Here is a 125,321-nt window from a genome sequence, read left to right as displayed (position 1 = left end):
TTGCTGGTTTTCTGCCAAAAGTTCCACTCTAAAATCAAAAGGGGCAGTCCATTAATATGAGGCAGCTGTAACAAGTACACTATTGTGTTGTCTCTTCCAAGGTACCCGGGATTTTTAATAAACTGAGGGGCGTGGGGAGCCGGTTGCCTCCAAGAAAGGGGAGGCAAAGCTGGGGAAGAGGGAGCTGGCAGAAACCACAGTGCCATAAAACACAGCCCGGCAGCGCGGGGCCCTCGGCACGCTCAGCACTGCGTGGCGGTGGGAGCGGTGCAGGAGGCACTCGGCAGCCTCCCGGCTCCCTTCCAGCTCCAGGATCAGGTATCGGTCGGGAAACGCCGCTTGCTTTGATCCCTGTGGGCTGACAAGGCTCTTTGCCAGGACCCACGCGGTGAAAACAGGCTCACCACCCTGGCTGCCCTGCACCAGGCTGCCCATGGCTGCTGGGGCGGCTCGGTCCAGGAGCAGGAGCTGCAAGTCCTGGGGGAAAGTGGGGAGCCAAGCAGGGTGGGGTGCATGGAAACTGCCTGGGCTGGAAAGGGGTCCCTGTGCTCCCCGAACACGTGGGACATGCAGGGTGGGTGGCCACAGTGACTTTACTACTCCCAGCCACCCTGGTGCAGGGAGGGGAGCTCAGCCCCTGCAGGGTCCCCTTGGCGGGGGGACTGGGGAGGGCTTGTCCCTGTGCCCCAGTGCTGGATCTCCCGCCCCATGGTGCCGGCAGCCTCGCCGCCCGGCTTGGCACAGCTCTGCCCTCGCCTTGGCTGCCAGGCTGCAACCTGTCAGCACCGCTTGCCTGGGAAATGCCAGGCGCACGGCTGGGCTTGGCGGCGGCTGCCGACCCAGCAGTGCTGTAGCCACACCATTCCCCTGCCCCGGCAGACTGTGTCCCTGCCATGGCAGCCCACTGCCAGCCATGTGCTCCTGTGTCCGGCCTGGAGGTGGCCTGCCAGCGTGGCTCACTGCAAGGAGCTGGTGTGACACTCTGCTGGTGTCAAGGGCACCCACGCACCAGCGGGGAAGCTGGCAGGGAGCTCTGATAAGTGCAGTGGGGTGTAAACCCACAACAGCCACAGCCATGAAGAGCCCAGAGCCTGCTTCCTAATCGGGTTTGGGTCTCTCTGGGAAATGTTAGTGTTATTCCCAATTGAGACTTAGCTCAGCTGTGGAAGGTCTCCAAGCCCTTCTCTGTTGCATTCCCCATGAAGGACATCAGCCACGTGCAAACTGCCTCAACCATTCCGGAGCTGTGCATGATGCCCCTCCAGACCCCCAGCAACCACAGCTGAGCCACCGCAGCCGGGTGGGCAGAGCAAATCCCAGCCAGGGCTTCCATGCAGGCCAGTTTTGTTGAGCACCCCTTGCTGCAAATCCCCAGGGCTCCTGTCCTCCGCTCCCGTGGGGTGCAGGGAGCATCCTGTGGTGGGGCGAGCCAAGAGCAGGCAGGCAGGTTCCCGCGCTGGGCTTTGGGAGCAGCGGGGCGGAGGGACTGACCCCATGGGCTTGCCATTGCAAGTCAAGGTGAGGATGGGCTGGGAGCAGATGGGACCTGCTCTGCTCGTGAAAAAGCGTTTCTGCTATTTATGCTAAGCGGTGGGAATGCTTCTCAAGCATTTCGGATGGCTCTGTAATGAGGCCGGCCTAAATATGCCAGCATTGTTTGTGCCGGACAATTAAAAACTCCCCCTTGCCACATTAACGGTGTCTCTGGTGGCGGAAGGGCCCGGGAAGGCGCGGGCGAGGGCAGCCCACAAAGCTCGCCTTTTGTTTCGTGCTCCTTTGAACCCTCTCAAAGCCCCCGTTTCAAGGGGTGGCTTTTGTTTTCTTTGCAGCAGCCCTGAACCCAGAGCCGCCTGTTGTTTAGCAACACAGAAATGTGACCTTAATTGACTCTGCTCTCGGGTGCACTGTGTAAATCACTTCTGGCACCCAGGGGGAGTGCGTGACGTGCCCCCGCTCCCCAGCCCCGGTACACCGGGGGAGCATCCTACATCCGGCTGCTCCCGGTCCCCAGCAGAGTGGGACCCCAGCTCTGTGCACCCATTCGTCCCGAGCTGGCAGGAGAGCAGGATGGGAAGCAGGGCTGGGAATACTCCTGTTCCCATGGCAGAGGGTTTCCCGTTTCCACAGCGTAGCAGGGAAGACTGTTTTCCTCTGCTCTTCAACCCCTTTTTGCAGCCGGTGCCTACTGCTCGAGTTTACAGCCCAGCTGGGCTTGTAAGCCCCTTTACCTGCCTTCCCCGGGACTCATCGGGTTAAAGTTTATTGTAAGATAAATTAAAAGATGATAGTGATGATGATGATGAAAATGATTAAGTGGTGAAAAGGTAACAATTCCTCCTGTGAACGTCTGACACGCACTTAGCCAGATGACTTATTTGTAGGATACCAGGGGGCTGATACATTAACAGATATAATTTGCGGTCTCCCGAGGAGAGGTTAAGGGCTGGGAGCACGGCTCCCTGGGAGCTGCTCTGTCTCTCCACCTCGCCTGCCCCAGCCTTAATCAAGTGATCATCTCAGCCTGCGCCTCGCCAGCCCCCTCGCTCCTTTCAATGGGGGAAAATTTGCGGACAAATTCCTGCCAGCGGGACGTTGGAGCTCTCCTGCGTGGCGGGATAAAGATACCTGTCACCTCCGCCCGGCCCTGCCGCTGGCTCACGCTGGGACCGCCGTTCACGGAGCACCATGCTGATACCCTTATTTGATTATGCCTCTTCATGCCTTCCTCTGTGCAGGAAGAGCTATTCAGCGGTGGCATTGCTGTGCTCCCAGCATGGGCTGGCCCTGCTGCTGGCCTTTTGTTAGCCCCACTGGCGGCACGCCGGGCATCAGGGCTGCATGCAGAGCCCCACGCCACCCACCCCGGACCAGGGCTCTTCCCGATGCTTTGCAAAAGGGCCCTGGCCAGGCTGTTGGTTTTTAACCAGAAAACTATAAAAACAAGGAGGGGGGGAAATAGGATTTAAACAGAAGCACGAGTGGCTCCATGAGGTAAGTGGTAAGAGGTTCCTTCTCCTGCTTCACCATGCTTTTGTCACGAGGGAGACACAGCTGCCCGATACCTGTTGACTGTGTCCTGCAGGAGATGCCAGGGGCACGTTACTGGGATCAGCCCTGGGTGCTGCTAGGTGATCCATCTCCCCTGTGGCCTCAGGAGCTTTTGGTCAGGTTTGGAGCTTGCAGAGAGGGTATCAGTTGTCCCTGTGCTCAGGAGCTCAAACCCCAGCAGCTGGACATCCCTCCAGCACAAAGAGCTGTCAACTGTGATCTCAACATAAATGCCACTTTGCAGATTCTCTGGCCAGAGCCACCCGCTCCATGCCACACCACCCACTGCTCCTGGACAATGCCACCTGTACCCTGCCTTGTCCCAAGGACCAGTGGTGCCCACCTCGCCTGCCAAGAAGAGGTGTGCCCTGTGCAGCCAAAGTGTTTAATGGGTCACTCCGTGCTGCCCCAGCCCCTCTGCCGCCCCCAGAAGTTTCTTGTACCTTATGTTAAGGTAAAATATGCTGCTTCAGGTGATGCTGGATTGTGAGCCCCCAGCCAGCCCTGCAGCAGCCTAGGGAAGGCAGCCCGGGTTCCTGCCTCTCCTTCTGGAGTTAATCACCCGGACTGCTAGAAATGTGGAGCAATTGGTCCTTGTTTTGCTTTTTCCCTAGATTAAAGAGCTCTTAAGTACCTGGCTTGTTATTTCTGCCAAGGTACTTACCACCAAGGTCCTTGTGACTGTAATCAAGCTGCCTCTTGATCTTCTTCCTGATAAACTAAGTAGGCTGAGTGTCCTGTTTGCCTCCATCGGAAACGTCCTCAGCCCTTCTCATTCTCTCCTGGGGTTTCTCTGCAGGCTCTCCAGCTTGAGGCACAGCCTGCTTTGGCAAGGCGCATGGCCTCGAGCGTGACAGGGTTGGACCTGCTGGTGCAAAATCACTCCCCTGTGCCGGCTCCTCCAAAGCAGCTCGTACATCTTGCAAAGCCAGTGGTGGAAGGGATGGGGTAGCTGCACAAACCTCCAGGCTCTCCCTGCCTGCATGGCTACAAACCGGCCCTACCGCCCCATGAAGCCTGCAGGTTTGGGGCGCTGCCCCTTCCACCCTTCACCACATCAGAGTTTGCTCCCAGCACCAACCACTCTCAATTCTCCCTCGGGCTGGGTCAGGCGCATTCTGTGCCACAGGGCAGCTGCAACACTCTGGGGAGCTGTGCAGCAGTGAGTGTGGCTGGGGCAGAGCATCTCTGGAGGAGAGAGGACTCTCCAAGCAGCCAGAGAGGGACTGGTGAAGACCAGCCCTTACCTGGGTGTCATTTCCATCTTCTGACCCCAAGCCTGGCTCCAGGGTCTCAGAGAACCCAAGGGGCTCTGGCACCAGTTGCTGGCATTTTCTCCACCTTAGAAGCTGATGGCCTACACATGACTGGCTGGAGAGTGGTGATCTGGGTCCTGGATGCCAAGTGTCATCTGCAGGAGCCCAGTCCCTTGAGTCAGAACCACGATGCAAGTAGCGCCTGTGGTCTTTGCTGGCTCCAAAGCTACTGTGCAGAGAGAAGTGCCAGATGGTCCAAATCACCACTGTGTTTGTAAAGATAAAATGACACTCTGGTACTTAATTAAAGTAATCATCGATATCTTACTTTTGACCAAAATACCCCATATTGCAGGTGATTTGCAGGTTGGGGCTAGCTCTCATTAACAAGTGCCTCCTGCCCTGCAGGGAGCATCCCGTGGTCCATGGTGCTGGGCTGGCCCTGCCACCCTGTGCACGCTCACCACCCTGGACGAGAAGTGGCATTTGCTGGACTCAGGTCACTGCTCTCCGGCAAAGGGGCTCTCGGCCGAGCCCCAGCAGCATGTCCTGCCACCGGCACCTCCTGAAAGGGACCTTCCGCCCAGCCCCAGCCCATTGTCCAGGGGGATAATTGGAGGGAGAAGTGAAACAGGGCTATAATGAATTCTGCTGCTATTCAGTGGGGCCGGGAGGCAGAAAGCTTGCTGCTCCTGCCAAAGTGCTGAGGCTGCTACTTCCATTCTGCGGCTGGAGGGGAGGTCTCTGGAGGGCAGCTCACTATTAAGGAGGCTCCAGGGTTGAAACAACGCCCGGCATCTGAAGTTTTACTGTTTCTGTGCGGATGTGCTCCAGTGTGGCTGCGCGCAGCATCGTTCCCTGTGGGCTTGGCAGGGCTATAGCCGAGCTGCTGGTACTCCCCAGCTTGCCCGGTGCAAGGCTGCGGCCGCACAACACAACGGGGTGTCCTTGTGCCCGTCACTGTGCTGTGCTCGCACCAGCCTCAGCTGCCCTTCTCCCCAAGCTGCCCTCAGGGGCTCTGCTCAGCCAAATCCTCATTCCCTCCTCCCCAGGGTCCTGTGCAAAGCTCCCTCTGCCAAAGTGACCCTCCTCAGGCCCGAGACCGATGCTTGACCCACCCTGAGCACCCAGCAGCACAAGCACAGCTCCCCAGCCACCTCCCAGGGGCTGCACTGCTCTCCCCTGCCATCTTTTTGGGGGTGATGGAGCAGCCCTGGAGGGGGAACCCAGCTTGGGTGTGGATGGAAAATCTGTGCTGCTCTTTCCAGGCGTCCTGAGGCTGTGAAGGGCGAAGCATCTGTGTGTTCCCTCCCGCACACAGGCAGAGCCCTGTGGTGGGCAGCTCCTCTCCCACATGCTCCTGCCTGTAGCTGGCCGTCTCCAGACATCTTGCATCGTTCTGCTCAGTCCCGCTGCAGCTGAGCTCCTGCCGGGGTCTCACACACGTGGGTGGTGTTTCCCCCCTCAAAAGCCTTCGGACCCTCCCAGCAGCATCCAGCTGGAAGCAGGGAGCCTGCCAGGAGTGGTCCCTCAGGATGCAGGGCTGGCTTAGGCACACATAGCCTGGGTCCATGGTGCCTCGCCCCCCAGGGAAAGCTTTCTGCCAATTTGCCCGAGCTGCAGAGGGCTCGGTGCCAGGAGGCAGCCTGCGCAGGGGCTGGCCTCCCACACACGAAGCCCAGAGGGGGTGTGGGGGTGCCCAGCTGCCTCCCCAGCACAGGGAGGCATGCGGGGTCAGCAAGCCAGGGTTAGGGGGCAGTGCCCAGGGATGCTGGCGCTGCTCCTGCCCTGGGGTGCACCAGTCTTCTTTTACGTCCAGGCACTCTTTAAGCAAATGCATAATTAAATCCCTTCCCCTTCTTTCCCATTGGGATGACATGGTTTCAAACCTTGGAAGGGGATTTAGGGCTTTTGTCTCTGGCCTGGCAAACCAAGCAGGCACTCAATCAGCAAACCACTGGCAATTACACCCATCACAATTTTCTGCATCAGTGCCATAAACAAGTGGGCAAGGGAGCCCAGAGCACAGCACCCTGAAGAGCAAGGGAAGACAAACAGGACTTTGTCCCAAGGTTTAGAGCAGGCTGCAGGCATCTCCAGTGCTAAATGCTGTTCTTCCCAGCACACAGTGATCTCGTAACACCTTGGCTCAGCGGAGCTTAGCAGGTTGTCACAAGCCCCAGGGAGAGGCCTCCTGACCTCCCCAGGAAACGACTCCAGTGAGCAATAAACTGGCTCCTGTTTACTTTGGGAGGGGGGGTCTCAGTGGACCTTAACGTCAGGGACAGCTCTGGACCGTGAAATGTGGCTGACACCGGAGCCATTGCTGCAGCAGCCTGCAGCCACCAGCAAGTGCATGGGGCCAGCTGGGGTCTGAGCCTCCCCCGTGAAGGATGGGGGCCATGGACAGCCCATCAAGTCAGACCTTTTCCTGTGCTGTTTCCCATGGGTGATGGTTAACCAGCCCCGTCTGCAGCATGCTCCTCCAGACAGGCAAACACCGGGTGATAAGGGAGCACTCGTCTGGTGCAAGGTCTGCCACAGAGGGCAAGGGCAGGAGGGGGGCGTGGTGGCTGCCGTGGGCTGCCTTGGCTCAAGAGGAGCTCTCCAAGGGATGCCTTGCAACTCTCACACTCACCGTGATGCTGGCTGAGCAAGCACAATGCAGCTCACAGCCATGCCCCTCTCCTCTTTGCCTGTTTGCCTGCTCCCATCCACTGCTCTTGTCTGATTGTCCAGCAGCGGGTGGCCACAGTGGTCCAGTCCCTTGTCCCTTTGGGGAGACACGACCCCGCTCACCCGGTGACCAGAACCAGGTCTGCTCTCAGACCTTGGTGTGAAGAGCTGACCCAAACAGACAGCACCACAGGCAGTGGGCTGCCCACAGCCTCTGCCTGCAGCCTGCCCACATGCAGCTGAGACCAGCAGGGAAGGCAGCGAGCGCCAGCATCGGCTGTGAGCACAAACAGCTGCTTGGAGCCCGCTCAGAAACACCAGCCCGGGCTGTCCAGCTGCCAGCCCCTCTGTTTCAGAGCACAATGCAAGCCAAAGGATGGGTGAAAGCAAGCCACCCCGTGGGAAGGGAAGTGCAGAGCTCTATGCTGCAGGACAAACCAGCACTGACCCCATGGTGAGAAGCGAGGCTTGGCTGCAAGGAGAAAGGAAGCATCCATCAGGCCCACCAGCATCCTCACTGTGAGACCTGGTGTGGCTGCTGACCAGCCAGAGCCCCCCTAGATGCATAGCTGGCCATGAGGGCTCCAGTTTACCTGTCCATTCCCCATATGTGGGACTGGTTTGGTTGGGAACACTGCCTAATGGAAGGGTTTGTCCCAATGCATCCACATCCCAAAGCTCCCCCGTCCCCTTCCAGTACCATTACAACACAGCCCTGACGGATGTCCTGGTCTCTCCTCTGTAGCCAGGAAGGGCTCCGCTATTGCTCTGCATTTACACGTTGTAGTCGAACCTGTGAATGCAACAGGCCATTTGCTCTCCCCTGCCATAAACCGGATCACTACACCGCTGGGACAAAGGCAGGTTGTCTTCCAGGTCCAGAGCCTGAGCCTGCTGCTGATAGAGGCAGGGATGGGGCTCAGCCTGATGCTGGAGTTGAGAACAAAGACAAATGTTTCCCGAGCCCGACAGGATTAGCTTGTGTTAGTCCTGCTTTATACTAGTTGTTAGCCTCAGTGGAGATGCTGCTGGCCATGGTGGGCTCAGGCCCAGAACTGTCTCCCCTGTCTGGCAGAGGCCTTACGTGTGTCAGTGCTGCCAAAAGAGAAGGGGGTTTATCTGTGCCTGGGCAGCAGCAGGGCTGTGGAAGCAAGAGCCAGGCAAGATACGTAACTGCGAGGTTCAGCATGTGTCTCTACATCCTGCTCCCTCTCTTGGTACAAACACTGTCCAGATTTCCAACGTCAGAGGGAGAGACACCAGCCAGATTGTTTTATGGTTTCAAGAACTCATAATGCTTTCCAGAGAACAGAGCTGCAGCCCATCTTCTGCAGTGGGAAGAGCCGTGGCAGCCTCCAGTCATTGCTGACAGCCCCCCTGACCCCCTCGGCAGCCGACAAAAGGCAAGGCGCCCTTGGAAAGACTCTTGTGAGGCACCTCCGTGCACCCACATCCAGAGGATCCATTTTAGGGATGACTTTTGGCAAGGTGCTGAGCAGCAGCAGGCTGGACTGGAGGCAGGCTGTTTCCCCAGGGGGCTGGGAGGACACGAAGGGAGTCGTGGCTTTGTGGGGAGTCAGAGGGTGACCCAGCCCTGGCTCCCAGCCCTGGGCAGCCACACGTCCCCATCCTGTGGTGAGGCTGAGCCCCAGCCTCTGCTCTAGCAGAGCTGCCTGAGCCACGCTGGTGTGCTGGCAGGCTCATTACAGCAGGTCTGCTTTTAATTAAGCCGGACGCTGCTTTTGTACAGCTGAACCCCTCAGGAGTTCGGGTACAGAGCCTTCACCCCTGCGGCCGGGCTCCTGCTGCTTCCCCCTGTGTGGCAGGCAGTGGGCGAGGGGAGCTGGGGCCAGGGGCTTTGGCAGCACGTGTCAGGGCGCATGTCCCCCCCGTGCAGGATGCCGGCTGTGTCCCCAGGGCCACAGGGCACAGCGCAGGCTGTGCCATGCCCTGCTGCGGGTGTTTGCTCTCCTCAGGCCGGAAGGCAAAGCCCAGGGCTCTTATCGTGCCGGGTAGATAAGAGTTAATGCCCCAGCAGTTGTGCTGAGCTGGCTTTATTGGCAATAAACCCGGGCTGGAAACAGCTTCCTAATCATTACGGATTGCAGGTAGCCCTACCTCCACAGCTGTCCTTCAGCAACAGCACCTCTGCCCCTGCACCCCCTCGGCAAACACCCTGGGGGCAGCCCCCCTCCAGCCCTGCACCCCTCCAGTGCCGTGCAGCCCCCATGCCGCCCTCACCGCGGTGCTGGCACAAAGGATGTGCGCCCCAGCCTGCTCCCAGCACTCACCATGGGTGCTGGCCCGGTGCTGAGCCACAGCTGTGCACAAGAAGAGCAGACTACAGCCTGTGAGGGTCAAATCCGTGCCCTCGGACACTTGCAAGGCACCGTCACAGGGAGCTGGTAGCCCTGAGGCATGGCTCTAGCATGGCTGTGCCGGGGAGGGGATATTGGAAATCGCTCCTGCTGCAGAGGCTGGGAAGGGGAGAAATTTGTCCCCAGCACCAGCTGATGGCCTGGCCACGAATGTTTAATGAACGGGAGTGGAGTTATTTGTCCGGGCTGACTCCCCCCAGGAAGCCTGTGCTCCACAAAACAAACCGGGCTTTTGTTTAAGCAAAACACATGTCACCCCTGTAAATCACAGGTCCCCTGCCCTGCCCGGCCGCGGGGGCAGCGGCAGAGGAAAGGTGGGCGCTGCCCTCCGGGCGCCGGTGCAAGCCTGGGCAGGATCTAGTCCCACCGTTGGGCTGCGCGCCCTGGCCAGCAGCCACGGGGCTGGAGCATCCCGGTCCCCGCACCAGGCAGCCCATCCCTAACCTGCTCACACACCGGTGGCACGCAGCCCCCAGGGAGGTTTGCAGTGCTGGTCCCGGGGGGCTCTTGCCCCGGCACCCCCAGCCCACCTGCCTCGCTCCCCCCAAATCCCAGCCTGCCTGCCAGGCAGCTTTTTACCCGTCCCCACGCTCCCTGCAGGCCGGATGCCTGGATCCCAGCCCAAGGTCGGCCGTCGGCCGCGGGCCCTTGGCACGAGTGAGGACGAGGTTTGGGACAGCCGGCCGGGGGGCCGCAGGGCCGGGCCTGGTCCGAGGCGTGCGGGCGGCGTGCGGCAGCGGGCGGCCGGCGTTCGGCCCCACCGCCTGCCAGCGGGAGCCGGAGCAGGCTCGTGTGCCGGCGGCAGCGCGCTCCCTCCCGCACTCCCCGCGCCGCCTGGCAGCCTGCCACCGCGCCGGGGGTTCGCTCCTTTCTCACGACCTCTCAGGTTCCTGAGCTCATCTGGGAGCTATTCATTTCCTGCCAGAAAACAGCCTTGCCTGCTAAAAAAACCACCTTGGCCGCAGAGCGGCCCAGGGCTTGGTACGAGGGCTCTCCCGGCTTAAATCATAAAGCTCCGGCTGTCTGGCTGGAATCAAAGGCAGGGCGGGCGTGGGGCGGGGGGGCGCGGGGGCCCGTGCCATATGGTAGCACTTAAGAGCCAAGGAGGAAGCGAGGAGGGGTTTTTGCGCCGCTTGCGAGGAGTGTGGGAAAAGTTAATTGACTTTAATGACAGGTTTCCCGGGATGGCAGCAGCGGCCGATGGAAGGGAGCAGTAGGGATGCGAGGGGCAGCCGGGGATGTAAGTCCCATGGTGGGTGGGGGCACGGCAAAGCACTAGGGGAGGCAGGAACAGCCCCCTGCCCGCAGACCCCGTGCAGGTGCGCTGCAGGCAGGGATGGAGCGCTGCTCCCTCCAGCTCAGCGTCCTCCGGGCTGCAAATGCACACGCCGGATTGTGGCAAGCTGCTTAAAAGCCCAAGAGTGATCTGGCTCCAGCCCTGCACGAGGTCCTCTCTGCTGGCAGGCAGGGCTCACCAGGGTGTCCAGGGAAGCCAACAGGAGCTGCATCCCGTCCGGCAGCGCTGAGTCCAGTCCCTTTTCCTGCCTGTCCTGCACAGCCCCGTGCAGGTTCACGGCCAAGGAGGCCACCATCCAGTAGCTCAGTCCTGTCCCTTCCTTGGCACTCCTCATCCCTCCCTTACCCGCGCCTGCCCATCCCGCAGTACCACTTTGGAGGCACTTGCTGCACCTGAAGGGCAACCCCTGCACATAATGATCCACCGACCCACAGCCTGCATTTGTCATCCCAATTTGTCACAGGCTCAGTGAATTGGCATCAAGAGCACGGCTCCTGGGAATTGCTCTGATCCCCTCAAAGCTCACAAACTCGAGCAGATCTCTCATGTCAACAGGCTGTGGGATAGAGTAAACACAGAAAGCTTCAGAGAAGCCAGTCCAGGCATGGCAGATCTGCTTTATACTAGGCTATTTAAACTCCATTAGCAAATAGGTTCATCTTGTCTTTCACTTCTGGTTCTGCTATGTGTTCTCCATTAGGCTACAGCAAAATCTTCCCTGCGCACACCCCCCCTCCCCCCCTCCGCCTCTAATGCGCTTTCCAAACCAAATGCTTCAGCAGAAGACTCTGCTAAGCTGGAACAGCCTCAGCTCTTACAGGTGATGCATTACTTGTCTGCATCAGCTCCACACAGGCCATCCAGCAGCAGGAGCTGGCCTGACGGGGTTCCCAGACAGACAGGTCTTGCAAGTGCTTCTCTGAACACAGGGTGGGCTCTGTCCCACCCTCCATACCTCCAGTGCAGAGAGATGACTACAGCTGGTAGAAGGGAAGGCAGGCTCAGCCCATACAGCTACACACCTGCCTAGGGACAGCAGATCCAGTATTCCCAAGCCTGGCACACAAAACCTGGCTGTGAGATGCCGTGAGGGTGGCGACACAGGCAGGCCAGCAAAGTGCTGCGAGACAGAGACGGGGAAGCTCTTCTGCATCACTCAGGGAGATCAGCCTCTGCTGCAGTCCCTTTGAAAAGAGAGCTGCCCCTGGCCCCAACCTCATCAGTACACCCTGTAGAGATAAATCCCCCCCTACCCCTCCTCAAAAAAAAATTATCTCAACCATTTTCAGATCAAGAGGCTGTGTTTGCATACAAGGAGAAGGGGAGGGATTCAAACACCAGCAGGTTTGATCTGCCTAGTCTCGCACTCTCCCCAGCACCTGGATACAGCCAAGCACCTGGCTGAGCCAGACAAAATCCAACAAGCTTTTGCAGCAGGATTTGGAAGGAATCCCCAGTGGATCCTGGCATGTTTTAAAGCTGTCCGCTCTGAGTTAGGACTTGTTAAGAAGGGCAATGCACGTTGTAACCCGAGACTGCTGCTCACCTCTATCTAGGGCTTGTATCTTGCCTGGAAATGGGGCATCCCCCATCAAAGCGGTCAGTTGCCACTCATGGTTAGAGAGAGAGAGATAGTCCACACAGCCCCACATCACTCCCCCAAACACATGTTTTCCATAGAACAGCAGAGGAAATGCCCAGCTCTATCAAAAACACATGCAGAGCATTAATCATCAAGCACAGCCTGGCTGGTGCTCAGGGCCAGGAACAACTCTGTGCTTTTAAGTCCAGGTGGAGGTGGTGCTCAGTGCCTGCTGCAGCCTGTCAGCCAGGAGACAGGAGCACTCGTGTCAGGCTTGTCCTGCGGAGAGCCGCTGGTTTTTGTAACAGGAGAAGCTGGCAGGCACCGCTCTAAATCAACTGACTGAAGTCATTCGCGATTTACACCACAGCCTGGGAGCCGGCCCCTCCTGGTCCAGGGCAGGAGGCTCACCCAGGCAGCCTAGACTGGGAGCCAAATCTGTCTCACTTTACCGGGGCTACTCCACTTGGTCAGCCCGAGGAGCCAGAAACAGAGCAGAGGTGCCTCCCTCAGCACATTCACCAGCTCTGCAAACACAAGCTCTTTTTAACAAGTCTGATCAGTTGAGCTGCCCCCAAGGAAGCAGTAATTACACCTGCCCTGGGGGAAGGAACAGGGGCCAGGTGACTTCAGAAGACGACAGAGGGGACAGAGGGTCTGAGCGACAGCTCCAGCCCAGAGAGCAGGACAAGGCAGCCCTGGAGCAGCTCAAAAGCAAGCCAAGAGCTTGGCTGCCTCCTATGCACACATGCCAGCACTCCAACTTATCTCCAAAGGCCTTCCAAAATGGAAGAGACACTTTTATTTTAAGAGCATTCAAAAAAAAAAAAAAAAAGAAGCCCCGATCTTTGGTGTCACATAAGGAAGGGGAGGGAAGGGAGAAAAAAGATCTCGTGTAAAACACGAAACACTGTCAAGGGAGTGCTATGGTACAAAGGCACAATCCAATATGAACATATAACCTATGTACAGCCGTGCCAGCAGCACGGGGTGCAGCGCTCAGTCCAGTCCAGTGCCCACCACCCTCACCAGGGTCTCCAGACCGAGTCGGCTGTGCTGGGTGGCGGGCCAGGCGGCGAGGCGGCAGTGGCAGCCGTGGGTGGGCCACCATACAGGGGCAGCACAGCACCGCCCGGAGCAAAGGCGGTGCTGGGGATGAGGAAGGCGAATTGCCCATCAGAGGCTGGCAGCAGCTGGAAGCCACCATACACCTTGGCTGTGTCAGCGCCTGGCTTGCAGGGCATGCCTGGGAGCGGCCCCGCACCGCTGCCCGGTGGCACCAGGGGTGGCCCAAAGGCTGCGGCTGGTGGCAGCGGGGGTGGCGGGGGTGGTGCAGGGTAGTTCATGGCGTTGATCTGGGTCATGCAGCTGGCTAGGTGGCCCAGGAGCCGGGTGCGCACCTCAGTGTTGACACCCTCGCAGGTGGAGAGGAACCGAGTCACCTCGTTCATGCACTCACTGAAGCCGGCGCGGTACTTGCCCAGCACCGTGGGGTCTGTGCTCAGTGCAGCTGTGGGGGGAAAGAGGCGCACAGTGGTCAGCAGGCTGCACAGGGAGTAGGGATGTGCAGCCCACCAGCAACCATATCCTGCAGCCCCTCTGTGCCAGGAATCCAGGCAGGGAGTGCAGCCCCTCTGGCAGCATGTCTTGCACTCTCAGGTGCTGTGGATCCGGATGGAGAGCATGCCCCCCCTGTTACCAAATCCACCAGCATCAGGGACCCAGGCAGGAAACAGACAACCCCCAAGCGTCCTCCTGTATCCTCAAGTACCCAGGACCCAGGTTGGGAGCAGAGTCCCCCCTGTGGCTTTTGTGCCTCCCACTTCCCCAAAACAGACCCAGGTGGGGAACACAGTTCCGCTGATAGAAGCAACCCAAGCTGGGACTGCACCCCCCAGTGCCTTCCAGTCCCAGGGATGCATCAGGACAGACAGCACAGTGCCCCCCACAGCCCCTCTGTACTCGAGATGCAAGCCAAGAGCACATCGTCCCTCACCGCCCCCCAGTCCCTGGGATGCAGGTGGGGAGCACTGTGCCCCCAAGGACCCCCCAGTACCCGGGATGCAGTGGGGAGCACTGTGCCCCCCTGCACCCAGGGTACAGGTACGGCACACTGTGCCTGCCATCACCCCCACTACTGGGGAGGCAGGTGCCCCCCCTGCCCACCCTACCGAGGACAGGCATGGCACACGACGCCCCGGAGCACAGGCAGAGCCGCTCCAGTCCCCCCCCCCACCCGGCCAGCCCCCGGGACTCACCGGTCATCTGGGCTCGCTGGAGGCTCCGCAGGTGCTTGACGGTCATCTCCAGGATGTCGGCCTTCTCCAGCTTGGAATGCCGCGAGCTCTGCGGGCACAGGCGGGGCTCAGACCGGCCCGGCGGCGCCGGCCCCCCCCGCGCCCCCCGCCCCGGCCCCCCCCGCGCTTACATCCTTCTTCAGCGCGTCCAGGATGAGCGTCTTCAGCTGCCCCAGGCTCTCGTTGATGCGCGCCCGCCGCCGCTTCTCCATGATGGGCTTGGAGGACTGCAAGAGAGGCGGCGGTCAGCGCCCGGCGCCGCTCCGCACCGCACTGCCCGGCGCCACCCGTCCCGGCCGCCCTTACCTTCCGGTGCTCCGCCGCCGTCTTCGGCTTGTCGGGCGTCGCGTTGACGCTGGCGGGGGTGGCGGCCACCGGCGAGGCGCTGCTCTTCTCCATCAGGTCGGCCGGCATCCTGCGCCCGCGCCGGCAGCGCCCGCCGCCGCGGAGGAGGAGGAGGCGCGGCAGCAGCGGCGGGGGGGGAGGGGGGGCCGGGGACGGCGGGGCGGGCGCGCGCTCCGGGCCGGCGGGCGGCGGCGGGGCGCGGGTGCCGCGCGCCCTTGGCCGCCCCTACTTATAGCGCGCGCCGCACGCGCGCGGCTCGTGTGAAACGTCCCCCGCCGCCGTTCCCACACTCGCGCCCAGCCAATGGGCGCCGCCCGCACGCGGCCCCGCTCGTGGACGGCGCCCGCCCATTGGCTGGGAGCCGCGCGGCGGCCGGCGGCCAATGGCGCGGGGCGGGCGGGCGGGCGGCCGCGGTTAACCCCTTGGGCGCCGCCCGCGGCGGGGCGGGGAGCGCGGGGGGGGGAGGCCGGCCCTCGGGGAGCGCCGCGCTAATTACCGGGTTAATTGGCGCCCGTGGCAGGCGCGGCCCCGCCCGCTCCCCCCGGGGGGCGCCGGCTGCCGGCCCCGGGGCGGGCTGCGCCGTGGGGGGCCGCGGCCCTCCGGGGTGACGGCCGGACGCGCGGCTGTCTGGGCCCAGCTGCGGCGGCCGACGCCGAGCTACCGTGTTGCAGGGCCCGCCGCGGCCTCCCCCGGGGCTCTCCGCCCGGCCGCGGCAGCCCGGGCCCGGCGCCCTGCCCCTGCCCGCACGCAGGTGTCACCGAGGCCGGCACCGGCGGGGCGGCGGGGCCGCTGCTGCGGGCCCGGCTGGCGGGTGCGGTGGTGCTGCGCTCGCCCCGTCGGGCAAGTGCAAAACCGCCGGGCGGTGCCGGGCCCCCGCGCCTTTGCCACCGCCCGCTGGCCCGGGCGGTTTGGGGGTTCCTTTAAAAAAGAAAAAAAACCACCAAACCAACAGCATTTTGCCTGGGGACTTGAATCTTTTTTTCCCCTCCGCTTGACTGACTTTCTCACACTCCTATTCCCATAGTCTGCCAGCTAAGCCTGAGTCATCCTGCCAAGAACTAGACCTGGCCTATTCAAAAATGTGCTCGCTCGCTTTTCCTTTCTCTCGATCTCTCTTTTCTTTTCTTTCTTTCTTTTTTTTTTTTTTTTTTTTTTGAGTATACACAGTGATGTTTTTCCACCTCCTCCAGTACCTGATCTGCACCTGTACGGGGCCAATCCCACACGTATCACCCGATCTCGCCTTTTCAGAGACCGTGAGAAAAATAAAGTTCAAGAAAGAAGAGAGATGTTTGCCGATCTCACCGGTGCAAAGCCCTCGTCTCTGCAGAGGCTTGCCTGCTGAGCCTTCAGATATTTTTTTTTAAAAAAAAACAGGAAAATAAATAAAAGGGAGAGTGTCATGTTTAAAACTGCAGAAAAGTACAAATCCAGTCTTTCTTTCAGCTCCTTGATGGAGCCACAAGCCTTTTGATTGAAAAACAAAGAGCAGCCCTTCAGCGTGTAAGATTTAACTTCAGATGAGCAATATTTGACGTCAGCTTCAATTAGCTATACATTCGGACAAACTCGGGCGAGGAAAAGATCAGGACAGCGCTGGGAAGTTACTACCGAAAAGCCTTTTCACAGTCACCTTTACGGGGAAATCCAAGACAACTGACCAGCATGAAAACCACAGGACATTTCTGAAGAACATAAAAAGTTCTCCAGTGGATCAATATTTTTTCTAGTGCAGATGTTTGCGGGGGGGGGCGGGGGGATGGCGGTGGGAAGGAAAGTTCTCACAATAACTGAGCTGCTGTTCTCCCTCCTGCGGGGATTTGCAAAGGGCTCAGGAAATGCGGAGCTGGACAGCCGGGCCGGGAATGAGAACAGGCTGCAATTATGCCCGTGTTTATGGCAGCCGAGTTGCTGCTAACCGCCCCTAATTGCCGGCAACAGGTCGGTGTCTCTGAGGGCCTGGGCTCCCACCCCACCGCAGCCTGGCCCCTGCCCGCCTCGGAGCCCGCAGCAAGGGTTCTGTGGTGGGGGCGTGCAAGGAGCCAGGCTGTGGGGCTCTGGGCCTCTGCAACAGCATCTGCCTCTGTGGAAGCTTCTGGGATCTGTGGGCACGGGGCAGCGGGGAGGCAGTGACACAGGTGTCCCTGCTCCACATCGCTGCCGCCGCCTTCCTGCTGCTGTGAAATGCCTCACACATGCAAGGGTTGCGATCCCCAGGCAGAAGTGTGTGTACGTGTGAATTCCCCAGGGATCAGGAGAGGAAGGGAAGGATTTGCGTGGAAGGATGTCTCTGGAAATGAAGTGGCAGAGGCCAAGTTTAGGCTGGAAGGAGGTGGTGAAGGGGTTTGCAGCCACTGAGGGGGACCTGGAACAGATCCTGCAGGCTTCCCCAACCCTGCCTTTGCTTGTGAAAGAGGTGTCAAGGGGCAGATGAAGTACTGAGATAAGGGGCTGCCCCAGGGACTGGAGTGTCCCTTGTCCCACAGTCCTTTGACAGTGTTTTTTTGCTCGGCAGGGCAGTCATCTTGGGTTACAAATTGGGAATTGTCCAAAACAGATTTGGGAAGAACCTTCATACAGCGCATTAGGGCATTACTGACTGGCAGAACATCTTGGAGGAAAAATCTGTTGGCAAGAAAATTTAGACTAGTCCTGGGCACATACCCAGGGGTGAGAAGGCAGAATAAAATAGGATGCTGCTGCTAGCGTGGCACGCAGGAGGTGAAGAGGTGGCAGGGCTGGCTGTGCCTGCTCTCCTGTTCAGAAAGCAGCCAAGATGAGCAAAATATGCTTCTAGAAATCCCAGAGCCTTAATATCCAAAGCTTGCAAGATTCTAGGTAATACAGAAAATAGAAACCAAGTTGCTTGTAAGAGCTGGGGTACAAGCGGGAGCCCAGGAATGGCAGACCAAGCCTTTCTTCTGGGTCATGGACTGAAAACCTAGCTTGGCCACAGCTCAAAGCTGTCACCACCCTGAAGGCTGGAAAACAAGTGCTGCATCTCAGGGACATGTCCCTGGCACAGATGTCTCCTCTGGGCAGCCCCGCCACACATGCCTCCGCTTGTGGTTCCTATCCCAGAAGCTGTTGTGCAATCCATACCCAACCGGCTCCCCTGGGAGGTGTGATCTCAGAAGCGTTGGGCACAGGTTTCGGGCACAGGTTTCCCCTCTGTAACTGGTTGCCAGATCTCTGGGACAAGGTCACTTTCAAACCGACTTCCTGACAAATCTCCCTAGATGAAGCAAAGCTTTCATGGACGTTGCTCCCCTACACAGTAGGTCCTCGTGATAAAGAGGGCAGCTTTTGTGCAGCAGTGCCACTGCCTGGCCCTCCCAGTGGCAGGAGCAGCTCACTGGATAGATTGGCAGCCCTGTTTTATGGCAGATCCTGCCCTCCCCTCTCCACTGGAGACCCGTTTCCCAAGGGCCTGCTGATACCCAGGATCCCAGTGCTGGCTGACAAGCCTCGGCGGGCTTGTGTAGTGGCTTTTTCAGCTGTTCCCTGGCTGACACTGCAGAGGGGAGGCCGAAGTGTTTGTTCGTTTTACTCCTTGCTGTGTGAGTCAGGCTGGGTGTGGGGGGAGCTCTGGCCATTCTCTGGTGACGCCCTCTGTGTTGGGGGGACATCTGTGGGCTCCAGGAACCGATGCCCTTCTATTGCCCACACAACCAGGCCGGCATCCCCGGGAATGCTGCAGGAAGCTGTGGAATGGAGTGACTGAGGCTTTGCTGAGGTAGCAAAGTACCACTCCAAGAAGCTCAGGCGTCACTAAGGACAGGCACAGAAGAACCATTTTCATCTCCCCATCCCATCCCAGCACAGACTGGAGCACAGCTCTGTACTGAGGAGGGCTCTGGGACAAAAGCCAGGGTACCTGGATCTCTTGCTAAGCTGATTCCTCTTGGCAGGCTCCTATCCTGCTGAACCAAGGAAACGCCGCCGGGGAGCTGGCGAGGAGGGCATTTTGGCAGCTGTGAAATGCCACCCATGTGGATGGGAATTCCCTTCCTGCCCTGATACCCATGGCGTTATTTCAGAGATTGCCGACTGGGCTGGAGCGGCTGCATGTGCTAACGGGCACAAGGTGGTGCAGCCCCAGCTTTCCCGTTCGCACCCTTGCAGAGCTCTGGCTCCAGCCTGGTCCTCCCCTGCCAGTGAGGGGTAGGGGCTGGCAGGCGCTGCAGCTGGGAACAAGCACTAGGAATGTCCTCAAATTGTTTGCAGGGCTTGGATCTGTATCTGCTGTTGTCGTTGCCAGCCAGAGGCTGGGAGCTGCCTTATGCCCTTCTCTTAGAGATGCTCTTTCCACGCGACATGACCAGAGTTCAGTGGACCATGAATTTGCAGTCTGCTGGCCGTGGCAGGGCAGTCCCACTCCAGCACAACAGCCAGGATCTTTGGCAAGATACGGCAGCTCCAGGCAGAGGACATATAGCTGAGGCTGCACCCCTCTGAGAATCACAAATAAATGCGCAGTCACTGCTGCACTACAGTGAGAAGAAGGAGCGTCTCTCTGCTGTCATCCTCTCCCTGTGTGGTAGGAGGTGTTGGCAGTGAGAGCCGAGTTATTTATTTATTAGGATGCCACTTGTGTTGCTGCCTGAGGCTGGTGTCTGTGCTGGAGCCATGGTGCTTGCGTGCTTACAGGGCACAGGGAGATCATGCAAGCCATGGCGCCTGGGTACTTATATGAAAGTACCATGAGTTTGGCAGTGGTGGGGCCAGAGGAGGCATGCAGGGCTCATTGGCCTCGAAAATGTCCCTGTCCCAAACACCAAGCAGAAGGCACCCTCTCGAGAGCCTCCAGGTGAAGGTAGCTCCACATCCACAGAGTCCAGACCCCAGCTGCATTGCTGCAGCGCTCATGTGCTGAGCCGTATGTGAACCCTGGCATGCCGTGACTGTAGGAAGCCCTGCAGGCTTTTCCAGAACATGACTTTTAAGTCAGATCAGACCAGCAGTGTGGTTTGCAGCCCAGCTGTGCACAGCTGGATCGGCGCGGCTGGGGGTTGGGAAGACGCAGGCGGGAGCGTGGCGGGGTGGGAGCCTCGCCAGCTGTCCTCTGTGCAGGGAAACTGTGCCCGGGTGCGTCAGCATGCCCTCAAAGTCCTGGAACATGAGCCCTTGTCTGTGCTCTCTCTGCCCTCGTCCCCCGGCCTCGCTGGCACCCGCAGCCAAGGGCAGGTGGGAGCCATGGCATGCAGCTCCCCGGGGACTCAACCTTCGCTGACTGCAGGCTCATAAATCCCATGGGGCTGGCCCCTGACCGCAGCATCTGTGCTCCTCTGCAGAGTGATCAATCATGATTTCCAACACAATTCCTTCTCCTCGGCATTAATCAGTCCAAGAAAGCAGCCTGGACTGATAGCTGCTCTAGAGCTTTCTGTTAAATTCATCAGCTGATCATCATCTCTTACTCCTGATGCCATGAATTGGCAGCAGGGAGAGTGGGTGTAAACTGCACATTAGCCTCAAAACCCTGGCAACCACAGTAATGCAGCAAAAAAACATTTAGGACCTTCTGGAGTTGTTGTGACAGCCTGCCCTGTCTGGTGCTAGGAAGCTCAGCTGAGGGCAGGGTGGTGTCCCAGAGCCATTGGGGCACCAGGCATTTCCCCTTGGCAGATGGGATCAGTCACAGCTTGCCAGCCCTTCCATATTCTCACATCCATTTATTCAAGAAAACACAGGATACTTCAGGGTGCAGTGCTTTGCTACTGCAGAACAGAGCCTTTGCACACCCAGCGTCTTTCTTAAAGTGGTAAGCAGATGGACTTTGATAGATCCAGGGTACGATGAATCATTTACACTTGGCGCCTGATCTCCCCAGTGTCTTCAGTTTTGTTTTAGCTTGGCAGTGTTATGGAGAGAATTAGCCTATCTCACTAATATTTTAATGTATATGTAATTTGAATGTTGCATTCCTAAAAAAATCAATATTCATTATTCAAGGTGATAGCAAAGCTAAAATTAGTCCTTTAGCTATATCAAGAGTATCAGCATGTGCATATGTTATTACCATTAGTGGCCTCATGAAGACACATGCCTTCACACCCGTGGGTAGGACAGCAGGGCACGGCGCTGAGCGGTGTGGCAGCGCACCCTCGGCATCACCCCAGCCACCTCTCCAGGGAGCCGGATCCTGCCCTGCCTGCGGAGCCACCTGAATTACGCCAGAGCGAAGTCGCAGTGGCAGGTGAGGTGATCTGGGGCCAGATGCCAGGGGGACGCAGGGACAGTGGCTTTTTGTTTGTATTTCTGCCCAGGGCGGTCAGAGACATGGTGATTTGAAATCCTCAATTAACACATTTTGACAGCAGAGCAGGGTGTGTGCTGGGATGGAGTGGATTTCTGCCTTCTTTTCCTTCCTTTTCTTCCTGATTTGAAGCCAAGCCCCTCCATTAGCCCCTTGGCCACTGACATGTGTTAGAAAGGCATGGAATTTTGGGAAAACTCCTGTGCATTCTCCATTTGCTTTGGTTACGCATGGCCGTACGTGTGCTAGTCCAGAGCTGTGTGCATGCTCTGGTGCTGGAGATCGGGCTGGAGAATAATTTTTCCAGTATGAGCTAATACAAGAGGAGAAGAGGTGAGGATCTTTTACATGCTAGTCAAGAACTGATGTGTTACTAATTGCTGTAATAGAAAATATTATCCCTAAGAGGATGTTGTTATTTTATAAACAAGGGGATAATTTACAGCTCAGTTACTTAAATCATGAGTTAATTGCTAAGCATAATGAATAAATACATTTGCAAGTACAACATTTAATTTGCACAGATTCCAGTAGTCTAGGCATTAAGAGGCAGATCATTATTTGATAAGTAATCTGGAATGTCGTATGAAATGACATTTATTTTCACGTGTAATCCAAATGATGAAATGTCCTGAAATGAGATTTCAAGGGCCTTGTCCTTCCTTCCCTGCAATGAAGGGCAGTGTTTTCATCAGCTGCTTTAGAAATGCGTTCAGGCTGCCTGGGAGTACAGGGGAAGGCAGGAATCCTCCAGGAGCGGCGCAGAGAGCTGAGTAGCAAACCTGGGTTTGTGCGGGTGCAATTTTGTAATGCTACAAAATGCAAAGAAAGACTATAGACACAAAAATCCAGGTGTCTGTGGTGGGCTGGAAGGCTTCACGCCAGGATTAGCTGACAGCAGGATGACTGCGGGGCTGTGAAAAACAGGCAGGACCTGAGGAGGTGAGCGGGGAGTTCTTCTGGTGATGTAAAGGTGTTAGTGCTGCTGCCTGAGCGCCGGCGAGGCCTTCAGCCCTGTGCGAGGACACAAACAGAAACAGCAGGAATGAACCCAGCAAGGGGGGTTTCTGCAGCCCACTGCTGTCCGTCCATGTCCGGTGGCTGCTGCTCCTGCCGCAGGAGGCTGCAGGACTTTGTATCCATGGTGGGCAGATCTCACTTGCTGGTGCACGATGAGCCCTGCCTGCTGCCTGCTGCTGCAGCTGGGGCTGGCTGCTGCTGCCCCAAGCAAGAAGCCCTGCAAACAGCAGGCACCTGCACTTCGGTTGCTGCTATTGAATAATCTTGGGCTACTGGTGCCCTTTCGCAGGCTCATATCTTTATTGGAGGCTGTTAAAACCAAACCTCCCAACAGCAATAACATGACTACAAAGCATTTCTAAGAAAAAAGTACGTGGGAATAAGGGAGATACTGAGATCCCAGCCAATTTCAGTACAATACAAGTCTGAAGTATCCTTATAAAGTTAACAAGTTAAATTTAAATGTATACAAGGCTCAGGAGCATGCAGGAAACAGGATCAGCCAAACCTTCAAAGGCCCATCATTGTCTTTCAGAAAGTCCACTGAAAGGCTCATGCCATAAAAAAGGTGTATTCATAGGGCTGATAGAGTGATAAACCTGGTGGAGAAATGCCAGCAGCCAGAGTGGGCCCACACACTCACCGCAGGGATGTTACAGTGGCCCAGCCTGTTGTTACGGAGCGTTTTGTCCTGCTCTCTCTGCTGCTGCCTCGCAATAAATTGGGCTGCTTCTGATGTAAATCTGGGGAGAGTCTGGCAGGTGGTTTCCTCCAAGGCAAGCAGCAGCCCTTGCCACTGGCTTTACAACAGGGGAGCCAGCCTTTGCAATCCCGCTGCTGGAGAGAGGCAAGAAAGGAACACCTGGCACTGTCTTCATCGTGCTCTCGAGCAGCACAAGCTGCAACCAGGAGTGCAGCACGCGGTGGTGGCTTCCCTGTTCCCTGTGACATAAGCACCTTGGACGCCACAGGCAGGAGAGGACAAAGAAAGAGCTAGAAGAGGCTGCTTGTGCTGCACACCCAGGAGCTTGTCCCTGCTTTCTCCTTGGAGCCAAAGGCACCTGTGGATTTGGAGCATGTCTGTGGTAGGCACCTGGAGAACAGCTTGTTTCAGCAAGGGGAGCTGGAGGGGACCTCGCAGAGTGTTGCAATGTGGAAACCGTGCTGAAATGTCCCAGGCTTGCCCCTACTTAACTCCCATAAGTACCAGATTAATAGCCAAATCTACTCGTGAAATGGCCCAGCTCATTCAGCCTGCCTGGGTGGTGTTGGCATGGCCAGCTTACCATGCCTGATCTTTCCTTCTCCTGTGTGTTATTTGTGGACAGCAGGCTATATTCTGTCTTCATCATGTGCTGTTCTGTGTTTATACATTTTACCCATCTGTTTGAAAGCAAGAAGCAATGCCACATGACTTAAGCAACCAGCCACGCTCTCTAAATAGCAAAGCATCCAAGCAAGCTAGATTTCAAACCATCTGAATGGCAGAAAAGTGTCAGGAAAATGCCCTGACACAAAGACACTGAAAAAACCAAGGTCATTTCATGGCTTGTTTGTGAGTGGGAAGCAAACCCACCCCAATTTGGTGCCTCTGAAGAGGTCAGCAGATCTGGGATGAGTGGTGCAGGACCTGGCGTGCAAGAATTCATGAACCATAAGGCCTTGTCAAAAATAATTTTTAAATGAAATGCAGTGTCCCAAGAAAACACATGCCTGAGACATAAAACAAAACCAAAGTACAAAATGTGGCATTTAAAGGCTGAATTCTCAAGTGAATAGAAGCCACATGCACGCATCTGAGATCAGATTTTGGCCTGCTTTGAAACTGTGCTTGCGGAGTCTGCAGCGGGAGCAGGCAGAGGAAGGCTCCATCTCCTTTTATGATCCTCTAGACCAGACCAGGCCATTTCTGCACTTCTCCGAGGCTCCTGACGCCAGCCCCTGTGTGCATTAGCTCCCCAGCTGCAGGATGGAGGGTCCTGGGGCTGCACTGGGCAGCGTGGCAACCCAGCTGCCGGCTCCACACCACGCGCAGGCAGCAGCGAGGCTGCTCCCACCTGCCTGAAAGCTGGGTCTGGACCCACACCTCTGTCCCTGTTCTTCCCCGGGGGGGTTTGGGGCCAGCGAGCTCCCAGCAACACCACTGTGCACTGAGTGTCCTGCAAAAGTGCCAGCACCGAGGCTTAACCTTTATTAATTGGGGAGAGGAAGAAATAATGCTGGCAAAATATTGTAAAATACTTCAAATTAATGATTAATTCTAGATGGAGTGATACTGTTTGATGTGGTCGTTGCTGGTTTGAACAGGAGGAGGGTGATTCACTCTAAAGGAATTTATAAAAACACAAGTATTTGCTCATGGACAATAAATACTGGGGCAGATAAAAAAGGGGATGAAGTGTTCAGTGTCATGATAGCAACTCTGCTAGAGAAAACTTTTGACCTTCTCACGTCTTAAATCAATGTGGCCCTCCCTGCCCCACTCTCCTCTGGGCTTGCCCTTGGGGCCAAGGGGATGGGTACACGGGAGTGTGCTGGGCTTGCCGTGGGCTGTGCTGCCAGCAGGTCCCCCCTGTCTCCCCCTGGTCTCTGCAGAGAGGCTCGGGCACCCGCCAAGGGGCACGGGGCAGCACCCGACAGCAGTTTACACAATCTGTGTACACAGCATAATCTGTTAATTTGCCTGTTGTAAATGTAAGCGTATAAACCCGGCACTGAAGCTGCTGTGGTTTACAGAGCTGCCCTGTCTGGGAAGCTGAGATTTACGCTGCCTGCTGGCCAGCGAGGTGTCCATCCCAACCCCTCCCGGCACAGGCAGGCGGGATGCCTGGGAGGGATGGAGGGATGGCTGCAGGCAGCAGAGAGCCCATGAATAACCCTGACCGAGCTGCAGCAGAGGCACTGGCAGTGCTATGTGTGCCCCACGGCACCTGACAGCTGTCGCATGTGTACCTGAAGGAAGGAGCTTGCAACCTACCTTTCCCGTGGGAATACGATGCTGGCAGCCAGGATAACCCCCGGACCTCACTGGTGCTTTGCCAGTGCCATTGAAGTGTTGACGTCCACTGATTACCCTGACACGATGCTGGTTTTATTGAGACAAGATTAGCCACTTGCACTGTGAAGGAAGAAGGCTGGGCACACACTGTCACCGGCTGTCCCCTGCCAGGAAGGGCTCCACAGCCTTTTTTCACTCTGGGCTTTTTTTCTTTACAAAATTCTAACTATTTTTGCCCTACGAATAACACCATGGGGGTGAGCACGGGGAGCAGGCAGGGTAAAGTCCCTGGGCTCATGTCCAGCTTTGCCACAGCTGCTGTGGGGTGGCCCTGGCTACCCGTGGCATTGCGGGGCCAGTGGAGCAGAGCTGGCGGTACCCACAGAGGGGCTGAGCCCCGACCTGTGGCCGTTCCTGGCAGCATCGCCTCACAAGCTGTCAGCGAGCCTTTCATCCCAGATCCTACTGACATCATCCTTTCCAAAACACCTGAGCTCCTCGTGGTCCCTGTGCTCATAACACTTGGAAGTGACAGCGGCTTCTGGTTTCAATTAACCCAGGGGCAGTTTGGGGACTATCTGGTTGCACAGGAGTGGAGGGGAGAGGAGAAAAGGCCTTTCTGAGCAGCGGCGATGGAGTGTGTGGGTGAAGAACCTCTGAAAAAAGCAGATGGTTTCTCTCTTTCCTTCCTTCTCCTTTTCCTCATTTTTTTCCCCCTGAATTCTGTGGAACAGACAACCCAACAGCACATTTTTCACCATCAAAGCTTTGCTGAAGGGAATTCTCCACTGCTATTTCATTTCTTCCTGCTGTTCACAGATCGTAAAGCAAAGGGCCTCTGGAGGACAAGGGGAGCAGATCTGTCCTGGGGTCACAGCAGAGGACTGGCTCAGCACCCTTGGTGCACGACAGCCTTTCCCTGGCGGCTGGCAACCAGGGGAAGCGCACACACATCCACCTTCGATGCTAGATACCAAACACGGCACCACAGCTGGCTGCTGCCGACACGGGAACCTGGGACACACAGAGGTTTGCAGACGTCTGTGACCTCCACTTTGGACATCTGCACGAGGATAACAGCCATGAGCAGAGCCTGCTTGCAGGGGAAAGCAGGCACCAAATTCCCTGGGCTGGCCCTGCTGACTAGGTTTGCTGGTGCTGTCCTGGGAGGAGATGCACTCGCAGGTCAGCAAAGGCAGGTCCCACCTGGAGCCTTCCTTCCACAGCCTTCCCACAGTTACACAGCAGCCAGGGATCCCAAATCTTGTGTCTCTGGGAGATATAGGGTGGGAGGAAGCCATAAGCCCATGAAATCCCAGCCCACAATGTGCTGGTCCCTTAAATTACTTTCACTCATGTGCAACACATTCAAATGCCTTTTGGAAGAAAGCTAGGTGAAGGAGAAGGTGCAAATGGAAAATAAGATTGGAGGGCAGACAGGGCTAGAGTTCCGTCATGCTAATCTGAGATCTGCTTTTTTAAGACACCATTTTTAGACCTGGCAACGCTAGTTGGTTGCTGCCCCCTGCAATGCATGGCAGTGCTGGCCATGCCGAGGGAAGGTACTCTGAAAAGGAGGAGTGAGAATTCAGCCCAGGAGCTGCAGCATGATGAGGGACAGGAACGAGTGACGGTGGCCATTTGTGCTTGGAGAGGACACTGGTGGCTCTGGTCTTCTTCCACCAGTGACTTGGACACAAAAAGGGAGCATTTGCTTGCAAAATGTGTTTCCCTAGCTGGGAAAGTGAGATGTGGAGGCTGGCGTAGGGCTGGGAGCCACGGCCGGGTCCCCTGGGGCTGCCTGTGAGGGCGGGTGGCTGGACAATGTGCTGGATACATGCACGTGGCTGAGTCAGAGGAAGAAAACAGCAGAAGGGAACGACAGAACTGTGGGGAAGATGAAAGGGGCTGAAATGATCACTGGAACTGGATGGATTTGGAGCAGCTCCTGGCAGGAGTGGCAGCAGCCAGAAAATGACTTCATCACTCACTGGAGCCTGAGCCACATGTGAGAGGGATAAGCTGGCGTGGGCTGGCAAGGGGTAGTCGTCCCTTGTGCCACATTCCATGGCCTTGTCCACTACCGTGTGCAAAGGAGCACAAGCTCGGTCCTCGCTGTGAGCCTGTGGAGGAGGCGCTGGAGGCAGAGGCGAGGAGCAGCCAGCCCCATGGGGGTTTGTCACTGGGTATGTGTCACACTTGTCCCCTCTGACATCAGCTCTATGCCTTGAAGATGTGCCTTGCCTAAGGAAAAGCCACTTACAGGCTCCATACTCTGGATGGTGACTGGCAGAGACCCTGGATCGGGATGTGGGTTGCACTGAAGGGATGGAGCACAGTGATGCCACCCCATACCGCAGTGCTGCCAGTAGCACAGAGCCACACTTCTGAGCTGGGTCTGTCCCCACATCCTGGGGGGTCCAGGGAGCTGCTGACCCTTTTGGGTAAAAGCAAGCTATCTGTAAAAGTGCTCCAGCTCCGCTCCCCGTGTGCCATGGGGATGCCCAGCGAGGACGAGGGCACACCTCCCCTCCTCTCCAGCTGCCCCCCGGGGACACATCCAGCCCCCCCTGAACTGGGAGTGGGGGCTGCAGAGTGAGGGCAGCCTGAGGGGGCCTGGAGCCCGTCCAGCCAAGGAGTTGATGGTTTTCACACCCCGCCAGCCTGATGAACGCCCCGCTCCCTCTGCGCTCAGCACCTGCAAGGGTCAATTACAGCAATTACTTCAAGGAGTCAAATCGGCTGCCGGCAGCGCTGGGGAAAATCTTTGTTCCAGGTTCAGCTTTGTCACGGGAAGGAAAGAAGTGCCTGGGCAGGCGGTGGGGAGTGAAAGAGCCTCTGCTGTACACACGGCAGAAGTCAGGGGGTGGCCGGGTGTTTGGGCGCAAGGAGGGCTTCCCCGGGGCTGGCTGCCCTGCTCTGCTGGTGCAGCTCTGAGCAGCAGTCAGGGCTTGTGCAGCTCCCAGCCCACTTGGTAACTCAAGAAGAGCCTAAAAGCAGCCCAGTAGTTGTAGGGAGACGCTAACAGGGCAGTTAATGGCAGAGACAGCCTTCAAAAGTGGATGTGGTGCTGTAACATGAGAAACAGAACAGAGCAAAAACCTGGCAAGTTAAAAGTAACGTCACAATAAAGGTGATTTAAAAGTTTGGGGAAGAACTTGCTAAAAGTATTAAAAGCTGAAACTAAGCAATTTTGCATAAGTGCCAGGAGCAGGAAACCAGCCAGTGAGCCAGTGCCGGTCGTGGGTGATGGAGGCAGGAACAGAGCACTCAGGGAAGGAAAAGCCTCAGCAGAAAAGCTGAAGGGTGGTTTGAGGAGCGGGGAGGATGCTCAGGCAGTGCCCCTGTGGCAGCCTTCCTGTGAGGCGATGTTGGGGTGCTCATCCCATGGCAGGGTCCTGCTGGAGACATTTTCCAGCTCAGCAAGCAGCTGCAGAATGGCATGTGTCTGGGATGAGGCGATGCCAGCCCAGCTGGGGTTGGTACCCAGCTGCATCTGCCAGCCTGGAACAGAGCATGGGGAAGCAACATGAGCTGTAGCCAGAAGGGCTCAGTGGGTGTCACGGGCAATTTGGGAGAAGTTGTCTATAACAGTCTGGGTCAATAGTGCTTGGGGAGGACTCAGCACCACCTTGCAGGAAGAAGCCATGCCTCACAAATCAGCCAGGTCACTGAGCATAAGGAGCAGAGCGGTGTGCTGGTCATGGGGCAGCAGCCCTTCCAAAACGGTTTTGCCTTGGCACATCTCCAAAAGCCCCTGAATGCCCAGTGGACTGGAGGGACATTCACCTTGCAGGGAGAAAACAACTGGCTGAAAGAAAAATGTAATGCTGACTGCTGAGCAGGAGCTTACAGTGTTAAAGTTAAGGCTGGTGCACTGGCAGTTGAAATACAGTATTGATAAAAGCAAAGCAGCAACCCACATAAAAGCAGCCCTAACTAGCCGTGCAAAACACTCTCCTCCTCTTCAGTGATGCTGGGTGAGAGTCAGGATGGCAAGCGTAGTGCATGGTTAGGGAAGAAAGAGAAAAAAACTAAACAGGTCCTCCTCTTGGGTATTATGTGCAGCTCTTTTTTCTCAAAAAGGATGTATCAGGAATAAAGAAATACAAAGAAAGGCCTTAAGGGCTCCTGTGAGTAGAGTTTGAAGGCATGGTGAGGAAAAACTGGGGAAGATTGGGAAAAATCAGATGTCCAGGTCACATATACCTGGAAGAGCTAAAGGAAGATGGTAAAGGTCCCAAGAGCCAGAGGGGCAGGTGGATGGAGAGCTGGCATGAAACTGCAAACAGTGAAATCAGTGAGAAAAAATCCAAAACCAAGAGGAGGAAGCCCTTGCCTTCACCAGCCATGGCTCAGCTGCAAAACCCTCTGCCACAGGCTGCTGCGGCAACCAAAAGCGCACCGGGTAGGGAAAGCTGCGCCCACTGATGCTCTGAGTCAGCCTGACACACCGACTGCAAGCAGCTGGGACAGTGCTTGCTCACACCCGCCCTGCTGCCCGGCTCCCCGCCAGCCCCGTACCCGGCACCTGCCGTACCTGCTGGTGTCACAAGCCGGGGGCTGGGGAGCAGGAGTCTTTTGGCACTTGATGCACTGTGAGCTGGCAATCCCTGGCCTGCAAAAGGGGTGAGGAACCAGAACACCAACCCATAAGCACACTCAGGAACACACAGAGGCAACTTCTGAGGTGCCGAGTCGGGCAGGGAGCTGTACCCTGGTGCTTTGCTTCCCATGTGCTGCGCTCTGGCTCTGAGCTGCCAGGCAGAAATCCTCCCCTGCCTGCCCCTGCTGCCTCCGCTGCACAGCGCCTTCGCCCCTCCCTGGCTTTTATGAGCAAGAATTGACCAAGATTTGCTCTGTCAGATTGAAAAATATCTTGAGTCAGGAAGAAAAAGAAGCCAAACCTGCCCATGCATTGCACTGGGGCAGTCCTGGGCGTGTGGCTGCGGGTGCTGGATGCACAGCCTGGTGTACCCGCAAGCACAGCGAGGCAGTGGGGCAGCAGGGCTCAGCTCTTTGGGTGACACATGGCTTTTGGCAAGATGTTTTTTTCTGGTGCAAAGCCATTTGCTGCCTACAAGGCTGGCCAGCCCTGCTCTGCACCTGGAGCATCAGCAGGAGAGCTCAGCATCCTCCACAGCTCCACACCAGCATCTGACCCTGCAAACACGCAGCTGAGGGCAGCCCCCCCAGCTCCTCCTGCCTGTAGCCCGCAGCCTGGCCAGTGCCCATGCATGGAACCCTGCCACCCGCCCCGGCTGCCTCCACCATCCCATCCCTCATGCGAGGGCCAGGGGCAGAGGCCCGGCCGCCGGCATCGCTCGCCCTCCGGGGTGCGGGCCAGGGGTGGGATTTGCGGAGATTATGCCGGAGGAATTACAAAGGAGCAGACTTTCCCACAGATGCTTCAATTGCCGCTCTGAGAAAGTGTGTGAGCCGAGGCGGGCCGCCTGCCTCACGGTGCTTTGGGGAACGCACAGGAACAGCACACACGGTTTTTAATAATTAAGTAACTTTAATTGTCCTGGGAAAGCAGCGCTTGCCTTGGGGCACTCTGCGCAAACTCATAATTAATGTTACCGGGAGAGATTATGGGAAGGAGAACTGAGAAATGATTCACTTTTGCTTTTTAAGCCTCTCCGTGTTAAAGCTGTATTATCCCCCGGTTTAAGGCCTCATTTAGATGTGAAGAAAACCAGTGTACTTGTGGAGGGGGGGGATGGGGGGGGGAAGGAGGGCAAAGCACCCTGACAAATTACAAACAGCCGCACCAAGGCTCCACTGCCATCCGTGGTGGCAGGCGAGCCGGTGGCCGGCGCAGCCAGGAGCATCCCAGGTATGCCGAGCAGCACCACAGCAGAGAGCCCAGAGGAGCACAGGATGCTCATCAGCTGGAGCCCCAGGCCGGCGTGTGTGTGTAATTCCCACGTGCACCTTCTTGTTTGAAGGCTCCAAAGGCAGCTGCCAGTGCAGGAGCTGTCAGATGGCACCAGGTTAAAGGCTGGTCTCTCCTGGTCCCCCCTAGTAGGGCACCAGAGGGCCAAATCCTGGGGAGTCTGAATTTGGCACAGCGTGACCTCCTCCTTGGGGTCAGAGGGTGACTAGCCCTTTGTAAATCCAGTTTATTCCAAGTAAATAAAGTGTTTAGCACCTAAACCTGGCTGTGCTTCTCTGCTATGACCTGCTCCCAGTCCTCCAGGGGCTGGTGCTTTCCTGTGGCAGCGTATGCCCCAGCTTGGCCGTACAGCGAGCAAGTGCTCCTCTGGGACATGCCTAGCGTGGGCGGCCAAAGCCCCTGTGTCAGGGTATGTCTCAAGCAACCTGAACCCTGGAGCCCCCCGGAACCCCCTGGAGCCCCCCGGAGCCCCCTGGAGTCCCCTGGAGCCCCCTGGAGCCCCTAGCCCTCGTCCTTAGACAGCTGCCTGCCTCTCCCGGGCTGCTGAGCCGGGGAGGATTCATTCAGCTCACAAGCGATGCTGCGAGCCAGCACAGCCTGAGCCCCACGGGGAGCCCAGCCGACAGGCTTTGCCGGCGCAGCACAAAGAAGTGGGCAGTGACGGAGGGATGCAAATGCTTCCCGGTGTGTGTGTCGCCTGGGATCCGCGGCGCTTGCTGGCGCGTTTCACCCACTTTAAAACCAACAACCTATTGGACTGGAGCGTCTCTTTTCTTTCTTTTTTCCTTTCTGGTTTTTTTTTTGTTTTTTTTTTTTTCTTCTCCCCAAAGCAAATCACTGGACTCACACAGGACGCAAGGTATTTTACTCTATAGAAATCCTTTTTTCAGGCAACTATGTCAAGAATGTTTTCATACTTTGGGCTGGATGGGAAAAAAAAAGGGCTTAATCCCCTGAGATGGTTATTTCTCTGAAAACAGACATGCAAATGCTGGACTTGTCAAACCTTAAAATGTTTTCTTTATTCAGGGAATTACTGCCTGCCTGCTGAGCCCGGGTAATGCTGACAGGCTAAGCCCGGGGCCTTGGCAGCAGAGCATGCAGAGTGTGGGAAAGGGCGGCTGAGGCACGCGCCAGATAAGATCATACAATAAATGATACAGCCCTCCGGAGCACACGGCCACTTTCATATGCAAACAGGCCTCCCGGTACACACACACACACACACACACACACACACACGCACACGCACACACACACGCTTCCTGGGCAGGATGCAGCACGCCCAGGCAGATGCACCCACACATGCATGCACATGGCTGCACGGCTGGTGGGGCAGCGCCTGAGGATGTAGGGGTGGCAGCATGCAGGGGGATGCAGGAGGATACAGGGGGATGCAGGAGGATACAGGGGGATGCAGGATGGGTTTTGCTCAGCCCAGCGAGCATCCCGCGTGCTGGAGGAGGAGAGATTTTCCTCAGTGACCCATGGTCTAGCCAGGCATGTTTGTTAATCATCCTGTCATGCCTCAGTGGCTGCAGTTTGGCACTGCTGCTGCCCAGGTTCCTGCCTCAGATGGGGGCTGGTGACTTGCAGATGCTGCTGGAGCCCAGTGAGGAGGGGAAAGCCATCATCTAAAGTACTTTGCTAGTTCTTTCTTCCAACTGTGGGGTAAAACCTGGCAACAGGACCCAGATGGCTCAGAAGGGGACAAAGGCAATCTGAAATGCACAGGATTTTTAAATGTGGGGTTTTTTTTAAGCTGGTGTTGCTTTTGTCCTAAGTGAGGCTTTTTGGTGCATGTGCCTGGGGCTGGGCAATGCAGCCACAAGTTTTGCCCTCCGACAGGGATTCATTTCTAAACAGAAGCAAAAAGCATGACCTCACTGATGGGAGCGGTGGGACTGATGGTGCCATGTCCCTGCTGCCCACCAGAGCAGTGCCAGCCTCCCCCCAGGGAGCTGCAGAATCCTCATTTGGGCCATTTTTGCTTTCTTTGCAGTGTGAAAACCTGATTCAGCTGGAGCGCAGGACAGCAGGAGGCTGGCGTGGGCCTCCCTCAAGCCCTACGTGTGGCACCTGCACATTTGTTTTAATAACCCAGTGCCTGGCGATCCACAGCAGGCAGCCGAGAGCAGCCGTCATGGGTGATAGCTCTGGTGGGTCACACAGCCGGCCGCAGCTAATGACCCGTGCTCCCAGCGTCACCGGGATAGAAACGATGGCTGTTGAGCTACCTAAAGTGCAGTGAAAGCCCTCATGGGAGGGAGCCATGACAGCAGCAGCACTTGGAGCCAAAACGGGCTCCCTCGGGGAGCTGAACACCACCTGAGAGCAGCGCTGGCACCAGCCTGGGCCCCTGTGGGCTGCTGACCGCTGCGGTCACCCTCTCTCATCCCATCATGGCAGCATGTCCCACTCCAACGCCACCACCCACGTGTGCTGCTGGGACATGTTCTACAGGGAGCATCACTAAGTTAACCTCAGCACAGCCCCTCCTTAACCTGAGCTTAGCTTCTGCCATGGTTATGATTACATTTTTAGGGCGTGCAGGAGCCTGAGTGCGGGGGCAGAAGGCTGCTGAGCATGAGGGGTGGCAAAAAGAGGTGGCCGGTGATGGATGGCTGCCCTGCACACCCCCAGCGCCCCACACACTTGCAAATCACAGCTCCTCACTCCTCTCTGCTCTCAAGGTAGCTGGGGAAGGGGGAGAGGGAGAGCGGGGGGATCCTGGCGTCTTACTCCCGGCTTAATACGGTGCATTCACACAGATAATCTGTCAAGGAAAAAATGAGCCAACAAGCTATCTATTCTTGTCTGCACTATTTTCCCATGTCAGAAACAGGCTGGGCTGAAAAATGCAGGTTTCCCCTTTCATCTTGCCTTTCAGAGCCCCTGAACAAGATGCCATTCTTTGCCAGTGCTCGCTGAGGAGATCTTGCCTCGAAGAGCGGAAAAAGGGGCTTTCTTTTCCATCTTTTTCTTTTTTTTTTCCTACTTTATTTTTTTAATATCTATGCCCAGGCCATGCTGGTGTCAAGGAAGTGGAGTAGCTTTTGTTTTCCCCGGGAAGCAAGGGTGCTGTGCCGATCTCCCCCTTGATCTTCCACTGTTATTACTGTCTCCACTAAGCTGAATGGGGGACGACAACAAACATTTCCCTTCCACTGCTGGGAGTTTTTATTTTTAACTTGAAAAGAAGTGCATGGGGAGGCAAAAATAACATTTCCACAGGTTGGAGGCCCAACTGAATGAGAGACAAGTGATGAAACACCACTGCATCCTCCCCTCAGCCACGTAGTGCCAGTGCACCAGTGCCAGACACCCAGCAACACCCATCCTTTCACAAATGCTGCCATACTGCTGTGATTAACTCATGTTTCTCTGTCTGTGCTTCTCCCCTCCATCCCTCCTCCCTGTCCCAGCTGGCTCCAGCAGGGATGCATGTCCCTGCCAGCCCGGCACACCGTGGTGGAGCCTGCTCTCCCCCATGCCCATGGGGTGGCAGGCAGCACAAGGGCAGGCAGAGGATCTGCATGTCTTGCCTTCATGGGGTGGTGGCAATCCTTGCTGCCCTCCTCTGCCCAGGTATCTCGGGCCCGTGTGCTCTTTTTATACAGTTGCTCTGGTCTAATAAAAGCAAGAAATGTGTTTGTATAGGCTTTGTGGTCTGTCTTTCATTAATCACATTTCTCTGCGTACTTGCTAGTTTGTTCTACTTCAGTGACTGGCAGCGGCCACCAGCTCTCCAGCCACGTGGGCTGTTCTGCTGGTGCTGGGCTGTGTTTGTTGATTTATGGAAGTGGTTTTCAAAAAATAATATTTGAAATGGCCAGGTAACAGCCAAGTGCAGGGAGAGGACGTATCGGCAGCCCTCGTATAGCAGTGATCCAGCTATCTGGTTTCTTGTAAAAGCAAATACTTTAAAGGGGTTTAGGCTGTTCTGCTTCCTTCACTATTTTGAGGAGTGAAAATTGTGGTCACCTTTGCCATAATTTCCGTGGACTGGGGATCACATATGGGAAGCAAATGAACCTTCTCTGAAACACAATTAGTGGTGCTACTGGAAGCTTTCTTTCTTTTTTTTTTTTTTTTTATGTATCTTTTTGAAAAAAGAGGTGGATGCTTTTGCCTCCTCCCAGTGCAGGAAAGCAGAAACTCGGGCTGTATCCCTGAGGTCTTGGAGGACCCTGCCAGCCCCAAAGCTTGGTGCTGGAGACTAGATGTCCCTACAGACAATAATGACACACAACCTCACCCAACTTTTTTTCCCCTCAGCTTTTCTCAGAGGTTTCATAAAGATGAGCAGAAAGAGGAGACGGAGCTCTGGAAGCAAACAGCTGTGGACAACCTGCCAGGGAGCTGGTTCATCCCTGTGGGGTGTCCAAGCAGCATCCAGACACCCTGGGTGTTTGGTTCCTGACTGTCCCCTGTAATGAGGGCAGGGGCAGAAGCTCCGGCTGCCGTGAGTTGCGGTGCCAGTACCCATGCTGCTGAGCCTCGCTGGTGCCTGCGGTGGGTGTGAATGCAGGGCCAACACCCACAACTGTCAGAGAGCTGTTAGAAGAGCTAAAGGGCATGGGGATGTGCTACTCCATCAAAACGTTTGTGAGGCAGGGCTGCTGGGAGGAACTGCAGGGAAATAGGGAGCAGGCAGAGCAGGCAGCTAATTGCAAGGAGCAAAAATACATAAGTAAGATAAAAGAGAGTGTTTGCATCGTCTGGAACCCCCCGGCCATCCCAGGTTTGCCTACAGCTGTTTGTCGAAAAGCTCTTTCCAGCCTTTGAGGAGGTCATGGTTAGTCTGGAATTGAACAAAACTAGCAAGCGAAGGCGAGCAGGCAGGGAGGAAGGCATGAAACCAGCTCCTTTGACTTTTGGGAGGACTGGGAAACTTGTAAATTCAATTGCTGCTGCTGGTGGTGTAGCACTGTGATTGCCACAGCTTTTGCATGACAGTACCAAGAGACCCCACCTAAGGCTGGAGCTGCTCCAGGCTCTGAAGAGAAGAACTCGTGGCCTGAATACACAAAACAGGAGTGGAAACGAGCAAGAAATTACTTTCCCACAGGGAGAGTGGGGCAGAGCTTGAGCTGGAGCTGCCATTCCCTCTGTACGGCCACAGCCACCAGCTGCCTTGGGTCAGGGCTCAGATGCATAAAGACATGGGCACCTGGGCAAGAGCTGGAGCAGCCCAGGGAGCCCTTGGGAGCTGTGCGCCATGTCCATGGGAGCCTGAGAGGGCTTTGAGACATGGCAGTGGGGCAGGCACACTCGGGCCAGCACAGTGGCAGCAGCACTACCAGCTTGCTCAAGTCTTTGCCCAGCTGCAGAGTGGGGTACCTCGGCACATGAAATACTGTGGTCCTTAAACCTGGGCCTGGGAGCTTCCCCCAGGACATGGGAAGGGGGTGACAGGCAAAGGCAGAATTATGCCTCCCTCTCAGACAGCTGGGCCCTGGTCTGATGCAGCAGGGACCGGGACGTGCATGTCCTTGCTTTGGGCTCCTGAGGGAAAGGGGCTGAGGCCGCTGGTGCTCCATGGGAATGATCATCGCAGCCTCCACAGGGTTGTGAAACTGATGTTATCGCAAGGGAGGGTTTGCTTCAGTGAGGGGGTGAGGAGCAGCTCCCCCAGCCAGCCCCGCAGCCCCTGTCCCAGGCCCTCCGCCAGCTCTGCGGGATAGAGGCCCTGGTGGAGGCAGGCTGGGAACCGCCCGGACCCTGGCAGCAGGCAGGGCCGATGCCAGTCACGCCACGCCGTGAGTCACCAGCCCTGGCGTGCGGCTGCATCCTTCACCTGCAGCAGCAAGGGCTGGGCAGGCGCTGGGTACACCCAGGTACACCCCTCACCTCCCGACACGTGGGCCTTTCCCTGGAGAGAGGCAAGGGCTGTGCAGGGGCTGCTGCTCTCCCTGGGGCATGGTCCAGCTGCCCTCCCCGAACCCCTGAGTCTCCTGGCTGCAGACAAGGCTGGGAGCAGCTGGAGGGCAGAAGCCTTGGGAGGTACTCACCCGGCCCTCCTAGGAACCTGCAAATTTTTCCCCAGGCTCGGGAGCTCAGACCCCAGACCTTCCCCCATGTGTGGGATAAGGCTGTCAAGTCAGCACAAATTCAGAAAAAATACCCCCTGCACGTGAATGAAGACTCGTGGGAGGTCAAACCTTGCTGCAAGGAGGACCCTGACCCTGGGCAGCTGCCGCCCCGGCTGGGGTCTCCCATTCCTTCCTGCACCAGGAGTGCGTTCAGCACCTCTCCTGGCTGCCCCAGCACCCACTGGTGCACTGGGATGCTGCCAGCCCCGCTCAGCCCCTGCCAGCCCTGCCCACCACCTGCCAGGCTCTGTGGGCAAGCCGGCCAGCCCACCCGGGCAGCCAGGCTGGTGTCTGGCAGGATCAGCCCCGCTGCTCTCCAGGCTCAGGTGCTTCCCAGCACCAAGGCCGCCCTGCACGCACATCCCCCTCCTCCCACGTCCCACCTCGGGGGGATGCACGGCGGGGTGATGCCCGCACCGCAGGCAGGGTGCTGGCAGCCGGGCACCGCCGCGGGCTCCGCAAAAGGCAGGGCAGGCGAAGCGGAGCAAAATCCCTGGAGGAAGGCTTTGCTCAGCGCCTGCCTCCAAAGGGTTAAGCAGCTTGCACAAACCACCCCGGAGCCCGGGTCTGCTCTGCTCCCTCAGTCTCCTTCGCCCTCGGAGGGCCGGGCTGGTGCCAAAGTCGGAACCTGCTAATCAGCAGCTCCCGGCAGCGGCAGCCCTCCGCCTGCCTTGACTCCTGGCCAAGCGCGGCCGAGCCTGCCGGCGCAGGAATGTGTGAGAGCCATGTGTCACTTCTCCAGACTGTGGGAAAGTGCTGCTCCAGTGAACTCGCAGCAGCTGCCCTGCCCCAGCCCGGCCGCGCCGCGGGAGCAACAGGAGCCGGGGCCGGCGGCCCCCGCAGCGGCTCCCGCACCCGCCGTGCAGCCCCGGCCGAGGGGCACCGGGGCCCCCAGCGACCGCCGCGAGTAGGGAAGGAAGGGCTGCGCCCCTTTTTTCCTTTAGACAACAGCCCCCCTCCCCCCCATTCCTCCCCCCCGCCAAAGGTGCGGGGGTGCTGACAGCAGGCTCGGCAGCGCAGGGAGCCGGGAGCTGCCCCCACGCCGCCGCTCGCACCACCTGGCACTTGGACAAGACTCTTCGTCTTCAAAGCCCCGGGCAGACAATGGCCCCTTTCAGGCCCCGCGGTGCCTGGAGCCGGCCAGGGCCCTGGCCGTAGTCACCCTGCCCGGCGTGCTGCTCAGCCCCGGCTCCAGCGCCGCGGGCTGCGGCTGCAAGGGGAAGGCGGGAGGCAGATGCTGGGTGCTGTGGGGTAGATGCTCCTGCAGCCCACCCCCCAGCTCCTGGGGGAGCAGCCAGCCCCTTCCTCCTCTCCAGCATGCTCCTTGCTCACCACGGCCCTTCCGGGCATGGCAGCGGCCGTCAGCGTGGCATCTCAGGGGAGCTCAGCCGGGAGCCCCAGCTCGGTGCGGAGGGGTTGGCTGCCTCGCAGCAGGAGCCCCGATGCCGGCAGCTCCTAACTCACACAAAAACAAGATCAGGCGGAATAGAGGGTGAGGAACAGCCCGTCCCCTTCCCCCCCCCCCCCCCCCCCCCAACCCCCTCACCGGGGATTAATTGCTGCCCTGGGGAGCGGGAGAACCGGGCTGGGGCTTGGCAGGGGGCAGCAAGGCAAAGCGCTGAAGCAGCGCATTCGGCGGGCAGCTGGTGCCCAGCTCCTCCTTGCTGTGCTGGCCCCAGCTGATCGGGCTCTGCAGACAAGCATCTATTTCTGCCCTCATTTTCATCTCCTTCTCATAAGCTTGCCACAGGCTCTTGTTAAAGCTGCTTGCTGGGGACTCATTAACTTGGCAGGCTGAGTGAACTCAGATCAATTAAAATAAAGCCTCTTAGCCGCTCTGCCCTCTGCTTTGTTGCAATGTTGCCCTGTTCTCCTACTCCTGTCCACAGCCCAGACCAGGCAGAACGATGATGACAGTCCCCAATCCACAGCACGTCCTGGAGGTGTGCTGCCAGCCCCAGGTCCATCTCTGACATAGCTCCTGGCCCACGTCGGCACCAGTGATTGAGTGCCCTCCCTGGTCCTGGGAGCAGGGCTGATGAGATCCTCTTCCACAGGAAGCCGCAGCTCCTGTCGTGGTGGCCGAGGTATTTATAACACACGGGAGGGGTTGGATAGCTGCCGTCTGAAATTTCACTTTGGTTTTTAGACACTTTGTCCAAGAGATGCTGACACGTCCTCAGCCCTGCTAGCACAGCCAGCCGCGGTGCTCCTGGCTGGGTCCAGTGCTGAGCTTTGACCCTGCAGCCCCAAATTACATCCTCGCACCTGGTCCCCCTAAAATAAGAGCGGTGCTAAGGAGGCAGAACCTGCTCCCCGGACTCTGCAGTGCCCAGGACATGCTGCTTGGCCAACAGCCCTGCTCAGACGCCCAATTCACCTGAGATGTGATTCCACAGCTCTTGCGGTGTTTAGTCAAATGTTGTGATGGGTGCATTGCCAATGATAGCTTTAAGGGTGGGGTAAGAAGAGAGGCAGAGCCACTTCTTTTTCCCCAAAAAAATTCTCTGGATGTCCTGCAGTCAGTGGAGAGATTGGAATATCCCTGATACTGCGCTGCTGTTGACTTCTTCGTGACCCCGGTCAGGCTCTGGTGCACCCTTTGCTATTTCAGAAACCTTTGGAGAGCAATGCTGACTACCCGGTCAGAACTAGGCAAATTCAGAAGGTCAGGCAGAAGCAGAGCTACGGCTTTCAGCCCCTTCTAAACCTCTTGACCAAACCCAAATAAACCAAAGCTCTAATAAAATTAGTTTGGAGTCTTTCCTGGATTGTATCTGTGCAAATCGGGAATCTGCTGCAGACAGACAGACGATGATATTAGTGGGTACAAAATGAGGCCACGGGATGTTAGATACCATAAGCCAAGGCAAACATTGGATACGAACACTCCCATGCTCTGGGAAAACTCTGACCCAGGCACTGACTGAGCAGGGTGGCTTGAGCTTATCACTGCAAACCGAGGGCGGCAGCATGGCCTCTCTATCCCTCGGCTGTGGATGAGCTCCAGTGCAGTGAGAAAACCTGGGGCTCCAGCACCTCACTGGCACCTTTTTCACTGCTTGGCCATGACTGTGATGGCTGAGGACAATGTCCGACATGTCACCTGCTGCAGAGCCAAGCTGTGTCTGCCCTCAAAGCAGAGGCAGACCCTGCTTGCAAGCCGTGTCTGCCACTCTGCTGGGTCCCTGCAAGTATCCCCACGCAGACTCTCAAGTGGAGAAAATGTTTGCTGTTGGCATCAGGTGCAGACCCAAACTCCTCGCCTGAAAGCCCTTGAAGCAGGGCAGCTCACATAAGGAGGAACTGAACTTGGAAGCTTCGTGTCAGCAGTTTCTCCTTGCCAGAACTGAGCAAGAAAAGCAAACAGCTCCTGCAGCCATTCTCTGATTTGTGTTTTGTTACACTTTCCAAACATGTCAGTCAAATATTCATGAAGGATCAGCCAAATCTTTCCAAGGCTTGCAAGCTCAGTTTCAAATGAGTGTTGGCCTTGTTGACGCTTTGCAGAGGTTTGATTGCACTGGAAGGAGGAAGAAACTTGGAGCACGAGGTTTAATCAGCCCTCTGCGATGGCAGCACATCATCTACTCAGTGCTGGACCGGCTCCCTTTTAAAGGCAGGTAGGGAGGGCTCCCCTTCTCTGTCTGCTCTGCCCCTCCTTGATGATTCACTGCAGCATGTACGCATACATGTATGTATATAAGTGCTAATGACCGTGTTTATGTACTGGCTGAATTTGCTGGGCAACATTTGACTCTCACGGGGTGCAAAAGTGGGAAGAGTGAATTAGCTTGCTTAAACCTCCCCTGCATTCATGGAGGAGCCTGGCAGCACCCAGGGTCACCAGCGCACCATCAGTGACTGGCTCTGTCGCTGGCCAAGCTGGGCAGAGCCATCCCATGAGGAGGGCAAGGGCCATCTCCTTGTGTCTGTGGAGAGCAGCTTGCGATGTCAGCTGAAGGCTAAGAAATTAGGGGCAGTGAGAAGGCAGCTGATGGATGGTATGTAAGTTCGTAACTCAGGAGTTTTGGGGTGCTAGGGGTTGTCAGAAGCTCTAAAGATGAATTAACCACTTTTCAAAATTCGTTATCAGGGTACATCTAACTGTTTTCTTAGCAGGAACTAAATGCTCACCCCCTATGAGCGAACTAAGAAATGGTGCATTGTGCATGGAAGGGCTGAGTTACAGCACAGATGTATGGTGGAGCTGCTGGCTCTGTGTGCTTGAGCCCATTTTTTACCCTAAATTGCTCACAAAACGATCCTGCATCCTGCCCCACCGCTCTGTAGTGTCCCCTGGCTGGCTTGTTCACAGCTCTGGTGCACTGTGCAAGGAGCCCTACAGCTGGCAGCTGGGTGTGCCCCCCTCCATCACCCGGTGCCAGCGTGCACACCGGGGTGTTCCCGGCCACCTTCTCCACGTGTGGGGCTGGGGCACCCTGTTTGCTGCTGGAGGTGCCACCACGCAGCCTGGCCCTGCTGCTGATGGCACAGCCACAGTCGCAGGGGGCACGTCCCCGCAGCTCCCTCCCTTTCAGGCAACTGGGAGGCGGCAGCCTTGGCAGTCTGGGCAACAAAAATGCCGACAGGGAATCGCCGTCGGGCAAAGGGGTCTGGCAGCTTCCCCTCTGCTCTGACCTTAGCTGCCGAGTACTTGCAGGGCCCATCGGGATAATGTTTCTCCTTGCTGCTGATCCCTGCTTAGCGGGCACATTGCTGGGATGGCAGAGCCACCCGGAGCTCTCAACACCCGGCTCAGCTCGCAGCTCAAATTCAAGGCACCTGCTGCCGTAAGGCAGCTTGGGAAATCTGGCCAAGGGGCCGTCGCAGCCTGAACACCCAGCAGTGGGCTCAAACCCCCTGCAAGTGGTTCCTGCACTGCCATGTGCAGCACAGGGAGTGCAGTGGGTGGCCAGCAGGACAGCAGGTCCCACAGCTCCTTGGATACTCCAAAATTGCAAAAAACAGATGTCTGGTGATGCAGCTATGGGTACCTGGCTGGGAGTGCGGCTCCTGCACCCAGGGGAGGAGGTGCCACCTCACGCTGCAGCCCCCACACTGGGTTGCTGCCCGCAAGCAGCAGTTCTTGTCCCCACGCAAGGAGGAAGGGTGTCTGTCCCCCCAGCCCCAGCCCGGCAGGTTTCCCCGGTGTCAGCACTGTCACTGTGAGCTGCCTGTTGCTGCTGGCCCTGTGAGAGGTCTGGGGGTCACCATCACTCTCCCAGCATGACAAGGGAGGAGCAGGATGCTGTGACAAGGACCCAACCCTGCCAATTCCTGGGAGCTCTTGCCTCTTTGGAAAAGGAGACACTTTGGCTGAACCGGTCAAAAATAACTGTATTATAAATCCAGAAGTTTGGATTTTCAAAAATATTTCCTACTCTAGCTTCTAATTTATTTTCAAAGGGGAAAAAAAAAAAACAACCCAAATGTTATCTTTAAAGCAATCTGGTTTTATTCAAACATCTTGAATGCAGTAAATACACATTCTTTGATGCTAACTTTTTATTTTGATCAATCTTTGGTCCTATCTTTAATCTGAAAGCATTTCAATAAATCATTTGCAAATAGCTCTTTCCAGGATGGGAGAAAGCCGAAAATGTGAGAGCGGCAGCAAGCGCAGGAGCTGGGGTGTGGAAGGAAAGCCAGGACAGCAGGGCTAAAGCTCAGCTACCTTCAACCAGATACCTCGAGGGGAAGGGAGGGAAGGAGGAAGACTTTAATGAATTACTCCTGGGCACTCTGGAGCATTTCCAGTTTGCAAATTACCACTGCTTTATTAGGCTCTAATTCAATCTGCTCCGGGGCATTGCTTGCAAAACCCTTTTTGAAGAAGAGTGGTGGGAAGTGTCCCAACGTGGGGCTGGTGCATGGTCCAAGGTAGCACATCCCGGCTAGTGCCTGCCCTGGCTGGGGTCCATTCCCCATTCCCCATTCCCCATCCTGCAAGGGAGGAAAATATGACCCCAGGGTTGCTGAAGTTCCCTCATTGCATTAAGTGCCCTTGTGGCATGATAAATCCCAGGAGAAGAGCCTTGGAGTGGTTTAGATCCAGTCACAAGGGGATTAACTTTTTGTGGAGAGAAGTGTGTGTGAGCTTGCAAACATGTCCCTGCTGCGCACCCACATCTCTGCCAGCTTCCAGGGACAGCTGTACCCACCCCTCCTGCCCGGGACACGTAGGGCCATCCACACGAGCTCAGCACATCAGGTAGGGGCTGGCTGGGTCATCACCACTGGAGATAGTGCTCCTGTACCAGTATGTTGTGGGCACCGCTGGTCATTTGCAGATCCACAAGCCCCTGCAGTGCTGCACAGCGAAAGCAGGAGACACCGTGTCAGCCTGCCCCCATGTCCCAGCTAAACAAGCATATGTGTATACATGTCTCTACATCTATACATTTCTGTATCTATATCTATATGTGTCTATAGGAAAGCTGGTCCTTCTGGCAGCCTAGGCAGCGATGGCTGGATGTGGGGCTGGGGAGCCTGCCCCATCCCAGCACAGGCAGGGCAGGGTGCCTGAGCCTGCTCTGGGCTGGAGGAGAGAAGAGGCAGAAAGGACTGTGAAGCCTGCAGCGTTATCAGACCTGCCAGTGTGCACAGCAGAGCCCGAGCCCAGCAGCAGCTCAGCTGGCCCCCTCCCTGCAGGGTATCCTAAAAGCCTCCCGGGGCCATTTATGACCCCTGGGGTCTCCTCCTAGGACCCACCAGCTTGAAGGGGGTTTTCCAGTGCCGTTGGTCCAGGATTGCATCCATCCCCGGCATTGAGGTCTGGCTTGCACAGATGCACATGCATGCACAGCCTGCAGCCCCACGGCAGAGACCTTGTGTCAGTGGGGAGTGTGCTAGTGGGGCCCACAGCACCCCAGCCTCCCAAAAGCCCCCTCCTCCCTGTAGGAGCTGAAAAAATAGTCTCTAAATAAAGTGTGGCAAGTTTGGGTTTTGGCTGAGAGCCTGCTTGGTGGGCAGTTTGACAGACAACCAGTTCTCACTGTCACCCAGCAGGATTTCACCCACGAAAGCTGTATTATCCATGATCAGATGTTGCCACCCCTAGAGATGCCCTCGCCCTATGAGCGCAATGCCTTGGTTTAAAACAGGATAATTTTCATGGAAGGAGAGAAAAAAGGGGGTGAGATCCTACAAGAGGACTCATTAAAAGCACAATACTGGAAACCCCTGCCCCTAAATGCTACAAAAAAGGGTCAGCCTTGGGTCTTTCTCCCTGCACATGGCACAGCGTCCCTGCACCTTCAGAGTTCACTTCTGAGAACGAAACGCTCTGGCAAACAGGGTGAAAGGAGAGGGTGGAGAAGCAGGAATGAAGAGGATGAATGGGAGGTATCCAGCCCCACTCTTATCTGATGGCTGCTGAGTGAGGCATGATGAATTCCCCAGCAACAGGTCTGCTTTGTCAGGAGGCCTCTTATCAGATGGCACAAGCACAGTGGTCTGGCCACGGCCATTAATCACCCATCAGCAGCTCTCCTCCAAAGAGAAAAGTTATTCCCCCCTCCTTTTCCCTGTTGGCCCCAGGCCCTGCTCCCAAAAGCTGCAGGGAGAAACCTCCACCCAGCCAAAGGCCCCCAGCTCCCAGAGAAGCCTTGGAGATGGCCCCATGCTGGGGATGCTGGAGACTGCAGCATCCTTTGGATAAGGGAACAGGAGTGAGTGGGAGGTGTGGGAGCGCAAACCATCCCAGCCCCACCAGCTGTCTTCTCCTGCCTGTGTTTGGTGGCTGGGACAGACCCGTGGGGACCTGATGGTCCCCATCCCCACGCTGGAAGGAGCGGCATGGGCCAGGAGAATGGGGTGATGGGGCACCCCAGGCTTGATGACGGCTCCCCTCACCTGTGCCAGCACAGCAGAAGCTGCAGAGCCTGTGGCATGGCATCGCTGACACCAGGGGCTTTGGGGAGTGGGTTTGTCAGTGGGTTTGGCTCTCCCACTGAACCATGGGTCCTGACACCTCCCAACCCCCCACACCTGTGCTCCCTAATTCCCAGCCCTCCGGCCCAGCTGCTGCCAGTTGCCAGGGGACACACACACTGCTTGTCTGCAGCTGATGGTGGGCGATGGGCTCTGCAAGGGGAGCGCTGGGAAGCCCCTTTCATTGTGTAAGCAGTCTTTCCTGGGTTAGCTGGGACTCAGGTGTGCAGCCCGCAGGTGCAGGGTGAAGCAGGGACAGGAGCCACAGCAGCTTTGCAGCCCTGAGAAAAGAATCCAATGCAAAGCTGTGTCTTGGAGCAAAGGGAGAAGATGCATACGTGTCATCTCGTAGTGCACACAGGCGTATCAAAGCCATGACATCAGGGTTGCCCCAAAGGGCAAGGGGATGCCTTGTGGTCAAGGATGCCCCTCTGCCTGTGTCACAACCCCTTGCAGCACCTGGCTCGTGTAGTGTACAACCCTGGACCCCATGGGGACACTAGTGGGCTGTAACCCTGCAGGGCTGCAAACTGCTCTGGCCATGAAACTGTCCCCACATGTCACTGTGATGGCAGGCTGGGCACACGGGCACAGATCAGATCCAAGCAGGGGGAACCAGAGTGTCTGAGGCATCCAGGAATAAAGGTGGCATTTGAGAGGCAGCAGAGATGGGGGAGGCCATGGGAGAGGGAGGAGAGGGATGCTTGGGCAGGAGGCGAAGAAGAGACTGCATCCCATCCGGCCACCAGCACCCGAGCAGGACCGAAAGTGGCTGGAGTTTGGCTTCTCTAAGCTCAGGGAGTCACCGCTCCCCCGGGACACCTTCACACAGCATGCAGCCACCCCTCTAAGCCTTATGTAGGCTTGGAGATGCAGGGCTGAGGTTGCACGCAGGAGGCAGAGAGGTCTGACTTTGGGGTCACACTGCCTGGAAGCAGAGCAGAAACACTCCTGTTCCAGTGCTCTGCAGGGTACAATTGAAGTGAGATGTCTGCCCCTGGCCCTGGCAGCAGTGGGACCCACAGGTTGGAAAGTTTCAGTCAGGAGGAGAAAGGAGGGGTGTTGGTGCCAGGAGCTGTTGGTGGCGGGTTGGTGTCCTCTTACCTCCCTCTGCAGCCACAGCAGGGCTGCCAGAGGAGCTGTCTGCATGCTTTGGGTTTGGTGCCGTCAGTTTACGGGCGACATTTGTCCCTTGGTCACACTTTCCCCATGCCCAGATGGTGCAAAGTCCTTGCTGTCCCTGTGTCAGCTGAGGCATGGGATGGGGATGCCAACCCGGCGGCTGACACTGAAGCCAGGGTGGCTGCAGGGCCACGTGCAACGGTCAGGCAGGCAGGGGGGTGCAGACAGGGGGGTGCCATGTGTGGCTTCTGCTTCAGGGAGCTGTGCGCATTCCCCCTCCCTAGGAAATTTCAAACCTCCTTGTCTTTTTTCACAAACGGGTGAAGGAAGGTGCTTTTGCCCTCCCAGCAGTTATTTTTCTTTCCCTTTTCCCATGCAACCTCATGTGGGACTGCTGCAGCAATGGGCTGCTTTGGTATGGGATTTATTGTCACTTTTAAGGGGGGGTTACTGCCAGAAAATCCGTTCAGGAAAAGCAACAGTCCTTCACCCAGGAGCTGGCTGGAGGTGAGGTCCATCTCTATGGGAGGCAATCTGTTTGCTCAGCTCCTGGGCATCCTGGGTTGTGCTGGCAGGGCCAGCATTGGCCCCCCCTCCCCGTGCCAGGCAAACATGATGTTACAGGGAGACAAAAAAGCTGTGAATGAGAGTTCATGGCAGTGAGTAATGGAAAGCAGTTGCCCCTTGTAATGTTGCCTGGCCATAAAATGTCAGATAGATATAAAAGTTATAAATACATCACAGAGCAAATAATTACAGTATGGCATTAACTCCTTGCTTTGGGAGTGCTGCTTATGTCTCTGGGCAGCTCCCAGCACTAGGGAGATGAGCCAAGAGCAACGCGGGGACGGGACCCAAATGTGTGCAAACTCACTTCCCTGGTAAGTGCTGATCTGCTGCCGATGGGAGTTTGGCTGGGTGCTGGCATTCGCGATGGGTTTCAGACCTGTCCGGTGCATTGCTGAATGTCGTAAGTTGGGTATCTGAGTGTGTTGCTGTGTTGAAGGATGGTCTGTGCCTCGTGGTGTGATTAGCTAGGTGGGAGCCTAGGGCAGACATGCCCAGCTGTGCTGGCCATGGGAGCAACAGCTGAGGACACAGCCCATAAGGTTTTAGGGAGAGCATGTTCTAATGTCATGGATTTTCTCAGCTGTACAGCAGAACCATGGATGGGTATGTTTATGCAGCTCCCAGTGAACGCTTGTTTTTTTAAGGAGGGACAGGAAAAGTCCTGAAGATCCCCATTCCAGCCACCACTACACAAATGGCACTGGCACAGCCATCTGGACAAGGACTTGGGAGGAGCAGCATCCGCTCAGTACCAAACTGATGCAGCGTTCCCAAAGCAAGGGGCTGTCTGGGTGCTCAGGAGCAGCAGCCAGAGCAGGGCTCCTGCAGAGGACCAGCACTGGCAGAGGGGCTGGGGATACCACTCTCAGTGCCTAGAAGTTACCCTCCAATCACTTGTCATTCTGGAGGGATGTCAGAAATGTCCCCAGTGTGTGTGTATATATATATATATATATGTATATATATTCATACATCTATACGTGGCTGCAACAGTTGAGGCAGAATGCAAATCCTTGGGAAACATTCCTCTCGCTTCTGCAGCGCCAAGACTTCAGAGCATGGTTTCAGAGCTCCAAAGGTACAGCTTGAGAGTGAAACACAAGCCTGGGCAAAGAATTCCTGCAGGAGGGTTTCACAGAAGGGCAAGATGCAGGGGAGAAGGAGGACTTGGAGGAACAGGTGCAGGCAGTCTTGCAATACTTACCCATGTCTACAAATACCCTAGTGGAAATAGTGAGAGGAGCAGAGAGCAATGATGCAATAAATCTTTTAAAAGAAACAATAAGACCAGGACAACTGGCATAAAAAGGAGCATGTTCCCTTGGCTACCAGTGACTTTAGGAATGAAAATAGTGGAGCGGGTGAGGGACAACATAGTGGCAGGGGAAAAACAGTGATGCCAGAGAAATTGACGTCCTGGGATATTGAGAAAGATTCCTGGGAAAACTGGGTGCTTTTCAAAAGACTTGGTCAGTAAGTAACCTCTGTCTATAACAGCATGTAAGGAAAAGCAGTAGCAGAGATTGGTGCTCTTGAGCAAAATATTGAAGGAAGAACAGCAAAGAATGTGTGAGATACTGGATGTACTGAGGAGGGGGCTGAGTGTGCAAGCATGGAGGAAAACCACTCATCTGAGATCCTCTGGGTGCTTCAGACATGGGTTTTTTTCTTTCCAAAACTCATGGATTTTGTGCTTAACCTTCAGTCCCCAGCACCTTAGCCAGAGAAGCATCCCACTGCTCTGATACCCAGCTGCATCCTTGGCCCACCAGGTGTCTTAGGCTGAGTGTTCACTCTGTGAAAATCAATTTCCTTCTCTTTCCAGCTGCAAATTTGCTACTTTTTAGTTTCTTTACATTTCCCTTTTGGTCTGGTGCCACAAGAGACGCTAGCAGAGGCTCCTGTGGTCCCCTTGAGTCTCCCCTTCTCCTATTCATCGTCCCTTTCCAACACAAAATGAGAAGCAGCTTCTTCCCAGGCTGCCCCCACGTATGCCCCCAGCTTGTTCTCCTGGCTAAATTTCAGTTGAGGAACATGCTGGAATGCTAAAGCCGTGGTAATGAGTAACACACTTCTTCAATGGGACGATGCTTTCCCAATGCACCATGCTTTACAGCTACCATAAATAATGAAATCAGTATTTGTAAACTATACTTTAAGGAATTCATTCTTTTCCAGAGATTTCAAAAGCATGTCATTTTCCAGATTGTGAAGTTTGCCAGTTCATCTATTTTTAGAAACTCTGACTCTACTGATGTGGTCAAGACAGTCCTTAAACAGAAAAGGGTGGCTGCATGCCTTGAAGGTATAAACAGCCAGACATGCGATGGGAAATGCTTCAGAGGTGAGCGTGGCAGACTTGTAGACATCAAAGTTGTTGGGCGGTGAAACTGCAGGGACAAATCAGTGTGCAGGCTGGAGAAACAGGCATGGAAAAACATCTTAGAAGTGACTTTTCTTGGAGATCTGAAGAGTCCTTCAGATAGTCTCATGTCCCAGAAAACATCCTGCAGAAAACTGGCAGCACGGCCTCGGCTGGAAACCTTGATTTGTGTAAACATAAAAGTGAGGAAAAAAGCAAAGCAAGCCAGGTTGCCTGTGAAGCTCCTTTGGGCCATGCATCTCTGCCAGACCCACCAACCCCCTCGGACAGCTTCTCTAATGTCCCCCCATGCTCAGCTCTTGGCCACAGCAGAACTCAGAGGGCTGCACAGGGAGCTGGGTGACCCTGCCCTGCGCAGGAGCAAGCCCCGTGGTTGCGACAAGGGAAAACAAAACCACACCTGAAGACCTCCCATTAGTTGATGCCTCTCAGACTTCGTAAGGTCAAGGAACTGACTGTGATCCTTCCCTTTTCCCTGCCAGCTGGATGCCTCCTTGCCTCCAGTACAGCACAGCACGAGCCTGGGGAAGTTGCTGGGACTTAGATGCTCTTTGAGGCCTCTGTTCCTAACTTGTATAATATAAAACAAATTTTTACTGCATTTAACATTTCAAAGATGCTGTTTTGTCCTAAGTGGTAATTTTCCTTCCTGCATGCATGCTTTTTTCCTGTTTAAAGGCTGTTGGCTCTTTTGCTTAAAATACATATATATATTTATTTGGTTACTAGATGAAAAAAATGGGTCATGCCTTGCTGCTGCTGACTTCTCATTTTGATTAAGATAATGGATTTCAAGTATTTCTCTATGTGTTTAATTTAAAAGTTCACACCTTTATCTTTCACTTTTCAGGCCCAGAGTGTGACTTTCTGTTCACTGTATAAAACGCTGGCCCCACAGAAGGGGGGGTTCCTTCTGCTTCATGATGAAACCTTGTCCTAATATGAGATACATCAGCCAGACTCCATGGGAAGGGGACTTTCTGTGCATTTTCAGATCTTTTCTTGGCCACAGATAGTGCCCTGTTCCCAGCTGGAACTCTTCTTGAGTGCTCCCAGGAAGGACGATAAACCCCCCAGGATGCACAGGATCAGCATCACCTCGGAATGAAGGTCCCCCCCTGACTCTTGCAGGTGCTTGAATTGCCTTTTGACCTTCTGTCCACCAAGCTGTGTTCCTTTTGTCTCTCATCGCAAGGCTTGCCTGGCCAGACCCTTCCTTCGGCCTCTCACCATGTCCCCACAACCTTCCCCTGCCGATTCCAGCATGTCCCTGCAGCTTTCCCACCCTGCTTGCTCCTTCCCCAGGCTGCATGACTCCTTACACCTGATCTGGGGCTTTGACCCAAGAAGACTCCCAAGGCTTCCTTCAAGTCATGACTTTCTCAGGCACCACTTGCCTCCTGGGCTGATGGTCCATTTGTTGGGGACTGTTAGGTCTGGCTGTGACCCTGCAGTGAGGTGTGAGCCCATCCCTGGCTGCATGGGGTGAGATGCACACCACAGGGCAGCCCCTCTGCTTGTGCTTTCAGACACCTGGAAGACGAAGCAAAGGTGCCCACCACCTCACAGGTGCGGACAACCCTGCACTACGAACACAGGGCTTCTGCAACAGCATCCTGCCAGCTCAGGCACGGGCAGAGCTAATGCAGGGCTTTGCAGCTCCCCTTGCAGTAGCCACCCCAGCTCTGCTCCAAGATGCCCAGCTGGGATGGGAGGCAGAGATACACAAACACCTCCCTGCGTCCCAGCTCCCTCTCGAATCTGGCTTTTTCAAACCACGAGAGTTCCATGAAAGCTGGCCCTGCTCCAAGGTTCACGTGGGTGGTGGTGGGGCGGGAGGAGGAGGGAAGCAGAGCGTAATCTATAACCTTTGTAGCACTCTTGAGAGCAGCTGTCTGGCAAATGTCAAGCACTGTCTAGGGCTATTTTGGGCACTTTATTTTTATAAAGGATGCTTTCAGGTTGGGGAAGGTCATGGAGAGGGTTTTCTCATTACCAGCACCTTAAAGAATAAAACCCTAGGGAGGAAAGTTCAAGGATGCTCCTTGGTCATGTGGCCGATGCCACATCCCATTGGAGGGTCCCTGGAGGCTTTCAGACAGGCAGGACATGGGAGAAGGGCCTCAGCTTGTCTTGTGACTGGAGACCTCCAGAAGGAGCCCAAGCTCCTTGGGAGCCAGGGTGAAGATGTGGAGGTGGCTCACACTATGGACACAAGCTCAGCATACACTGTCACTGCAAAAGGGACCATCACCCCATGCTGCCCAGCTCTGCAGGAGTACTCCTGGGTGAGAAACCAACAGCTTTTGAATGTCCCTTCTAAGGAGTCTCATAAATATAGTCTTAATTCTGGATGTTTTCCACTGCTGTCCCATGGGCTTCATCCCCCAAGCCCCCAACAGCTCTCAGACTCCTTTGCTTTCCATGGAGACAAGACTCAGAGTCAAGATATTGCACAAGGAGAGCAGAGCATCTAAAGATCCTCACCTGAAAGATTATATAGAGTGTAACTGGAACATCCAACAGGGAAGCGTTCATATTGACAGAAGAGGATGTTCTTCCAGGAGTGGAAACAGTTGCAGAAAGTCAGCATGTTTGTCTTTGCAAAATTTTCTTGTGGCAAACCTGGAAAATAAAGTAGTTCTCATTTGTAATATTTGGAGGGGTCAGCCCTGCCACAGCATGTCTCTTTATCAGAGGCAAAAGTATTGTGGAAGTAGGAGAAACAAACCCTCAATATTTTTTGCTTTAAAATCTCACATGGGGTGTTTAGTGTTTTCAGACTGCCCGGGCCTGATACATCTTAGGATCAAACTCCCTGCTGGGACCTCAGAGCCATCAGTGGTTACTTGTGAGAGCACCCGGAAGATGTTCTGTTGGTACACCAAGACCAGCAACCACAGCACCCATGTTACTGAGGGACAAAAGAGGAGTAGGGTGGCTACAGCCCAGCCATTGCACTTCTCATCCCAGAAACACGCTGGCATGAATAATCCAAGGCAGTTCTGTCAGCATCTGGAAGTTAGCACGGAGATGAGTAATGCCTGACATGGCTTTGTCAAGAATGAGACATGTCAGGCCAATTTAATTTCCTTCAGCAGCAGGGAATAACAAGCCTGCAGACGGAGGAGTGGTGGTGGCGGTGGGATGGGAGCTGCAGGCAGGTGTGGGGTGCTCTGCCTGTCCTGCCCATAGGGTGCTGGGGGAGTGGGGCCAGGGTGCTGCAGGATGAGTGTGGAGGGAGTGGGGGGACGGTATTGTGAGAGCAGCTCTCGATGGCTCACTGTGGGGCTGGAAAGCCACTATTGAGCACTCCCATCAACGGCCAGCATGGAGAAACAGAGAGTGTATTTATTAAATTTGCATGCCATGCAAGGCTGGGGCTGCAGACAGAAAAAGGATTGTGGCAAACTGGAGAAATGGGATGAAAAGCTGGGAGGAGACTGAAGCAGGGGGGTGGGTGTGGGGGAGTGCTCCTATGAGAAGGGAAGCGGGCAGGGGAAGATGTGCCCTGGGCTGCTGCCTGCTGCCACCTCTGCTGCAGCCCTGGAGCTATGGAGGGAGCCCCTAGAGATGCTGCTGACCATGCAAATGCAGACAGGAGAGGTTCCTGTGCAGCCCTAGAGCCTATGGTGCCTGGGCAAATGCAGGTGACGGTCACCCATGGGTATCCACCACATCTTGGCTGGAGTGGACCTGACCAGCTGTGCTCGGCCAAAGCTCTGGCACATGTGATGTGGCATGCAATTAATATACCTTTAATTCACAGGGCTGTGGTCTGTGCCATTTCTGTATTAAATTGGGTTGGTTTAACAGCAGAAGCTGTCAGCACCAGCTGGGTGGCCTCCCTTACAAGTGGCAGTGCAGGCAGGGTATAAACCAGCAGTAACCAAAACCCTCCTGCACTGGTCCCTGGCAGCTTGTCCCACTGCAGCAAGGGAAGGCACACGCAGAATCAAAAAACTGGTACCCAACTGCAGCAAACTGCTTTCTGCAAATGCTGGGATAAGGTATGGCTTAAAATAAGCTACCATAAGTCATGGTGCAAAACTAAACATAAGCAAACGCATCTCCCCCCAGCACCTGCCTGCGATGGGAGGAGGATGCTGAAGGGAGGATAAGGCCACAGCAAAGCTGGGCACCACATGGCTGGGAGCCGGTGGGAGCTGCGGGGCAGGTGCCAGCCTGGGCAGGGATGGCCTTCACCCGCAGCAGCTCCAAACAGAAATGGAAAAGGGTTAACTTTTATCTTTGTCAGTCTGTGGAGCCAGCATGGAAACAACCCCTGGGAGCCTGTTTTTTCCATGCTCCCAGAAGAACGTAAACCTTTTTAAATAAAATGCAAACTTTCTAGCAAAGTAAAAAAAAGAATGTAAAAAAAGAAAAAAAGCAAACCAGCCCACACTGTTAAATTGTGGCAAACCCCAGAAATCCTCAAATTCAACAAGAGAGAAACCCTGGGGGGAGACACTGAGACCTGCTGCCAGTTCAGCCCTCCTGTGGGATGCAGTCCTCTCCTTGCCACCCAGAGAGGATGCAACCATCTGGAAACTGTCCTCTCCCAGTCCCAGGGTGGGGGCTGGCCACATCCTGAACCACCATGGTGCTGCTAGGGGTCATGCCAGTGCTGGGAGCAGGACCCTGGCTTGGTGACAGGCTGGGGTCACCGGGGGAGGCTGGGGCAGGGCAGGAATTTGCCGGCGGGCACTGGCTGTCCGGCTGGTCCCCCGGTGGCGAGGCCATGTGGTCTCCCTGCGCTGGGCAGTGGTGGGGGAATAAAAGGAAGGCTTTGAAAGTTGGCGTGTGACGGGGCATCCCCCAGGGAGCGGGGTGGCAGCGAGCGCGTGCGTTGGCGAGCAGCCCTGGCCAGCCGCCACGCTCCCTTCCGTTTATTTACGGTGGTTTATCGGGGGCTGTGGGCTGCGATAAAGCTTATGAAAATAAAAGGCATCTCCAGCAGGCCACGGCAAGAGCAGGCCCTGCCGTTGCTTTCCCACACTGATTAGGATCTGGGCAGGCTTCTGCGCTCCAGATCTATGAAAGCAGCGGGACCGGCAGCGCTTCCCTTCCTGGCCCCTGCTCAGGGCCAGAGGCAGCGAGAGGTCAGCGCGCTGCATGCTGCACACCACACAGCCTGCGCTGCGCCTCGCACGCTGCACACAGACTGCCGGGCACCACGCCGGGCACGCCAGGCAGCGTGCCATGTGCACCCTGCGCTGCACGCTACACACTGTGCACCATGGGCTGTGCACCACGCCGCGCGCACCCTGCACTGTGCTTCACGCCCTGTGCATCACACCATGCACACCGTGCACTGTGCGCCCACACTGGGCACTGCACTGTGCACCGTGCCACGCACACCAGGCGCCAGGCAATGCGCATGGTGCCCCATGCAGCACACCATGCACATCGGGCACCGGGCACTGCACCCCACACCAGGCACCACCCTAATTCCCTGTGCTCCTGCACTCCTCTGCTGGAACCTGCGGAAAGCTACAGCCTTTCCCTTGGAAGCGAAGCCCATGCGTGTGGGGCAGCACTAGGGTAAGGCATCTAGCCGTGATGTAGCCGAGGCAGGACCAGGTCTGTCCCCTGTGGAGGCAGCATGGTCCCTGCCCTTGCCAGCAGGCAGCTGTTCCCATCCCCAGGGCGCTGGCCAAGGCCATGGCCCCTTTCCGCCAATTGTTTGGTGGCGACAGGGCCACGGCTTCCTCCCGGTCACGAGTCCAACCCTCACCCTGGCGTAAGCATTGGGGATGGCGCCTCAATCCCTACCAGGTCAGTCAGGGTCCAGGGAACAGAGTCTCTTGCAGCAAGTTACACCTCCAAAATTCACCAGGCTGCATTATCGGGCAGCCCGGGCAGAAACACTCATGCAGATGAGGAACAAAACCCAGGCAGCATTACTGGCTGGAAAACGAGTCTGATCTGACTGCTGCTCGGGTTAGGAGGAATTTGGGCGATGGCAGTAATGGAAGGTTCCGTCCCCCAAGTGCTGCCAGGCTTGGAAATGTTCAGTTAAGTGTGGGTTTTGTGGGGGGTGGTTTTATTGCCCCTTTTCACCTCCAGCACACTCTGGAAGAGGTGCTGGGAACTGAAACACTTAAAAGCAGATCGGGATAAAACCTCAAACCACACAAATCGCACTTGGTCTGGGGTTTCCTCGCAAGCTTGAAGCGCCGGCTGGATCCTCAAAGGAGCCGTGAATCTCTGAATGAAGCTGGCTTGCAGCTCGTGGTTTTAAGAGAAACGCAACTCCTCCTCCCCGCCACCTTCTCCCCTCTTACGGACTGTTTCCCTGCCTGGAAAAATCAGGTGGATGCTCAGAGCCAAACCTTGCTTCCCATGGTGCAGGACCCCTGCACAGACCCTCCCAGTACCCCAGGAGTCTCCCCTGCCACCACCCTCTGCAAACCAAACAGTGGGGAGGGCTCTTTCCTTTCTTACAGTGAGTGTCAAGATTTATGGGGCACTGGCACCACATCAAAAGCTAATTCAGTCATTTACAGTAAAATCAAAGCGGGCAGAACAATGAATATGAAGTGAGGTTAAAACACCTTGTTACAGGAACAAATTGTGCAGCTGACATCAAAATAATGGAATTTATGTCTCTGCGGGTTGGAGCCAAATTATTTGCAGTGACATTTGTCTAAGTGCAAGCTCTGGGAGAGGTGTGCGGTGCTGCTGTTGAGATATTTTGGGGTCAGGCAGCAGCCGGGTTCACTCGGAGCAGCAGGCAGGAGGCAGCTGTGGGAGGGCTGCCCATGGGACCCAGGGCTCAGGATGGCCCCTTCGGACCATCTGCCCTGGGGTGGGATGGCATGGGGAACCCCCTATGTCTCCCAGGGTGGCTGATACGCCGCCTGTTTGGTCCATGCAGGACTTGCCCCAGCTGTAAAGCACGGATGTGTTGCTGTTGCTGGCACCCACCCAGGAGATGCTGCTTGCTCAGTAATGAATTCAAGGTGCCCCATAACCCCAGGGCCACATACCAGGTGTGACAGGGTCTGTGCTACTGCCGCTGGCCCAAGGCTGCTGCCAGTCTGGGTGGCATCACCAGCCCCTCAGGCAGCAGCCACGTTCCATCCCACTGCCCTGGCACAGAAGTAACCCCACTGCCACCCCCCAAGGCGTGGGTTGGGGCTGCCTGGTGCCCCCCAAGGAGCATCCCCTCCCCATTCCCTGCCAGTGGTCCTGTGCCAGGCTGGCAGCCCCTTGAGCGAGACAGGCCATCCCTGGGAACATGGTGCCCGGGCAGCCACCATGTCCCCCTCCGGCAGCTCTGCCTGCGTGCTGTGTGGCTGGGCTTGTTTTGAAAATATATTGTGAAGCACTTCATTGCTATGGAGACCTACTTTATGGACAAATAAATATTTGTCGGTTTTTCCTCTTGCCTTAAAAGTCTGTCCCTTCTCCCCCCTCCCCACATCCTTTTGGCCCTCTGCATGTTTATATTACAGGGTCTCTCTGCTCCTTCAGCTTTGCTCATCCTTCTGCCCATGCAGCACATCTCTGCATGTCCTTCATCACCCCTCAGCCTCTTCCTCCTCAGCCTACAGCTTGGTGTCATGGGGCCCCTCCAGCATGGGATACATAAAGGCTGCCTCACACCCTGATATTTAAGCATTTATGCATTTTGGGGGGAACCAACCCTTGGCTGAGCTCCACTTGCCATGTTCTGTGTTTCCATCAGGATGGTCCTATCACAGTTGCACCCTTCTCTGGCCACCATATTTCTCTTGGGCTTTTTAGAGATTTTCAGATCAGATGAAAGAGATTTTGCTTTCTCAGAATTCTGCAAAAACAAAATCTCTTCTATGAGGTCTCCTGAATCCTGCCCCCCACCACCCCCCCCCCCCAGAAAAAAAGCCATTGAAAATAGCAACTGGCAAAGTAACACCACCAATTCACCAAGCAGGGGAAGGGGCGGCAGGACACAAATGAACCTCCTTCGTTAATAAATCCTAGCAGCTGTGGAAAGTTTGAGGCAAGTGAGAGCACCCAGACAGAAAATTAAAAAACTAATAAAGTCCTCAGTGTGGGGGCACTGGCATCAGGTCAGCTTTACTTCTCTAGTCACCTCGTAAAGAGACATTCCAGGACACTAACTCATAAGGGAAAGCTGCAGGGGTCAAGGAGAACAGTGGAAAACTAACCATGGTAACTCAAATATACTGGAAAGGCAGCAGAAAAACAGCAAAGGAGTTGAGCTTTTTTTCATTCCCCCCCCCCCCCCTTTTTTTTTTCTCCCTCCATTGGTTGTTGGGCAAGCGGAGCCTGCAGTTTGGAGAGGCACGGGTATGGTGGGGCAGCAGAGCGGAGCCCCACTGAAGAGCCCAGCCCCCCGGTGGGATGGTTGGGGATGGGAACCCGGAGCACAGGCTGTTTCTGAGCTGGGACCAGAAGCTGCTCTGTGCTCTCTCCTCTACACTGCTTGTCCCAGCTGCACCACTCCTGCCTGTCTGGGGATGTGCTATAGCCTGAGACCAAAATGCACGACATGCTTCAGTGTTAACTGTAAATCTAAATGGTGATGCTTAGATTTCATAGGGGTAAAAAACTGAAAATCATTCCTTAATATTTTATATTTCTTCTTATGCCCCCAGGCAGCTGCTGCAGCTCTTCCCCCTGGAGCCCACTCCCTGCCCCTCCTGCTGCCTGCCCCTGGGCTCTCACCCTCCTGCTGCTGGCAGGGGCCATGCCAGCCTCAGCACCAGAGGAGGTTAAAGCAGCCCCACAGCATGGATGCAGGTCCTGGGCAGCTCCCACAACCACACAGATTTGGCATCTCCCTCCAGCCTGCCAGGGCTGGGAGGTGTTCACTGTGGGGGTGATATGTAGTTAAGTGGCAGGAGCCCAGTACCGAGCCCAGTAAAGGGGGAATGGGAAGTCCCTTAGCAGAGGCTGCGGGGTGCTGCTGCTTTTATCAGCTTTGCCTCATCCACATCCCCTCATAATCTCTCTGGGCACCTGCTGGGGCAGCAGCATCATGCAGGCTGGGGCCATGACACCCCCTTGGAGTTCCTTGGATCTCAGGGACCCATCCCTTATTTGCAAGAGCTGGGGTGACTTTGGGCACATGGACCATCATTCATGCCAGCACTGGTGGCTGCCTTGTGCTAGGCTGGAGCTGCTGTGGCCAGCCCTGGCCCCCTGGCCATGGGCCAGCCTCTGGAAGGAGGGTGGTGGTGACGGGTAGTGGGAGAGTGCAGGCTGTGTGTGGCTGGGGTGGCTGAGGATGTAGTGGCTGCTGCTGTGCGGGAGAGGCTTTGTGGAGCTCAGCCAGCTTGGGTCAGGGTCCTGGCTCGCGGGAGAGATGCAAATCATTTGACATAGTTTGCTCAGTTGAGATCTTTGCAGGGTCTGCCTTAATGGAATGATGGCACCCCATCATTTTAATGGATGATGACAGGGGTGGTAAACTTTTATGGCAGATTTTGGCAATGCCTGAGCCTCGGGACCATTAGCTGTGCCAGGGGGAGGTGGGAGGAGCAAGGACCCTGGGGTGGGGGGAGTTGCCCACCTGCAGCACCTCTGCATGGGGCCAGGGATGCTCCCAGCCAGGCAGGGGGTTATGCACGTACCCCCCTGCAAGGGAGGTTGGGTGCTGTGGCACTGGGGGGCCCAGCACTGTGCCCAGAGGCTTGCTGGCATCTCTCTCCCCTCTTTTCCAGCCTTCCAGGTGGAAAGATCTAGGGAAAAAACTAATCTTGCCTGCTCTGGGAGGTCATGCTCACAGCAAAATCCCAGCCTGCAAGTGCTCTTGGCAACTGTCTATAATAGGGAAATGCATATGTGTCAGGAGCAGCTTCCCAGGAATGGAAAGGCGTGGGATGAAGGGAGGAGACCTGGATGCACATTTGTCCCATGGCCAGGCAGCACCCCTTGGGAGCAAGCAGCCAGCACAGGGTCAGACCCAGGCTCTGCATGCTGCTGGCCAGGGGAGCCTTTTACAGGGCTCCGGACACTGCATAAAAACTTGCTGCCAAGTGCTGGGCTGATGCCATCCCTGTGCCATGGTTGCATGTTAGGCACCTGAACCAGGATGCTCAGTTCTGTGCCGGGCTCCTGGGAAGGGCCACCATGGGAGCACAGGGATGGTTAATCAGAGGAGCATGAGATTGCTTCCTGGTCCCGGTCTGGTGGCCAGAAGCAACCAGGAGTCCCAGTCCCATACCCTGACCCTGCCACAGCTCACCAGCAGCTTTGGCCCCTGGCTCTGGTGCTGCACCACGGGTTTGCCTCTTGGTAAATTCACCTTGTTATTTGCATTGCAGCATCGCCTAGGAGCCAGGGATCCCACGGTGCCAGTGCTGGCCAGGCAGCCCTGCCTGCCCTGCCTGCCCTGCCTGCCCTGGGGATGCAGCACTCTCCCTGCAGGCAGCCAGGGACCATTTGCACCGGGCTCGCGGGGCTCCCAGCGCAGCGTGCCAAGTCCCTCTGCCCGCATGGCTTACCGAGTAAGCCCCCTCGACCTGCATGCCAGTGAAAAGCAGCATGCAAGCGTGGAAGCAGCTGCATTAAAATTTAGCATTAAAACACGGGTTTCCCTGGCTTGCCAGAGCCCAGCCTGGAGGGCACTTTCACAGCCAAGCTATAAACCCTGCAAACGGGGGTTTCTAATGGAAACATTGACATAACCTGTAGCTGACAGAGCAATAGCTCTGCTCACGTTAAGCCTGCATTTTCATCCCTAATCCCCCCAGCTCCTGGCCTTCCTCAGAAATGGACCCATGCAGCTGGCTGAGCATCCCTGGGGACATGGTGGGCGGCTGGGCTGGGGGGTCCATGGGTCCGGTTGCTCCCTGCTGTGCCAGCCCTGGCCTGCTGCACCACAGGCGAGGGGCCAATGGCTTGGGGGAGAGCCCCTCTGCTGCAGCGCGACGGTCCTCTGCCACTGAAAAGGCAAAAGAAAAAGGCAGAGCGGTTCAGTTGGTTGTAAAAATTAATGAGTTCAGATACAGACTTGCTTTATTCCGGTCCAGCTGCGTAACCACAGCGATTGTGTCCGGCACACTAGACAGTTACATCAGCTCCACACCCCTGTACAATAAGACTCTGTTTGATCTCAGAAACAAGATCAGACTCCTGGGCTTTGCACATCCTGCTTCCTACATATGTAAAATCATTTTATTACCAGCCAGGAGAGTTCATCTAAGCCGCTCTCGCTGCGCAGCTGATGTGGAGAGAACATGCCCCTGTCTGCACTTCTTGTACCAGATGGAGATCTGCAGAGAGATTTCAGAGCTGCTACTTCTCTGAGTGGCTGGGTTTTTTTTAATTCCTCATCTTAGACTGGAAACTCTGGAGCAGGACCTGAACCTCCTCATGTGTTTATGCAGCCCCTGCACAGTGGGAGGTGTGTATGGCTCAGCTCTCCTGAATATAAGTGATAAATAAGCAGCCGTGTGTTTTTACTTGGCTTTATCCCCTTTTGTCCCATCTGCCCAGGAGAGGAAGTTCCTCATAAAAAATCTGCTCTGCCCTTCAAATGTCTGCTCAAATCCCCCTCTGTTTGTCAGGTCTGTGAGACACTGGGGAACTGTCAGATGTTTAGCATCCTCCCTGTATTCAAACATTTACTCTGCCCCACGTGAGTAACCCCACTGTCACCAGTTATAAATATGCCCAAGCTGCTCCAGGCTCAGCCTGACCAGCCGCAGCACCACAATGCTCTTTTGCTGATGACAGATTGCTCAGCAGCATTACAAGGCACAAGTTCCCCTTTAACCACAGCTATTCCAGTTACACGGTCCCACTGGTGCTGCTCTGATGCTGGCCCCCCATATCCTGACTGCTGAGCTGCAACACACAGAGACTTGCTGCCTTGCAGGGTGGCAGAGCTGCATCCTGGGATGCAGTTGCAGTGCTAGTGTGCAGCATCATTGCATCCCAGGATGCATCTGCAGCGCTGGTGTGCAGGGAGTGCTGCAGGGCTCACTCAGATGAGAGCGCTTTCCCAAAGAAAATAAACTTTTCAGCCTAAGATTCCTTTGCTGCTGATGTCTGCAGGGCTGTGCGGCCAGAGCACACTGACTCACTGCACACAGGTCACTCGGCAGCTGCCGGGTGGTAACTCTTATTTACTGCTCAGTTGTGGTTGGATTTAAACCAGCAGCACAGGCGGAGGGAGGGGAAATCCCCTCCATCCCATCCCAGCCCTGCGCAGTCATCCAGTCTAACTGGAGCAGCTACTCTAAGTGCATCTAGTTTAGGGCCTTGCTTCACCCCTGGCTGCTTTCTTCTAGCTCAGCCCTCCTGGTTTTGTAAAATTTCCAATCTAGAGGCTCCAGAGTGCTTACAGCTTTGAATAAAGCTCTTGGAGACCTAACCCAGGTCACACCCCCATAGTTCAGCAAGTCTAACACCAGGATGGGTCTGTTCACCAGGAGCAATGAAAAGCAGTACCAGTCCGTGCCAGACATCCTCTGTTTGGAAAGGAGAAACTGGTGACCCAATACCTCATGAAGCAGCTACCAGCGTGCACACAGGCTTCTCCACCGTGTACAGCCCTCATACACCTCCACCCCTCGGCAGCTTGGGAGTGCTAACCTGCTTGAATCGGGCATGGCAAAAGATGCTGCTGAATCTTGTTTGTTCAAAGCCACTCCTCACACGTGTGCCAGACCAGATTAAAGTGTGGGCTTCCCTGTAAATGTCCCCTGAAGAGCTTTGCTGATCAAGCCATGCACGGGGAGCAGGGGCACCATTTTGACTCACGTGCGATGGCAGTTCCCTGTGCCTCCATCCTTGCTGCCCAGGCCCATGAGTTGAACTGGGATCTCATCCTCTCCTGGAGGCCTTTCCCTCCAAGCCTTGTTTTGGAGTAGCTGAGGCTGGCACTGATGCAATGAGAGATGCTCGCAGAAGAGGAGGCTACGGGAAGCTCTGGCCATCAGGGTAGACCATCACTTTTGCCAGCAGGTTTCATGCTCTTAACAACTGTGTATTTATCCTATTGCCGCCAGGATAATTGCCAAAGATTTTGTATGTAGCAATGACTTCCTCCTCTCTGGGGTGCTCCCCAGCTCTTCCAGCAGCTTTCCAGGCGATTTTCCACTGCGGATCTCCCCATCCTCTCTTTCTGTAAGCATATTTTGACCTCATCTCAGGACCACATGTGCGTGTTTTCACAAGCAAAGCTGACAAAAAAAACAACCCCAATTGCCCCTCCAGCTGTCCCATCGCAACACTGCTCTGCCTGCCATTTCCAATGGCTTTTCCTGTTGTTGGTTTGTAATTACCCCAGGATGCCATTCCCCGCATTGCTCTGACAACCAGGATTTAAGGCCCCGCAAAGAGCAGAGCTGCCTGGTCTCCAACCCCCCCAAGTTTACAGCCAGCATCATTCCCATCAATCATCTTCTGTCAGATGGGGAACTTGAGCAACCCCAGTCCAAACTGGAATATGGAAGGGAGGCCTTCCTTGTCCCACCCTCCCCAGTTTGAAAGCCCAGCTCGAATAAACAAAACCTGAAAGGGCCAAGGCAGCTCAAAAGGAAACTGTAAACGATCCCATCTGTGAGACTTGGCGAATATCTCCTCCAGGAGGGGGGCGTGGGGAAGAGAAAACAAATTGAAGGGTCCTTCTTTTTTTTTTTTTTTTTTCCTCAGAAGGAAATACCATTGTGTTCAAACGTTGCTACTGCTCCAAATGTCATTCCAGAGCCCAAACCTTGGCTCCTCCTCAGACAAGTTTCCTACTGCAGATGGTGGCAGGAGCCTTTGGGAGAGGTTGTCATCTGCAGGGATAATTAACAGGAAAGCAATGATGAACACAAGAGCTTGGGGTAGAAGATGTCGATCAGGAAGCAAAAGCAGATGAGATGTGCAAACGTCATATTCTATAGTGATAAATGTGTTTTGTAAGACAGCAAGACACCATGCTTGCTTGCACCAGAGAACCCAAGCCTGCCGTGTTCCTGTCCATTACTTACAGGTGCTGTAAGTCCACTCGATCAGGGTGGAAACCTCTGGGTGCTCAGCAGGGTGCTGATGCTCACAGCACAGTGGCGGCTGGGGCCCTTAGAAAAGGCAGGTCCTGGGGTGGTGGCCAGGAACAGCAGCACCTACATTTTGGCAGCCAGCCTGAAAAGGTTGTCTGTGCCCAGTTTTAGAAAGGCAAGATAACCCAGGAGCATCCAGACATCCCCTGCCTTTTCCCCATCCTTGAAGCCTGCCTGGTTTTGCATTTTCCATTTTTCAGGGCCACAGAACAGTCTGTTCACCTCCACCTCCCCTGCTTTCCCAGGCCCCAAACGAGCAGGTTGGGCTGAGCACTTGATAAGGGATATTGCAATTGTACTGGCAGCCTCGGTGCATGACAAAAGCATCAGCGATCACAAAGCAGCTTTATCTCACCAGGTTTCCAGCTCTGTTCCCCCCAGTCTCAAAGGCTGGGGATTGTGAGTAAGGGCACTTTGCATCTTCAAAGAGCAGGAGTGGTTTCAGGCGGAGTCCTGGGTACCCTGGAGACCCCAGCAATCCTGCCCAGTGGGAGTCTGAAACCCAGGTCTGGGTTGTGGAGCAGGAGTCCACCTGTGCCACGGGCAGCTGGGCAGGCACCAGGGATGCGCTTGGGAAATGCTCTGTGCACCACTGACCACCGCGAGCAATCCCGACTGGTTTGGTCAGGGAATCAGCTCACCAGAAACAGATGCAGAGGGCAAAATATTACAACGCTTTTGGCTAATGATCGGCTTTTAAACACAAGTTAATATTTGAGAATGCAGCTTTCAAGCATGGCAGTGAGAGTGAGGAATGAATATTTAAGACCATGTTAATCATGCTAGAGATGGGGAGCCAAGGCAAGGGGGAGGGGACCAGCAGGTGACAGAGGGCTCAGGGGGAGGACTGATGACTTTCTGGTCCTTGGAAGGATTTGGCTCCAGCAGAGTGATGCTGCTGTAGCTAAACACCAAGAAAGTCCTGGGACGGATAGATAGAGAGCTGTCACAGAAAAGCACTGATCCCCTTCTGGTGCTCACACTGCAGTGTGCTGAAACGTTATTAAGTACCGACAGCATCACAAAAATTATTTGAAGGCAGGAACGACTGTTCTGGAGTGAGACTTGCAGAGCTCAACTGATTTTGCACAAACCTGAAAAATGAGCATTTGATTACACATCTAAAAGTCACAATAGGAAGAAGAAACAGAATGAATATTGAATTTAGTAGAGAACGTTATAACAAGACTCAAAACCAGGAAAAGAAACCAGGGCACATTTAACAGGAGATCAGGCATTTATCTCTAAAGGGTAGGCTTAGAAACCGCTGTAATGAGCCAGGAAAAGGAGAGACAGATGCTCAGTCCAAAGACAGATGCTTTCTAGTTCTTCCTGGGGTAAGTTTAGGCATTTCTGGGCAAAATGCGATGCCTGTGAAACACAGACTTTCCATCCTGAACAAGCCCAACTAGCTCCCACAGCTGCAACCAATACAAGCTTGTAGGCCCAGGGAGAAGATGAGGGGAGCAACATTCAGGAGAAGAATGGGTAACAGGAGCTGGTCCTGAGCCCCCTGCAAAAAGTGGCTGAGGATAAAGTAAATGAGCATGAGGGTGTAATTCCAGTGGGCACATGAGGGTGGTGAGGCGCTGGAGCAGGTTGCCCGAAGTTGTGGGTGCCCCATCCCTGGAAGTGTTCGGGACCAGGTTGGATGGGGCTTTGAGCAACCTGATTTGGTGGGAGGTGTCCCTGCCCATGGCAGGGGGCTTGGAATTAGATGATCTTTAAGGTCCCTTCCAGCCCAAACCATTCTACAAAATTCTATAATTCTATGTCCCCTCAGAGGAGCAGGCAGTTGACTTGGTGCCAGACTCTTCCCTTCCACTCTCCTGGAAGTGCCACCCCTTCAGCTTGCTGGGCACACGTGGCCCTCGCTTGCCCTGGGCTACAGAGCCTGGCTGCTCCCTGTGCCCTTTATGAGCACTGTGAAGCAGAGGGGGATGCTGCTGCTGCACCTCTGCCTCTGCTCGTTAGCTAATGTGAATTAAATCCCTTTTATCTTCACGCTCATTTTCTAAGGATAATAATCCCTTTTTGTGTGCACCCACTTTAACTGTTCCCAACTGAGCTGTAATTGCTGATAGTAATTAAGTTAATACATATTTACAGCCATGTAGAGTTATAGAAGGTCTCCTGTAGTTTTATTTGAAGGATTTTCTATAACCTGCTATAAAATCATTAACAAGTTGTTCAGTGTTAATTGCCTCCAATGCTGATCTTGTCCCATCACCTCCGGACAAGGCAGGGCAGGCAGATGGCTTTCCCTGCCTGGCCCAGGACAGCTGCTTTGTCCCTGCACACACCCTGGCTTCACTGCAAGGCAGAGGTGACCATCAACTTTCTTTTCTACCATTTTGCTCCAGTTTGGGAAAATTCACCCCTATGACCGATTTTCCAAGCCATTTTCAAAAAAAGAGTCTTGCGAGAGCTTATGGGCCCCGTGTCCCTGCATGCCGTGAGGATGGGGGACTGGGACCCTGGGAGAGCGGGGACCGGGCAGGGTTCAGCTTCCATCCCTGCCCGCAGCTCTGCTGAGCAACGTGGCAGCAATCCCCACCCCCCCATTTTCTGCTGCTTGCTTTTGTGCTTGCCAAGAGCCCCAAACCACTCAGCAAACAGCGTGTGTGGTGAGAGATCACTTCGTGTAATCTCCGGGCGAATCTCCCCATTATACAGTAGGCTAATTAACTCCGGCCGCCGTACAGGGTCATGATGAGCTATCGGCTCCAGGAATGCCCTCCCCAAAGGGAAGTAAATATCACTGCAAGAGCAGGGAGCCCCTTTCTATGGCAGTGAATCCTGATAAAGAGCTTCACTCCATTCTCCTGCTGCTGGCTCCAGCTTAGCGTTTTTAAAGCTAATTCTCCTCCGCGTTAATCTGGAGGATCCATTCAGCCCAAAGCTCAACATCTGAGTCTATTTGCAAAGTGTGCAGCTGTGTCAATTTGCAAAGACAAAGGAAAGCTCCTCTGTCAACAGGTCGGGGAGCTCAGGTAGCACGAGCGAATTGAGGGCAAGAAGTCAAAGTGGTTTCACAAACCATCAGACCATGTTTAAATCCCATCCAGCCCCAGAGGCCGGGGCAGTGCGAGGGATAAAGGGAGTGCAGAGGAGTGGGCTGAACAGCCAGGGCTGTGAGTCCGCCAATTAGTGCTATTATAGAAAGATAATTAGATCTGCTCCATGGAAACCCCAGAGGAGGCAGAATGCAATTTCCATTTAGGCTTATTTTAATAAAAGTTAGAAATGCCAGGAGATGCCAAAATTGCATTGTTGGCAATATGAGCAAGGCCCTGGGTGTGGGGTAGAGCAGCTACTGGGCAGCAGAAGGGACCGCAGCCCTCTGGGACACAGGGGACACTGCTCAGTATTCATGCCCGAGGGGTGGAAGTTGAAAACTTTGGAAGTGAACACTTCCAGATAAAGAAATCCAACCTCCTTTACAAGCTCTGCTTCTCCAGCAACTTTTATTTTTAGGAATTACTCTATGCAGGGGCAGATGCCGTGAAGGTGCTTAGTGGTGATGTGCTCTAAGCTGAAAGCAGGGCCGGGAGCAGCCCTTCTCAGGGCGCCCAGGATGGAGATGCAAGGAAGGTAGGAGGCATCCTGGTGACCTTTGAGAGAGCATGGAGATAGTAAGTCCTGGGAAAGAAATGGGACTTCTCACCTAGACCCTTAATTTCAGTGCCATCAGGTCTGGGACGTACTTATCCCTATTTCACACAGGAGGAGAGAGTCTCAGGGAAGTCAAGTCTGAGATTTCTGAAGTGAGCCTGTGGTTTAGGATGCCACAGCCCAGCCTGGGCACCCCTTAGCCATCGACAGTTGAAGACTGTGGCACTACAGAGCCCCTCAGGCTCGTGGCAGGGACCAGGCAAAGTTTAAATGGAGCATGGGAACAGCTGTGTGGGCATGTGTAACCAGAGAGCGAATAAGAGAGTGAGGAGTCATCACGCAGCTGGTGTGTAAGAACGTCCCAAGTCTCCTTGTTTCTAATCATCTAAACCAATTTCCTGTGGTTCAGAGATCTATAAAAGAAGCTGTGTTTGAGCAAACCCATTTCACCACTGAAAACTTCCCCATAAGAAAAACTTCCACTGGAAATAAAGGCAGTTTCGGTCTTTTTTTGCATTTTGAAGACAAAAATTAGGACTCTGGCTCAGAAAGATTTTGCTGAAACTGTAACTTTGCCTGCAGGTAGAGACTGCACGTGGGAAAGAGGAATTTCAAAGAGAAACAACTGGAAGGCTGAAAAGAGCCACCCGTGATTGATTTTGGAATCAGTCGTGTACTGTTCCCACCCTCAGCAGCCATCCCTCCCCATGCCTGTGGAGCCGGGCTCAAGAGTTTAACTTCAACAAGCCCCGTTTGGAGGAAATCTAGACATTGTCCATTAGGTAAATATTCACAGATGTGCAATAATAAACACCATTAAATAGCTTTAATGGGTGCATTTAATCAAAATATACATCACGTACACTCTAGGCATACCTCTAGTGAGCAGGGAAAACAGGTGAATTCTCATGTTTGTGTTATTTCATGAAACAGGGTCCAAAATAATGTTCTGCCCAGCTACTTCTCTCTTCTAACACAAATTGTCAGGGCATACATATACAGATGCATAAAATCTGGCCAGATGCGACATTTTTCTCTTACAGTTAAGCATATTTATTTTGATAATGTCTGGCAATATAACACCTGTAACATTAATAAACACAGTCATCCCTTTCAGATACATTTTATACCTACTGTACCTTTTTATTTTGAGATAATAAATCACACACGTAAACCTTATTAATCATTTAAACAGCCCCTTAAAACACTGCTGAAAAGATTTTCCAACTCAAACACCTTTTAAGACGCAATGACATCATGTCTGTCGGGACATTGTTATGCAGTGAAGATTGTGAGACATTTTCCCCCCATAAAGTTGCTGTAATAAAGTTTGTCACTGCAGTCATTAAATTTGTGTTTTCTCCTCTTACCCTCTTCCTTACTCTGGAGCTACCCATTGTCAGGGAAAAAGAGAAAACGTGCCACGGTGAAAAATTTGGGGGTTTAATCATGAAGTCTGCCACAAAGAGAAGTACCCATTGATTTCAACAAGTGTCATCTACTGGTCTGTCTTATCTCGTGGGGTACCTGGCTTCTCCTGGGGCAGGCAGAACAAGCATGGAGAGAAAGAGGAAGAAGAGATTCCTCATTCTACCTGGAAATGGAGAAAAACTAAGCAAATGCTGTTGTTTCATGGAACTGAACATCCCAGGAGGAACCTGTTCTCACTGGAAGTCTTCACTTGTGCATCTCCTGACCTACAGAAAGATGCTGGCCCAGCTGACAGGTTCAGTGAAGGCTTTGCCTGCTGAACAAGTGCAAAGCCATATTTGACTAAGTTAAGAGAAAGGGCAGAAGCTGCAGCTGATGAGTTTTTATCAGTCAGAGGCTGCAGATGCTTCGGTGGTAACAGCTTCTGAGTGACCTGAAAGCCATGCTAAATACAGTGTTTGGAACTTCTTTCTCCTATTCCAGGAGCTGAGCTCTGTGCTGCTTTGAGCAGCCCCAGATGGCTGCCACACGCCCTATCCCAGCAGCACATCCCAGCTCTCATGGCAGCCGTGGTGACCGCCCTTTGGTGGTCTGTGAAACCAAAACCTAATGAAACCAAAACCTCAGACGTGTCATCGGTTGACTCAGACCTGCTGCGTGCTTCCTCCCTCACCCTCTCCCAGAGGAAGCACACGTACAAATGAGTCTGTTGGGTTTGGCTGCTTCCAGAAATGCCTCTCCTGGCAGATGGTCCCTGCTGGGAAGAGCAACGCTGCAGAGCACATTGTTTCCTGCAAGTGGGGACACAAGTCTGGTGGCGCAATGAGGAGAGTTCCTTGCAGAGTACTTTCAGCCTCAATGTCTCAAAGCTCAAGGCTAGAAGAGGCTTCTGTGTGCACACATTAAAATTCAGCTGAATTCAAACCTGTCAGTCCATAGAAGGCTCTGCGTGGTGCAGGGACGCAGGTGCCGCTGGCTGGTCCCAGCAGGGACCAGAGTGGAGCTGAACCTGCCTGGCCCCCCAGCTTCCCAACTGCTCTTCTAAACCGGCACATGCAAAAAAAGCCTAAAAGCTCTGGTGTAGCCCAGCTGCAGGCCTTGTAACTGGTTTCTCTCTCAAAAGATACCCCAGCCAACTTTAAGCCAATTACCAGGGAGACAAACACACCTGCCTGCTGCTAATTAAAAACCATCTCAGAAGCCCTGCGCCCCCACCACAGAGCCCAGGACCCGGTGGGGGGCTACATCCCTGCTCCGGTGCCAGCCTCTGCCTCTGGGGACGGTGGCACCTCCTGCCTAGTCAGCTGCATTCCTGGCTGTCTTCCTTCTCACCCAAAACTAGGCAGAGTGCATACCCACCACTAACTGAGCAATTAAGCTGTTAAGTAACTCAGTTAATAAATTCAGATTTTGCCCTAATACATTTCTAATGACCTTGTCTAATAAATTCAAAGCAATCTGGGAAGAATGCTTCTTGCCATATTTTAAAGGCAAAAGTGATTTATGTTTGCTGAGAGGGCAAAGACAACCGCATGTGATTTATTACTATCAGTCACTGTATCTTTCATCTCTTTAATTATTTTCTCTACAGGCAGCTTCAAAAGTGCTCTTGAAGGCTGAATGGTGGGCGTTTTTCAAGTTCAGATACTCACTGCTTAGGTCTGAACTGTTGTTTTTGCCTTCCTATCTGTGGCTTCGAATATTAATCATGGAAGCTGCAATTTAGTTTGCTTAAGTTGGACTTAATACAACAAATGGGTTTGCATGCTCGGTACCCTACCAGAGCCAAATGCCTGAAACCTCTAAGATTTTTGTCCGTTGGTGGTATTTTCCAGTGGGAAAGCCAACAACAGCTACCAGCCTCAATAGGGCTGACTGGGTTTATAACAAGATTTAACTTCTGTTGTCAGACTAGGGCAGGAGGTTTGCAAGCAAGTTTTGTTGGTCAAAAAGACCAACTTTTCCATCCTTCCCAGAGAGGGGAGCTTGCTTGGCATTCACCACACAGCCAAAGGGGAAGATGAACCAAGTGTTGTAAAGTCTGAAGCCAGGACAGGAAAAGCACAATTACTTGAGGAAATTAATCTGGTTTCCAGAGGGAGAAAGGCGGGAATCACTGCTTGAAAGCCCCCCTTCTGCCCAGGTATGTGGGGGGATTTCCAGTGTGGAGTTTGGCTCTCACGACCCAGAAACACAGGGGAGCCGACTTAGTCTGTCACTCACGTCCTCCAGAAAGCCCAGCCTAAAGCAGCAGAGGGATGCTAGTATTTATATTCTCACTCTCTTACGTACCCCAGGACTTCCTATGATCTGAAAAAACAAGATTTAATCTTTGTCCAGCTTCCAGTCCCTAGCCAGGGCTCAAACTGTGGGAATTTTTTCCACCGAGACTGTCTTCCAGCTATTTCCAGGTAGTCCTCAAAACAGGCCTGGCTGGGATTCAGACAGGAAAAACCATTTCTGCAAGATTTCCTGTCTGGCTTTACAAGCCCAAGAGGTCTGGAGAATACTGAGGAATCATCCAAAACCTCGATAAGTGCCTGCCTGACTCATGGACAGGCTGGATGTCAGGGATGTGGGACAGCACACAGCTTGGTCCTTGCAGAGGAACCAAAGCTGCCTGTCCTGAGGTGGCCTTGGCTCCCATCGGAGGCACTGAGGAAGGAGCAGCTCCAGCCCTCCAGGGCTGTGTGGCCTGGAAAAGGGTTTGCTTTCCAGAGCTGCCCGTGGACAGTGTCGCAAGGGCAGGCTCACACAGGCTGCCATACGTGACACGGTCCCAGTCTCTGGCATCTTGCTTGGTTCAAATGTTCTGCCCTAAACAGAACTCTGTAAAAACTGAGGAGCTTCCAAGGGGTTTCTTCTTCCTCAAATCCCTCCAGTCCCCACTCCACTCAAGCATACATCTTCTCAAATAGCATGTCCCGTTTTGAGCCTCTACAGTCAGAGGAAACTCTTAGCAGCATTTTTTGGGGTCAGTTTTTCATGACTGAGACCTAGTCATGCAAACAAAGATTTATTTTTTTCTGACCAAAACAACATTAAGGAGAAAATTCTTTCCCATGACTAAAGCCAGGCGGGAATTTTTCAAAAGAACGTCAAAGCAGCAAGTTTCAGGGAAAGGGGCAGTTTGGTGCAATTTTACATGTAATGTTTCTTTTCGTTTTTGAAGTGGGAAAATGCAAACTTTTGGCATTTAATGATTGTCATGCAAATAAATATGACAGTCTTTAGCAAGAGCCCTTGCCAATTCTCACTGCTAGCTAGAATCAATGCTAGCACCAGTTGGGATTGTATTTGACAGCATTGTCTGGCTTATGTGCTAGTTTTCATCATGAATGAGGCCAGGTGCCTAATAATCATGATTATTCAAAGCCAGTCAAAGTTCAGCTGTCCTGTACCAAATACCTCAAAGCTCTGGGGGTATTTAAACACCATCGCCCAGCCAAGGGCCAACATGCACTAACACCAGGACCTTGGTTTTATTTTCGATTTGAAAGGCAGTAAGGAATAACCAGGGCCACAGCAGAAGAGGTCTTCAGAGAACTGTGTCAAGGACTATGTCCAACAGCCTGGCTGCTGTCCTTGCAGGTCCCATTCCCCCTACATGAATGCAGACCAAGGGGCCCTTTCTTCTGAGCTGCAACAAAGGGTGAGGACCCCACACCAGGCAATGAGGGGAGACACCTCGCCTCGGCATCAGAGACCACTGCTCTGTCCATTCCCATTATTTCAGGGGATACTAAAAGCAATAATGTGACGCTTAAAGAAGTTACCACCGACAAAGCTTTGAACAATTTGGCAGTCAGGCTTAGGAAGAGCACAGAATATTGCTCTTACCATTTTCTGCAGTGATGTTATGGCCAGAAAGGCTGGCGGAGGGAGCACAAGCTCCCGCACTGCGGGAAACTGTAACCCTTCCGAAAGCCGTCCCAAAGCTCAGCTATCCATCTGACTGCCCAAATAAAACGCAGCAACAATGGAAACAGAATTCATTAAACTAAAATGGACATGATTTTATCCTTGTTGGCCTAGCCTTGGTTCCTTGTACATTGAAACCTTCCATTTGTGGGCCTGGACATTAACAGATGAGCTATTAACTAGCCATGGCTAATTATAGATAGCTGCATCACCTTCTTAAAAGGGAGGCATTGTCAAGGCCAGCTAGGGCCAAAGTGGAGGTCTTGTGAAGTTAATCGTATTGTAAAAATTACTCAATAGAAAATATATTTACCCCCCCCGCTTCAACTTCCACCAAAAATCAATCTTATGGGAATTTGAACACTTTTCTAAAGTGTTTGCAAAACAACCATCAAAGCAGGGCAGAGCTAAAACAGGTTAGTCTTTCTTCATTGTCTGAGCTGGCACTGAACAGCGTGTATCAGTGAGAAGGAAATCATTAAGCCTTTAAACTTTCTTTCATTTAGATGATATACAATATTGTTAATGAACACAGTTATGGGCATTTGCCTTCCCCAGCTGTATGATTTTTTACTTAGTACTGCACTTTTAATCTTCCCACAGACTTAAAGAATTGTTATCCTTGAAAGGAAGCGAGACCTCCCTCGCTGACAAAGATTTAGTTTGCTAATGCGTTTTGGTGAGGCAGGAACACAGCATGGAGGAATTAAAGGAATAATAAAATAAACATTTCTACCCACAGAAAGAGGAACCTACCCTCACAAAGCACCCCTGGCTGGTTCACGGGTGGGTGTCCTGCCTCAGGGCCACACCAGAGCCTGAGGTCCTCCTAAAAATGCTCTGCAGCGAGGGCAGAGCAGGGTTCAAGCGGCTTCAATGAAGGGAGGGGGGTAAGCTGGGGTGGTGGGACCCCGAGCCAGCACTGATTTAGCTGTGAGAGCCTGGACCTCTCCAGGAAAACTGCAAATGAAGATGTGTGTGACATTAGGTAAGGTTTTCTAATTAGACATAGAAAACAAATCTGCTCCACCCCAGGCAGCTGCAGCTCCAGCCAGCATGTTACTTATTAGCTCAAATTATTATTATTATAAAAAACACTTGACTTTCTTGTTCAAAAAGTAAAAAGGGATTAGCAGGGTCTCTCAGACAGCTCTCCTCAGACTAACCTCCAACATCTCAGACAAAGGCTCAACCAGAACAGAGGCTTTCTCAGCCAAGGACAAAACAGACCCCAAACGGCTGCAATAGAAAGTCAAAGGCAATACTTGACACAGCACTCAACTCTGTTTGCTGACTTTTCCTAGCGCATACAACAAAATTCAGCCCAAATATGTCACTGCTGCCAATTACCCAGGGCAACAGCCGGACCCTGGAGCTGGTGACTCAATGGAGACACAAGGGAAAGCTGCTTTCCCAAACCTGAAGGAGGTGGAAAACCACAAAGGCAAGAAGCACACCAGGAAGGATTAGGAGCTGCAGAACAAAACATGCTGGGAGGGCTCCAAGCCAGTGGGTCCCCTCTGCCCACCACCCCTCCCGGCTTGGGCTTTACCCAGGCCAGCACAAACCTGTCCCTGAGGAGGCTGCACCCCAGCTTGCTCCCATCGGGAGACTGGGGAATAGAGGGAACGACTCATCCACCAAACAAGGATGCCAGGAAAACCCTGCAGGAAGCCAGAGCTTTGGTGGCAAGGGGATGGGGCTGGCTGGAACATGAAAACCTGCTTTCCCCGGGGCAGCAGAGCTCTGGGCTATATGGGAGAGGGCAACCTGGGCTGGTGTTGGCAATTTGATTAAAAATTATTTGATTGGCAAATCCAAGCTGCCTGGGACTTGATACATAATGAGCCACAGCTTTGGTGTGAAGAGCTCTCTTTAACCTTAAAATATTTTCCTGTTAAGCAAATTGCACCACACGCATCCCCATCTCTGCCAGCTCTGCTCACAGACAGCAGCTCTTCCTAGTTTTTCAGGCTGAAATGCTGGAATAAGTGGAACTCAGCAATATGTATGGAAATGCTCCATTTGTCTGAACAGCAGTTGGTGTTTTTAATCACCCAGGCCCACCACATGTGGCTGGGTGCTTTGCAAATGCAGTCCTGGGGGTAGCAACACCTCTCTGGATACAGCCCTCGTCTGGAAAGTGGCTGAGCCTTTGCCACGGTGGTTTCACCACCCGTTCTTCAGTCCTTATGGGGAAAAGCTGTGCCCCCCAAAGGGCGCGCAGAGGACCGCGGTGGTTTGCGTCAAAAGGATTTTGAGAAGCGTGATGTCCTGCCACTCCCCTTCTGGGCTTTGCAGCAGTGTGCGGTGTGTAATGGTCCAGAGAAAATCAATTGGACACTGCACTTGAGAGATAAGGGTTGTGATTTTATTCCAAATAACCTGGTGACCCCAATCAATCTCTGTCCCCAAACTTCTGAAAGTTTGATACTCTAGTCTGCAATTAAGCCTCCACAACCAAGAATTCCAGCAGATGTTCCAGTCAAAACACCTTTATTAACTATTTATTTTTGACGCGTATCAGGAGATACCAGCCAATGCATTTAAAGGCAGACAAGGGGTTTTGCCTGACTGGTGTATGGTCCAATTAAGATTTAGAGTTATTTTTCACCTACTTTTTAAGTTTTCAATTTTTTTAAGCTGATAAAACTAAAATAAATTGTGAAATCCCCCAAACTTTCCTCGTGATAGCGACTCTGTGAGAACTTAAGCCAGTCACAGCATAAAGAAGAGAGCTGGAAATGTGAAGGGGTACGAGACCACCCCGTCCCCCTTTCCCTGCAGGGAGTGGGGCCAGGACAATGCTGGGTGCAGCTGGGTGCTGACTGGGTGCAGGGGCACAGGGCACACAGCTCCTGTTCCTCATCTCAAGATCTCTCCGGTCTCATTTCAATCAAGCAAGGAGTCATACCTGGTGGGAACGGCTGCTGCTTAGGGCAAAGCAAGCGCTGGAGACAAAGACAAGTCTGGAGAACAAGTATTGAACACAAAGGTTAATTCCTCAGATAAATACATTTCTGCTGAGCAAAACTTAAGCCTGTTTTCTATTCTGGGATGCCTCTGGGCCAGGTGTTCCCACCGGTACGTGCTGTTGCTGCTGAAGGTAGTACATGCCCTCCTGTGTGCTTTAGGGCACAGTTAGCAAGGGACAAGAGAGAAATAAATCCTGTGTTCTTCGGGCAGTGTGAGGGCACCCAAGGAAGATGCTCTCCAGGGGATGCACAGAAAACCTGTCTCCCACAGCTGCTGCCTTCGGATACAGCTGGGGCACTCCCTGGCGCAGCAAACTCCCATGCACATAGGGCGATCCCGCCCCACGGGCTGGGGCTTTGGCTCTGCACCATGCACGAGAGACCTCGAAAGCCTTTCCTTGCTCGCTGGGCAGTATAGCCCAGAGTCCCCCCACGCCTCCTGCACAGGCAGGGTCTGACCCTGAAGCCCCCCCGGGAAGTTTTGCCTGGTGGGTGTTAGCGTTAGTGAGTGATGCCCATTTATGCGCTGAGCACAGCCGGCTCTGCCCAAGCCCAACACCCCTGGGCTGGCCCTGTCCAGGGCAGGGGGAGAAAGGGGCCTTTGGTGGGAAGGTGTTTTTCATCACCCCGAGAACTGTGTCCAATTGCATTGTCGGAAGCAGCAGGTAGCAGTGAAAGGCAGGGTCATTCCCCTGACCAGCCCCAGCCCCTATTGTGCCGCCTTTCAGTGCGAGCAAAAGGTCAGCCCGCAGCCCCAGCTCCCAGCCTTCACTTTTTTGTTACGATTGTCACAAGGTAAATTAATCAGATTTACGGCATTAAGCCTTGCTGTATCTTGAGCCTTTCAGTCCTTTCTGCCCCCAAAACTTCTCTCATATGAACAGGCTCTTTGTTAATCCTTGCCCATACAATCTTCATTTGGTGATGGGGGAGCGGTAGAGGGACAAAGGCTGGAGGAGAGAGCTGCTGCCCGGCAGGTACCCTGCAACAACGACCAGAACACTGGTGGTTGCATCGCTCAAATATTTCTCCTGACTAATCCACTGGGAAGGATCCTGGTTCCAGAGCTGTGGTGCCACTCGCACATCACTTGGGAAGAGTAGCTGCCCCTCCAACAAATGAAAGGCGAGAGGCATTCCACAGCAGGGGCAAAGCGGCACCACCGGGAGCACAAAGCACAATTTATGTCCCTCTAATGTACCTACAGCATATGGGACCACTTACACAGTTGTTTGCCTTGGTCAATGGGTCTGCTGAGCCATTGGGGAGCTGGGTCTTATTTCACTTTCTGATGGGGATTTGGAAATGACTGGCCCCACCGCCAGCACGGGTCTCCCCAGCCAGCCGTGCTCCCAGCATGAGCTGGAGGCAGGGCTGGGAGGAGGTGACAGGTATCTTTATTCTGCCACCCAGGAGAGCTCCAACATCCCACTGGCAGGAATTTGTCTGCAAATTTCCCCCATTGAAAGGAGCGAGGGGGCTGATATGATCGCTTGATTAAGGGGCAGGCAAGGTGGAGGCTGGGGCACTTCAACAGGCCATGCTGTTGAAGGAATTCCCCTTCTTTTGGGAGACTGCGATCCACTTCTCCCCACTATTTCTCACTCCTAGGATCTCCTCTCACTCCTACAACTGCCAGCTTTCTCATTTCTGCAGAGCATACAGCTTAAAGAAATTTATACTTGATCTATCCATATGGAAAAGCAATCTTTAAAGAAATACCAGTGAAACTAAGAGAGAGTAATAAATGCAATTGCAGTGAAACTAGCAGCCAGAGTGGGACAGGGTGGGAAACAGTATCAGCGACCTTATCTTCTGCAGGTGCATTTGATTTTGATTTGATTATCCTCAGGGCAACTCATAACCGTGAAACATTAATGCCTTTGTTTTGAGCAATGGCATGCAGATAAGAGGAGGATTATACACCACATTTGGACGCTGTGTTTGTATTGACTTTTCTGCTTTAAGTTTTTGAACTTTTACACACACAAAAAAAGAAAAGCAAGATGACGGTATGTAATGTGGACATTCAAATGACCTCTCCACCATCAGAAACATTTAGTGTGTATTTAAATTTAAATAAAGGAACCAGAATGACATCTTAAATTCTCATCATCCATCACTCTCTGCAAAAAGACCTCTTCCCAGAGGCAGCTGGCAGGCTGAGTGCCTTCTCTCCAAAAATAAGCAGTGTGGGTGAGTTTGCAAATAATCTTTTTTGGGCTGGTGCTGATACATAACCCAATGATGCCTGTAACACTTAGAGCATAAATGGTGTCCCATTGAGTGAAAAATGAGACCTCACGGCCAGCTGAGGATCCCCCCGTGACTCAGAGGCGATCTGTGAATAAAGCCAGCAGCATCATTTTCCTTCCCAGCATGGGGGCTGCCCCATGCACACCTCCCGGCCATGCTCCTCCTCCCTCAGCCCCAGCACAGTGACTCATTAGAACTGGGAAGACTTCAGATATCTGGGTCAGATCTTCCCAAAAGTCAGAGAGGGAGGATGAGCTTGGCATGAGACCATACATCTGCTGAGTGTCTTGGGTGGTGGCAGCAATTCATCCCCAGATAAGGGGCAGTTAAGAGAAATTAATGGATTTTTAATGGAAAATATGGTCCAGCTTTGAAGAGAAGGCTGATTTTTTTTTTTGTTGCTCCCCGTGGTCCACTGGGAAAGCTGCCCAAACTTCCACCTCCCTTTGCCCATCCAGCACACAAGCTCTACCTGCCTCACAGGGATGAGGTGTTTGCCACAGGTTTTTTGCATTTTCAGATGAAAAAGCCTTAATCAGTATAACATATTTCCTAAAAGAAGAAGAAAATAGATGTGATTCATGCTTTCAGGCACACATCTACTTAAATGTTTTGCCAGCGTACATCAGCTACAATCATCATGATGATTTCCTCAAGATTAAAAAAGAGGGAAGAACAGGCACTCCCAACTGTGTCTGAATTAAAGAAATGGTGTCATTTTTTTGGCTTTGTCATTATTTTCATTTCCCTCTTCTCCCTCTCCCCTAGAAATTATTAAATCATTAAAATGATTAAAAAAATACCATAGCAGATGTCTGGCCTGTTTGATCTTGAGCCTGAATATGGAAGAAAAAGAAGTCAAGACTCTGATTATGGAAAAAAAAAGTAGAAGAGAGAAAAAATTGTAACAGGAAAGTCATGAAGAAGATTTGGCTTTGATCTCCACACCACACCGGCTTTGCTGCACTGGGGGGCTCTGCTGAGCAAAGCTGGGTTGTTTTGCAACTGCTTCATGAGATCACAGAGGCAATGCTTTACGCCATCTGCTCAAAGGCAAACAAGTCACTCCAAGTGAGATTTCCATCCTCCGGGTATGAGAAAGCAAGCAAAATATGGATTTGATGTGTATAGAATTAAGGTAGACCTCAAATCACAGATGCTATTTGGACTTCTAATGCAACTGGCCTCCCGCAGCTCCTTCACTCGTTCTGAAGCTGATTAATAAGCTGCCAGTCTTGGCTGGCTCATTTGTTTTAATTCTGATTTGTATACCCTCCTCTTTGCTCTGCCACAGGGAATCCAGAGGTTAGGAAACAGCCATTACAAGTCAGAGTGATGGCAGCAAAGAGCATTAGCAGGCATGCAAAGCTAACCTGCTCACACCGCTCTTGGTAATTTTCAACAGTAAGAAGTATGCTGGGAATGACAAGGGGTCATTTACTCATGTACTTGCTACTAACACGATTTCTAGGTATGCTGGAAAGAGATTGAGATTTTGGCTGTTTACATTTTCACCAGATCTCCATTGCCTTTGTGGACTTGCCATTTGCATCAGTCTCCAAAGGCTGTTGGAATTGCTTTCTAGCTCAAAGGAAAATGATACGATCCTGAAGATGCCCGGGGAGCAGGACATATTACTCAAATCACTCCAGAATTTGGTAGTTCTGATAAAAATTTGAAGTGGTACCATGGTGTGTTTGGGATTGCAAATTCCTCCCATATCTGCAACCTCAAAGCACCACCAACACACTCCAGCCCTTTCCTTAGTGAGACAGGGTGACCCTGGCCAGAGAGACAGGACAGGAACCATTCCCTAGACCTGTTTTTGTTTGTCTGAGAAGCAGTTACAATCAGAGGGGACTGCAGTGAAAATCACCCAATCTTACTTATCACACCTACTCCTTCCTAGGCTATGGGTTTTACTTGCTGCTTGCAGATGTCTCCCAAGGGGGTCAGGCCCACAGCTCCCTCTCTGAGAGTCCAGCCCAGTTGTTTCAGAAAGAGAAAGAAGCCCCACAAAACGCAGAGGTGGGGAAATCTGCCCCACACAGATCCCACCTGGATTACCAGCAGTGAATGACTCAAGCTGTGAGGCATGTAGCTTCATGTGTCTTCAAGGCATCTTTTAGGATTAAGCAGTTTAAAGTCTACATGGCTGAAAACAACCACAGAATCATAGAATGGGTTGGAACTGACCTTAAAGATCATCTAGGTCCAAACACCCTGCCATGGGCAGGGACACCTTCCACTAGACCAGGTTGCTCAAAGGCCTCATCCGACCTGGCCTTGAACACTGTCAGGGATGGGGCACTTCTGTCAATGCAGCTTTGGTGGACAGAGGAGGATGCTGTGATGTCTTGGGTACCAACACTCAACATAACTTGTTTCTCACAGCAAACCCTCTGCGGGTGGTGACTGTAGAAAGAGCTACAGGTGTCTGCATCCATGCAGGACTCCTAAAGAGAAATTCTTCTTTTCAAACATTTGTGTTGAGCTGGTTTCCAGGAGATGACGCTACAGGAGAGTAATTCTCCAGCAGGATCCACGTTACCCGAACTGTTCCACCCTTCAGGTGTTGGATGCAAACAGCTCTGCACTAGCTGCCCCACCAGCCATGGCTGCCTCTCTGCATGCTGGAAAACTTGCCCTTAGGAGTTTGAATGGGAGCAGCCTGAAAATCTGCTGCTTGGAGTATACCTGGCATCTCATTTTCTAACTGCAAAAGTGTTTTACTTTAGCCCTGCTGATGAAAATTAATTGAAGACACATGTTCACAAGACCCAGAGGACATCTGTGTAAGCATTCAGTAAGAAGATCAAGACTAACTCACACCAAGAAGTCACGTGCTTAACCAGCATCACCTGTACTGCTGACTACAGACATGTAAGAGGTGGCCTCAGGGTGCCAGGATACCCAGCTTTCATCTTGCCCATGGGGGCAACAGCCCTGACTGTCCCTAGGTATATTTTCAGCTGTCACCTTGTTGACATGCAGCCAGCAGGTGGAGAGGGAGCCTGCATCTACTGGGACAGGCAAGGGGACAGGCACAATTCAAAAGCAAGCAGCTAAAATAAAAGATGAGCAAAGCACACACTAATTACAGATATCCAGAGCTGTCTGCGCTGGGAGATGGTTCCAGGCTCGATGTGGGCTGTGGTGAGACTCTCAGAGGGATGACACAGGGCAGCCAGCTTCTTTTCCTCTGACTGTGTCCCAGCCACGTGCCCTGGAGAAGACGGCAGCAGCTGGGAGGGTCCTACAGCCTTGTGTCAGCCAGGGGAGTGCAGATACCCTCTGCGAGGTGGCAGCTATGTGAGGGACACCCCCAGAAGGTCAAAGCTGGGACAGATAGGAAACAGTGATTTTTTTAGCTTCAAAAGTTTTCCTTTGGGTGGATCTAGCATGAAGGTTGAGGAGTGGTGTGTGTGTGTTCCCCTGCCCAAAACAAGGCAGCAGAACAAAATTAAAGTAAGGAAATCTCAATCACACCTGGTCAAACAGAACATTTAACTCAATCCAAAATAAAAGATTTTGTTTCCTTTTCATGTGTTTCACTTATGGTGATTTTTTTTTTTTTAAATACTAAGTTCATTCATTCGTTCAAAAATAGTAAATTCAACATTTCACAGCGGAACAGAAGCTACATGGAACAGTCTCAATTTAAAGTACATTTCTTATATTTTTTTTTTTACATTGATTCTCCATCTTTTTTCCTACCAAATTAACGAATGAATGTGATCCCAGTTCACAAACAACTTCAGCTGCTGCAAGCTTTGGCCAGGCTGCCTTTTCACTGAATCAACAAGCTCACAATGTCAGCCAGCACTACTGCTGCCGCAGAGAAAAGGGATCTTCTTATATTTCATGAGCATTTCTGACACCATCTGGGAAGTTTGCCCACTGCTATGTCCAAGGTGAGACCAAGTTTTTCACACCTGAAGGTCCCACATTGGGCTTTCGGGTAGAGTTTTGGGCAGCTGAAGAGAACAGCCTACAGCCAGGGCTGTGAGGGTGGATGTGCCAGCACCGATGTGCTTTTGCAGTCTCAGTCCTGCCCGTGGGTGCTTCTCATGAGGGGACAGAGTGGGTAGAAAACATGGAGTTTGCTTCATCAAGGCTCACCAGAGCTCATCTGAAGGCATCCTTGAGTGGTCCAAGGGACCTGTCTACTTCAAGCTGGTTTACACGTGGAAGTTAAAGCAAGTTAACTCCAAGTGTCAATTTAAAGCATGGTTGCTCAAAGAACAAAAACACAAGGCGTCATTACCCCTAGCTAAGAATTCACCCCACTGTTGAGTGTCCTCCTCAGGACCTCTCCCAGGCACTGTGATCTTTCTGTGGTTGTCACCAGCCGAGAGCCATTGCACAGAGAGCATCTTCTACTGATGGTGAATTGAAAGCACACTGGTGCCATCAGCACAAGTGAGGCTAAAAATGAGGAAGGCTGAGTAGGAGTGCCGGGCAGATCCCCCAGCCCTCCTTGCCTCTTGGGCGGTGGGAGCAGCAATCCCTCCACTTGCTGCTGTGGGGAACATGTGTTGCACAGACCTGGCTGAAAAATGTGCTGAGAACTCATCCAAAAACTCAGTGCAGAATGGACTGCTTTAAAACCGAGATTTTAAGGGAATAGTTTCATTGCTTGAAAAGCTTCTAGCCCCAAAACAAGAACTATTGTTCTGTAAAAGAAAGCAGTAAAAGCATTTCTAGGCAAAAATCCCAAATGTAGGCTTTATCTAACTATGTTTCCATAGAAAATGCTTCTCACTCTCTTGTCTGTTTTGATGTTGAAAATACCTGGTCCTGCTCATTGACAAAACTGCACCTCACGGACCTCATCTCACTTTCAAGGAAAACAGCATCTGATACTCAGCCAGGGAGTATTTTAGCAGCTCTGCCTCCTGTGGATTTTGCCGCTGGCTTTAAGGGGAGCAAGACCCAGCTCAGAGCCCCCAGCACAAGCATTTGGAACCGGTTTGCTCTGCATCCCGCTCCTCACTTGTTAGAAATTAAGGAAGAAGGGCGTTTAAGGCTGTGGGCTGGTGGGATGAGCTGGGACTGTCTCTGGGGCACAGGCAGGGGCGGCTGGAGGCAGCCTGGCTCTGCAGCACAGCAAGGGGACAGCAGCACTGTCCCTGCCAGCTCTGTGTCCCGCAGCACCACACTATCCTCTTCCCCCAGGGGTTTATTCTCCAGCTTGGTCTCCAGAAGCCTCCTCAGTGTGCAGGAGGCACCTCTGCCCTGAGGCCGTGGGCAGCACAGCCCTTACTTTGGAAAGGTGAGCCCTTACTCTGCCGGCTGGTTTCGTGCAGGAGTTTCTGCTTGAAGGTTTAATGCACTTACATCAACAGCTTTCTCCTGGTTCTCATAGATGCAAGTGATGTCAATGCAGTCCAGCCCAAGGCACTGGAGTGTGCTCTAGGGCCAGAGCAGCTGCAAGTGGTCTCCCAGCACACAGATAAAGCCTGAACCACTTTGGAGCTCATACTGGGACCAAAGCCATGAACAGCTTTGGGAAGACCTGAATATTGATGCCTGCAGCTGGGCCAAAAGTATCCTGGCAACAGTGTTCTCCTGGCCACGTCCCAAGCAGCACCTTCCCTGGGCAGGGTCAAGGGGCACAGGGCACCAGGCAACATTTCTGCTGAGCTTTGATGGGCTGCACTGGGGGTGCATTGCAGGCTGCCTGGGAAGCGGTGCTTGGGGATGTCAGGGGGACTTCTCCGCTCTACAGCGCTTGCCTCCCTTTGGGAATGGACAGCAAAAGCCAGGTCCATCTGTCCACGTACCCCTGCTCCTTCCTCACCTGCTAGCAACCACCCTACTGTTCAAGGTGGCATCTGAGCCTGCTTCAGAGCAGAAGCAGAGGCACATGAAAGCTGAGTTATGGAGAGACTCCTGACAGGCTGGCAGCAGTCTCAGTGACTCACTAACTTGTGATTTCCTCCGTGGTGGTTTTCCAGCACAGCTGCTCGCAGCCGCAGCACATGGCGAGCGCTGGCGGAGCGAGCGCCATGTCATTTCTCAGAAGGCCAGGCTATGTGGGCAACCTGCGCATCGCTCGTGCAGATCCCCGCAACAAACTCCAGTAATTGCCTCAGAGGATAACAGGCCATAAATCTGGGCAGCTGCACATGTGAGGCATGCATGATCTGGCTCCTGGAATCAAAGCGCATGTGTTTTTGCTGTTTGCTGTGGTTGAATGTGTTTCTCATTCTGGATTCCCCTTTTCAGAGGAAACTCCCTCCATCCCCCTCGTTTCTCTCATCCTCTTTACGAGGGGACCTCAGGCACTCTGAAAACATGGGGAGAGGTTTACACCATTCCTGCGAGACATCTAGCAACTGCTTCGGGCCACTTGACACACGAGGAAGCTGCATATAGAGCAGTGGTGTAATTTTCTACACAGAGGCTGCAGGAGATGCTGGAGTAAATTGTAATTCTCTCGCTTCCCAGCCCCATCTTTTTTCCTCTGGGTCTGAAATCATAGCATTTTTGTTGTCCTCAAATTTGATTACAAAATGCCCAGACTGCCTGAAAACCTGAAACTTAGCTCTAGGGTCACAGAGCTATTTTGTGCAAATGCAAGGCTAAGATTCGAGTGAAAGAAGAAAGAAATCTTTTTCTTTGCAACTCCATGAAATAAAAAAAATAATAAAAAAAAAGAAATTTAAAGAGGCTTTGTCAAACAAAACCTGTGTGGCCAGTCCAGGAACCCCGCACAAAGGTGCATTGTGCTCTGCTTAAGAAATAGCAAGTCCGGTCTGTCAAGATTTTGTCCTGTGCAGCCAGCAAGTTCAAGAAAGCTGGACTTAGGTAGCCAAATAACCTGATGACTTCATGTCTGAGAGCTGAGTAAAAAGCATCTTCCTGCCTCCTTTCCCTTCCCACTTCTTTATGGAAGGGACTCGGCGGGACAGATCAGACTGCAAACACAGCTGGTAGGAGCGAGAGGGAAAACAGAGTCAGGGGAGCACGGCCAAGAGCAAACCCAGCTAGTGGGATCGATCTGCAGTGAAACCACCGGCGGGGGGGACCTGCTCCCTCCAGGGATGCCCAACTATGAACATGGGGAGCAGAAACAATCAGGAAAACAAATGCACATGGTTGTTGAGATCAGCAGCTGGGAGTGCACTGGGATGGCTCTCTGCCCCATGGTGCAGCAGCCCAATGCTGCAGCACACTGCAGTGCCCCAGGAGCCGTCCCTGGGGCTGGCACTCGGAGGTGCCCAGCACACTGCTCCTGGGAGGGTGGGCAGGCCAGGGTAGGCAGGGTGCAGGCAGGTGGGAGCTCAGCACGACTGCCTGGGCTGCTGCTTACAGCTGCCAGCAGCAGCACCTTCAGGGAATACCGCCTGTGCATTCTGGAGTATGCCACGCTTTTTTCTGGAGGACTGCTGGGGTTTCCTGACTTGACATGCTATTGCATCTCCCCCTCTCCTCAACAGCAATGCATGCTATTCCAGCTCATGTATTTCATTTGCTGCCTGAGAGTAGAGGGCACTGTTCACTGAGGACCAAGAAAACATTGAGCAGATCTCCAGGTACCTTAGTGGGGTCTTGCACTTAACTGCATTAATAAGGAGCCCTAGGAATGGACTCTGCCCCTTGGAAGCAAATCAGGGGCTGATCCCATCTGACAGTGAAACCAAACCAAAGCACACAAAAGCAGTAGCTCAGATCCTGACACAGCATGTGTGCACATGACCTGTGTGGCGTCCATACAGTGTCTTATTAGCATCCTGGGAACCTGCAGCATACAAAGGGCTGCCAGCATCAAGATTTCTCAGTCCAGCCCACTGCAAAGACCCTCAAGCAAAACAAGCGATCTCCCAGAGCCGCACGTTGCATGTGGTCTGGTCTCTCTCCCTGCTGCTCTGGTTTCCCGTAACGTACCTGAGACTTCAAGCTATGCTTTAAATAAAACAGCTGTTTTGATTACTTACAAGGAGGCAGGGAACCCAGCCATGCTTTTCCAGCCATTTAACCACATGAAAAGCTCTAGAAGCAACTTTGCCCAGCATTCCCACTCTCCGTACAGGCCAATCCCAAGGATGGCTTGGCCAGAAAAAGGAGATTTGCAGAGCTGCATGTCGTAAATCCAGGGTTTCACTAACATTTGCCAAAGGATTTTCTCTTTTCCAGGAGGGTGCTTGAATCATCCTTGATGCAGGGTTAGGCAAGAAAAAAGACCAGGTCTTTATAGTCAACAGTATTTCTTTTCTGTTGCTCTCTGATGAAACTGTTAGTTGGATTTCCAAATCCCTCAGAGGAAGCTGCCTTCTTCAGTATATTTGTCTAAATCCTTTCTATCCCTTTTCATTCTTTCTGATACTCTTTCCCTTTTGTTTTCAGTTTTTCTTTTGCATTTTACTGCTGTCACGCACAGCAGCACTACTGTTTCATTTATAGCTATAATTACCTCTCTGGTGTCCATATGAGACTGTTGATCTAGTTTAATTTGTAGCCTGTGAAAAGTCCCCCTACAACACAGCAGGATGAAACCTACAGGTTGTACAGGAATGGTTTTATCTATCTAAATAGCCGAACTGAAAACAAAGCCTTTTCTACCAGGTTTTAGAAAAAAAGCTACAGTTGTAACAGGGAATTCCATCTCCATGGATGAATTTATAGGTTGTTTTAGAAATATTATAGAAAAGTAAGCACTCCCACCACAAGCATTTCTCTTACAAATGAGCAGATGCTGCACTATGGAAGTGAAAACCGAGGGCGATTTGTTTGGTCTGGGACATTCAACAGGACTAAGGTTTGGGGCTGCAGCAAAAACTGCTGAGAAGACGCTGTGTTGTAGCTCAAGTAGGTTGGCTACACAAGACAGACCTGTGGTACCAAAGTAACTTCCAGAAGTTTTGGGAGAAAGAACTGGAGGCATGTGCAGGCCAGAGATTTGCTTTCTGGGCTTGATGGAGCAAGGGCACAAGCCACCCCCCACCCCCCACCCCACCCCCCCATTCAGCTGAGAAGCGGCAGGGCTCAAGGAGACGGGATTGATCACTGGAGTTTTATCCAGTGGCCCTGGAGGAGCCTGGGATGCTATTGCAGATGAAATGCTGTGCTGGTTTCAGCTCCTTGGGAGACCTGCCAAAATGAGAGGCCTCTGCAAGCTTCAGCCTGCAGAGCTTGATGATGCCTTCTGGAAGATGCGGGCCTGCTTCCATCAGAAAAACAGACAGGCAAACTAAAGAAATTTCATCCAGGATGAAGCTTTCTCAGAAAGACCTGAAATGATGCTGTGCAGCAAATTATTATCTGCCTAACAAAGACTTTTGCTCACCTGGTGAAAATACTGCAGGTGGGCTTTCAAACATCCAGTTTAAGAGCTGGCAGGCACTGAGAGGCAGGTGAACACATGGAAGAAGTTTCCCTTCAGCTGGAAAAAACATGACCTTTTGCAGCTCTGACTCAGCCTTGATTACAAGAATGTGCAGATGGTGCTGGGGATTGTCACCCCTCCTCCAGCTCGCTCATCCTTGTGTGTGGAGAATGGCTGGCAAACTTTTGCTGTGGCATGGGCCCGTACCCTGGTTGTTTCCACAGCCGTTTGTGTTGCAAGGACCTGGATGGGCCCAAGTAGTCTCAGGGACTTCTTTTTGCACTGCACAGGAGGTGGGAAGGGTAGCTTTTGTTCGGGCAGCTGTGCTGGCCAGGGATATGGGTCACACTGTGAGAACAGTGGGCTGCTGTGCCCTCCCAAGTACCAGTCACCTCTCCCCCATCAGCCTCCTTGTCACCCGTGCAAGAAAAAACAATCCACATGTAAAGAACATCCTTTTCTGCTTTAACAAGACTATTACAGAATAGTTTATTTACTTCATTATGCACCACTTGCCTTCTCCCTTGCTTTTGGGCTGCATTAGTAATTTTTGTCCCTCTAGACTAAAAAGATTTGTTTTTCTGGTAGATGCAGAAAACCTGCATTTTGTTCCCACTCTATTTTCTGGGCTTCCCATTTGCCATTAAGACTGTTTATCACTTCTAATGGCTGTTCCTTTCTCTCTGCACAACAGGACAGATGAGGAGTACTGCCATATCCTGAGCAATTCCGCAGACCAGCAAAGACCCTCCTCTCAGAGCTGTTCCCAGGCCAGGGCTCATCAATAGCTGCCACACTGTGACTGCCACTCTGTGTGAGCTCGTTTACCCGCTCTTGTGTGTTCAGTCCCTTTCCTATAGCACAGCAGTGCCCTTGGTATCTCTACTAACACAACCAGGGCTAAAAACCTTCCTTTTTTGCCCCAGACCGGTATTACGCAAATTTAATTTCACGTTTGGAGGCAAAACTCATCTACCTCTCCTTGTATTTAAGCTGAGCTGTGAGAAAAGCCTGTAGAAGGTGAATGGGAAAGTGTGACAGCAGTCAGGGTTGCATCCCTTTCACAAAACCTGGCTCCAGTGTGGTCTCAAGCAGGGCTCAGCCCCCTGCAGTGAGTTGCTCTGCCAGGGCTGGCTTAAAGGATAGACCAAGCAGGCGTCTATCCACCCCCAGGAAAAGCTTGGGCTGCTAAAAAGCAAGCTTGCTGAAGTAAAATATTTATTCTCAATTTCCTGTTAAATTTGGCAGGAACAATGAATTTTTTCTTGTAGTATTTTATTAGGAGATAGGGATTTAATGGGAAAACCCAGCAAAACATAATCTGCCTCCCCTAGCAAACAGGGTAAGTTGAGGGCCAAATTCCCCTCTCCCGGCTTTAACAAGGACATAGCCTTCAGCTTTACCCTTGGGCATCGCAGAGAAACCTCTGATCTGGTGGCTGGAGGCAGGACTTCACAGCCAGCAGGACGTTAGCAACAAGCCCCTCAAAAATACCTTGAGGAATGGCATTTAGGGAAATTAACTGCCTCTGGCAAGAGTAGCCGCGGTGCTAAGGTCATCACGTAAGCCGGCTCGCCTGGCACTGCTCTCGCCTTCGCCAAGCAAGCCAGACTCGCAGCCAAACTTTCAGACAGCAGTGTAAATGCAGTCCCGAAACGGTCTCTGGCTTGCAGCAGGCAAAGAGGGTAAAATATAGTGACTTATTCTCTAGTTAGAAAACAGCTAGAGCAAAATACCTTTGTGCTGCTTTGACAGAACTGGTAAGTTCTTTCTTTTCCCTATTTTCCTTTAAAGCACCAGAAACAAGTTAAAATAGGAATATGCATCAGTGACCTGAGTGCAACAATAGACACTGCAGACCTCTCCATTTAGGCTTGGTTGTAAACCTACTGCTTTGTATGAAATATTATGGAGTGATTCATCACAGGGTAATTAGGCTTTAATCCAACTGCAGTTTTATCCACTCAATGATTAAACCTGTCCTGGTTGCTAAAGACCTCCTAATAACAGGACCACCAGTGTTTTGTTTTAAGTTTAGAATATTTAAGCCCCATATCAAGCTATTAACATGAATTGAAGGCTGGTTTATAACATAAGGAAGCAATATAAAGCTATCAGCATTCATTTCATGTTGGGCAGCATAAAAACTGTCATATTTGCCATGCCACCACCTTGCAGGATAGGTCAGATGAGCACAGAAACTGCATGTACTCACTAGAACACAATTCATCTCAGGAAAGCTTCTGATCATTCCCTGCCTCATCTTTTCATCCAAGCACATCCCCTTCCCAAACCCTTCTCTAGGAGTACATCATTTGCAGTACAAGGGGGCAGTAAGCTAGAGGCTTTGTATCTCCAGTGACACCCATGAGTCAGCCCTAGGCCAGATGCCACCTACACAGGTTTATCTCCATTTTCTATTTGGAGCCTCTCATTAGAGTCAACCACTTCTCTGTTGCCCTAAATCCAATCTCAGAGACTCTTTTTCTTACCTACCTTTCTTTCTATCCCTAAAACAGAAACTGCTGAACTGCCAAAGGCAGTACCCATCACTAGAAGCACCTCAGAGCACCCCACCTCCCTTCTACAGCAGCAAACCAGCCACCTTCTCCCCACACCCCTGTTAGCTTTTATAGCCAGGACAGCTGTGTGACTCACCCATCTCAGGTGAGATCAACCACCCTTAAGGTGACACACCAATGGACCTTATTTTCCAATTTTGCAGTCCCTCCTCTTGGTTTAAATGTACCTTTCGCATTAGGTACAGCCAGATCTGTATGCCCTGTCCTTTCCCAACACCAAGTGAAATCTAAGAGCACTGCAAGTCTGTAAAAAGTCACCATGTAGGAGCTTGCACCATGCAAACGCTTCTTCTGCCCTAACGGCAAGCCTGTTATTGCCTTCCTTGAAAGATCCCACCTTTCAGTTCAGCGTGCGGAGGGTGAATGCAGTGAACACAGAGCCCTTTTCGCAAGCGGCCCTGTGAATACTGTGGATCTTGGAGAAAATTTGGGAATTGCTGGCAGTTGTACAGCATGGAGGAGGGAGCAAAGGGACTTGCAAGGGAATAAGCATCCATCCTTCTGGCAGCTCACTGTCTGCCAAATATAAGCTTCCCTCCATTACCAGGAAAGCAGCTGGCTTGTGTGCCAGGGAGGAAGCCCTGCTACCTGTGAGCTTTCCTGTTGCTGCTGGGGAAAGCAGCCAGGGCTTTGCACACAGCAGGGCAGACCATCACTGTGCTTTCTCTTGAATTTCCAGCTGGCATGACCTGAGCCAACATAACCCCTTTCCCCAGAGCAGCATGTCTCTGCAGGCTGACTTGCAATGCCACTCCTTGCTGGCAGCACTCCTGCCCCTGGGGTCCGGCTCCAGCCAGGAGGGCGGCTGTCCGTGCCCTGGGGTGCCAATGCCCGTGGAGTCAGCTCTCACAGACAGGATTTTTTTCACCTTGAATTAGTTTGCCCAAAACCAATCGTGAATAAAATGGAAAGTCTCATGCTGTGCAAAAAGCTCCTTCCCATAAAGCAAACATCTACAGATGGAAAGTTTTCATCCAGTCTGATGCCAGAGCTGGGAAAGCAGGGCTGCACAGCCACACCAGGAACAAAAACCCTGCGAACTGCTGTGCCCCGATGTGGGGGAGAGAAGGAGACAGTTATATGGGAAACAAACAAGTGTGGTGCACAATCACCCTGCAAAAGTCCCATTTACAGTTGTCACCCAGCACACCCCAGGATGCAGTCCAAAGTGCAGGTCTTGGGCTATGTAACCTGCACAGGCTGATAACATGCCACCATTTGAAAGGACCCCCACCTCTTCAGCTCCATCGATTTTGTATATTTAATGGCTTCAAAGACACTTGTGCTAATGGGCTAAATCTTACCTATGGAACAAGATAATCATCACTGCGCACCAAAGCCTGCAGCAAAGTCAATATTGACAGAGCTGCCCTGGCTGCATCCTGCCGGCTGGGACTCCCAGGTGTGCAGCGAGGTTCTCCCCCAGGAACCACTCAGGTGGGGACCAGCAGAGATTAAAAAACAGGAGCCGCAGAGTGTGTTAGACAGGAACTGTGACAGCAGCATGGGGTTTCGCAGTTCCTGAGACACAAGCAGCTCTGTTGGCTACCAACATATAGGAAAAGTTGTGCATGTAAATCACTTTCAGGCCAATGTATGCATTATTGGTTTTAATAATCAGATGCAAATGGAAAGAGCCACCCAGTAATTATCCCCACGTTACATAAAACCACACACACACCACAGAACATGACAACTCTGCTGATGGAAACAGTCTGTAGCTTCACTTTCTCTTTTTGCCTCATGCTATTTTTCACTTGTTCCTCTATCCCAAACACGTGTTCAGATATCTTCCAAGGGCTCGGAGGCTGTCTTTGCAAAACTGCCAGGCAGAAAGGCCAGTCCCTGGGCGTGCAGACAGTCCCGCTGGAGCTGGGAACATCACACCTGGTTGTGGTTCACCTCTCACTAGTCACTCACAGCATGCTGCTCACAGTCCGGGATTAAGGCTTCGTGGTCCTGCAGCGTGCTGGATGTCAGGGTCAGACACGAGACAACCAGAGGCAGGAGGCCTGGGAAAGGAAGGGCAATGTCGGGTGGTTTAAGTGAGCGATCACACACTGCAAATAGCAAACTTCGAAAAAAGCAGCTGCTACAAATAGTTTGCAAGGAGCTTCTGCACTAAAACAGCACTTGAGCAGTCCCAAATGGTAAATGTTGAAAGGAAAAGTCAGTTCAAAGAGAAACACTGATCCTCCTGCAGGAAAAGAAAACCAAACAACTTGGGGGGAAAAGAGATAAAAATCAGAAACAATTAAAGAGCAATGGTTATTGAATATACTACCCCTGTGATTAGGGCTCCTGAATCTGTTTATCAGGAGTGGGATGGGTGCAATGAATATTGCATAGCCCAGAAGCACCCGAATTGTTGATGAATCGTGAAGGGCTCTGTCAAAACAGAGCCTGTCTACAAATGGAAATCCTAGTGTCCCTAGCATTATCAGCTGCTCCACACAGGAAACCTTGAGTGTGAATTTCATGGTAAACATCTGCCTTCAGCATTTAATTCTCCCCTTCAGAGTAAAGACAGGAGAAGTGAGTTTGTTCAGCCAGAGCCTTTTCCGAGTCCACCATGGAGAACAGGATTTGTGATGAGATCTGTTTTCAGGCTGGACTCAATGGTTAACCAGTCAGATTAATAAATGCCAGAAGGAGGAAATAACAGGCAAGTTAAACAGAGGAGAAAAATGTCTCCCCACCTGGCCAGATAGCAAAGTTTACAAGAATTCTGTGCCTTGTGGATAATTCTCCCCAGCTCTTATTTAATGTTGTTTTAGAAGAGGTGATTGCAGCATCTTTCCAGTACAAAGGTGGTGGGGTTTTCCATGTCAGCATGTTCCTGGAGGATCCCAACCATTTCCTTCTCTCTCCCCACTTCCTGGTGGAAATGAAAGATGGGATACATGCCAGCTGGCAGGAGTTCTTACATCAGCAGTATTATCTGATGAAGGATGGTTGGTTATAACACAACATTTCTTTTGTTTCATGGGAAAGTATTATATTTTTATCCATTTATTGTTTAATTTCTCTGTATTTTTTTAATTACTTCACAACTTCTCATGGGAAATGCCTGTTATTTTTCCAGCTGCTGCAGAACAGAAGTACCCAAGCACTTGTCTGAGTTTGTAAGGAGCTGGAGAGCTGCGCACTGCAGAAAGGAGGGGTGATTCTAGGTACGTGCAAGAAAACTAGTGGAGCATCTGGTGGATGGAAGTTTGGGAGAAGCTTTTCATTCCTGTGATCCACACTAACCTGTCTCCTGTCCTTATGTGAGGATGGATTTGAGTATTTAGATAAGAAAACCTCTCTCTTTCATGCTTGGGAACAGAGTTCAAAGTAGTTACACAGAGCGTGTCTATAGCGAAGCTGCCTACATGACTACGTGGAGGTGCAGGGACACTCATGCTGCTGTCTAACTCTCTAGCTCAGGTATCACCAGGGTCAGATGATGGTCCTCCTGGGCCATCTGTCCTGGCAATTACCTTGCATTTTGGGAGCACTGTGCTGTGCTCTGTGCCACAGTGACAAGCTCACTAGCAACAGTTCCCAATTTCAAGCTATCCAGTGTATTCACACACACTGCCATCACAGCACTGCCCGCAACACAGAGCACAAAGATTTAGTGACACTGTTAATCGGGTTAAAGTCATGCAGGTAAATAGTGACTTAGTCCTTACACATATAATACTGTCTTCCAATTCTGTTGCAGTAGTCTCCGTATAAAAAGCTGGAAAAGCAAGAGACTTAACATGAAACTGAGCCTGTTCCTGCAAAAATTCCTGGAGAGTTTAGACTAGTGGAAATGTGAAAATATGCTCCATAAAATGGAAAAAAAATCTGCTACTTTGTAGGGATTTTTCTCCCTACACTGTCTACTTTCGAGTATTTCAGCCTACTCTCCCAGGCCAGAGTAACAGATGGCTTCTAAGACACGTTGCTGACTCTACCCACCAAGATACTGAAACTGATGAACCAAAGGGAAGCCAGTGGGAAGTAATTCTGGGACTCTGTGGGCTATTTCTGCTACACAAAAGCCTATTGCTCCAGCTCTGTCTGTAACACAAATGCAGCATGCCCCATCCCTGCATCCAGCAGCCGCCACGTGCTCTGCCCACACAGGGGATGATGGTGTGTGCCCGACGGGCTTGGCGGGGACAGACTCCTGGCTGGGACAGGCTCAGTAAGGCTCTTGTCTTATTCAGGCTTGTGCTCAATTGCATCCTGGAGCTCTGGAGCACTCTGTTCATCCTGACACAAACCTGGGAATGAAAAAAATGGTAAGGCACAGGGAATTTTTCTGTATGATCAGAAAGGATGTGGGGAATGTACCGCGCTCTTCCAGCTCAGAGGCAGCTGCTAGAAAGGAAAGGATAGAAACTGTTTAATAACTATTGTTTACTAAGGCCCCCAAATATCTAACAATAAACTCAACAGTAAAGTCAAAAAGGCAAAACTCAAGGTGTTTTACCTGCACTGCCAGCTGCTGCAGCACACAGAGAGACAAAGCTGGGTGTTTAATGGGGAGACGATGCTGACCTTTAATGCTGCTGAAAAAAATGGTTGTTCTGTAAATAAGAAAGCTGCTGCTGAATAATATATTCAGTGATCTTTTTTCTTCAGGTATGTGAACAGCTTTTGATTTATTTTCGTATACCTATTTGAAATATTTCTGTAGACTGACTGAGCCTTGGTTTGGAAACAGTTTTGCAAGTTCAGTGCAAACACTTGATATTCAAAAATTAGAGCAGCCTTGTTATGCTGGATTGGACACCTAAGTCAGGTGTCATGATTTCTTTGGCTAAATGAATGCAAATTTTGGAAACACTTCAAATGGTCCTTTTTATAGGTTTCAAACTGGCTTTAGGTAAAAATTTGCTAATGACTTAAAACTGACCATGCCAGTAAGCTCATTTGCTAAAAATGCAACAGAAAATTAGTACAAAAGGATAGCAAGCACTGCAGTCAGCTGAAATGCAGGCCTGAGCAGACTTTGATGCTATGGAGATCTCTGGCTGCACAAAAATTCAGATTGTCCTTTCAACAGCATCCTTTCCTTAGCCTGTCATTGCTACAATGTGCTGAAATCTGCAGCATGTCTTTAAGTCACACAGCTCTGAGCGTCGTGCAGCTCTATCATCACATACTGTTACCACATTGGATGTATAAAGCAACAGTGAAAATGCATAGATCCTGCAACAGAAAGGTATTCCTGCCTCAGAATGTGCTCCTGGACTTATTTTTTCTTTCAAACAAATTAATCCAAAGTATTAGTCACTCTTGCCAAAGTCTTGATCTGCCCTGCTACCTGTGAAGCATGAACTCCAGTCTTGCAGTAGTGCCTGGATGTCACCTTGCAGGCTGCAGCTCTTCCATGTCACCCAGAAATTTTGCTGACTGTAGCTTTAGGCACCTTGCCTGCCTTTCGTTTCAGTGCACAGCACCCACCTCACTAGCACTCCACACCGCTATACCCCCCACCCCTCAGTCCTATGGCTGCACAGGACCTGCACCAGAACTGAACCGTGAGTCAGGAGTTGCACAGATGCTCATACAGTGATTGCACATTTTACATGTTCAGCCTAAAAATATAGCTGTGCTGAAGTCCTTTTGAGGCTCTTTTCCGCGAGCACTGTTTGCTCCCCATTGCCTGGCTGCAAGGGAAGGTGGGGAAGCCCATGAAAACATGAGATGACAGGATCTACTACAGCACTGCAGCTCTTTCCATAAGCACCAAAAAACCCACGGACAATCTATAGGAGGTTTCCAAGGACAGAAAATAAAGGAGCAAAACCTCAATAGCAATGAAGAGTTGTAAGATCTCTGAAGGAAAAAAGCCTGTCCTCCTCAGAGCCTCCATCCAAAACCACCCCTGCCCTCCGGCACACCTTCAGTCCCTCGCAGCTGAGCACAACGCTGCAAGCCAGAACAGTCCTGCATAAGAAAGGGGCTGTAGCCTGGCCTTGGGCTGTCACCCCTCATCTAGAAAGGTGATGTTCAGGGCCCAGATGGCCCCATTCATACAGCCCCTGGCTGGCCCTCAGTGACACAGGGAGCCAGACGCATCAGGGAGAGGAGCTGTAGGTGCAGCAAAGGCCACATTTGCAGTAAAATCTTCTAAGCACACATTTTATCTCTTAGTCGCGACAACAAGCTCTTTTCCTTAGACATGTACTTCCCCCCCCCCCCCCCCCCCCCTCCAGTCTATCTGTAAAAACATGAAGTCTTTTTTGTGACACAGTGGAAACGAAAGCACACAGAGCCTGATATTTAAAGCTTAAGATATATTGGCTTAATCCTGTCAGAACTTTAATGTAGATTATATAGGGACAGGCAATGACCAGAGGGAGGGAGAGAGGTGTAAATAATCCAGAGGAGTGTGGACTTGTTGGCAGGGTGGATTTATGCCCTGTCTTAATAAAGTGCCCTTTCATCTCTGGAACCTGGGCTCAGAAGCCAGTCTAGACAGGAATTAATGGGGCTCCTTCTCCACTTACAGTTCTCAAGGTTTCCCCAACACCCAGTGTTCTCAAATACAGCGGGGAAGTGCAGATTTACAGGATACACCATGGGCTCAATCAGCCATGGATACTACTTTTCGCAGTGAGCTTTTAAACACAAGCTCAGACCATTCACCCGAGAGGGTCTGCTGCTCAATTCACTTGAGACAAATTCAATTCACTTAGTACAGCCTCTTCACGTGATTGCCACCCTAAGGTGAAGCCAAGCAGTTGGAAGCCTGTTGCAAAGAGATAGATGTGGACTAGGGCATGGCAAGAAAAGAAATACCAGTGTGAATTGCTGTGGACCAGGACTTGGTTCTGCCTGGACACCATGCCCAGGAACATGAGTTACTCAAGGCAAAACAGCACTAGGGCCTGCAGATGCCGAATTGCATGAAATCTCCTGTGGTGAAGGAAAATCACTGACTTCTTTTCTGCTTGCAGTGAACCTTCCCTTCTGTTTGCTTATCCCTCTTAGGGGTCCAAAAGCGTAGGTGGGGATGGAGTATTCAAAAGCATTTCTTAGTGAAGGGTCAGGGATTTTACTGGAGCATGCAGTCAAGAGAAGCAAGGAAAGCTATGAGCAAAAATGTACACATCCAGCGTGATTTACAGTATTTAAGCAAAATTCTCTGGACAAAAGTTTGTTAGGGATTATAATTTCTTGGACCCTTTGCTGTTCCTGGGAAAAGGACACATCTTAAGCTCTCATTTTCAGCTATGCAGAAGGACCCCCAGATGCAGAGACATTCAGCTCCTAATTTTACATCTGTTTCATTTTCAGCAACAGGAGACAGGGAGCAGCAGGATACACTGCCGGCTATTAGGCAACCCTTTTATTATGTAAAATTTGCATCTTGTCTAAGTACAAGGACTCCAACAAGTAAAGACAGAGCCAGTTAAATAAAAGGAATTGGAGAACAAAGTGGTCTCTAAAGGCACAGCAAGAGGTAAGAGCCCACTGTATTCAGTGATGGACAGTGTGACAGGTTCTCTTCCCAGGGTATTTCTTCTACAGCCATTTGGGCAGTACAGATGGAGGTGGCCAAAGAACTTCTTTCTGGGAACTCAATAGCCGTCTGCTAGGCAGAAAGGCTAGCCCACAACTATGCAATTTGTAAACTCTTAAATTTAAGACATGCAAAAGTCACAGGCAATATATAAACAGTCCTCTGCATGATATTTTATTCTGTCTATAAAGGCTAGCACTCAGACTGAAAAAACACTGACTTCTCTCATAGGTGCCCTGGGCTGCCCAGCATCATGCCCAGAGCAGTAGGAGCCCTCTCCTTCCTTCTCCTCTTCCTTGCAGGGTCAGCGCGTATAAAAGTTCAGGGCACTGTTCCGTCAGGCTCCCGCGCCTAGGGAAGGAAGGATGGCAGAAGCTTTTGTGCTTGAGGAATGATGGCTGTGGGAGCATGAGTAATAGGCACAGCTCTATCAGTTATATAGCAATTGCTCTCTTTGCCCCAACCCAGGAATCTCTTGGGACTGCCAGACAAAGCAGAGGCTGCTACCAGAGAACACGATTGAATGAGCTCCGGCCAAAATGCAAGCTAGCTCCTGGCTTGGTGAAAAGCAATGCTTCCTCCCCGTGCAAGACCCAGCAGTGGGATCTTTAGGCGAGGAAGCGGCCAGGCTCAGCCAGCTTGCTGCGGGAGCACGCACCTTTTGGCATCTGCTGAGCTGTGCTGTCTATCTCAGGTGGGACTCAGCTACAGCAGGAAACGTTCCAGAGGTTAGAAGTAAAGAAGGGTGTGGAAGAAGATCAAGGGCTTCTTTGTCATGCAGGGTTTTGCACATTTGTAGAATTCATTAGTAGAGTCTGATAATAAAGAGCTGTAATAAAGTGCATTAGACCACCTCTGTGCCTCCCGAGCTGTGCAAAGCTAGCCTGCGGCAGGGCGCAGTTAGGTTCACTTGGCTCCTATCTCAGTCTGCAGCCAGAGCGCAGCGTCTGCCTGGTAGCAGGGGAGGTCCAGAACAGACGAAGCCTTTCTGCCCTGAGCAGAGCTGATTTCAACCCGTACAAGCCCGCTCTCCCAGCTGTGTTCTCCGAAGCCACTCGCCTGGGTCAGCCGTGACTAAGCTGTGGCACGGAGGAGCGCAGGCAGTAACGCGTGTGCGGGGCGAACCTTCCCTCTCACTGCTCCAGTCCCAAGCTTTTGCCACCTCCATGGAGGCTGGCTGTGCTTCTTTCTGCCAGGTCCCACTCCACAGACAATGTATAAGCTGGCACAGGTTCTTTTGAGATTGTATCGTGGATGCCCTGGTGTGTTCTGGGCTCTGTGCTGGCCAGCTTTTGGTTCCCAGCTTCAGTCTCGCCCAGGGGTGGGTGCTGTGGTGTGGGAAGAGCGGAGCCAGGGAAGCAGTGCGGGTCTGCAGAACAGAGGGAAAATCCCCCATTGCACACCCGCTCCTGAGAGCTTCTCCCCTCTGCGCTCACATCGCAATTTAAAACTTCCCACTCCCTGTACGGTAAGGAAGACACAGAGAAGTGGATGGGAGGTGGATGGCATTTCACATAGTGGGACAACTGGGAAAGTCCCAGGGCCTGACGTGGCCCAGCACCCTGTGGGTGGCACAGCTGGCCACGCTGCGTGCACCTGATGAGGGTCTTGCTGTTACCCCCACAACACTCCACTGCTCTGCAGCTCTTTCCATCCACCCAGGGAGACTCCATGCTGTCCTGGGGATGCGTTAGTGAAGGACCAGCCTGCAAGGTCTCTATTTACAACCCTTTTGGCACCTGCAGCTTTTCTCACCTGCAAGACCTAGGGCACTTTTTCATACCATTGTCCCTGCAGTTTTTGAGCCCAGGTAGCTGCCGTTAGCACACGCACACAAGGCAGCCTGTCCCCTGTCACTGCAGATGGGAAGCTGTCACCTGGCGCTCCAGCACCACCAACATGCTGTCCATGTCCATCCAGCTCTGCCACCTGCTCGGCGCAGGGCTGGGGGCCGTGCTGGGGGGTGAGCCCTGTGCTGAGTGGGGACAGGAGGGCTTTCTAAGGGGCTTTCTAAGGAGCAATTTGGGCCTATGACCCCCCAGAGAGCATGGGCAATTTACACAACTGAGCAAGATGCCGCCCATTGTGGGGCAAAAGGGACTGGCTTGAGCTCTCCCCGCCACCTGCACTGACCCCTCCAGTGCCTTGCAGATGCTAATGGGCTGTGGGGGAGGCTGCCTCCAGACCCAGGAATGCCCTGCAGTGAATCTTCCTGGCTCCCTTAGCTCTGACAAGCATCCATCAAGCAAGACTCAGGGCTGTGTGTCCCCAGTGCCTGCAGGCATTTTGACCCCAGCTCCTGTGTCAGACACAGTGCTGCTGGGCTCTTGGAGTACTTGTAGGGAGAAGAACAAGGGGAAGACACGGAGTGAGGAAATGTGAAGACATCTAGAGTGTGATAAACCTGGGGCTGGGTGGGATGGACCCTGCACCATAAGGAGACAAACACGGCCTGTGTCCTGGGAGCAAACCCGGTCCAGCAGAGATAGATAGCTGTTTTTCTCTGGGTTGGCCAGGAGAAGCGAGAGGTGCTGCCGAAGACGTGATGCTTTATAAACCCTGCACACTCAGAGCCCTCTAGCCCATCAGGCCAAGGTAAAGGGACCCATGAACAGGGAGTCCCATGCCCACTTTCTTTACAATCCCTTAACAGCCCTGGCACTTCAGTCCCACCGCTAACTGCCCACTTGCCTTTGAGGACAGTCACCACTGACTCCCACTTTCGATCAAATGAAAGGTGTCAGAGCCTGCCAGTGAGGGGGGTGTGGGTGCTCCCTGGGGGTGTCCTTCAGGCTTCACAAGGTGCTGTTCCAGTGCTGGCAGGCTGTCTTGGGTACAGAATAATGACAGGGCAGGATCCCAGCTCAGGGGAAGGGGATCTAGGTTATCTGGGGAGGGAGAGACATGGTAAATATCAGTGTTTGAAAAAGGAGCGTGGAACCATGGATCCACAGCACATGGGAAGCGGTGGAGTCTCCCCAGAGAGACCTGCCTTCAGCCAGCTGCAATTGAACCTTTGGTCCCAAAGGAGCAACCATTTCAGGAGCTTGATCGAATGTAAGTTAAAAATTACTGTTAATCACTGACCCCTGTAATGCTGAAAGTGCTGCCCAATCAAGGAGGTGCACGCATGAAACAAAAGCCTACAATTCAATTCCAGCAGTGATTAAATTGGCGGAGGTTGTGTCCTGTAACGCAGCATTACGGAAGACAAAGCAAACAAGATTAACCCACATCGACAAGGCATTTATCCAGGCTAAGAAGAGACCCACACCACAGCACCTCTGTCCCACAAGTTTACACCAGTCCACAAGAGTCTAATCTCTCATGGCCTGTCAAGCTATTAGGCAAATCTCTGGCTCTCATTTGCCTAATCCAATAGCCCCTAGCTTCATAAGAAAGACCTCCTAGGGGGCCTTAACAACCATGTTTGTTAGGCCTTATATAAGTAAACAAAGCTCTGAAAGCCAAACAGCTTCCTCTTGCATCTGGGATCTCAACACCCTCTTAACCTGGAGATAAAACCAACCACACTCAGGAAAGGAGGATATGTTTATAACAGGTTGAGTTCTGCCTCCACAATAAGCAGCATCTGGAGGACTTTGCCATCAGTACAGCTCTACACTTCACAGTCTCTGCAGAGGTGCCAGGTGCCAGATTTTATCCCAGAACCTTCGTATCATCAGGGATTTATTGCACAGCCAACAGGGTCACAGTGCTCATTCACCTTTCTGCCAGCTTCAACGGAGGAATAAGCAGTGTTAAAGCATCCTTTCAAGACCAAGATGCTTTGTATGCAGCACAAGCATTGTGAAGAGACCAAACATTTTTACTGGACTGTACATCCAAATCTACAAATGCTTTCTTGGAAGCCCTCTAAATATTTTTCTGAATTCAACCACTGGCAGTGATAGCTCTGACATTAAACAGAGTGCAGGTGTTCTCCAGTCCTTGGATTTTAGGACACCACCACCTCTGCTCTAGGGATATATGTCTCCCTGGTGCTTTGGCCAAGGATCCAAACTGTCTTAAGGCTCTCTGAATCTCCCAGGGTTGAGAGCTACTCTTATCTCTGACACATCATTAACAATGCCCTTGACAATGTGGTTTGCTCCAGACAAGCAAATCTTTAGGGAGGGTTCAGGCAGATGAATAGTCACTCAAGGCTTGGCTGCCTACCAGTCTTAGCCAGGCCTCCAGGGCTTTAGAAACTAAGCTGAAAATATCACAGAAAAAGGTTTCCTAAGGGGCTTTCCCATACAGCTCAAGCGAGGCTGGGGTCAGGAAAGCCATCATCACATTTTCTCCCACTTCCCTTACAAAGAGCATTTGCAGAGGCAGAGCAGATAGAGCACACTCTAAGGAGAAACACATGGCCAACAACACAGAGAGGTCCACTGAACAGGGACATAAGGACAAACACCTCGATGGACCGTGGACTGATACAGACAGGCACTGGAGTGACAGAGACCCCCCCCAGACTCTCCCGACTTCCCTACTGCCTTCCCCTGACCCTAGGCAATTTGGACATGAGCAGATTGTGGAGGTAGCAGAAGAGTTCTCTGGAGAAGCCACAGGCAACACCTTAAGATGCAGGATGAGCCTTTGCTATGCTGTCAGTGCTACCCCTTTCCATGCAACTGTCTTGACACTGTGCAGTCATAGAGGGGGCGCATGTATTTCCAGAGCTGAGTGTGGGCTGGCAAATCCGTAGGGATGGGGAGTACTGGCAGTCAAAGTCTGATTGCCCCAGGCATGATGGAGGTTGGCTGGCTGGGTCCTTACTTCTGTAGCATCATCTCTCTAGGCACTCACACAAGTCTGCAACACATGCAGAGTAAAAAAGCACTTCACTCTTCCACCCTACACACGACAATTTCAAGGGAGCGGGCAAGACTGAAAAACCAGCATTTTAACTTTAAAATGTAAAAAGTCTTCAAGAGGTTTTTTGGCCACCTGAATCCCCAACATCTGCCCTCGCCCAAGCTCCAGGCATGTAGATACGAAACATTACGTGTTTTCCAGCAGTCCGGAGCAGGGTTCCCTCAGAGACTGGTGGTGGGCAGGGACCTGATCCAGAACTGTAAATCCTTCACATCCACCAGTTGAACAGCTGTTCAGGTTAGGTTTCATTTATATGCAAAGCAGTTCAGCCATCAGCAAGGATCCCTAATGATGCAAATCAGTCGAGTGTCATCTTAGTGATGAAAGTCAAGGGAGCCGTTACTTGCTTGAATCCAGCACATTTCAGCAAAAGTGCCATTTAGTAAAAGAAAGGGGTTCTTTGCTGTGGCGTATGGCCCACCACCCTCAGTCACTTTCCAGCTGAGATCACAGCTAAATCGCTTATCTTTACATTTTCATACAAATCTGATTATCCTTGAACAGCTAATTGTTTCGTAAGTGTCACTTGGAAGCTATCCATTTCCAGCACAAGTAAAGAAATTGCACTATAAAACTGTCTGCCTTCGCCATGACTCACTTTAGCACGTAGGATGAATATTTGGCACTCTTCACTTCTTCAGATTAACTCGCATATTTATTTTGGAAGAAAGAAATGGACGGCTGTAATTCCTTCCCATCAGAATTCCTCATATTTACTTAGCTTATTGAAACTTTTTTAATAGACCTTACAGTATGTAAGTATGTTATATACTGACTGCTGATGAAGGAGACATTCACCTCTCCTTTCATGTAAAGAAAAAGCAGAAAAATATCTAGGACAGTGTTTGATACTTTGTTAAGAGAGTCAATAAACCCTACAGATTATGTCACCTGCCATGAAGAAAGGTTTCATCCCTTTGGCTGAGGCCATGGAAACATCAAGAGAGGACTTGCATTCAGTGTTTCCTGGATGGAGCGTGTGTTTCTCTTCCAAAGTGAAATTCTAACATGCTGCAATTAAATTTCTTAAAGATCTGTTCTGAGCTAGGCTAGGAAAACCCCTGAGAAAGAAAAGAAGGTTTTGGTCTTCAGAAAGTCAATTTTCCAAGGACCGGAGTCATTAATAAAACTCTTGTAAACTATAATCAAACGATCATTTCCATATAACCGCAAAATGTTTTTCCCTATATAAAACAGATATTTCCTCAGCTGTTCACTCAGTCTGATGAGAAAGGAGTTATACACCTTTGCAAAAGGATATAATTTGGCCTGTGGAAAGAATTTCTATGTATCCTCCCATGTGACCACATACATTAGCTAAATGTTTTTTAAAAAAAACAGCAGAGTTTAGTTTAGCATCAGTTAATTATTTTTTAACGTTTATTAACACCTCTGGAATACAATCTAAACCAAAAAAGCAATGCTTTTCTAGGCGGGCCTGATCTAACTGTCATATTCAGGAGCTGAAACCAAGAGGTCTGATTTCAGTTTTGCTTTCTGCCACCTAAAATCCTGTAGGGAGGAGGGAATGCAGGAAGAAGAAACAAGGAAAGTTGTGGGTATGCCTGAAGCGCCATTGGAGATCCAGGAAAAGGAGCATCCCTTTTTCCTTCATGCTATGTTTACTTGGTCAAATCACTTATCCCAGTCTGCAAAATAGGTTATTAATTATTGAATGGCCAGTGCTTATATTGCTCTGCAATTTCTTCAAGTGGTATATCATTACCAGAAAGGTTTGTATCAAAATCTAATGTTTTTGTAAATGTGGGTGAAACAAATCTATCCAGTGACCTAAGCGAGGACTTGAAAGCCATAGGAAATCAGAGGTACTTCATGCAGGCTGGAACCTTCTGCGCTAGAAGACTCTGCCTGTGCAAGGAGCTACATGCCCTCCATCCCTATCAGCTGAAATGAGGGCTGTGGGTGCTCCTCCCTCCCTAGATCAAAGCCTAAATTTGTCAATTAGGGAAACAAATTTAGGTACTAGACGTCTTTTTGTGAGTTTCAGTTCAGCAATCACTTTATTACAAGTAATTTAAGTATTGAATGTAGTGCAATTTCAGTAATTTAGCAAAGTACGATGATGGATTAAAGTGCCTGGTGATAGACGTTTATTTCACCTTCTGAAGCACAATTATTATGCACTTTACTCAATAATGGTGTCTTGTTCCAACTAAAATACATGTTGTGCAACTCTTTAAGCCGTAGAATCATAGCAATTAGAGAGGGAAATAGCTGATTAGGTCACTGATTCCAGCCAGTTGCCAGCTCATGATTGCTCCCTGCCCTGTATTGGCTAGTTGCACCCAAACTCCTCGTGTTTAAGTGTTTCAGTGATGATGATAATGATTTAAAAAAAAAAAAAAAAAAAAGTGGCTTCAATCACAAGTGAAAGATTCAGGCTTTTACTGCAGAAAATCCTGTATATTCACAGTGGGAAGGGTCTGAGGGGTTTTCACCTCTTAGAATCACAGGGGTTGGAAAAGACTTTTGAGATCAAGTCCAACTGTTAATCCAGAACTGCCAAGTCCATTCTTATGGCAGATGGCTGAATTACTTTCAACCAGAATGTTCTCCAACAACCTTTTTCCATGGAAGCAATTTTGCTGAAAAAAAATCCCAGTTTCCCTTCTAAATGGAAAGTGCAAGTCCTGCTTTTCAGTCTGAAATTCCTCTTGCTACATTTTGACTCATGACAGCTCAATATTTGGCATTTTCTAAAACAGAAATGAAAAGAAAATCAAGTCTGACTGAAGTTTCACTCAAGAAAAGCTACAATTTCTGACCTGTACTGGCAGAGGGTTGATTGGGATGTGGTTTAAACTGCTTTTTTCAGGGAGCTCAGCCACCCAAGTCATCTCACCGCTCTGGAGACCAGGGCCCTCTCTGCTATCAGAGGCTAGGTGCTTCTCACCACATCCCAAAGCAGGGGAACAGAGCAGACATACAGAGCCTAGCATTTTATTATGTGTATAGATATACCTGCCTGCATTTCCCATGGAAACTGCACTTGTGGTGCTGGCTTTGTGCCTTCTCCATGTTTACCCATGAGTAGTATCCTTGAGAGCAGGTGCAACCTATGGAAACAGCACATTTTAAACAAATAAAAGACAATGTCTTGCGAAAGCAAGCTTTCAGCATGAACTCATGCTAACAGCAGGCCAGAAAAATTTGTGCTGTGGAGTCACACTCATGCAAACATTGAAAAGACAGACCAGCAGGGAGCTGGATGTGCAGTCAACACCACAATGGTGTGGGCATCCCTTCCAAGTGTTGCCCAGCTGTGGACAGGCCAGTGAGGCATTGCCAAGGCCTGGCAGTTCTAGCAGTGTGCTCAGGGTTTGCCTTACCACCAGCACTGGCAGAGGACATGACATTCAGACACAGAATATGACAAGCTCTCACTCATGGATAAGCTCAATTAATGAGTTAAAAAAGAAAGAAAAGCATGATTCTTCTGGACAACTCAGCCAAGCAAGCAAAGCCACAGCACATATCACGCACCCATAAGCCCAGTCCTCACTTCATTCTCCAGCTCAGGAAGCAGCTTATTACATGCTATTGCAGTCAACAGACTGCTCCTGGTGTAAAACACTCCTCCGTGCAAGCTGGTATTAAGCTTAGCCCTACGATGTGCTTTTCACCTGTACCTCACCAGCTCCCTGACCCTTTCTGCCTGGTTATCCTCCATTAAGGATATCCTATAACTGAGCTGCACACAGAAACAAGAGTACAAAGATGCACTGGTATAACTGACCCAAAATTATGCACCAAACTACTCCCGTTGAATTTCAGAGGTTCCGAGGCTTTAGCCACAGTGTGAATGCCTGTGAATCTGGAGACAGGGAGGGGAAAAATAAAATCCCCTGGTGCAACTGTCGGGTGTCATTCAGCTCCAGCCATGAAATCACAACATTTACTTTGTAGGGCCATGCCTGTGTCTTGTCAGACGCACAGCCTCTCACAGCACAGGAACAGGCTCTGTTCCCAGCTCTACCACAGACTTCCCGCATCTGTCTGGAAAAAAATCACTGAGAAGCACATCTGAAAAAATGTTACACGCTCAGCTCCAGACATTTGATCTAACACCTGGCCTAGCTCTCAGTGGCACTGGACACTGCAAACACTGTTGGCTTCAACTGGGGCACTTCTAAAATCCAGACCTGATGGGCAATGGGGATGGAGGGAACATCTGCTTCTTCACTGCGCTACACAGACTTCACACCAAGGTACCTTTTCAACAGAGCTGTGTACAAGTCAAACCAGTTAAACTAGTGAACACTTGCTCTTTGTTCTGCACACATGCGAGAACATTAAAAACTCTCGCAGTTTGGCACCAAAAAGACAGAGACCCAAAGCTAGCGACTGCTTTTGGAAACAGGAGCCATAAACTCTTTTACTTCTGTTTTCCCACGTGTAAACAGGGGATGCCAATTCCTGCCCGCTACTTAGGACTCCCAGGCATTTGCAAAGCACTGAGGGCATCCTGTAGACAACATAAAGGCAGCTTGCAGTACTTCTTGCTCCATCTGTTTTTAAAAATTAGTAAGGTGCTGCCTGGACACTAGTAACATTTGCTATATCAAGCACAAAATAAGACATAGTTGCACAGGCTATAAAATAAATTACTGTTGAGCATGCTTAATGCAGTGGCTGCTTTTTGACATTTCATCCTGTGCATTATGTTCTATCCTAGACAAGGGGTATGTGTATGGAAATAGCTGAACACCAGAGATAGCTTTAAAGGAAGAGAAACATAAAGTTTCAAGAGTGTTTCTCTGCCTTGCTAGACTTTTTTTGCACATAGCTCTCCCTGTAGAAGTTTGAGGAGGAATTTGCCTGTGAGAGTATTTGCATTTGACAAGTGCCTTCCTGGAGCAGCATGTCTCTGTTGCATGCACTGCTATACACGGCAGACCTGAGCACGCTGCTCTGCAGCAATGGTCTGCAAGAAACGAGCATGGGACCTCACGCTCCAGCTATCAGTCGTCTGGATGTGTTGTCTCAGCTAAGTAGGCAGAAACATGCTAGTTATTCACTGCTGATCAGCTCTGATGCTGTGATTTTGCCGGTGCCCAAGGAGCCGTATCATCCATTACAAGAGATCTGGGAGCGGGCTTGATGAGCGGTGTCTGCTGCTGTTGGGAGAAGGGCAATCTTGGAGCTCCTGCCCTGGAGCTTGCGGGCAGGAAGGATGCAGATGAGTCAGGCAGCACATCACTGTCACACTCCACCAAGTCTGCTGGGACACGCCACAGCCAGGGATCTCTCCTCACTGGGGCTTTTTCAAATAGTCAAATAGAAGTGAAATGTCAAATAAAATAGAGTAGGAAAAGAAAAGTGGTATCTTGTTTTCCTCTGGTCTCTTTCATTCCCAGGAGTCTCTGATGCATTAAAAGAGTGGTGATGTTTCTGAAGGCAAACCTTTTTAATAAACGATGCAGTTACTTACTTTGCAGAAAGCCAAGATTTGTCACGATGCTGTTTTCAAAGTAACACAGCATATAGCAAAGACAATCATAGGCAGTTTACTGCATGACACTCCACTCCATTCGTCTCAGAGGAAGAAAGACCTTGTTTGACCCTCTCAGGATTTGAACCTGTAATGCCACTGAACCAAGAGCTTTGAAACCTGAAGCTCAGCAGTTTTCCCCCTGAAGATAAGACTAGGTTCTCCTGTTCTCCATGAATCACTAGAACCCTGCAGACTGCTGTGGAACATGAATTCCCCACTGTACAGGGAACACCAGCATCTGTACATCCCATCAGCAAAGGTGACCAATGCGACTGTGCCATCCATGACACCATCCACTCCTGCCGGTGCTCCCAGGTTGGATGCTGAAGATGGGTGAATGAGATCTTGTGCATAGGATGTGTACTGACTTCTTAGTGTTGCATACCTGCATGCTGCTCCGTTGCTCACATCCACTTCAGCTTCCCCTGAGGCATCTGACCAGCAAACAGAAGTTTTTTCCTTGCCTACAAAAACCAGCTTTGCCCCATGCTACCTCTGCTACCTGTGATAGGGTATGCTGTTGATTCACCAGGAGCAATGTGTGTGCATCCAGAAGCAAGTGGAGGGGTCAACAGTGCCATCCCAGATTTGCACGATTTCAAGCAGAAGATGACAAACCTGGAGCTGACCCGGGAGCCCTGCTTTTTCTAAATCCTCTCTACATATCCCAGGACCCTGGCACTTCTCCTCCAGCTGAAAATGCAAATACAGAGACAAATGCAAACTTTACAGTCTGGATCAGCACCTTGTCTCCTCTGGGGACCATGACCCCCATCAGTCTGACTGACTGATGTAATAGCCCAGCATTGCACCAGCAAAGACCTAAGAGACAAAGCCCCAGGGCTGCACTATGAGATAAACACACTGAATTGCTCAATAGATCCTACGCTGATCTGAAGGTGGAAGGACCTCCTCGCTTTTGTTTGCTGCTCTGCTGAATATCACACCCGTGAACAGGCAAACCCATGCTGATGTGAAAGGGCTGCAGCCACTTGGGGCATGGGGCCATCCTTGGGGGCAGCAACCCTGAGCCGGCTGCGTGCCGCCGTCCCCGTGCCGTCAGGCAGGGCTGGCTCTGGAAACCCAGCTACTCTCTCAGAATCGTGGCGGCGAGCTGAACCCAGAAAAGCACTCCGGGGTTTCCAAGGGGAGAAGCATGCAGTTGTTGACAGCATTTTCCCCAAGTGTTACCCAAATCCACAACAAGTTGTAACAGGCTTGTCATAAATCTGCCCTGTCAAACCCTCCCTGGAAGAGTCTCTCGTGACACCCAGGAGGGCAGACCTCCCGCCCTGGAGAGGAGGGAAGGAGGTGGCCAAGGTGGATAACCAGACACTTGTGTCTCTCCCCGCTGCTGTGTGCTCCAAGCAGCCTGCCACCGGCACGTCTTCGCAGGCCAGACACCCTGGGAGGATGGCTGCCCGCCAGGCAGGCTGTGGGAGCTGGGCGCTCTGCCTGAGACAAGGCCACTGGGAAGGAGAGGCTGCCTCCTGCCCTGGGTGATGACCCCCTCCCTGCTTTTTCCCAGCTCCTCTGGCCACCTGTGCTGTGGTTCGCAGGCCCCCTCTGTAGGTCCAGAGACAGAAAACCCATCTTCCATCCCCAGGGAGAAGCACTGCCCTCACGCACAGTTAGGTGAGCAACTGTCTTCATCCTGCCTGCAGGTTGTTTTAAAGATCACATGTTCGCACCCAACAACCTTGGAAGGGGGACGGCGCGGGTTGTATCAGGCTTTACTCTGCAAGAGGAGGAGGTTGCGATTAGAGCACAGGACGGGGAATTAGGACAGCCAGGGTGGCATCTCTGCAGACAGACTGGGCAGCCCAGCAGGCAGGGTAGCAACCCACATCTGCGTGAGCCTGATCCTGCTTAGCTCAAAGCCTCTCTGGTGAGGTCTCCCATGCTGCACTGATGCTGTCACACTGGCACAGCGTGTCTGTGGGGGATCTGCAAAGCAGCTCTGAGGCAGACTTATTTTCCCTCACCAACTGCCCCACTTTTACAGCTGAGCTGAAGTAATAAAACATTTCCTGATATGCTGGTGTCGGGAAGTAACATTCCTCTTCCCATTTTGGTGGTCAAAAGCACTGGAAATACCAAAGAAACACAGGTAGCTCCCAGGAGATTTTCAGCTGCAGAAGTGACAAGGTCCTGGGGTGAGGAGGGGGATTCAGGCCAAGCGGGGCTCCCAGATCAGCTTCGTGCACTCCAGAGAAGAGCATCTAAACCAGACCTGAACCACAACGTGGAAGCAATTTGCAAAATGCAGAGGCCAACCAGCTCTGCTTCGGCACAGAGACAGCAGAGTACCTGAGCACACAACCTGCCAGGGAGGTGCCAGCAGCATCACCCTCCTCTCCCCCTCTGCCAGCATCATCTCCCACACAAGCAGGTGAGCGCAAGCAGGGTGAACGCCTGTATCTCCAACCCCACGAACCTGGGGTCAGAGCAGGCTGCTGAGAGATACCTGTGCCTGCCCTGCTCCAGGTCCCCAGCACTGCTGCCCGCAGGGGAGCCAAACCAGGGAACGCTGGTTACTGACGGGGCTTTAGCAGCAGGAAGAATTAGAAGAGAAGCTTTCGTGGCCTTGGATCTTAATGAGATTCATTTCCAAAAAAGCCCAGGGTCTCACTGCAGTTTCCAAGCAGAAAGAGATCACCTGAGGACTTTGAAAGAGAAAGAAGAGGTACTTCATTAGCACTTCAAGAGCAGAGCTCAGCAGGAAGGGAGAGAGGAGAGTTGAGCCCAGGTCACACATATAGCAGGGCAGCGTTTTGCTCCATCTGTGGTACGGACCTTCGAGTATGCTGGATTCCAGGTTAAAGGAATATGCACTTGTGCATGTTCTTCTATAAGCGAGATGCCACTTAAAGGTCACACTGAAACTGGCCTCTCTGTGATTCCCTAGGAGTAAAACAGGATTTGCGGCTATAGTAATTAAAGAAAAAAACACCAGAATTACTGTTTAGGCTGCACATAGCCTGGGATCTGGTTTCAGGGGCTTTGCAGGGACATTCCATGCCACTTCCAAGGACTTGTTAAAAAATACTTCATACCAGCAGAGTTCTGTGGTATTTTTTTTCCTGCTAGTCCTGCAGGCTACCACGGGGAAATTCACTAGCAGGATTTCTGTAGGACTCTGACTCACACAGGAACTTTTATTACTGCTTTTAAATATTTGACTGCTGGCAGAAAAGTTATTAAATGTTTTACCAGACGTGGCCAGAAACTCTTTATAAAAACATCTTGGCCTGGCATAAAGCATATGTCTCTACTTATCTCTGCAGCATGTGCTCAAAGCTTTCACGTGTCCCCTGGCAGTGGAAGAAACTTGGGACCTTCATGCTTGTAGGCTGTGGATAAACAGAGCATCCAGTGTCCTGTGCTCGTGTGAGTAAATCTTCTGGTATGCAAATAGTCCTGCTGCAATAAGCAAGGTATATCAAATTTGCAGGACTGAAGAGGCCGAGGCCCCAGTACAGACTTTGGGTTATGGTTCACATGCACAGCTCTATGGCCTGATCCTGCCAGGATCTGTCTACTCAGCCACTCAATCCTTACTCAAGGGATTAAGCTGTGCGAGGAGCTCTTACTCTTGCAAGTAGTCCTATTAATGTCACTAGGTTGGGTGACGTTTTCAGTACTGCGTGACAATGTGTCACTTTGCTCAAAGCCCTTTCCCCTCCATCATTGTTTTTTCTCCCTTCATCTTTCTCACATAAATTAAGATGAAACAAAGAAAAAGCATCCCACAAACCAGAACAGAGATGAACTCCATCCCAGCGCTGCATGGAAGAAAGCATGAATAAAATCACTGCCTATTTCTGCTTTCACAACAGCAGTAAATCAGGATGTTCTGCTAAAGGGGCTGTTCATCAGAAGTACTTGTGCCTGTATTTTGTTGCTCTACTCCCTGATTATTTTGCTGTGTGATATAATGATCAAAAGCAGTGGATTATCACTAAAAGCGCCTGCTGCTTACCTGCTTAGATAGCTGTGTCAGGAAAGGAACAAATACAGCTTCAACTTGTCTTCATCCTGGAGCTGAACGCACCTGCAGTGGTGATAAACACAAGTGGGTAAGTGGAAAGAGACAGGATCTGCATGGCAGAGGCCGAGCAGACTGAAGCAGCCCCATTCCTACTGCATGGCGCAGGGACATGCCCAGAGTGCCGCCTCCTGCTTTATGGGGGTTACCTCTGCAAGGGCCAGTTTGGTACTGCTAACCACCTAACGTCACCAGCTCAGATCTGCTGGAGATTTCACGCTCAAGCAGCCCCGGCTTGCTCTGGGCTCCTTCCTAACCTTACACCAGTGCTGGAGCAGAGCAGCTTGGAGCTAGCTCAGGGCGGTCCCTGCGGGCTTCGCTGTAGCCAAATCTCGTGCATTACAGAGCTGTCAGCGAAGCTGAGCTTGGGTGTAATGCAGGGGAGATTCAGGCCCAGCCTCTGATCTGCACCATTTCATTGCAGATTAACCTCAAATTCCCACATTTCAGTGTCTTCTGCTTGGGTGCAGACGGCAGGATTGGGGCCTGCTGGGCTGGAGGTGCAGAATGACCCTTTGAGAATTCCAAAAGGCTCACAGGTGGCCCTCCTGGTGCAAGCCCTCCCTGCCCCCAGCCACGCGTGTGCACCGCACCGGCGCACACTTCACCAGCTGCATCCGAACCGTCGCTCTTGCACTTGCGTGTCATCACGGACACCCACGCGGGCCCAGTGGGAGCGAGCCACGAGCCCCACCGCATCCATCTACCGAAACCCGAGGAGGAGGATGGCTTTGGGTTGCAGGCTGCTTCCTCCCTCAGGTCTGCAAGCGCTCTGAGCAGCCCTGCACGTCCCAGGGAGCCAGGCAGGGCAGAGCCCGCTATTAGCAAGGGCCGCTGGTGCCCTCTGTTGTCACAAAAAAATACAGGAGCCGCTGAGAGCACGAGTGGGACGTGCCACCCGGGATGGGGTGCAGGGCACGCACCTCTGGGCTGCAGGTGCTGGGGCAGGGCTGAGCCTGGCAGCTCCCAGGGAACAAGGCAGGCTGACAGTAAGAGCTGGGTGGGTTTAGCCTTGGGTTTGAGCGCCACTGGCACCCACAGAGGGCAACTTCTCCTGCAGCTCCTTCGTGTCCTCAGGGATCTGCTGCATCAGCCAGGGGACCTCAGAGCACCCCAGGACGTTGTTTCTGCCTTCCTAAACAGTTACAGGGCTGCGTCAGAAACAGTCCATGGAAGTCACAGCCAGGTTTCTCAACTAAATAGTACACAACAGAATCCGTATTTCCTTTAAGAAAGGAGTGTGGGTTATCAGTGGGTGAGGGCTGATGCCTCAGCACATGCGGTGGCACTGAGTAATCTCTGCTGAGAACAGGGCTCAGCCCCTGCTGCTCAGCTCAGTGAAAAACTGCCAATTCACACATCGCTTTTCACAATGCAAAATACCAGCACGTTCCAGCACCAGCTGCTCTGAGCATTCCCATGGGCTGGGCCCAGGATCATACATACCAAGTGCTTGCAGGGCTGGTATGCAGGGAACCTCACCCGCAGCCCCGGTGCTGCTCTGTCCCCTCCCGCCTTCACCCTGCAAGCCAGGCCACAGGGACATGCAGCGCTCTCCTGGGCTGGCTGTGGGATTTCAGAGTGCCTTCCTGGAAACCCACATCTCAGTGCACTTCATCAGCAGTGAAGCTGGTCCCACCGTCTGCTGTGTGAGGCTGGGGAGAGGGCTGGCAGGCAAATCGGGTTACAGGGCCAAGTCTAGTCCGGCTACTCAGAGAGTGCCTCTTTTTGTCAAAGATACTGAAATCTCCAACACAGGGGGCTACATGGGGAACAATGTCCCTAAATAAATCTCCTCCTAAATATATGGCTTGTGATTTTCTTATGGTCCTGGCCCAGAGACCCCCAGTTTGGGCTCTGGAGCCCGTGGCCTCAAAAGACTCATCTGACAATCCAGCATACAGCACCAATTCCCCTCATCCTCTTGAGGGGCAGCATGCCTCACGCCAGCCTCCAGGCAACAGCAGAGCCCTGGGCATCACTCAAGCACAAGGTTCTGGGGTCCGTGAAGGTGGCTTGCAGCCTCCCACCCCATTCCCCAGCATAGCAGGGAGTCTGCATTCCCTACTCACCTACTAACAGGGGCTCAGCCCAGCTGAAGACATCTGTGTGTCTTGGAGAGTCCTAGGCTCAGAGGCTTTTCAAGGCTTGCCGATGATATGATGATACAGCCAACACCTTAAAAATTAATATATGAAAACAGGGTCTTAATGGGAGTAGACAGATTTGACTCTATACAGAGCAGAACAGACATCAGTAAGAAGCGACTGGTTTTCACCTCCGCAGCAGCTGTAATTTGTGCGCACACACAAGGCAGCACTAGTTAATTAATATTTTAATACTAATATATTTAGTACCTATGACAGAAAACATCCTTATGGTCTCTAAATGTTTGTGTAATTAAGTCTTAAGGTTAACTGTTATTGGAGATGAAAGAAAAAAATGCTACCCGGTCAACTTGGCATAAGTTTTACTTTTTGCGAATTATCTCTGGTAAGATGCAATTTATCTGTATTTTTTATTAAAAATAGCTGCAACAATTGCAACCTCTGATTGCTTGTTAACTTCCTGCTAATAACGGCAGCTCAGGAGTTTCAGGTGTTGTGATTATGTGCTGTATTTGTGCAGTTTGGGAATGGTATTAACAACATACAGGAAATCTCTCCTAAAAATCGCATTGCTTCCTTCAAATCCCACAAACACTCCTGCCTCCAAAGACCTCATCCCAAATATCTGTGGGAATTACAGGCTAAGGAGCCACAGACACAGCTGGGGCAGCTCACCAAGCCCTAAGAATGAATATCAATCAAATACTGGGTGGTGCTGAGCGTTAAGCACAGATGACCCTCCCCAGAAGTCACAGTCTTATCTGAGAGGGCAACAGGACTCAGTTTTTCACCAAAGGCAAGTTTTTCACACAGGCTGTCTTAAATTCTGCATCATTGCTTGAACATTCAGTCACACAGCAGAAATGCAAGATAGTATAGTGATCTGGACTGTTCTCTGGGTTCTGAGAATAACCGAGAGCAGACCTTATCCTTGTCATGCCAGCTGCTAGGCTGGACCCCAGCCCTCCAAGCAGACAGAGCCCCTCTGCATGGGCGGCACTGCTTACAGCAGAGGCAAGCGCTATCAGCCTGTACAGCCTGCCTTAGGAACTCCTAGATCAGCACAGTCTATTTTATTTAACAATCCCATTTCCTTTTCCTGAATTTCTGGAAAGAGCCTGGCATGGCTCCAGGTTTTTCTCTCTAAAGCGCAGCCTACTTATGGAAATAAAAACATTTAGAAAGGGATTGGCCGCGCTAATTGGCTGAACACCTCCAGCAGTGCCTAGACACTCAAGGAGTAGAAAGAGGTGTGGAGCTTCACACCTTCTCCTGTAACCACAAAGACAGTCTGTTTCCAGCGCAAAGTATCTTTGCTTGTGTGTCGTCTCCCCTAGCTGCCTCTATCGGTCCGTACCAATTCCCTGCACAGCGGCGGGCAGGGGCTGCCCAAGCTCCCAGGCCCCAGCAAGCTGCACACACGCAGGGGGATAACAAGGTTTAGGAAGGATCTATTTCATGACAAACCCCGTGCAGAAGCACAGCACACGCAGTGCTCTGCCTGCTGTAGACCACACAGATACGCGGAGCTCCTTGCAGTGGCCCCAGTATCATTTAGACCAAGTAAAAGCTAACATAATAAATAACAAATCACTTAATTGCATTGTGGAATTTGGGGGCCTGATCTCATAACAAAAACTTTGTGGACTCCCTCATGCATCTGTGCAAACCAGGTAGGAGCGGGCAAACTACTACAAGGATGCTGTTATGGTGTTACAATAACATCTTCAGGATGTTTGTGGCTCCATCTGGATCCACATCCATTCAAAGTGCACTCCAAAGAGCTCATCCATTACAATAATTTACAGAGGGGAGATGAGAGAAGATAGAAAAACCCTAGCTAAAACTGTGCAAAGAAGGATCCAAAGTTGCTCCTGCACGGTCAAGGTTGCTCTTTCTGGTTCGTTTGAACTTTCAGGGTCTGAGGGAGATGCGACTGCTCAGCCTGGAAAAGAGAAGGCTTGGGGGGATCTTATCAATGTGTATAAATATCTGCTGTAAGGGTATAAAGAAGCTGGAGCCAGGCTCTTCTGAGTGATGCCCAGTGAAAGGACAACAGGCAATTGCATAAATTGAAACACAGGTTCCACTTAAATCCACCAAAAAAAAAAGAGAAAATACATTTTTACTGTGAAGGTGGCCAGACACTGTAATAGGTTGCCCAGAGAGGTTGTGGAGTCTCCATCCCTGGAAATATTCAAAACCCAACTGGACACAGCACTGGGCAACCTGCCCTAGCTGACTGCTTTGAGCAGAGGGTTGGAATAGACAATCTCCAGAAGTACCCCTGACCTCGACTGTCCCTTATTTCTATAAAGAGAGATTAAAATTAGAATTAATGGAACATAAAAATATCTCAAAAAACTGGAAGAAGCTGTTGAATGAGGCACGCCACAGGTACTTCAATGGATGCTTAAGTGAAATGTTCTTGGCTTACAGATGTTACAAGATAACTGTGCTGTGCTTTTTCTGTGCCCCAGGAGCCAAAAAGGGACCAAAGGGAAGCCGGCAGTCATCAAGCAGAGTGCTTTCACCTCCCAGGCTGCTTTCTTTCTGAATGGGAGAGTCAAGCCAAGTCATTGCTAAACATACATTTTTAGGATGATCATCCTGAAAACTGTATTTTTCAAAATAAAATTTCATTTAACCAGGAATATTTATCCTGTGCTTCTTTCAAATTAACATGCTACACACAGCCTTTGGCCAGTGCTGTTCATTCTGTTTGACCCTGTACTTCTCCTGGAAAGCAGGTTTGTGGGTTTTAAGATTCACAGGTTAAACACACAGTACAACTAGATATCTCCCCATTGCAGGCAGAGAAAAGCACAGAATTCTTGGCATTTTAATCACCTCATGAGGATCAATCGATGATTTTATGCTTTTTTGCAGAGAAGGACAGGACAGGGAAAAAAATCACATATATCGATTCCCAGCCATCAATGAAATGAATAATAGGGTGAAATGTCCTATGTAAGTTCTTTGCAGGTCTTGTGAAAGCTGCCTGCCAAGGAAATGTAGCTGTGCATGTAGGTTGTGATTATGCTAAAGAGGCACTAAATTAGTACATTACATGCCCCATTTAGCACTACTGTGCAAAATCTGAGAGTGCTAATACATTTTGTTTCTAGGGTCAAGAATCATTAAAGAATGGATTCATGGTCATTCATTAGCCAGGAAATTAAAGTTTGACAGCTGCTTTTCAGTTCTGATTTCTCTTAAATGGCAGTATTATATTAGAAGGCTTTTTTTTTTTTCCTTCAAACATTCCAGGCTGTAGAATGGTGAGTGTCATCCCTAAAGCACGGTATCCCCAAGTCATCCAGCCAGCTTTACTTTGTTAGAGTGCTGTGTGGCTTTGGGGATTATTTACAGGGGCTGAAAATGTTGCTGTGTGCTATTGAGAGTGGTTTCTTGCTTAGCTATATGGTTGTAAATGATCCAGGTTTGGAGCTGTAACTCTGCTTTCTGCTAGATTTACATTACAAAGGAATCATACATTGTGCAAGCAGAAACAAGGCCCCGCAGTCCTCTGTGGGCCACCAGCCCCCAGAGAGAAAATGGAAATTATGCATGTGTATTTACAGAGAATGAGCCCTTTCATTAAAACAAAAGGAGCAAGTAAACCAACAGTCCTCTCAACTCTCAGCAGGGCTCAGGGCAGGAGAAACCCTGCTTGCCCACGAAGGTAGGCTCATAACACGGGGCTCAGGGGAAGAAGTCCTTAGTAACCCTGACAAAATTCCTTGGATTAGGGTCTCCCTTCTGCGAAAGCCTCTGCACGTGAGAAGCCTCCCTGAACTCAATGGTACAACTCACAGGAATACATGCCACATTGCAGACACAAGTGTTTGCCAAACCACCGTCCAGCTGACAAAACGTATAGTCCAAGGCAGAGATTAGCTGACACTTGAGATGGCTTTGTTCCCCACTCTGTATCAGCAGCCACTGCAAATATATAAGCAGAGATACTCCCCTTTTCTGCTTTCCAGTTTGCTCCAACTAAATTTATAACAACAACAGTAAAGGTCTTGCTTGCCCCACACAACAGCCATCCTAACGAGAGCCATGTTTTACACCTCCATAGCATTGTTCTTCCTTACATGCCTGAACACATTTTGTACACAGCAGCCAACATCTGGGCATCCTAACTGTCCTACAGAGCTAACCCTGATGTCCTGTGTGAATACAAGTAGCTACATGCTCACCTCTCTGAAAAACTAGTATCTCTCTGCAAAAAAACAACACTGAAATGGCAGTTTTGCATGGGAGAAAAGCTGAAGGAAGGAGGAGAAAGAAGAAAAAAAAGATACTCTTGGGGAAAGAAAAAAAAAAAAAAGAAAAGAGAAAACGCAGCAGCCTGGAGCCTTCTATTGATCAGAGTCCATAGGCTGCCTTTGATTAATAATCTCTGCATCAATACCACAACTAATGTAATACCCAAATATGTTGCATTAAAAATGCTAACATCCAGTTGGATTGATCTAGTTATTTGTACTTACAAGAGACACTCAGTCCCAGTCAGAAGAACAGTGATATGACTGACTGTATTGCTAAACAGGAAAATGTAGGAGAAAAAAAAGTTATTTCAAATTCCACTCACCACAAAACACTGTCCTTCCCAGGCAGACTAGCAAATAACCCCCCAAACTTACAAAGTACATCTGAAAAACTAGGACACTTACAGAGCAGAAACAGACTAAATCCAATAATTTATTCATTAGAAATTATTTCCTCTCCTATAAATTGGTAGAATCGAAAGGCCATATTTTATAGTGATAAAGCATTGCTCAGTTCTAAAGAGTCTGTGCTCTTTGATAAATTTCTGCTGAATGCATTTCTCTTTTGCTGAAATGTTGCTGTCCCCAGAGAGCAGAGCAGCAGACAATGGAGCATCACCAGCCAGACTTTGGGTTTAAGTGCTTTACCCAGTCCTGTCTTAGAGGTGTTCTGTATCAGAACAATCTGCCTCTACCCTCGAGGATTATTCAGCTGCCCTATTACAACTTGCTGTTAATGTGCCTCCAGCCCCAAGGGTGACAAGATGCAGGAACTGGGCCTCAAGCATGGTCTGGTTGGAAGGACCTCAGTGGGGATCCAGCCTCTGCGTGATGTGATCCCAGAGTCTTCATGGTGTGCAGCGTTTCTTGGACCCCATGAACATATTTCCACAAAATGCAGCTGATGGTCTGTCATAACCAAGTGACTCCAGGAGCTGCAGCCCTCCTGAGAACACACGAGTACACAGAAAACACACAAATACCCAAATCCTCAAACAAATCCACGGAGAGCTGCTGACACGCAGCTTTGATGCTGGCAGCCTAGGCGCTACATTTTCTCTGCTCAACTCCCAGTTGTGCTTGCTGGTACAATCACAAATGAGCAGAGTCAGGGACCCAGACAGCCCTGCTACACTGGGACCAGTCCGCACGGCCCCAGTCAGGTAAGGACATTTCGTGCCCTTTCCTGTTGCTGCTTTCTGCCACTAGCCCCACCACAGCCATCTCACTCCAACAGCATCTCCGGGCCATGTTTCACAACGCTGACAACTATTCTTCTGCCAGGCTGTGAAAAACCAACTCTAGCTAATGTGTTCTGGAGATACCCCCTCCCTGCCACCCTAGAAAAGATGCTGCAGGAGGCAGATGTGCAAGCCCAAGGCAGCGGAGAGGAAGGTGCTTGAAAACGCTTGATGAGTCTCCTGGGCCGAGTGTTATCTCCCGTTTCCTTTGAGAGCCCACAAGAGACAGCCTTCCCAAAGCAACCTCTGAGGTGGCCCGCTCAGCTTTTGTCTCCCTCAGCAAAAAAATTTCTGCCCCAGCGGCTCTGAACAAGGCTTCCATTAACTCCGTCCCCGTGAGGGCAGCACGTGGGACAAAAAGCCCAACACTGCGTCCCGGCCCTCAGACAAGCCTGGAAACAAATGTTGCAGGAATTTGTCAGAATAAAATCACCCGCTCGGTGTCACCGCATAAATTTACCTACCTCAGCGCCTATTCAGGGCCCTTCCAAAAGGGCAATATTAACAGAGAGAGATCGGACACTGTCTCTATAGCAACACCACCCCGGAAAAATTACGGTTGCCCCAGCAAAGGGAATCCCTGTTTTAGGAGCCCCACCAAGGTAGGGGTTAGTCTTGATTTTAAAAACAATTCCCCTTTGACTTACTTTTCTTCATTGCAATAAAAACATTTAAGCAACAAGAAAGCACCAACCTGAGCAGAAGGAGGGCAATGGGACGATGCCCAGTGTGGAAGGGATACAGCAGAGCTATGGTGTGCAGCACTGCAACACGCACGGCTGTCAACAAAATAAATCACCAGTCCACTGCTGCAGGTCCACTGCAGGCAGGGAGAGCTTTACTGATGCTATTAGTCCCAAAGCAAATTCCAACGCACAAGTTATCTGGATGCTGCACCTGAAAACTAGAATGAAAAGCATAGGTAAGAGTTCCAGTTTCCATTGAATCAATAATCATCTCTTCCCCCTCCAAAAAAGTTCCTGAAATTAAATTAAGTGCCTTTAAATTGTGATGAAAACAAAGGCAAGAAGAGCCAAGAAAGCTGTTTGAGAGCATGAACAAAGGAGGAAATCGGGACTTGCTGAAATGAAACACTGCAGGAGATATTAAAGCCAATCTAGCCAAAGATCCTTTAGCTCTTAAATCAAGGGGGCAGATCTACTGTATGTGGGGTAGAAATGAATGAGACTTTAAGTATGCCCCAAACTAGATAAGCACAATGCCCCAGTTTGTGCATACAGAGACGGGAGCCTGAGAGCAGCGACTGGGTGACTAATGGGAACAAGCATGAGAAATAGTGTCATTTGGGGAAATCAGCCCACACAGCCTCCATTCAGGGCTTATGTGTTGCATAGCCAGCAGCAACTCCATTTGCCTGCTTTTCATGCTAGTGGCATGATCCAACCTTGAGCCTCCGGTAATGCTTTCAGTGTTGGCAAGCATTTGAAACACTTGGAAGTTTGGGTCTCAGGTGATGAATTTCTAAATTTAGTATGCAAGAAGCAGTTCTGGAAGGCAGGTGATCCAGCAGCCTCACAGACACTTTCACTTCATGATTCTTGACAATTTATGACATTGATCTGCATTAAAACCAAAGGAGAAAGCTTGAAATAGCCCCATAATTATGCTGCAGAAAAGCCTTAGATGACCTTCCATTAACACCTACTCTGCACTAAATGCTGAGCATCAATTCACACTAAGATGAAAACTGGTCTTGTAGCTGTGTTTAATATGACAGAGGGCTCAGCACCCCACTACTACCCTGGCTGCAGATTTGTCCACCTGCTCACGGGTATCCTAGTGAAGGTATCCTGAATGATGGGAAAGGCTCAACAAGCTCTGCTAGAGGGGTGTTTGAGTAGACGTCTGGAGGAAAGACCCTGAAGTGTGTGTCTGAGCTGTGGCTTCACACAAGCACTTTCTCCCACTGAAGTAAAGACTTCCAGATCTGAAAGTATCATAAACTACTTGGGGCTAATCTGTCTGTCCAAGCTCCAGCTGGAAAGTAAACTCATCCAGCTGAAATACTGCTGGAAAGGTTAATGCTTAGGAGAGGTGTTTAAGTCCTGGGAAGGCAGGAGCTAAGTCAGTTCAGATGAGACGTCTACTTCTAAGATACATTTGTACAGTTAAATTATGCTTGCAAATAATACGTACTGTGGGATGGCTTCAACAAGTAGAAAAGATAAATTGTAATACATTTACACCTGATGGTTTCACAAAGGACAGCATGCAGGGGTGCCTTCTTGGTGGCTCTTTACTCTTACAGATACACCAGATTCCTCCCTCTGCTTGCTTCCCCACCCTTCCTAGGGCTCTGGGCTCCTCCAGCTCCATAGCACTGGGCCCAGCACCAGCTCCTTGCCTGGCCTTCTGGAATCTCACCCCAGAAGAGAGTGGAACAGGGAGAAAAACACTCCAGTAGAAAACCCCACTGCATGGCTTGTAAGACCTCCTATCCACAGCCAATGTATAATCACAGTTCATAACAGCAAACAGCCCCCTCCAGATACCTGCCAAAAGCTTTCAGAGACCAGTATGGTCCTAAGACATGCTCCCTTCTTGGTCTCCGTTTCTAACCTGCCAGATTTACTGGATAACCTTCTCTGCAAAGTGATTGTCTCAGTCCCAGTGGTGAGAAATATTTAGAGGCTGATGCTACATTTGATAAACAGCACAACCCTTGGCAAGCAGCTAGCCAGACCCTTCCCCTCAGCAGTGACCACAGCTTCTCCTTATTAAGCTCTTTATGTCATTAAGTGGTCCCCCTGGGAACAGCAGAGAGCACAACTGGGAACATTAATGATGATCTACAGCATTACAAGAAAAAGCTCAATGAATCAATGCCTCGTGCCTTATTCCCATAGCTGTGACCTGTCCCCATTAGTAACAGGAGAGAGTGTGAACTGGGAGAGACCTCCCCTTCTCCTCTTTCTCCCTTGGGGGGTCTGTACTGCTCAGCACTGATAGCTGCTTGCAGGCAACCAAGGTGACTCCGGCTGACTTGTTGCCCTCACACATCCCTTGTGTCAGTCCTCAATGAAATGGTGCAGACACCAGAAGCTGGGACCAACACCGGCTCTATCACACATCTCTTCTGTCAGCTGGTGGCAGCTACATTCACTACAAAAGCAAACACCCACCTTCTCTCGTGACAAAAAAGAGCCATCAGTGGGCACCAGGGCTCAGGAGTGCAACCTGTGGGAAATATGAGGCAGAAAGGGAGGATTAGGAGTTTTTAGGCTGCTTTAATAAAACCCAAAAAGCATGCATAAGACACCAGCTTACGCAAATGGAAAGCAGCTCTTACCTCCCGAAATGAAGATCTGAGGCACATGTTCAAAGTGTACCACAGGAACCCAGGTGCATGGCCAGGGGATTAGGAAAGGGCTTTACACCTGCCCACATTCACTCACAGCTGGGTTCATACCCCGATCAAACAGCTTATAGCAGCAGGAGGGACTGGGTGAAGGAAGGGGTCAGGGGGATGAAGCTTTGTGATTGTTGCAAGGTGATTAAGACAGACCCACATCACACACAGCCATGAGCTGTCATGCTCTGCGACTGCCACCAGCATCTCTTGTCCATGTCCCCTGTCCTGCTGCAGAGCCCTGGGGAATGACTGCTTGAGAGGTTCCCGCAGTAATACTCTGCGGGCAAGGACTGTCTGCAGGAACAGACCTGTGCTTGTCTGCCCTGGGCTACACAATAGGGACATAGGGGTTTCTACCTGCAGGAATAAAGATTGGTGAAAAACTTGGAAACTTGATCACATTTTGCCCATATTTCACGTACATGCTTGGCAAATAAACCAGCAACCCTCAATTATGTTAAATTCTATACTTAAGGTCACTCAGCCACAGGGTAGGGAGGTATGTGCACGTACCTATCCATGGCACAAAAGCAGCTCCAAGGCTGTCTGCAGGGAGTGGTTGTGCTACACAGGCCTTGGGTTTCCCTCGTTCTTCTGAGTACCTAGTACTGTATTTTTTTCCCCTTAGAGTAACAGCAAGGACTATACGAAATGAAATACTTTTGCATTTCTTTGCAAGGGATTTTTTTTTTTTGCAGGGCTAGGAGTCCCCTCTCCAGCAACGGTAATGTGAGAGCTCAGTGTTCACGTAGGATGGCACCGAGGGGGCACAGCAGTAATAGGGCTTATACAGATGGTAGATAAGGGGACTGCGGAGCTTTACAGCTTTCTAGCAGGCTTGGCAGGAATCTCTATGGCACACAGGGTACAGGTCCCAGGACACTGATAATGATGCTCACGCTGGTACCAGTCAATCTCTTCCACCTTTCCCCGAGATCCTGCTTTCTTGCAAAAAGGATTAACTAATAACAGTTGCCTGTAGGAAGGGAGAAACAAAAATAATGGATTTGTCTGAGCTCCCTATGAATGTATGTCAGGCAGTCACAGCCATCCTTTCCTAGGCCTGCTATGCTTTTGATAGAGAGGAAAAAAAAAAAAAAAAAGGGTGAGGGGTGGGGGGGTGTTGGGCTATGTGGCTGCCTTGTGTGCCTGCCTACCTCCCCACAGCAAGGTAACCATATACCCGTGAAAAAAATTACCGCTTCCCCACCTTGCTTTTCCTCAGGCACAAACCACAGCTCCTGCTCTCCCCAACCACTGCTCCACTTCACCAGCCCATCAGTGCCCGCTGGTCCTCCAGGCTTCTCCACCTGGCCACCATGAGTGACCACCACCACGGAGTCAGCCTAGACATGGCCAGGATGTGCTCCGGCCGCTTGACCCGGTGTTACCAACATGGTGGCTAGGTCTGTTCCTCAGAAGAGAGCTTTCACCAGGTGTATGGCGAGCTGCAGCCAGGGACTGTCTGGTGTCACACAGACATTTATCCAAGTGTCTGTGATGGGCTTGTCCTGGCCTTGCCACCAGGCAATTTAACCTCAGGGATTTAAAACCTCAGAGAGTGTCAGCCTGACAGTACTGCCCCCTCAGATGGAAAAATCCCAGAACAAGACAGTGCAAAGCAACCCTGTCCAGCAGCTCCCAGTCCAGGAGAGCTACAAATCTTCCTAGAAGGGTAGGACATAGCAGGGACTTAATCTATTTTGGCCTTTCTGCTGAAAAGCACAACAAAAGAGCCTGTGTTAGCAACAGCTCACGCCAAAAATCTGCCTTTAACACCACTACGGTGCCCAGTGCTGTTAGCAGCGGTCCCCTTGCCCCTTCATAAACCCCTCAAGAACAAAATGCATTGCGGGGTCCAGGAGCCCTGCTCCAGCTCATGCTGCCTCATTACCTCCTCAGCCTTGTTAGCCTTTGTCTCCAACGTAGATGGTAAACTCTCAGGGGCAGTGACCATGACTTAGTTCACCGAGTGCCAGACAACTGCTGGAGCTCAGTTAATGATGAGACAACTCCCATAGGCCTATTGTCTTAAGTGGAGTTTTGGCTAAGTGAAGACTTCAGGGATTTGCCCAATAATCAGTCAGTAATTCAGGATGCACTTAAAGACACATTCAATGTGCCTTTGCAGCAACATCCTTGGGAAGTGAGCATTTGTAGTACAGAGCACAACTGCGAGGAAGTCTAATATTAATTAGGAAGCAAACTCAAGGGCCCTGAATAGGCCCTTATAACAAAAGATCTTTTATTGAATAACTGTAGAGGAGTGCAATGCCAAAGTTTTCAAGCCAAAGTAACAATAAACGAACTGCAATGAATGCCTTTAAGACCAGTCTGTAAATTCAGCCTTGGCTTAAACAAAACAAGGAGCTTCTAAAAACAACTTTTAATAACTGTAAGAGGAAAAAAGAATGAATATAAACTTAAATAAAATACACAGGTTGATTCAACCTGTTTCAGCTGATAAACGGCGTGGTACTTGTTCTGTGCCAAAGTGACACTTGACCTCTATATATCTTCTTAATGAAGTCAGCAGAGAAAGACACCCAGTGAGCTTTTGTAACACTGCAAGCGAGTTGCAAGCTGGGCTTCACTAATGGGAGCTGTCACTTGGTTTTTTCCAGGTCACAAACTAAGAAGAGCAATTAAATCAAATTGGAGGCTGTACAGATTGGAGCAAGCCTCAATAGACCAGGTACCTAAATCATTAAAGACATAGTTCTTTTCCATGATAAATTGTTGAGGAGAGTGAAACATGCTGCTGGTCATTAATCTAGGCTAATCAGCTTGAAAGCTGGGTTGTTTTATTTAGTAATTAACTGGTTATTTGAAAAAAATGATACATGGCCTATAGAGCTGCCATCCAGCAGATAATAATGCAGAGCAGTGGGGAATCTCTTGAGGGCAATTCATGTCTTTTCAATTACAGCCATTGGCAAACTGAAAAATGGCTCTAGGTTTGTATTGACACATAGTAAAGTAACACACTCCAATGAACATAGCAGGAATCTTGTTGCATGCTGGTAATTGCTCTAGCCTGCCCCTCACACAAACTGCACTACAGCAAACCAAACATTTTGGAGGTGTC

At 51.8% G+C, this 125,321-nt stretch overlaps 1 protein-coding gene and 1 long non-coding RNA gene across 2 annotated transcripts; both read right to left on the bottom strand.

Annotated features, from left to right (window-relative positions):
- Positions 1-13,016: 13,016 nt before the first annotated feature.
- Positions 13,017-16,035, bottom strand: HES1 (hes family bHLH transcription factor 1). The gene is made up of 4 exons (XM_080410600.1): positions 14,841-16,035; positions 14,666-14,761; positions 14,496-14,583; positions 13,017-13,747 (listed from the first exon to the last, which is right to left on the bottom strand). Exons 1-4 carry the CDS (start codon positions 14,946-14,948, stop codon positions 13,263-13,265), a joined length of 777 nt encoding a protein of 258 aa, XP_080266726.1. The 5' UTR covers positions 14,949-16,035; the 3' UTR covers positions 13,017-13,262.
- Positions 16,036-42,499: 26,464 nt separating this feature from the next.
- LOC308072958 lies at positions 42,500-123,689 on the bottom strand. Its single transcript, XR_013931858.1, has 2 exons — positions 123,444-123,689; positions 42,500-123,209 (listed from the first exon to the last, which is right to left on the bottom strand). It is a non-coding gene; the product is annotated as an uncharacterized lncRNA (long non-coding RNA).
- Between the last annotated feature and the right edge of the window lie 1,632 nt (positions 123,690-125,321).

This window comes from Falco punctatus (assembly GCF_963210335.1).
Source record: "Falco punctatus genome assembly, chromosome: 13".
In the NCBI taxonomy this organism is placed as follows: Eukaryota; Metazoa; Chordata; class Aves; order Falconiformes; family Falconidae; genus Falco; species Falco punctatus.
Note: the sequence above shows the minus strand (reverse complement) of the source record. Positions and strands in the feature narration are given on the sequence as shown.

Bases quoted from the DNA above. Each gene is read 5' to 3' on its own strand.
- HES1 (XM_080410600.1), bottom strand. From the start codon at position 14,948: ATGCCGGCCGACCTGATGGAGAAGAGCAGCGCCTCGCCGGTGGCCGCC. The intron at 14,762-14,840 runs GTAAGGGCGGCC...CCTCTCTTGCAG, and splicing joins CGGCGGCGGAGCACCGGAAG to TCCTCCAAGCCCATCATGGA. The intron at 13,748-14,495 runs GTGAGTCCCGGG...TTCCCCCCACAG, and splicing joins CCAGCGAGCCCAGATGACCG to CTGCACTGAGCACAGACCCC.